Here is a 144,179-nt window from a genome sequence, read left to right on the forward strand (position 1 = left end):
AGATCTATCATCACCAACATATATATTTTTGGTGTTACAACCTTTTAAAGAAAAAAACATGGCTTGGTTTTTGGCCATGTGATAAGAGGCTCCAGAATCAATGAGCCACTCATGAGAATGAGAAGAAGAAGAAGATACATTTAAAGCATAACCAGACTGAGATGATTGACAACGACATGCAGAAAGTGCCATTCCGGAAGTTGAAGTTGAAGTAGGCTCCACATGGATGTTATGTTTCTTCATTGCGGCTTCCAAGGCTTCCATCTTCTTAAAGCATTTAGATTCTAAGTGGCCATCTCGATTACAAAAGTTACAATGTCTGTCAGTCCTCTTCCATTTGTTTTTATTGGTCTTGTCATTTTGCTGAAATGATCTTTCATCTTGAGGCTGAGTTGGTTTAGGACCATTCCTTTGAGGATAAGACTTCTTAGGATTCTTTGAATTTGGTTGCTGCTGGGCGGCTAACGCTTTCGAGGAAGAGTTTCCAAGATTAAGAAGACCAAGGTGTAAGAGTTTTTCTTGTTCTCTTATTAAGGAATCACAAAAGGAGTCAAAGGAAGGGGGTTTGTAGTCTTTGCCTTGACAAATGAAAGCTTCCCTTGTAGAATGGAAAGTGGAAACAAATACAGAGTAGGCTGGTCCCAACTTAGTAAGGATGGAATAAATAAGGTTACCATCTTCTTTCTTAACTTTAACACCTTCCAAGAGATATCTAAGGGTCTTGAATTTGGACAAGAAATCTTCAATGCAAGAAAAATTATTAGGATCCAAAGTAAGCAACTCATTCTCAAGTTGATGGGCTCTAATTTCATTTTTAATCCCAAAAACTTTAGCAAGTTTTTCTAATGCTTCATGAGGAGTTTCAATTTCTGCAATGTGGAATCTAAGATCAGGAGAAACAGACATTCCTATCAAACCACGTGCTTGATCTTGTCTATTTTCCCATTTTTCGGCCTTGTCTTCATCTTTGGGTTTCTTCTCTTGGTCTGTGGCTATTCTGAAGAGACCTTTACTTCTAAGTAAATCTCCCATGTAGGCTACCCATTGGAAGTAGTTAGTGCTGTCAAGAATGACTTGGCATGGACTTTCCATTTTTTGAAAAAAAAACCTGCAGCTGAAGATGCTGAAAGTAAGTGGTCCAATGGATATATCTCGAAAAAATAGGCGGTTTTAAAAAAAACGGCTCTGAAAAAGGCTTCCGGATGAAGAAGTTATGGCTTTTTGAAAAAAAATTGTTGACGTTGCCGGCAAAGTGCGCGAATGTGCGGGAATGAAAAAATCCGCCCCCACAAAATGGAGACTTGAACCCAAGACCTCTACTCTCTTAAAAATTCTTTGAACCAATTGATCTATACAAAATATTTGAGAGAGAGAGAGAGAGAGAGAGAGAGAGAGAGAGCGGGGGGGGGGGGGGGCTCGATTTGCGTGCTTGCCTTGGGAAGGCTCTTTTCCCCTACAAAACACAAAACACAAAACCCAACACGAATATGCAAAGAAAAACGAACCTTACGGCTCAAAGTTAGCTTTAGCCAAAAAACTAGAATTTTAAAAAAAAATCTCAAAGTTAGCTTTTAACCGAAAAACTAAATATTTTTCTCAATGTTTCTGATTTTCCAAGATCACACTAAGGTGCAGGGAAAAGAGCATACGCATGAGAAAAATCCTTTCTTTCTGTTTCTGATTTTCCCAGATCGCACAGAGTCGCAGGGCAAAGAGCATACGCAGAAATGAAAGGTATAGATCCGGGAAAAAAAAAAGGCTAAATAAACCGAAACCGAAATAAGCAGAGAGAAAATGACAGTAAACTGCAAAAAAACACTGTATACCTCCCGATCTGAAAAATGACGCAGCTAGGGCTACCGGAAACCTTTTCGCGTGAAACGAAAGGGGTTCCTCACTGAAACAGATGCTCCGAACGCAACAGAGCAGTCCTCTCGGCCCGAAAGCAGTCAGAAACAACAGATCTAGGAAACGACAGCCGCATGCAGTTCTACCGGCTTCAGATTTGGATCACCAACGGACGCGGCCCTCAAATAGCTCTGATACCATGTAGGAATTTACAGGGTAAGTTCCTCAGAAAGAATACCAAAAGGACACCGCTCACAACCAGATCTCAAATCAATACACCAGTATTTTTGACGTGGTTAAAACCCTCAGAGTGCAAGGAGGGAAACAGTCCACGGCCTGTCCCAACGTGGGTACAGACAATTTATTAATCAAAGAATGAAAATTTACATAAGCTTCTCTCATGCACAGATTACACGAACAATGACCCTCCATGCGCTTTAAATAGAACTCATGGACCAATCAGGTGTCAAGCCACGGATCAAGTGTCGATAATACCGAGGTGAGAGTGAACCGTCGGATCACTACATATCGTGACCGTCGGATTGTAAGTTACAATATGTACAACGGTAAAGAAAGACACTTTACCTAACTCTATACCTAACTCTAAACTAGACCAAGTTGATCTTAACTATATCCTATGTGTCGGAATATCCTAACATGACCAACCCTGAAAGCCATTGAGCACTGTATAGTCATTTTCAACTTGATAACTACACAAAATTTCACATCAACTCACTTCATATCATTATCACTATTCAACTGCACATCTACTAGCTACCTCTACTTGCCACTGTACTGAGATGCTCATGAATGAATATGAATTAATTCTCATGCATTGCTGCCACACTGTATCAAGTTATACATGATGTTGCAACCATATAGAACTTCTATCAAATGATGACACAACCCAAGATGCCTCAGGTCATCTTGATGTCTTGTAATCAATGCACTCAGGATCTATCCTTAGAGAGCTACTAACATATATGTAAGCACATTGTCTGGTTGGTCAAGCCCTTCTATCCATCTTTATTCAATATGTTGTACAACTAGATGGTATTTCCTTCAACACTTTTTTCCCTGCAAGATTACAATTATGCTATCATCCACATATCCCTAGGTTATGCAAGAGAAACCCTAGGTCAATACCAACCCTAGGTCAGTATAGTCATATGCGCATGAGTCAAGTCAATTTGGTCACGTGAAAGGTATCGACTAAATCATTGTCATCCAATACTTAGGTGTCAAATCAAAAGTTAATGTCATCAATAGGACTACAACATTGTGATACCAAGGTTAACCCAATGTTGAATCTAGATAACATTGTGATGTAATAATAAAGTCAAGGTCAAGGTATTAATATACTTAATCTAATATGTCAAGTCCATTCTGAAAGTCAAGATGCCAACATACTTATGTCACCTTATAGTCAAGTCAGGTCAACATGATAATGTCAACACAAGCTAAGGTCTACTTACTATTTCATATCATATACTCATATTTTTGTCAACACTTCTACTTGTCATGGATAGGCATCAATTCATAGTTAACGTCACAATCAGGTTAAAATTAAACAATGTCAAATGTTGTAGCAGTCAATATGTTATGTCAAATGTAGTATTATTATAAGGTCTCTCTCTCACTATTGGTGTTACTTATAACTTTTGGTCACTTCCTTGCCTTAACATTATTCCTTACACATCTTTCAAGTGGAGAATGAGAACATATTTTAAGCAACCAATAAGGTGCATGAATTCAGGAGCTAATTCATATGTTAGATAACTATAGTCAAGCTCTGCTAGACATGATGCTATAGATGTCACTGTAAAATACTAGGTCTATGAGTCAAATTGTCACATCATTGTTTCCTAACGAGTTTAACTAACTGTAACACACATAAGTCACTGCTATCTTAAGTGTCATGTCATATCTAAATAGATAGTGTCACAATCAAATAAAGTCAAGGTCAACCATCATCACCAGTAAATCAATATTTCATTTTATAATCAAGGTATTTGTTGTTATGCCACAGTTAAATTAGGTCAAGGTCAAGTCATGGTATTATACTTGTTGTAGATTACTTTCTCACTATATTACAGCCTCATTACAGTCATACAAACATGTTCAAGGATTACTATTTGTTCATGTCATATAGTCACAACATTATGTCATTTTGTCACAACTGTCAAGATATCAATTCATGCAATCATTGTTCGAGGTCATTGCTCAATAAACAAATGTATTACTGCCCACTATGTTAATCAAATTATTGTCATAAAAGGTTACTTTTGTTGCTGGTAGGAATAGAGGGTACAAGGCAGATTATATAATGTCAAAATTCATTTGATTCACTCCAGGAGAGAGACTAAAACTTCTTGGAACACCTGAACCTTAGTGATTAGGTAATAACAACAATTTTCTTTGTAAATTACTCAACAATACTTGTGACCGAGTGATAATAGGAAACCCTCGGTGGATATGTTTTTTACAGGCATGCAGCCTAGCCCTGGTAGAGGATCGAGGGTCTAACTTACCCTTTTTTCTTCCCCAAACAAAATAAAAGAAGAAACACATTATAATTAGATGCCATACCTAAATGTTGAGAGAAAGAAAATGATTATATCCAAGTTTGGCTATCCCTAGCTCTTTTACAATGTAGTTACAGGTAGCCAAAAATTTCTTCCTCTTAAGTGGAAGAAAATTTCAAAGATAAGAATATTGAGATTTTATGTGATCTATGATGATTAAGGTCTATCCTTTTTCTAGTGTTTTAGTGGGGCTTTAAGGTCTCTTTTCATAGAGTTTTGGAAGGCCAATTAGGGGCTATATTAGGTAGGTTTTTAGGATATTTTAAACACTTTTTATTATTAATAAATTTAATTTATTAATCATCATTTATTTGTTTGTTTAAATACTAAGGATTTTGTACACTAATCCTTTCTTGGTGTGTTTTGTAGGTGACACATGGGTGCATGAAGTCAATGATTTATTTATTATCTTTGGTTCTTGAATTGATGTAACTTATACGTGGTGAGATTACGGTGATAAAATTTGAAAAAGGAAACTCCGTGGGCAAGGGGAGCTGGTTCGAAGCTTAGGGTTTCAGTTTTCAGAGCTTACTGAACCAGGGGCGGAACTGGAGGCGCACAGGATCAGAATAGCGGAACTTCATAGGAGGGGACAGGGATTGACCCGACAGATGGTAAACGAGGGGTCCATAGGGACCCCAACTTTCAGACAAATAGTCATGCAGAAACAAGCAGCGCAGGAAGGTGTGAAGATAATAGGGTATGGAAAGCAACAGAAAGAAGATGGCACAAGCAAGGAGAGGAAACAAAAGGAGAACAAGGAGGAAACCAACAACTCAAAAATGAAAGGAAAAGAGAGCACCGAAAAGGCGAACAACAGGAAGGAAGGAAAAGCAGGGCAGGAACATACTGTCCATGATACTAAACAAATAGAGAAGGAAAAGAAGGGAGAGGAGGAAAACCGGACAAAAGAAGGAGAGGAGGAAAGGAATGAACCAAACACCAGCAATGATAAAACAGTGCGGGGAACATGCAAGCCCAAAAAAGCAGAGGCCCTGAGGGTGGTGATTACAGATCCGGAAATTCAAGCCTACAGAGAACATATGGCTGAACACGCAGTGATTTGCAAGTTCATGGGACTCTGGCCAACAGAAAGAGCACTATGTCAATGGATCAAACAGCAATGGAAACCCAAAGGTGATGTTAGATTACACCTAGGAGCTAAAGGTTTTTTTACTGTTGTTTTTTCGAATCTAGAAGATAAGGATAGAATATTTGATGGGGGACCTTTCTTCTTTGCTTCGGCAGGTCTCTATATGAGACCTTGGAAACCCAACTTTGTGCCAGAGAGAGAAACCTTTACACAGGTCCCAGTCTGGATACGCCTTTTCTCCCTTCCAATAGACTATTGGGGCTATGCAGCTCTAAAGCAGATAGGAGATCATCTAGGAACTTTCATAAAAGCTTCGGAAGCCACGCTGCAGAGAAGGTACACTTCCTGTGCTAGAATATGTGTGGAGATGGATGTTTCAGGAGCTTTACATGAGGGACTATGGTTGGAATACAGGGATGAGGACTATTTCCAAGCTATTGACTATGAGCAGATCCCTTTTCGCTGTAGAAAATGTCATGAACATGGACATTTAATAAGAGAATGTCCATTAAACAAGAAAGAGGAAGAACCTAGAGGAGAGCAGGTAGGAAAGAACAGGGATACCTTCATAAGACCCAAAGCAAGACAAAGAGCAAACAGAAAAAGACCAAACAGAACAGGAACAACACCAATAATGCCTTTGAAATATTAGATACGGAAACAGAATCAGAAGAGCAAAATAAGGAACCAAATACTGATGAAGGAAATAAAGAAACAACAGATCATACAACCAAAAGAGTGGAGGATCATCTTAACAGCGCAGAAGTTCATATGCAGGGAATAACAGAAGGGCCAGATGAAGATGCAGAAATGATGATTAGTGATGTTGGAAGTGAGGAAATGGAACTGAATGAGGTTTTGGAACAGGAAGGTGTTAACCTACCAGTAATGGTAGAAAACTGGAAAACGCAAGGAATGGAAAACGTCCCGGAAGAGGAGATTAGAAAAATCAATAAAATATTTATTGCAAGGCAGAAGGCAGAGCTGGATAGGCAGAATAAGAAATTGGGTATAGCGAAAGGATTGGGAATCCACACAAAAAGCCCACTTTATTCATCAACCAGCTCGAAACAAAGGAAAAGGAGAGGTCGCAGAACAAACAGTGAGACACTGCAGGACCTGGGAATATTAATGATAAACTCTGGTAAGATGAAAGCTCTAGAAGCTTTCCCTCCTTACCAATAATATTTTTAGTTTTAAATGAAGGTCATCTCGTGGAACGCTAGAGGGCTCAATAGCCAAGCGAAACAAAGGCTCCTGAAAAGGAAGATCCAAAAAGAGAAACCGGATATCATGTTTGTACAAGAAACCAAATGTGCAAGCAACACCATGGAGACTATCAGCAAAAGGCTTGGTAAACATATAAAATATATGGAAACTGCCAGTCATGGCTGGGAGGGAGGTCTAGTTACCCTATGGGACACCCGGGTGATCAACATTCTCTCAGCAGAAGCGACCAGATCCTTTATAGCTATAGAAACTCAATTGATTGGCAATTCTGAGACATTTCTATGCACCAACGTTTATGGACCTCAAAAACTAGAAGAAAAATTCATATTCCTACGTTCTCTTACAAATTTAAAGCTCAGATATCCCAGTACGAAGACAATCATGGGTGGAGATTTCAATATGATAACTTCGCTTTTGGAAAAGAAAGGAGGGATTAGGAAACTCAACAAGGACTCGGAAGTTTTCACTGATTTCATTGGTTCAGCCAAACTAGTGGACATCCTACCAAAAAGTGGAGCCTTCACCTGGAATAATAGGAGAGGAGGTGAGAAACAGATAGCCTCTCGGCTTGACAGGTTTCTTGTTTCTGAAAGCATACTGTTGGAGGGAGTAATAGTGGAATCAGATATTCTTCCAACTGGGGGGTCAGATCATTGGCCCATCTCTCTTGTGGCTGCTATCCAGGGGACTCCTAGAAACAAGCCATTTAGATTCGAGAAATTTTGGCTTAATCACCCGAATTTTATTCAACTTGTGGAGAAGTGGTGGCAGGAACCGACGGACTTAAGAGGAACCAAAATGTACAAACTACAAAGCAGATTAAGATACATCAAAAACAGAATCAAAGAGTGGAATGTTACAGTTTTTGGGAACATATTCAAGGAGAAAGCCATAATTGAGGAGAAATTAGAACAAATTCACAAAGGTTGGACAAATGGGGACAGTGACCAAGACTCAGCAGACCAAGAAAAAATCCTAATGCAACAATGGCAGCTCCGCTGTCAACAGGAAGAAACACTATGGAAACAAAAGTCCCGGATACAATGGCTCAAGGAAGGGGAACAGAACACCAAGTTCTTTCATAGGTCTGCTCTGGATTATAGAGGGGCCAACAAAATCCTCAGTCTCAACAACGAAAGAGGAGATACTCTTCAGAATCATCAAGAAGTGGCTACCCTGCTCACAAATCATTTCAATAATATAGCTCAGGAGCCTGAAGTAGACAGAACAAAAGCAATTGATGAGCTTACCAAGTCCATTCCTAAAACAATCACCAATGAGCAAAACCTGGCTCTAACTAGGGAAATCTCGTTGGAGGAAGTGGAAGAAGCTGTTAAGAGCATGCCGAATGACAAGGCACCTGGGCCTGATGGCTTCACCATCAACTTTTATAAAGCATGCTGGGAAGTTGTTAAAACTGATGTCTGGGAAGTGGTGGAAGACTCTCGGCGTTCTAGCTCGATTCTCAAATCGCTAAATTCTACCTTCCTCGCCCTGATTCCCAAAGAAGCAGAAGCCAACACCCCAGCGAAATTTAGGCCTATCGCTCTATGTAATGTAATTTATAAAATCATTTCTAAAGTTATTGCCAACAGATTGAAACCCATTCTTCCTGGCCTAATCTCTGAAGAGCAATCTGGGTATGTTGAGGGAAGACAGATTATGGACAATATATTACTGGCCCAGGAGATGATTCATACTCTTCACACCAGGAAAACAACAGGGATGATGATGCAATTGGACTTATCTAAGGCTTATGATAAGGTCAACTGGAACTACCTTGAAGCCATCTTGAAAGCTTTTGGTTTTGACAATCAATGGATTAAATGGATCTTGGCACTGATTAAATCCACTAAGTTTTCTATCCTTGTCAACGGCTCCCCTGCCAATCCCTTCTCCCCCTCCCGAGGTATCAGACAAGGAGATCCACTGTCTCCTTTCCTCTTTGTCATCCTGATGGAAGGTCTGAGCAGACTCATTTGCAGAGCTAAAGAAGAAGGAAAGATCAAAGGATTACAGCCTTTACCGTCAATTCCAGCGACAACTCACCAGCAGTTTGTTGATGATACAATGCTGCACGGGTCGCCTACTGTTAAAGAAGCCCTGGGTTTTAAGAAGATTCTCAATCTGTTCAGTGAAGCCTCAGGTATGGAAATTAATCTTTCTAAATCTACCATATTTTTCTTCAATACGCATTTAGCTGTTCAAAAAAATCTGTCTAGAATTTTAGGCTTCCGCAGGGGAAATCTCCCCTCAAAGTACCTAGGTGCTCCACTTACAGATAAACCCTGGCAAAAAAAGCATTGGGAGAAGATTCTCGCTAATATGGAGAAGAGATGTCAACACTGGACCCACAGAGCTCTCAATTTTGCAGGGAGGCTTGTCCTAACAAAAGCAGTTTTGCAAGCCATTCCTCATTACCTGCTCTCCATTATCCCTGCTCCAAAAGGAGTATTACAGCAGATGAGAGTAATTCAAAGATCCTTCGTATGGACTGGCAATGCAGAGAAGAAAAAATGGGCACTAGTGGCTTGGAATAAGTTGTGCAAATCTAAGAACTTGGGAGGTTTAAATTTGTTGGACCCGTCTACGATCAGCAGAGCTTGTGGTGCCAAGCTTTGGTGGAGATGGCTGAAGGAACCCAATCTTCCGTGGGAAAAACACTGGAAGGAAAAGTATGCTCCAGGGTACAGCAATCAAGACTTAATCAGAATGCAGGAAAGTCCAGATGGTTCTCCAATTTGGAACCTTGCCAGAAGAAATCGAGGAATTGTTCAGGAACATAGCTTCTGGGAAATTCGCAATGGGGAGACAGCTTTATTCTGGGAGGATGCCTGGCAACAATTCCCGAAGCTGGGAGGACCCGAGTTTGCAGACCTACAAAGACAATGTCAGGGGATGGGGAAAACCACAGTAAATCAGTACTGGAACCACAGTAGCAGGGACCAGGAATGGAGAGAATGGATGATTAACGAAACAGAAAACACAACTGAGGCGAACAACAATGTCAGGGACCTGCTTAACCTTCTAAACAAAAGGAAAATAAGGAAAGCTGAGGACAAAGACCAACTAAGATGGGGCAAGAAAGGAAGTGGCAACTTCACGCTCAAAGAAGCCAGAGATAATCTCGAAAACTCAGAGCAAATTGAGGAGGTTCAATGGAGCAGCAAGGTCTGGGATTCTTTGTTTTGGCCTAAGATTAAAACTTTCCTCTGGCTCCTGATGCGTAGGAAAACACTCACCTGGGAGAATCTCCGTAAGAAAGGGTTTCACGGCCCATCTAGGTGCCCCATGTGCAACAAGGAAGAAGAATCGATGAATCATCTCTTCAACACATGCGCTTGGGCTTGTCACCTATGGAACTGGGCGGAAAACATAATGCAACAGACAGACAGAACCAGAGACTCTATCCAGGATTCCATTATGAATTGGCGAAGCATTTATTCCAGCAATTCGAGAATCAACAGTATATGGAGAACACTGCCAGGATTTATTACCTGGACAATTTGGAAGGAACAGAATAGAAGAATTTTTCTAAGCGAACACAGAGACATAAATCATTCGCTAGAAACAATAACCCAAAATGTGAGACAATTAATTCTGGTCAGATGCAAAGCAGAAAAAGATAACCAAGTTTCGGTTAGAGACTTACGTATTTTAAAAGCTTTCAAACTGGATGATGGAAGAAGCATGGTCACAACGAACTGTCAACAGGAGCCGAACACCACGTCAACTTTCTGGAAACGACCTCCTGCAGGCTTTCTCAAGCTAAATTTCGATGGAGCGTCAAGAGGCAATCCAGGTCTGGCAGGTATCGGGGGCATCATTAGGAACAGTGCAGGCGAGATTCAACATATCTACAGCAGAGCCTTAGGAGAAGGAACAAACAACGAGATGGAGTTCGCTGCCATGGAGCAAGGTCTCAGAATTCTCAGAAAGATTCAGGTTGGCGCAGCGGTGGTTGAGGGAGATTCTCAGCTGGCGATAACAGCGGCAAGAAAGTTATATGCGGGAACAAAAGCAAGCAAGGTAACAAAACACTGGAGACTTGCCAAGGTGACTGAAAACATAGCAGAACATCTGGGGGAGCTGAAAGGCTTGATTTTTCAGGTTGTGCGACGTAAAGCCAATATGGTTGCGGACCATCTGGCGAATTATGGAATTGAGCACCCAACTAGCATGTGGGACAGCTGTTGGCAGGACGTCGCATGCCCCGAATTAAAAGAGAAGTGTACCTTGCTCTCAAGGCAGGATTTGGCCAACGAAATATGAGGCTGTTGGGTCGGTAATCTAAAACCTTGTCATTCCATGAAGAGATTTGTGCGTACCGCAGGCACTATTAAGGAAGGACAAGCAGATCAGGAGCATTCAATGCTCAAGCAGGAGGAAGGGAGTCTCATCCCAGATATGATTACTAAGGATTTGCGCCACCGACGCCCCGTCAAGCAATGGGACACTTGGCATGATCCGGAGGAGGAGAGAAGAGGTGACAGCAAGGGAAAGAATTCGAGACATAACCAAAACAAACTGTCACCGCACAGAAGTAATGATGACAAGACATGCAAGCTAAAGGGGAAGGAACGGTCTTCTGCCGGTAACTCCTCCTTCGACATCTATATAGTTACAGCAACAGGCAGGGGCAAAAGCATTGTTTTATCGTGTTGTAAGCTTGAACCCGTCTCTTTCGCCGGCAGAACTCAGAGCTATCTTGTGTGTGTTAGTGAGATCATGGCAGGGGAAGGAAGCCGGAATGCCTCTGCCAATAGGGACCTAAAGAAAGCCAGGGAGGCATATGAGACCCGCACTTCGCGGAAGGACAAGCGGAAGATTGAAGACCTGGAGGCTAAGGTCACTGAAGAGGAAAGGAAACTGAAAGAGCAAGAACTGGAGAAGGAGGTGGACTGGATCCAGGATCCAGGCTCTGTAACCACACGCGCCACCCAATTTGTAAGAACGCAAGCTGAAAGTTGGAGGATGAAAACTCTGTTAGCCAAAGCCCTAAATATGCAGGGAAGCTATGCGGACCAACTGCGTCAAATCCAGCATAATATTGAGGCGATGTCTAAGGAACACATGGCTATCCTAGAGAGCTTGGATTTCAAGATAAGTGCCCTGGAACAAGAGGTTGAAACCATCACGAAGAAGCTCACGGTTCTAATTAAGCTCCTAAGGCAAACCATTGAGCAGGATGCTAGGCTGGCTGAGAACAGAAGGGACGATCACGCGGGCAACTTTCAGAGCAATCATCCCACGCCTGTGCAGGCAGGCAATTCGATGACTGAATCAGCTCCGGAAGCTTCCAAGAAACATATTGTGCTCAAGAAGTAAATGGCTTGGCTTCTGCCTTGGCTGGTTTTTTGTAATTTGGGTGGTCATTGGTGCTCTCTACCTGGTTTAGTTGGTATGTCGATAGTGATCTCTGTCTGCTGCTTCAGTTAGGTGTTTGTTTAGTTAAATGGTCTGAGTCAAACCCCTTTTTGCTCTGCCACCCTGCGTGGTGTGCTCGGGGTCGTATGGTGGTCTCTTATGGTAATATTGTGGGGTCTTGCAATGCAGTTTGGCAGCCCGGTGTCTGCACGAGCAGACTTTTTGTAATCTATGTACTTTTCTAATATAACAAGCTGATTTACAAAAAAAAAAAGAGATTATGGTGATAAACAATGTCATATATTGGCAACCGTATGATGAAGTGTCATGTCACTATCCCTTGGTGTTTTAGCCCAGAAGCTATGGTCACCAACTTCAATTGTGAATATCTCTCAATCCGAGAGGCCTCTCGGGGCATACCACATAATAACATAAACATATTTTCGAGAAGAATCTAATGAAATATATCTCTGACTCAAAATCAATGATTTGACCTACCAAAAACCCTCCACAAAGTTGGTGTATATCCTTAGTATTGGGAACCCAAACCCTAGGACTTGGGTTTTCAACCATCCAATAGTATAACTTCCTTCTTGATGTAATCTGAAAATTACTATAGGAAAAGTTTAGTAACCATTTGATATCAATGACTAGTGTTTTTAGTCAAAATAAAACCTTGTCAACTCTATGGGTTAGCATCAAGAAAAACACGATCCAACCTGGAAAACATCATAATTGTGATCATTGTCACCCTCCATTGCCCTGTTGCACAATTATTTCTTTGCATGGCCACTTTTAGATTATTTAGCTGTCAAGAAGTACTTTGTTTTCTACATTTAATATTCTAGTCTTAACATTCACAATGTCTTTCAATATGAGGCAAACATATGAGGAATTAGAGAAATTTCATATCAAGACAAATTGGAAGGGTTTTAACCATTAGTATTTCATAGGAAATCCCAAGGGTTTTAACCATTTTCATTTGAATTAATAGAGATATTCTAGGTTAAGAATGTTTGATTTCTAATTTTTTTTTTCTAGTTGCTTGTTTATTGGTTTTTGGCTTGGTTAACACTAGTACAAAATGGCTAATTAGTTACTAAAAAAGGGACTAAAATTTGCATATAAACGACCATTTTTTAGTCGGCGACCAATATTAGCTACTTTACAGTATCTTATTGTGCAACCAGTTTTTAGTTGTTTTTAGCTTAGTCATTAATTGGTTGTCTCAATTTAATTTTTTAGTAGTATATTTAGTCATAAATTGGGTCATTAATTTAGACATTGATTTAGTCATTAATAGCCACAACTAATGATCAAATACACAACAAAATATATTACTATATGATCACCTGAGAAAACCAATTAATGACTAAAGAAATATAACCAAAATGTTGGTCGCGTTATTAGGTAGTGTAAATTAGCTACTAATAGTCATATATATGCAAATTTTAGTCATCATTTGAAAACAATTAATGACCAAAGAAATATGACTAAATTTTGGTCATGTTATAACATAATGTAAATTAGCTACTAATAGTAATATATATGCAAAATTTAGTCTTCATTTGTAATCACAAATTTATCATTTACATTAGTCATTTATCTTTTTTTGTTAGTTTATAATCGACTGATTTAGTAGTTTATGTTCATTTCATTTACTTTCATTAATAATCATTATAAACGAATAATTTGGTCATATATTCATTTTATTTGTGTTCATCACTACTCAATATAAACTACTAATTTAGTAGTTTTAAATTTATTTTATGTGTTCATTACTAATCCACATAAATTAATTAGTATGATTTTGCGACTAAACAAAAAAAATGACATATAATGTACATGCTCATCTAATATGAAAATGCAAAGTTACAAAAGTATCTCTCTATTTTAACTAGCTCAAAGAAGAAAATTAATATAACAAAGATTAGAACGAATTCTCATGAGCTCCATAGTGAAACTGGTCGTTGGGTAGTTCCTAAAATGCCATGGATGGAAAGGATCTGCCATATATGTGAGAATAGGAACATCGAGGATGAAAACCACTTCCTCATAGAGTGCCCCGCGTACAACCACATTAGATCTCAGTTTCACAATCTTTGTTACAATACTGACCTTCCTAGCCTTTTACAGTGTCAAAATTATAGTGAGCTCGGAAGGCTTCTCTCCAAGATTTTTGAGCATAGGAATAAAATCTTAAATCAAATTAAATAATTTGTTTATAGGTCCGATAGACCAATGTTTGGTCTCAAGGGACGTTAACCATCATCATCATCATCATCATGTTAATTACAATGCTCAATAATATCAAGTACAACTATAAATAATTTCAACCACATAAATTATATTATATGAAATGTCAAGTATTATAATATGAGTTTCTAACTTAATATTGGTTGGACAACAATCTACACATGAAAAAAAATTCATCACTTCAAAACATTATCATTGTGTTTCCAAGACATTGCAGGTGAATTCACCAACTTTGAAGAATTGACCATTAGTTTCTATGTGTGTGCCTCATGCAAGATATTGTATTTAAGGGTATCACTAGACTAATTCTCTCTCTCTCTCTCTCTCTCTCTCTCTCTCTCTTTTTCATTTGTCACTCCAGTGTTATTTTTCTCCTCTTTCTTCAATTCTTACTTCTTACCATCATACTGAGTTCCTCTTCAGAAAAAAGAAGAAGATACAATGTAGAGTATAAGACATGAAAGATGATGACCACTGGAATATAAATTAAACTATACGATAACGGATTTATATGACATATACTTCAACATCAACAATTTCAATACCTTTTTTCCCTAGAAAAGAAAGAAACTTGAACAATTTTTCTTCTGTTGGGTGATAGTGGTCACTACATGGCCAAATGACCTATATAAACAAATAAAATAAAACATCACCATATAAAATAACACTTCAGTAACTTACTATTCAACATTAAAGAAAATATAAGGCACAATCATGCCAACTAAGTTACATGCTAAAAAGATTAGTCTATAAATAACTTGTAAAAACAAATAATCTGAGGTTTGATGTCTAATCCTTGTGATTTTATTTTCAAAAACATTTCATTCTCCAACGCATGAAGTTGGTCAAGTATATAGACAACCTGTGCTCAAATAACAACACGAAGGTAAACTTTTCTAATAGTGTTATAGAAATTTTTGTGCCTTACAGCTATAAGCATGAAATGTCCATAATCCAAGGGATCCAAAGTCCCTAAACATGTTGTTCCTACCCCTAGAGGAACAAGGCTAACAAACCACAGCAATTCACAGAAGTTCTCCACCAAAAACCACTCAGAAACAGTCAATTCAGGATCAATTCAGAGGCTCCACTAGCTGTCTGCGCTGAAATGCAGAGATTACACTGGCTAGGTGCACTGCAACGCAGGTAGAAGCACTACCAGGGTGCGCTGAGCGGGAAATGACAAATGGCAAGTTCATTCAACGAGGTGGAAAGACCCTGGAAGCTTCCAGAATCTTCTCCAATGACACTTGCCTCAATGAATTTGACTAGTGATGAGTAAGAGGCTCTTAGTCTCCAAGTGGAAGCAAGAACTGACAGAGGGAGAGGACACTAGTCAGATCTCAAGCTGACTCATCCTCTCTCCAAACATCTATATATGGATCTCTCCTCCATGAGATCCAGAGGCTGGAATTTTGTTATTGCAAAGAATTGCTGTTGGTTTGAGATTGGAATCATTGGGTGCTTAATGCTTTGAAGGGAGGTGAAGAAAGGATTTCATTCTCTGGGAGGTAGATGCTGGATTGGAACTCTCTTGGTTGTATCTCCTCCTGAACCTTGTTATTCATCAATAAAGCTATCTTGGTTTCTCCTATATACTGATGTATCTTTGATGTATGATTGCATTAGTATGTTTAGTTTATTTCTAATCCTGAACTAGTTATGAATATGAATCTATGTCTTTGTGTAGTGTTCCCTTCTTGTGATCTTGCAGGAACCTATTGAAGCTGGGCGAGAAAGAAGGAAAGTAGCTGGGAACTCTCAAAGAGAAGAGAAACCGGATCGAGGGACAAACGGAAGACACCAGTTAGTCCATCCATCTCTCTTCATTCTTAATTCATAAAGGAAGAATACTAGAATAGATGTGTCTGTTTGTTGCTAAGGCACTGTCACACCTTAGGTGGATAAGATCGTCCCGCATAGGCATTTTTCCCCACAACAAATTGGCGACTCCGCTGGGGAGATCTGTTTAATCATTTTATTTGTGTCTCTATCATTGTTTGTTTCATAGACTCAAGAGCAGCAATCGAACTGCATCTGCTATTCTCAGATGCAAAGTAGACAACTGCTGCTTTGATCCAATCACTGGATTTATCTATGATCTGAACAATGGACTCACAAATGATTTGATGATCCTTTGTGATAGATCTTAGCCCTCCTTCAAATCATCCCTTTGATTGTACCTAATTGATAGCTTTGATCCGGCCAAAAACTGTTGATTTAACTGCAAACCGTAACCCAGAACCCAGAAACAACTCTCGTTTCTGCTTCAGCGTAGACTCTGTGAAGAGGTTCTGCATTTCAACGCAGGTCCCGTGAAGGCTACCTGTGCTGAATGTCAAAACCTCTGTGTTGGGAGTGCGCTGATCAGTCTTTGCCTTGTGCAGCTGTGGTTCTCTGTTTCTTTTAGCTCAGTTTTATCTCTGTTTTTTGCAGCCTGTTATCAGTCAGTGTACCTATCTGAAACTCCTTTTCTCTGCTTAATTCCGCCTCCTTTTGTACAAAAATATTGTGAGTGTTTTTATGTGTTTGTGGCGTCATTTACAGTTTTCCTTTGCAAGAGTGAAATAGTCGACCTGTAGCCCTTGATTCAGATCTGTTGATTTTGATCTTAGGAGAGAGTTCATTGGCTGATTGATAGTTGATTATACGTTTACTTTTGCTTTTGGTTTGAGTTTGTCTCTTTTAAGTGTCGAAACAAGTGTTCATTTCGAAAGTCGTAAAGTGTTGTATTCTCTTCTACCCTTTCTGATTTTGAAAAAGTAAACTTGTTTGTATTTGTCATTTAAAAGCAAATTCAAAGCTGTACAAAAAGCTTTCTTTTTAGGCATCAATATTAAGAGAGCAGAAAACAAACACCTGCATTATGCATTTGCATCTTGATTTAGGAAAAGTGCATTTAGAGTGCGCTGATTGCTCTTTGAGAAAAGATGGTGTCTTTCTTTTCCCTTTGTAGCTAGGATTTTCATTGTTGAAAAGATATAAAAATCTTGCTTATCATCTTTAGACTGCATTTAGGAATTGTATCATACATCTCGTGGTGATCCAAAAAGGCAAACTTCTAAGAAAGATCAACCTAAAATAAATTGAATGAACTTAACAACGCTTTGTAACTTAACACACAACATAGAGGTCTAGGCTAGAGACGTGTTCCGGCGTCGTAAAGCCTGGTGACTGTCGATCTCGCTGATGGTGGGTGATTCCTCCTGAGGGACGATAGCGCCAGTATGGATTGTGCTCCCACGTACCGTAGAGTATATATTGGGAGACCCCTATAGGCATAAAACCTTTATCCTTAGGAAGCCGTGTCGGCCGCCCTACTGATCGCAATGCACTGAACACAGCATTCAGGAAGATTAACCGCCCGTACCTTAAAAAGTATTCTGCGGTTTTGCGAAAAGTTTGGCACACCCTCTACCTAGAACTCCAGAGCAGTTCCTTTTGGCCTTTTTCAGACTCTATAACGGAAAAATTCCATCCGAGCATTTGTCACTTCGGGCTCGTTAAAACATCGAAGGAGACTAGAGTAATCTTTAGCTTTTTCTCGACTCTTTAAAATTGAAAAAGCAAGTTGTGTCTAAAGCGTCGTTAAAATTTATTTTAAACGGAACAATCACCCCTTTTTCCTGCGTTGATCTTTAGGTTGAGAAAATGGAGCACACCAACCAAGGAATTCCCCTTGGTGGAAATCCTAGTCCCTTCTCCTCTTGGGGAGATGTTGGTGCGCCCCATATGGCCACATTGTCGCTTCTAGGACTGACAATTGGCTTGCCGGTTTGGCTCTTCTCAACCAATGTCGTTCAGAACACCACTATTCCTGAACAGTCGAATCAGCAGTTAGACCAGACCAGAGTTACCCACCAGCCTTCTACTTCATCTAATTCTTCCTCTCCTCCTTCCTCTTCGCTTGACGGAACTGGTAAAACGAAAAACCAAGTTCCTAAGGAGAAGAAGGAAAAGAAGAAGAAAGAGAAGAAGAAGAAGGAGCCAAAAGCGACTGGGGGCAAACAAGTGTCGTCTGACAAAAATCCACACACAACACTGACTAGGCCTAAATCGCCATGTGTCATATGCAAGGGAGACCACTTTCACCAAGATTGTCCTTGCATCCCTCGGATACTAAGGGACTGGTCTCCCCGATTGCACAATCCGGTAGCATCAACCTCTGATAGCCATGTTGAATGCATACCATCAACTAGCGAAAGTGAAGTCCTTGGACAAAAAGGGAGAGCTAGATTTCCCTGTAGACTGTGTGAAGGCGATCACGCCATCCACCGTTTTCCCTTCTTAGATGAAGCGAAAAGAGTTTTGGATGATCATCCGGTTTCACCGTTACGACTTCCTCCTGGATATAAAAAACTCTTGCCGAGTCCTTCGTTAGTTGAAAATCCGGCTGGCCCGCTCAGGTGGTTAGCCGAAGCACCTATCATTGAGGATGAACCGTTCGAATCCATACCTGACGAAAGTCAAAAGGTCGAGGTGGAAGTTGACCCGGTCTTGCCTTCAGAGGTTCTATCTTCGAATGATACCATCACAGAAGAGAATAAAGGCGACACCGTCCAAATTCTCTTCATCAACACAGACTCCGACGAACACGGGGGCAATTTGCCCATTCCTTTATCGCAGGAAGGAACTTCGTCAGAGTCATACCCGGCCATATATTCGGTCCCACCACCAAGCAACCTAGTTGTATCCTTCGATTGGAACCAACTAGGCAGACCCCGGTTGCCAGCAAGCATACCATTCAGAATTATCATTCAAATATACAGAATGGTAATGGCTGGCACCATCATTGATGAGGGGGCATCTGTGAGTATCCTTTTCTCTATTGCTTGGAAAGCGCTTGGTTCGCCAGCGCTTTTGCTTGAAATGAGAAATCTAACAGGCTTTGATAAAGGAACCAGTCGACCTTTAGGGATCCTCCCCAATGTGCCCATAACATTGAGAGGGAAGACTGTTCAAATGAACGTGATGGTCGTCCAAGGACCCTTGGATTATAACCTACTCCTTGGACGAGACTATATATATTGCATGGGAGCCATCGTCTCCTAACTCTTTAGAGTAATGTGTTTTCCGCACGAAGGAAGAGTGGTCAAGCTCGTGGACCAGCTTTCATTTCCCGGATCAGGCATCGCAAATAGTCATATACCATCCCTAAATGGTCTCTTCACGCAAGAAATGTCTCAAACCACGGTCCGTCCTCCCGATGAGCGCGAGTAATTCAGAGGGATATGACTGGAACCCAGGGGGCATGCGTCCTGTTCTGCTTCGGCAGGAAAACTTTGGGTATAAGGTAGGTTTCCACGGGAGAATATGACTAGTGCGTACCCCGTCCGTGGTTGGAAGTGGGGTTGTTCTGGAATAAGATTCTTTTGTCAAAGTTATGTGTTTGGCGCTTGTTGTCACTCACCTTTGTCTATCTCGGTAGACATCGCCGAAGAAGTGTTTTGTTTGAAAGATTAACAGGACAATCTTTGGGTAACCTGAAAGAGGTAGGCCTCTCTTGGTAAAACAATTGTTTTGGCGGAAGTGAAGTAGAGGTAACCTTGAAACTCTGTTTTATGCCTGGGGGCGTGCAAACCTTTTAGAGTGCAAGCAAAGAGCGGTTATTTATCTTTTTTTGGGTTATTCGTTTCCTAACTTGCATAAAGAAAGGATGAGGAGCATAGCTTTGTGAGGTGCAAGCTCCATAAAAAATGGAATCTTACATGAGACATTCTTATCATATGACTGGAAAATCGAGCAGTTTTATCACACAGTTCATGCTCGTTAAAATAAATGCGAGATCCGAGCAGTTTTAGCGCATAGTTCATGCTCGTTAAAAAATAAACATAAGATCGAGCAAATGTTTCCGCCCGCGTTTAAGCTCGTTAAAAAATGAACTATTCTGGTAAATGACCACAGTGAATGTAATATCATCAGCCATTAAAGCCTTGGTCATGTTTGCACCATCACCTCCACTTTTCCATTGGCTGATCATTCACCTCCATATGATTGTTTACCCATTTTGAGGAACAGCTACGAAGAGTGATTTCACTAGCCATCCTTGTGACACTGCCGTGATTTGGAAATTCCAATCCTTCCCTGGAATCAGCTGCTAACCTTTTTTATCACTCGTTCCTCAAAAGACGAGTCTTCTTTAAGCTCTTTTCATCTGACTCATAAAATATGAAAAGATTGCCGAGTTTTGGCCTTCCAGCTCGTTAAAGTGACCGGAAGAGCTATCCCTCCTCTAGATTTTAATCTTTTTGGACCTGAGGGATTATTGCACAAAAAGATCGAGCGCTTGTTTTGTTCGGCTCGTTAAAGATATCGAAAATTCATCCCTTCTGTATTGTTTTATACTTTTTCGGACTTGAGGGATTAGATGACGAAAAAGGACTTTCGGAGTTGACTTTACGTACCTTTTCAGACTCTCTAAAAATGAAAAGGACCGAGTTATCCTTTTCGTTAGACTCGTTAAATGCATGAAATAGCGACAAACTTGTCTTTAGACGAGAACGAGTTTCACTATCGCTAGGCTCATTAAAACATAGCGATGGGCTTACCCGAAGGGAAAGTTATAGAACAAGCATATGTTATCCTCCTCAAGATTGACAAAAATAAAGAGGTACTGGTCAACAATGACTGGAGAAAAATTGGGAGAAACTCAAGAAAACTTTGATGGTAGCAAGTCGCTCTTGAACATGACACTTTTCCTCCGTAGCACAATCGGGTTGGGTTGTTTCATTCACCGGTCACATCGCCATGGTCTCTCCATACCATCCATATTTGGGGTAATGCTACTGATCCATCGCATAAGTGTCGCCATATGTTCAAGAGAAGTCACCTGTGTCCCATCCACTACCATACATTATACTCTTTCATGACCGCCACCCTGAATCATATGTCATCAGATCGTTTTCACCTCTATCAAAATCATTAGCTCCGTTCCGTGTCATTGATGTGGGATTCATTAAGGCCCTCCTTTGATGGATCACTTCTTGTCGACATCAGCTCATTATCCAAGAAGTTGATCTAGGAACACCCCCTTCAGTACTTTGAAGCTTGCATTCCTCAATGGCAAGTTTCTCACTTCCGGCGACAGGTACACATCAATGACCTTCGACCGAAAGATTTTGTGTGGTGTTCGACGCCAAGTCCTCTATTCACACCACGTGAATTGTACTGCGGTACCTTGAGGGTCATCTTCATTATCGGTGATTCCTCTCGTGCTTGTTAACATTTACATCATTGACTGGTAATCAAGCGATGTCTTTCCATGTTCGACTTCAGAGAAATTCTCACATGGATCGACTTGTACTTAGAGTGAAGATCGGATGAGATTGAAGACCCCGGATCTAGTTTCATCCATCCGGGCTGCGATATATATTCAGAAAATAAAGACATAGAAATGTACAGCTTTACAGCATAGATAATCATCCTTCCAAAAGGATGATGGCTCTATCAGAATCATCAGTCTATCATCAGACGATTGTCTGTTATATGTACATGAAAATGAATTTATAAAGCTGAGCATGGGAATGCCCGCCTCAGCTAGATCGTGAAAAAAGTATGAAAGTAATGTATTGTATTGTATTGTATTACAGGTCTCCTCCCAGCATTGAAAGAACTTCAGATCCTCCTAATAAAGCATTTCACCCGATAAACGACCTCATACTTTAGGGGGCAACTGTTATAGACATTTTTGTGCCTTACAACTATAAGCATGAAATGTCCATAATCCAAGGGATCCAAAGTCCCTAAACATGTTGTTCCTACCCCTAGAGGAACAAGGCTAACAAACCACAGCAATTCACAGAAGTTCTCCACCAAAAACCACTCAGAAACAGTCAATTCAGGATCAATTCAGAGGCTCCACTAGCTGTCTGCGCTGAAATGCAGAGATTACACTGGCTAGGTGCACTGCAACGCAGGTAGAAGCACTACCTGTTATAGACATTTTTTTGCCTTACAGCATTGAGCATGAAATGTCCATAATCTAAGGGATCCAAAGTCCCTAAACATGTTGTTCCTACCCCTAGAGGAACAAGGCTAACAAACCACAGCAATTCACAGAAGTTCTCCACCAGAAACTGCTCAAAAACAAATCAATTCAGGATCATTTCAGTGGCTACACTAGCTGTTTGCGCTGAATGTCAAAGCCAACACTGGCTACCTGCGTTGAATGTCAACTGGAACACTGGCTACCTGTGCTGAACGAGAATGGACAAGTGGCAGGCTCATCTCTCAAGGTGTCAAAACCTATGAAGCTTCCAAAATGAAACTTGCCTCAGGGAATTCGACTGGTGATGAGTAAGAGGTTCCAAATCTCCAAGTGGAAGCAAGAACCTCCAAGTGGACTCAAGAACTGACAGAGGGAGAGGACACTAGTCAGATCTCAAGCTAACTCATCGTCTCTCCAAACATCTATATATGGATCTCTCCTCCATGAGATCTAGAGGCTGGAATTTTGTTATTGCAAAGAATTGCTGTTGGTTTGAGACTGGAATCATTGGGTGCTTAATGCTTTGAAGGGGCTGAAGATAGGAATTCCATTTGCTGGGAAGGAGATGCTGGATTGGAGCCCTCTGGGTTGTATCTCTTCCTGAACCTTGTTATTCATCAATAAAGCTATCTTGGTTTCTCCTATATGCTGATGTATTTTGATGTATGAATGTATTAGCATGTTTGGTTTATTTCTAATCCTAAACTAGTTATGAATGTGAACATCTGTCTTTGTGTAGTGTTCTTCTCTTGTCTCAAGTAGCTGTTCTCTTGTCGCAAGTAGCTGTTCTCTTGTGATCTTGCAGGAACCTGTTGAAGCTGGACAAGCAAGAAGGCAAGTAGCTGTGAACACCCAAAGGGAAGAGAGACCGGATCGAGGGACAAACGGAAGACACCGGTAAGTCTATTGATCTCTCTTCTTTCACATTTCATAAAGGAAGAAACCAGAATAGCTGTACTCGTTTGTTGCTAAGGCACTGTCACACCTTAGGTGGATAGGATCATCCTGGATAGGCATTTTTCCCCACAACAAATTGGCGACTCCGCTGGGGAAATCTGCTTAGTCATTTTATTTGTGTTTCTATCATTGTTTGTTTCATAGACTTGACAGCAACAATCGAACTGCATCTTTCCCGGATGCAAAGTAGACAGTTGCTGCTTTGATCCAATTGCTGGACTTGTCTATGATCTGAACAATGGATTCAAAAATGATTTGATGATCCTTGTGATAGATCTTAGTAGCCCTTCAAAGCATCCCTTTGATTACACCTTGCTTTTTGCTTTTATTTGGCCTAAAACAGTGAATTAAAGAGCAATCTGTGACCCAGAACCTGAGGGAAACGAGAGTTTCTCCTTCAGCGCAGACCCAGTGAAGGGATTCTGCATTTCAACGCAGGTCTCGTGAAGGTTACCTGCGCTGAATGTCAAAACCCCTGTGTTGAGGTTGCGCTGAACCAGTTTTTCCTTGTGCAGCTGGGGTTCTCTGCTCTGTTTTGCCTTGTTTTGATCTCTGTTTTTTGCAGCCTGTAACTAGCATAGGTACCAGTCTAATAACTCCTTTTCTCTGCTTAGATTCCCCCTCCTTTTGTACAAAAAGACTGTGAGTGTTTTTATGTGTTTGTGGCGTCATTTACAGTTTTCCTTTGCATGAGTGAAATAGTCATCCTGTAGCCCTTGATTCAGATCTGTTGATTGTGATCTTAGAAGAGAGTTCATTGGTTGTTTGCAGATTGATTATACATTTACTTTTGCTTATTGGTTTGAATTTGTCTCTTTTAAGTGTCGAAACAAGTATTTATTTCGAAAATCGTTAAGTGTTGTAATCTCTTCTATCTTCTCTGATTTCGAAAAAGTAAACTTGTTTGTGTTGATCATTTAAAAGCAAATTCAAAGTTGTACAAAAAGCTTTCTTTGTAGGCATCAATACTAAGAAAGCGGAAAACAAACACCTGCATTGTGCATTTGCATTTGATATTTTGCATGTTGGATTTAGGAAAAGTGCATTAGAGTGTGCTGATTGCTCTTTGAGAAAAGATGGTGTCTTTCTTTTCCCTTAATAGCTAGGATTTTCAAAGTTGAAAAGATATAAAGCTTGCTTATCATCTTTAGACTGCATTTAGGAATTTGTATCATACATCTCGTGGTGAACCTTGAAAGGCAAACTTTAAAAAGATCAACCTAAAATAAATTGAATGAACTTAACAATGCTTTGCAACATAACGCATAACATAGAGGTCTAGGCTAGAGACGTGTTCCGGCGTCGTTAAGCCTGGTGACTGTCGATCTCGTGGAAGGTGGGTGATTCCTCCTGAGGGATGATAGCGCCAGTACGGATTGTGCTCCCACGTACCGTCGCGTATATATTGGGAGACCCCTATAGGCATAAAACCTTTATCCTTAGGAAGCCGTGTCGGCCGCCCTACTGATCGCAATGCACTGAACACAGCATTCAGGAAGATTGACCGCCCGTACCCTAAAAAGTATTCTGCAGTTTTGCGAAAAGTTTGGCACACCCTCTGCCTAGAACTCCAGAGTAGTTCCTTTTGGCCTTTTTCAGACTCTATAACGGAAAAAGTCCATCCGAGCATTTGTCACTTCGGGCTCGTTAAAACATCGAAGGAGACTAGAGTCATCTTTAGCTTTTTCTCGACTCTTTAAAAGTGAAAAAGCAAGTTATGTCTAAAAGCGTCTAAAAAATTCATTTAATTTGGAAACACTCTTTCCCCTTTTGTATTTTGGTTGATCGAGTAATCCGCAATCGTGGAAGAAAGTCAATTGAAACCCCGTCGTTCGCGGAGGCTTACGAGTCAACCGTCTTTGTCTCCGGAATCAAAAAAAGTACGGACAAAGCGAACTCGTTTAACCGGTTCAAAATCTCCTATCAAAGTTAGAACAAGTGTTCCAACCACATCTGAGATTCTGGTTACTCCAAGCATTTCTGGAAACCCTGCCTCTATAGAAGAAGTTCAACAGCCACAAAGGGACAGTAATACTGATCCTAGTCTGGGAGCAAATACTTGCATTACTGAACCAGTTCCATCTGTAACCGGTTTAGAGAGTCTTGCTCCTCAAACAACTGTCGCTGTCGATTCAACCCCTTCTTCGGCACTAGAAATATTTTACGGACCTGACGGTCTTCCTCTTCCACCGGGTTTGATTGCAATAGAGGAAATTGTAGAGGATCCGCAAGCAAGTACTCCAACCCATTTTGGAGTCGGGGTCACTCTATTTCCTTCATCAGAAGTTAGTCCACCACAAGTGGAAGTTCCTGTAGAATTGCTAGGCGATCTATTGGATAGACTCAAAATGTCTGAACAACTGTCAACATCTAGGACTGTGTCGAACGACACAACGACAGCAGAAGCCCCTGCCGTCACTCCGACAATGTTTGCCGGCATACCATCTGTCCCGACTAGCTCACAACCGCTAAAAGGAGTCCACCAAGGGACTATTTTGACAGTGTGGTCTGTTCCAGTTTGTTCATCCGGAATAATATCCGGCAACTCTTATGTTGAGAATCGCCAGATTAATCCATTTGGAGGTCAATTTGGGCAATCCAGTCCCCAAGGACAAACAATCCCCTTGAGTTCCGGATTGCTACCGTATGGGGGGCAGTATGCCCTTTCATTACCCCCTCCGGGAGGGTATCCATACGGGAGTTCACAAAAGTATTCAGGTTATACTAGAATTACATCAAGTGGTTGGGTACCTATGCTACCTCAACAACCAAGAGTTGTATATTCTATGCAACAGTGTGTACCCATGTCGAACATCCCGACCACACCGGCTATTGTGACAGTGTCGCAAGTTCAAACGTTGCCTGTTGTATGTCAACCTCAGATTTCTCAGGTTGTAATACAACAGCCCTTTGACCCTGTGACACAACCACAATCGCCAACTGGTGGGGCGACACAGGTCCAAACGGGTACAATTACCCCACACCTTGGTCCAACGGTTAGCATAGCGCAATAGAACATGGCTTCACAACCGTGGCTGGTGCAATACCAACAACCACAATTCCAGCAAGTGTACCAAGGTTCTGAGCAGCAGATCTTTGCGAACAGTGGACAACCGTATATTCAAAACGGTCAAAACCAACCGCTTTACAGTGGTCAAGACCACCAACCGTATCAGTCATACCAACATCAATTACATTATGCTGGTATGCAAAGGCCCACTGCTCAAGCGATTCCATCGTATCATGCCGGCGATGGCGTGATTGGCACATCAAACGCGAAATCGACAAAGGCTTCGTCTAAGAAAGCCCGTAAGAATTCGGATCAAAATGCAAAAGATGAAATTCTTGCTTCGGAAGTAAATGCCGTATCAGCAGATAAAGGCAAAGAAACCAATCAACCAGGAAGCAAGAAGAAGCAAAACAAAGGGAAGAAGAAGAAACAGGGTGAGTCATCTCCTGGAAAAACTTCTTCAAACCCTCCTGGAAATAGGAAATATCCATGTCAGATATGTGATGAGGATCATCGGACATATGAATGTCCGTACAAAGCTGAGATAAAAAGGTTCTTCAAAAGTTCGCAAACCTCAGCTGTGTTAACTGATCCGTTCCCAAACCCAGGTCAAAATCTGGTTGATAGTGGAAATGCTTCCCTGTCGCAAGTGCTTATGTTGTCAGTTTCAAAACAGCAGAATGATGCTTTGATTTTGACAAGGAACAAAGATTACGGGAATCCGCAGCTGTCGAACGACAAAGGTAAAGATCAACCAAGTAGTTTGACAACAACTTCGACAGAAGTTGTACCGCCCATCATTCTTGAATTAACAATAAAACCGCCAAAGGGAGTAGTACACAAGTCGACATTTAATCCTCGCGCCAGAGCAGCGCAGCATTATAACATAGTGGAAGATTTGGCCCAATCGCCATCCGCTATGTCGACTCTTGAAGTACTACAAAATTGCCCATCCCAAAGGCAGGCTTTGTTATCGGCTATTGGTGGGGTTGATCCTAAGGATTCCAATCTTGTATCCTTCGATCACAAAGGATACGATCCTCAGTTACCAGCTCAACTAGCTTTCCTTATTCAAGTGAAAGCCCTCAACAAAACTGTTCACCGAACAATTATTGATGAGGGGGCATCTACATGTATTATGTCGATGAGTTGCTGGAAAACTTTAGGATCTCCAACCTTGTCACGATCTTCGACGACATTAAAAGCATTCGACGGAAGGACATATACCCCGTGCGGTATCCTTAATAACTTGAAAGTTGAACTGGGAGGAAAAACAGTAGAAATAGATGTTGAAGTCATCGATGGGAATCTGGACTGCAACATTCTACTGGGAAGACCGTGGATATATGCCATGGCAGCTGTAGTGTCGACTTATTTTAGGAAGATCGCATTCCCTTTTCAAGGAGGGATTACGATCGTCGACCAGCAAGACTTCCTCCCTAATGGTTCACAAGTTACAGGAAGCATTCCCATGATCCATGGAAGCAACCACTCGCTTCAAGACATCGGAGTAGGCCTACTAAAAGACCCCACATTAATGGGAACTTTCGCACTTCCGCCTCCATTCTATATAGGAGAAGTAGTATTCGTAAGAACCTGCAACATGATATCTTCCACGAAGATCTCAGAAGACGATGTCGAAATGGATCATGCAATGGTTTTACCCCCAAGCCCCATTGAAATATTGTAGCAATCAATGTTTCGGGCATGGGAGGCGAACCCAAGTCAACGCTCATCAAGCGTTTGGGTAGATAGGTCTAGAGAATATGGTACCCCATTAGATCCTTGGTCGAAAGTACATGGGACTGACGAAGGAATTCTACAATCAATGTTGATTGAAGGGGCACCATGGAATGATTGCCATCATCGTTCCCTTCTTCCAAAATATGAAGAAGATACTCAACATGACCTTTATCACCCTTCAGTTTTTGAATTCCTATCAAATACTGTAAATACTGTGGATTCCGAGTGAAACTTATCCAATATTGAAGAGACTATAGCCATAAATATCTCGACTAAGACAAATGTTGTAGAGAATATTTATGTCGGCAAAAGATGTTCTCCTTCAGAACTGGAAATATATAACGCTCTTTTTCGCGAATTCAGAGATGTCTTTGCTTGGTCATATGATGAAATGCCAGGCATTGACTCGAGTATCGTTGAGCATGAAATTAAAATGTATCCTGATGTCAAACCAGTAAGACAACGGCTTCGGCAGGTGCACCCCAAGAAAGCCGTTGCCATTAAGGAAGAAGTTGAAAAACTTCTCCATGCTGGATTCATCTACCCGGTTCCTCTAACCGATTTGGTATCGAATATTGTCCCTGTTATGAAGAAACAAGGGACAATTAGAGTGTGTGTCGATTATAGGGATGTAAACCAAGCTTGTCCGAAGGACAAATACCCTACACCCTTCATCGACCAGATAATTTATGAATGCGCCGGATGTGAAATCTTTTCATTTATGGATGGATTTTCTGGGTATAATCAAATAAATATCCGCCCACAGGACCAGTCAAAGACTGCATTCATCTGTCCGTGGGGCACATTCGCTTATCGAAAATTACCCTTTGGTTTAAAGAACGCAGGGGCGACGTTTCAGAGGGCAATGAATTATGCCTTCCATGACATCAAGAACATCGTTCAACCTTATCTCGACGACCTTCCGGCTCATTCGTGAAAGCGGACTGATCATCCGCAGCATTTAAGAGCGATATTTCTACGTTGCCGACACTACAAGATAAGACTCAATCCGCACAAATGTGTGTTTTGCGTCGATTCTGGTCATTTACTTGGCTTTGTAGTCTCTAAGGATGGGATTCGGCTCGACCCTTGCAAGGTTCAGGCAATCATTAATTTTCCTCCACCTTCAAATTTGCTTCAGATTCAGAAACTCCAAGGGAAAGCAAACTTTCTGAGGAGGTTCATTCCAAATTACGCAGAACTTGCTAAAGGTTATACTCGTATTTTGAAAAAGGATGTACCTTTCGTCTGGGATCAGGTGGTGCAAGCTTCCTTTGATGCTCTGAAAGATTCTCTAGTAAAAGCATCATTAATGTATGCCCCAGACTATCAAAGAGATTTTAACCTGTATCTGGCTGCAGCAGATACGACCATTGCGATGGTTTTAGTTCAAGAAGTCGATGGAATTGAACATCCTATATATTATTTAAGTAAAAACTTGAATGATACAGAAAGCAAATATTCTTATGTTGAAAAGCTAGCACTCACTGTTGTTCAAGCGATACAAAGATTTCGACATTATGTCCTCTTTCGGAAAACTACCATTATATCAGATTGCAACCCCATGACTTATATATTGTCACGACAGTTGCTGGGGGGCAAGTATTCAAAATGGATAGCCATCCTTCAAGAGTTTGATCTGGAATTTGTAAAATCCAAATCAAAGAAAGCTTTAGTTTTCGCAGAATTATTGTGCGATCTCCCATCGTCGTCCAACGATGAAACATCAGAAGAGTCAATCGTGGACGAAAGTTTGTTTCTGATATCTGCAAGCAATGAGTGGTATGGAGATATCATAATTTATCTCCAAACCCAAAAATTCAGGCCTGACACCTCTCACTCAAAACAGAGACGTATACGATACCAAGCAAAAGACTACATGATCGTCGGTGATACACTTTACCGTCGTGGTATCGATACAGTTCTGAGGAGGTGCCTCACCCATGAAGAGGCCGAAAAAGCCCTGAATGAGTGTCATTCAGGCGCGTGTGGGGGGCATCAATCTGGATATGCTACAGCACAAAAATCTTACGAGCAGGATACTTCTGGCCAACCATGTTCAAAGATTGCATAACCGCAGTCAGGAGTTGCCACGCTTGTCAAATTTTTGGTAGCAAAACCAGAAGACCACCCGCATCTTTACAGCCAATAGTTGCTGTCGGGCCTTTCGCCAAATGGGGCATCGATTTCATGCAATGTAACCCCACCTCGACCGGGGGGCATGGGTATATTATAGTCACTGTTGACTATTTTACCAAATGGGCCGAGGCGATGCCTACATTAGATAACACTGGTGAAACAGCTGCACTTTTCTTTTTCAATCATGTAGTCGCCAGGTTCGGCGTACCACAGGCTATAGTTACAGATCATGGATCGCATTTTCGCAATCACATGATGGTTGAATTAGCTGTCAAGCTAGGGCTATCTCACGAAAGCTCTACCCCGTATTATCCGCAAGCCAACAGACAAGTTGAAGCAATCAACAAGGTCTTGAAGCGTATGCTGCAAAGGATGATCGGGGTTCACAAAAGAAGGTGGCACCTAATCCTGTACTCAGCCTTGTGGGCTTACCGAACATCGGTAAAGAACGCAACCAGGTTCACACCTTTCCAACTGGTGTATGGCCTGGAAGCAGTCTTGCCAATCCAGTGTGAAATCTCGTCTCTTAAACTCGCAATTGATCTCCTCCCCGGAACTTCGGAAGAAGAGGCCCGTTTCTTGGAATTAATCCAATTGGATGAAACCCGTCGTGACACCGCTCTGGCTAACGAAGCCCATAAGAAACGAGTCAAGGCGCAGTTCGACAAAAATGTTAAACCCCGTGTCTTCTTAGAAGGTGACTTGGTCTTGCTTTATGACCAAGAATCTGATAAATTGGGAGCAGGTAAATTTAATTCTTTATGGATGGGCCCCTATATTGTTAAACGAGTGTTAGCAAAAGGAGCCTACGAGTTAATGGATTATGACGGAATTCCACTGGCACAACCCCGTAATGGGTTGTACCTCAAGCATTACTATGCTTAAATAGTAACCTGTATGCTTTTGTTGTATTTTGTTTTCGCTAAAGTGTTTGTTTTGGTCGAATGATCCACCTTTTTACATTTATTGCAGATGTCAAACCTTCTGGAGACATGTGTTGGATATGCCGACGGAGCGAGTCGTAGTTCGCGGAACCTATCCTCCGCAGCCTGGGCCATTTTTGATCCAAGCGGCGAGTTAGTAAGTTTCAGAGGTGTATGTATTGGGCAATCAACGAATAACATCGCTGAGTATAGCGCATTGATAGAACTACTCTCTGATGCCATCACCCATGGTATACGCCGACTAATTGTCAGGCTAGACTCATAGCTCATAATACTACAACTCAATGGTATATATTCTGTTCGCAATCCAGCTATTTATCGCATGTTCCTAAGGGTTAATATTTTGGAAAGACAATTTGATTCAATTCAATACCAGCATATTTCCAGAAACTTAAACACATTAACCGACTCATTAGCAAACTATGTGTTAGATAGACATTTGCGACATTTATAAAAAGACACATCATCAATGTTGTACATATAGATCATATAACTCAACCAGAATAAAACTCGAAAATCAAAATATATATATAAGCTGTTTATCGTTCATACATAATGTTCTGTAACCAAGACAAAATCGGTCGCATGACCCAAAAACTCAAAATTCTAGGGGGCACCCTAGTCTAGTGATGCTCATGATAGAACGTCACGGCCTGTGCAATCATGTGCAAGAGACGAGTCCATCGTCTAGGCACACCAGTAGTATGTCGCTGCAACTGTAAAGGTAACTCATCAATCCTCACATCGGGAATGCCGAGAGTAAGGCTCTCAACCTGCTCCTGCACAGCTGTAAGGGTCTCGGCTACGTCAAGATCGCGGAGAATAACTCTCTCAGCAATCTCCCCTGCTGGGGCAGCAACTGGCGCTCTCGGGCGAACTGCTGGACGAACAGGACCAATATCTTCATGCACACATGAGTTTGATTAAAGTCTTGATAGAATAAAGCACAAGGACATTATAAATAAAAACAGTAAATAGTAATATGGTCAAAGATTTTACCAATAGCGCCCCACTGTTCGCCATCCGGCAGTACCAAGTCCGGATCACCTCGGAAATCCATACCAACATATGGATACTCGGAATAGACCATCTCCTGACGCTCGAACCACCTGAAGAAGGTATCAGTGAAAGAAATCTGAGATTGACCAGCATGCCTAGACATGTGATCAACCCATCTCTGCATGCGTGGCTCGGTAGGAGAAGGCAAGTCGAGTGCAATATACTGAGGCTGCATCAGTGGTATTTTCTCCAAGGCAAAGGCAGTCAGAATAGAACCAAATCCAAAGTTCTTCAGCTTCCCGTCCTTTACCTTGTTCAACTAACTTTTCATCTGAAAAAGTACTGCATCACACCAGTTGAATACTTTCGGTTGGAGACACTCCAAGGCGTGCTGCACATAAGATCTGTTGGCAACATGTAGAGATGCGCTACCGGCCATCCTACCAATAGTATACAGAATGGACCTGAGAGACCTGTCAGTAATCTCACGGATAACAACCTTGCCGTCTCTGCTCGGCTGGGATCCCTCCCTACAATATTGGCAGACATAATCTCTCACGGAGTCATTCCCTTGGGCCGAACCAGACAAAGAAATGGGGGCACCCCGCCTCGACAAACCAGTCAAGAAGTAAATGTCTACCACGGTCAAAGGGATGGATTTGCTCCTGATCTGAAATACTTGGTTAATAGGATCCCAAGCATCAAGCATATACTGCAGTAAAGAGATTTGTGCTCTCATACTAGAGATACGGAAGAACTTCAGCAGGCCACAGTTCCGCAACGCGTTCACCGTGACAGGGTCATGGAGGGCAATCATGTCCTCTTCTTCATGTTCTCATTCTCGCCATGTGAGGGTCATTTTGCTCAAAATTCCCTGCAAAACAAACAAGAGAAGGAGTAAGATCCTAGATTTGATGAAAAACTGGCAAAATTTCATCAAAAACTGTGCAATAGAACTGCTTTTCTATGACCAACACAACTGGCTAGTGTCCTACCTGCGTTGAAGGTCAAACTGCCTTCATGTAGCTTGACATTCAACGCAGGTTTCGAATGGACTGCCTGCGCTGATGGCAGAGCACCCTAGCAAAACCCCAGGGGCTCATGGGAACAGGAAAACAGGCACAGAATGGAAAAAGGAAACCATGAAAAGAAAGAGCTAGAGTTTAGCTCCTACCTGGTCCAGACGGCGCCGAAAATCGTCCGCAGAATCTCCCGGAATTAGCTGGTGAAAATCAAGGGGGAAGAGGCACCTCCAAAGATCCAACAAACCAAGTTCAAATGAAATGGTAAAATCAGAGGTAAAAACACCTTTTAATTGCTTTTTACGTAGTTCAAAGTGAAATATTAGGGTTCTAATCTCATTTTCATGCAAATGTTATTCATTTCTAACTAGTTTGATGTAGCAATTGAAGATACAGTACTATCTTTGAAAAAGGCAAAGCTAGTGATGGTAAAAATCGAAAAATTTGACCATATATAATCGATCAGTTTTAGCACAAAGTTCATGCTCGTTAAAAAATAAACGCAAGATCCGAGCAGTTTTAACGCGGACTTCATGCTCGTTAAAGAATAAACATAAGAAATGAGCAAGTGTTTCCACCAGCGTTTAAGCTCATTTTAAAATAAAAAATGAACCATCCCGATAAATAACCACTGTGAATGCAATATCATCAGCCATTAAAGCCTTGGTCGTGTTTTCACCGTTACCTCCACTTTTCATTTGGTCGATCGTTCACCTCCATATGATTGTTTACCCATTTTGAGGAACAACCGCGAAGAGTGATTTCACCCAGCCATCCTTGTGACACTGCCGTGATTGGAAAATTCCAACCTGTACCTGGAATCAGCTGCTAACCCTGTTTATCACTCATTCCTCAAAAGACGAATCTTCTTTAAGCTCTTTTCAACTGACTCGTAAAATATGAAAAGATTGCCGAGTTTTGGCCTTCCAGCTCGTTAAAGCGACCGGAAGAGCTATCCCTCCTCTAGATTTTAATCTTTTTGGGCCTGAGGGATTATTGCACAAAAAGATCGAGCACTTGTTTTGTTCGGCTCGTTAAAACTATCGAAAACTCATCCCTTCTGTATTGTTTTATACTTTTTCGGACTTAAGGGATTAGATGACGAAAAAGGAATTTTGGAGTTAACTTTATGTACCTTTTCAGACTCTCTAAAAATGAAAAGGACCGAGTTGTCCTTGTCATTAGACTCGTTAAAATCATTAAATAGCGACAAACTTGTCTTTAGACGAGAACGAGTTTCACTATCGCTAGGCTCGTTAAAAGTGATGGGCTTGCCCGAAGGGCAGGTTATAGAACAAGCATATGTTATCCTCCTCAAGCTTGACAAAAATAAAGAGGTACTGGTCAGCAATGACTGGGGAAAAATTGGGAGAAACTAAAGAAAACTTTGATGGTAGCAGGTCGCTCTTGAACATGACACTTTTCCTCCGTACCACAATCGGGTTGGGTTGTTTCATTCACCGGTCACATCCATGGTCTCGCCATACCATCCATATTTGGGGTAATGCTACCGATCCATCGTATCAGTGTCACCATATGTTCAAGAGAAGTCGTTCAGAAAAGTCAACCGTGTCCCATCCACTGCCATACATTATCCTTCATCCTTTCATGACCACCACCCTGAATCATATGTCACAGATCGTTTTCGCCTCCATTAAAATCATTAGCTCCGTTCCGTGTCACTGATGTGGGATTCATTAAGGCCCTCCTTTGACGGATCGCTTCTTGTCGACATCAGCTCATTATCCAAGAAGTTGATCTAGGAACAACCCCTTGAGTACTTTGAAGCTTGCATGCCACAATGGCAAGTTTCTCACTTCCGGCGACAGGTATACATCAATGACCTTCGACCGAATGATTTTGCGTGGTGTTCGACGCCAAGTCCTTTATTCACACCACGTGAATTGTACTGCAGTACCTTGAGGGTCATTATCATTATCGGTGATTCCTCTCGCACTTGTTAACGGTTTACATCATTGACCGGTAATCAAGCGATGTCTTTCCATGTTCGACTTCAGAACATTTCTCACATGGATCGACTTGTACTTAGAGTGAAGATCGAACGAGTTTGAAGACCCCGGATCTAGTTTCATCCATCCGAGCTGCCATATATATTCAGGAAAGATAAAGACATTGACATGTACATCATTGCAGCAGATAATCATCCTACTCAAAGGATGATAATTTCATCAAAATTATCAGTCTACCATTAGACGATTGTCTGTTCTATGTACAAAAAAATGAATCTATAAAGCTAAGCATGGGAATGCCCGCCTCAGCTAGATCATGAAAGTAGTATGAAAAATAATGTATTGTATTGTATCTTATTACAGGTCTCCTCCCAGCATTGGATGAACTTCGGATCCCCCTGATAAAGCATTTCGCCCGATAAACAGCCTCATACTTTAGGGGGCAACTGTTATAGACATTTTTGTGCCTTACAGCATTGAGCATGAAATGTCCATAATCTAAGGGATCCAAAGTCCCTAAACATGTTGTTCCTACCCCTAGAGGAACAAGGCTAACAAACCACAGCAATTCACAGAAGTTCTCCACCAGAAATTGCTCAAAAACAAGTCAATTCAGGATCATTTCAGTGGCTACACTAGCTGTTTGCGCTGAATGTCAAAGCCAACACTGGCTACCTGCGTTGAATGTCAACTGGAACACTGGCTACCTGCGCTGAACGAGAATGGACAAGTGGCAGGCTCATCTCTCAAGGTGTCAAAACCCAGGAAGCTTCCAAAATGACACTTGCCTCAGGGAATTCGACTGGTGATGAGTAAGAGGTTCCAAATCTCCAAGTGGAAGCAAGAACCTCCAAGTGGACTCAAGAAATGACAGAGGGAGAGGACACTAGTCAGATCTCAAGCTGACTCATCCTCTCTCCAAACATCTATATATGGATCTCTCCTCCATGAGATCTAGAGGCTGGAATTTTGTTATTGCAAAGAATTGCTGTTGGTTTGAGACTGGAACCATTGGGTGCTTAATGCTTTGAAGGGGCTGAAGATAGGAATTCCATTTGCTGGGAAGGAGATGCTGGATTGGAGCCCTCTGGGTTGTATCTCTTCCTAAACCTTGTTATTCATCAATAAAGCTATCTTGGTTTCTCCTATATGCTGATGTATTTTGATGTATGAATGTATTAGCATGTTTGGTTTATTTCTAATCCTAAACTAGTTATGAATGTGAACATCTGTCTTTGTGTAGTGTTCTTCTCTTGTCTCAAGTAGCTGTTCTCTTGTCGCAAGTAGCTGTTCTCTTGTGATCTTGCAGGAACCCGTTGAAGCTGGACAAGCAAGAAGGCAAGTAGCTGTGAACACCCAAAGGGAAGAGAGACCGGATCGAGGGACAAACGGAAGACACCGTTAAGTCTATTGATCTCTCTTCTTTCACATTTCATAAAGGAAGAAACCAGAATAGCTGTACTCGTTTCTTGCTAAGGCACTGTCACACCTTAGATGGATAGGATCGTCCTGCATAGGCATTTTTCCCCACAACACTACCAGGGTGCGCTGAGCGGGAAATGACAAATGGAAAGTTCATTCAACGAGGTGGAAAGACCCTGGAAGCTTCCAGAATCTTCTCCAATGACACTTGCCTCAATGAATTCGACTAGTTATGAGTAAGAGGCTCTTAGTCTCCAAGTGGAAGCAAGAACTGACAGAGGGAGAGGACACTAGTCAGATCTCAAGCTGACTCATCCTCTCTCCAAACATCTATATATGGATCTCTCCTCCATGAGATCCAGAGGCTGGAATTTTGTTATTGCAAAGAATTGTTGTTGGTTTGAGATTGGAATCATTGGGTGCTTAATGCTTTGAAGGGAGGTGAAGAAAGGATTTTATTCGCTGGAAGGTAGATGCTGGATTGGAACTCTCTTGGTTGTATCTCCTCCTGAACCTTGTTATTCATCAATAAAGCTATCTTGTTTTCTCCTATATACTGATGTATCTTTGATGTATGATTGCATTAGTATGTTTAGTTTATTTCTAATCCTGAACTAGTTATGAATATGAATCTATGTCTTTGTGTAGTGTTCCCTTCTTGTGATCTTGCAGGAACTTGTTGAAGCTGGGCGAGAAAGAAGGCAAGTAACTGGGAACTCTCAAAGAGAAGAGAAACCGGATCGAGGGACAAACGGAAGACACCGGTTAGTCCATCCATCTCTCTTCATTCTTAATTCATAAAGGAAGAATACTAGAATAGCTGTGTCTGTTTGTTGCTAAGGCACTGTCACACCTTAGGTGGATAGGATCGTCCTGCATAGGCATTTTTCCCCACAACAAATAGTCATGAAAATATTTTAACACAAACTAGCTAAAAGGATTTCAATCAATATCATGTAATATTAATTTCAACTTCATGCTTTGGATGAAGTTTAAATGGACATGACAAAAAGTATTTTCAATTTCATAGTTAAAAGACAAAAAAAAATCAAAGGAAACATTCAAATTACAATCAAATAATAAAGACGGGATCTCATGGAATGGACATTGCAATTATAAAAAATCTCTTTACCTGCCCATCAATTTTTGGCATTCCTAAAACATTTTCTTGACCAAAATAACCATGAGGTGAAATAATCACAACATTAAAAACCATAAGAATCCCTACCTGAAACATTTCTAAAGTCGATAGATCAGGTGGCTAAAGGATCTAAAACAACAAATGAATCATATCCAAGACATGCTCTGCATTGTCTCCCCATCCTTTTTCCAATCCCATTTCCTATAACTTTCCCACACTAGAGTCAAGTAACAATCAAAGGAAGGAATTGACATTTGTTTTTATATTTGATATCTATAAACTTTGAATCTAATTTGATTCAGGAACATATTAATTTATATTTAAAGCCTTCTTGTCATGAGAAGGTATCAATCAAGTAGTACATCAAAAAAATAGACCTCAATGAGGTCCTCAAACAATTTCTACAATATCAACATTTTTCTTGCTATGATATCTTGGGTATAAAAAATGACATATCTGTGAAAGAAAAAGCCATATATTAATTGTGTTGAAACTTTGTATATGGCATATTCTTAGGCAAAATTCTAAGAGGTTCCTTTGCCTTTACCAAAGGGGACTATAGATTGGTAAACTCTCTATCCTTTCATTCAACTTAAATTTCTACAAGATAATTGTCACACATTATTATTTCCCATTTATCAACATGCTACAAATGATAAATTGAAAGTTACATAAAACTAGGAGCAAACCCTTTTCTAACCAAAACAAGCAAACAAGCAATGCCTCTAATAAAACTTCGCACCTCAGAAATTACTCTACCACATGCTTAGGTTAAAGGTGAGATTATTTGAATCATCTTTAGGTCATACTTAATGGGATATTCATTTGTTTACCGTGATGTCAATTCAGTGCTAGAAGAAATATTTAAATCCAGGTATTATGAGTGAAATTCAAGTATAATTCAGAAAAATAACATTGCAAGGTAGTGGAGAGAGAAACATCTTCATAATTAGGTTGCTTTATTTTATTTTTATTTGAGATAAGTTTGTATTTAAATACATAGTTTTCTCTAAAGAAGTGAAATAGAAAGATGAGAATTGAAATAACCCTGTGAATTTTTAATCAATTCATATTATATATTGGTTTAGAGCAATACTCAGTACAAATTTTCATCTTGTCACCTTGTGTGGCCTTTATATGATTTTAATTTTTCCATGTGATGCATTTCCCAAGGAAACCCACTAAGAACTTCCCCTCATTCCAAGGATGGTCCCCAGAATAAGCTGGATTTTGTAGAAGCTCAAAGTCATGTCATGTCACTTACAGGAACACAACCTAGGTGGAGACTCAAGAGGAACCAATTGAAAAACCTGTCATTTATATGTAATAATATTGATATCTTGAGAATAAAATCCCCTTTTTCCAAAAAATGTTATGCTACTGGACATTAAAATAATGTATTCCAAGACTTTCATATTAGACAAAAGGTAAAATGCATACCTTGTCAGTCCTAGGGGCAAGGGTTACAACATGATTCACTTTACCATCAATCCGTGTTGTGCATATTGTACCAAATTGTTCATCCATATGCCAGAAAGGGTGAAGATCTAGCTACACTTCTCCAACTGGAAAAACCCTATTGAAAACCACTTTACAATTTTTGAAAACTTTTTATTGTTCAACTGCAAGAAATTCCCAGACATCCACTTCATGCAACTATTTGTTTGAGAAAAAATTATGGTCAATTTTATCAATCACCTATGTTTGAATTGAAGGGTATATGTGTTAGAAAAGAAACCATACAATGACAACTCAGGAAATATATCTAAATTTTGAGGTGTCACAAACACACTGTGTGTTATAGATTATTTTTTAGCATCTCACTGCTAAATAAGATGCCAGTGTTCCATCCTCTAGCTTCTCATCAACGTCTACTTCTAACAGTGATAACCCTAGAAATCCAAATTGGCACCTACTATAGGGAAAATACATGTATTTATATATGGAAGTCTCAGTTTTAAGAATAGTAACATATATTTTTAACCACCACTTTTGAAAGAGAAAAATTAACAATTGTAAGGTCTTGATTGGACACTAAAAAAGAATTGAAATGAACTTACCTTTCGACCAAAATTAAATTATATCTATGATCAGGTCAAACCCTTGTAGAATCATTGATAATTACTACTACAGATTCCATTCCAAAAACACCATCTAGATCTTTACTTTTAGGTAGCCTATCATCTCCATCTAGATCAGCCTCATCACCCTTCAAAATAACACGTCCTGATAAAGTTCTTGTGGGATCAAGTACTTTGGCCTCTCTATGGCATAAACTTTGTTTCCTATTGTATAAACATGTAGTTCATACAACTTGCTTTCCTACAACATAAAATATCAAAGAATGAATTAGATGAAAGAAATAATATATTCATCTATTGGCATACACATAAGTTGTCAATTCCACATTGTAAATCAAATGTTGCCTATAAGAACTACAGTTTGCAAAGATATTAATAGTTCAACCCAAATTATACTAACCTTGTCCAAAAAATTTCAGATGCTAGGCCACAATTTAGTCCACATTCCCATATAAGGAAAGCAAAAAATCTGATGTTGAGGTTTCTCTTGGCCTTGCTCCTCCTTCCTTAGCATTTCCTCATGCACATGATCTATTTCAATAAATTGTTGGACAAAAATAATCATGAATTAGAAACATTTATATACTCACATTATCATGAATCAATTCATTTACTTCACATCCCTCTTTTCCTAGGAATCACCAAAAGTATAACAATATGGTTTATATTTTTATGACACCTTAGCTGAATTTAGAAGTGTGTGATCATGGTCCAAAACAAGGCAAAGTTTCTTGGTGCTAAACATCTTATTTTTTCATCAATTCTTTGTGCTCGTTCCTATTGGTTTGCAACTCATTTCTCTTCACTTGACCCTTTCAAGGAATGATCCTCATCAACCCAAGGATTCAAATGATTTTGTGTGATTGTGTTGTCGATGTAAATGGAAATCAGGATTTTCTGCCCTAATTATTGCTTGTAGATTGTGTCAATTCACTCCTTACAGGGTTACCTACAAAATTCTAGCATTATACAATATGGTGGTAGGTTAAAATTGGTGTCCTCCTCCCCCCTTCACAAAACACATGAAAAATCAATAATACACTTCCTTTCATCATTTGATGAGTACTTTCTATAATAATTGGGGTTGGGGGCACAATGGGTTGGGAATTAAAGGAATTTTCATAACTATAAAAGACCACATGCATGTTCAAACTCCATGCTACTTTTTATAGAATTTACTCAAATAGGAAGAGTACACGTGCCTTATGATGTGAATAACTAATTGAAATCTTTTGTTGTATACAATACAACAACTAACAAGCTATATGTTCCAATTGTCATTTCATGGTAAGTACCACACACTGCCACCAACTTTGTTAGAGCCTATGAAACAAATATAAGAGAGTGACTTAATCCCAAGGCCATATGGTTGCAAAATGATTTTGATGAAGCATTAAGTAGTAGTTTTTGAGCTTAATTTATTACCTCGGTCCCAAAGTTAACAACATCATCAAGTTTCCCCTTGTCCAAAGTAGTTTTTGATGATTCTAACAAGGTTCATCCATTTGCAAATGAACGTGCAACTTCCTGTAAAAGAAATGAAGAAGAGTCATATTGCTAAGATTTGTAAGTAATAAATTAATAATACGCATTAAATTCTAGACATGACTATAGATAACTAAAAATAAAATAGTAAATGTCTTCCCTTACCTTATACACTGGAACCATGTTGATAATGTCTACTTTGTTTAATGGGTTTGGGCTATCCATGTCATAATCTCTAGGAGCCAACTCAAGTCCCACCCAAATAAAGAAAGATTAGATATGCTTAATCTATTGGAAGACCATAATCCATGTTATGATAAAGGAGCCCTTAATCACTGAATTTTCTAATAAGATTCTAGAATTTTTCTTAGCAACCTTATGGCAAAGCCCCCGTAAAATTGCAAACTTTCTCAAATCTTGGCGATTGAAATTATTGATTTTCCATCCAAATATTTTTGACAGAAACACCTCTACCCATTTCCATTTAAGGGAATCTGAGATGAAATTATGGTCACCATTTTTGTTTGATGGTGTTCCAAGCATAATATTCAAAGCTGCAGCAATTGATGAAACCAAGTCTAATGTACTTTCAATGGAAGCAATAACTGCTTGTAATATGTGCTTGAAGGCCCAAACCACCATTTCATGAATGCAAAGTGATTTCATATGAGGAAGTTTGTTTGCAAGTTAAACCTATTCAAATGTCACAAACAAACACAATTTAAATTCATAGAAAGTTTGAAGATTTTCAAATACCTGGATCAAGAGGAACTCAATCCAGAGAGCTATCCAAATAATAGAAAAAGTAAAGATACAATAAGCACATGATTCTTGCAAAATGATATAACTGGATTCTCAAATATGTATCTGTTGTAATGATCACATTCGATATATGCTTATTTCTCACCACACGACCTAAGGAACACATTTGTAAGCCTCATGTATGCATAAATTTAGTTAGTGTTCTCCCATCCACATGTGATAATTCTAATGAACCAAAGTCTGATACCTGAAGAAATGAAGAAATATCAAATTATGCTCCAATTTTTTTAATTTTACATAAAAGATTTGTCCAAAACATTTTTTATTTAAAAATGAAATCAACAAGTGTATTTGTCTCACCAATTTTGGCAGTGCTACATCATCATAGTATTTCTTAGCCATCTCAATTAGTTCATTCATAGACTTCACAAAAAAATAAAGGTTTATAGATGTTGTTAATAATTATAGGAAACTTGCATGAAGATGGAAAACTATAATTACTTGGTCCACTCATTCTAATTTCTCCAAAAAATGGTGTTTGTAGTATATTTTGGAACATTTTCAACTCCATGATCCCGAGAGGAATGGAGAAAATAAAAAAAAGACATTGCATGATATTAACTCTCCATGAGAATACAATGGGAGGGATTATGAAATATTTAAAATTATGAAGGTCCATTTTACTCAAGCTACCATGAATATAAGATGTAAATGAATAAGAAATGCTTACAGGGGATCTCAATGATGCTAAGAAATATGGAAGTGGAATCCACAAAGGATATAAAAGATTAGTCATCAAAAACTAAATACAGATTGAGTCCTTGATTTTTTTTAGTGGAGTTGTTGTACAAACCTTGTGGTGAAGTCCAGTTTCTGATTCTTTTAACCAAATAAATGAAGCTTCAGGAAGGAGTTTCCTCAATGCTAGTTCACTTTCATATTCTTCTTTCTCAACTTCATGTTGTTACTTTCAATTTCACTACTAGCTAAAGCATCCAAACAATTTGTTTTTTTCATATGTTCTTAGTTTAATCTCTTTTAGCAACCCAAACTATTTCCCAAGTCCTTTTATGGTGGGTTCATTCTTACTTTCTTCACTAGGATTTGTCTCAATATTTTCAACAGTTGATTGGTTTTGTAAATTCTGTACCCAACATGCTCCAAGTTCCCATCTTATTAATGTTCTCTAACCAGTTTGTTCTTCTTGCAGTTTGAGCAAGCTATCTTCTAGCACTTTTTGTACTAATGTCCTTGCTGATTGAAAATATTTAGACTCAATAACATGGGAGTGGTGAATTCCTGAATTTGATTGTATATGGGATCCCTTGTGTAACAAGGTTCTTAAACTGCAAAAATATGTAGAAACCCTTGTTAGCATAAGCATCATATGAAATGGTAGCAAATAGAACTAGACTGCCTAAGTGCATCATATGAGGTGAGAAAATGTAAATAAAGGTGTATCAAATGAAAAGGAAGGGTTCTATATAGGTTTGGACAATACCTAGTGACATTCAGAGCATTGGCACCACCTTCAGGCTGATCCTCAATGTCAATGTCCAAGGGTGAAGATTCCAGTTCAGTTTTTGTATGACTAGAAACTTTCACCATTGTTGTGTAGCCACAATGTTTAATAATAAAAACTCCTAATGTTGAAGTATCCTACAAATGGAAACCTAGCTCCATGTTTCAAATTTTAGTTTACAGTATTGATATTGAAAGATATATGCATAAATAATCCAAGCAATACCTAATCCCAAAGAGGTCCACCTTTAAACTGGAACAGGAGATAAAACCTTAAAGGTGAATTTACATGTACAATTTTTCTCTAATCTACAATTATTCCTCTCAACAATTTTCGCTCTACAAGTTCCTTAGATGACACTCCCAAGGCTTGGCTACCATTAATCTTTCTATGTAGTTTTTGGCTTGCATCTAGAACATCTCTTCTGATTGATATCTTTAAGTCCCCGATAGTCTCTTCATGCAATATTATATTGGGATCATGAGATTTTGCTTCATCTAAACTTATTTTGTGATCTATAACATGTTGAATGGTAGCGACAACTTTAAAGACATCAAATTCAACAAATAAAATATGAAGTAGGAAATATTTCCAATCCCTTATTTGCCTCTGCTCTACAGTTTTATAGGGCATAACAGCTAGAATGGATAATTTTGTCACCCAGGGTCTTAGAACACTTTTGTTGTCTCTTTCTTGACCCCCGCCATTTCCATCCTAGGTTTCATCCTCTATTGGTAGAGGTGGGAAGACAGATGATGAATTGGTAGCTACTAGCGGGAAAACCCATGTATTTTCAGGAAAACCATATGGAAGGTTTCGAAACTACAAAAAAAAGTAGAAACCTTGGTTGCCATGGATTGATTATTCTTGAATATGCTTATCAAAAGGTAAAAATGCTTTTGTAGTTACTATACAATAAAATGAAAACAATACACATACCTTATTATGCTCTGAAAACAATTTCATGAGACAATCATAGGCCTAGAGAAAAACATACAACATTAGTTTTCTAATTTATAGTAGACAAACAGAGAAATAAGACAAAATTTATGTTAATGTCCATGGATAACTAATGTAGTTAACCGACCTACTAAAAATCAGCATCGCAATGATTGAAGAATCCTTAATGCTATAGTTTAATGTATACTAATTCATACAAAAATATAAACTAAAGCAAATTAAACTAAAAGGAGAGAAAAGAGAGAAATGGCTATATAGGATTCTGAAAATGGGGGTTCAAACCTATGGAGCACCATCTAATTTTTGGATGCTAGTGGTAGATTTTGAGAGGCTAAAGCCTAGTTTAGCATCATTCTATTTTTCTCCCATCAAACTAGGATTTTTAATGCTTTCCACCTCACTTTCTCTACCTGGCTTCATGTCTTGGCATTTTAGTGTCTGTAGATATTCGATAACATTGATGGAGTCAACTAAGGTTTTACAGGAACCTATGAAACAACAAGGCATGTGATAGTTTTGAAGTTCATTCATCAATATAAACTTACATATAACATAATAAATAAAAATGTATACCAAGAATCGACAAGTCTGTGAATGAAGGAAACTCATTTGTTTGAGGTCTCTTGTTCCTATGAACTAGCTGAGAGTTTAGAGTAAGAGGTTCCAAAAATAGCTCTATTTCCCAAGGAAAAATTCTCTTTGGACATGAATTACACATGTTTCATCCCATTGCACTGTGATTAACAATAGGATGAGTGATATCAATATTTGACCTTAAAATATTGATAAAAACTATCAAAAAGGATACATAAACAACTGTTACTGGAAGTAAACAATTTATTAATGGGAAAAATGAGATGAATGAACCACCTAAAAAAGCACTAGAGTAGCTACAATAACTAATTATGGTAAGCATACATACTTATTAATTTGGACCAAAAGATATCCCTTTGATGATATTTTAATGGTGTTGTAAATACCACTTACAAGCCCTACTTCTCTATCCTCCACTTTGGCAACCTACTATTTTCCTACAATCTAAAAATGGAAATCTAGTGAAGTTTCCACCTCAAGCTCAAATTTTCCAAGATAATTTGATAAGGAGATTTGTAACAATATGAATTAAAGGTAAGAAAGACAATGGACTACAAGGCCAACTAACTAGACTTTATAAGGTGAGATTTGATTTCTAAGGACTAAGAGAGAACTAGGTGGCATAAGTAAGCCTTGTGAAGGAGATACGGGGTTTCTGTCCACTCAAAATGTTAGAAGTTTAAAAACTATAAACATAATTTATATTTAGAAAATAATTATAATAAATGGAGATATATTTGCTAATATGTTTGCATAATGCACATCATAATTATAAAGGATTGATCACTCCTGATAATCAATGGTACTAGTCATTAATTAAGACACCCACCCCTTCCCTTATCTGTTTAAAAAAAAATTACAATAAGGAAATAAGAGACTACAAAAGGCAGGGTAGGGTATCTCCTAGAAGTCCAAAAGTCCACTGTGGGAAATTATTTCCACATCAATATATTTCCATTGCTAAATATTCCTTTTGTCCTGATATATAAATTATCACCAACCTCATCAGATCGGTAACTTGGATAATTCTACCACAAAATTGTTGTGCCAGAGGCACAAATATAGGAAGGGACTTCAATCTAATAGCCTTATTCTCATTTTGTTTCTCAAAATCTCTCTGAGTCTCAAAAGAGTCATAAAAGTCATCTTATAACAATTCAAGAAAGGAGAAGATTTCACTTGTGTCTCCTGTACTTTTAGATCCCAGAATCAAAGGTTTTGATAAACCCTATAGATCTGGATTATAGAAGAATCTGAAGAGAATAGAAGCCTCCAAGATATTAGCAAATGGAAATTGAAACAACTTAACCATTCTCAAATCTTTGAAAACGTATTTTAAAATGTTTTGTGTACTGCATATAGTTAAAAAGTATCACATTCATGGGGCATGGTGTGAATTTTATCCTTTTCAAAAAGGTGAAAAAATATATTTTTGCAAGTTACAAGTAAGTAAATAAGGCAAACCACCAAGAAACATTTAAGTTGATTTCATAGACTTTAACTTGGGGAAAAACTAGTTTCCATATGGTACATCTTCCATACTTGACAGTTGAAAGAAACATATGTAGCTATCATGTGAAAGGCAATATATTTCATGTAATTTTCTCTGTAAAGGAATACAAATTCCAAAGTTGAAATATATTACTCGGGGTGAAGCGTTTTAGCCTAATTATAACAAAAAAATAGGATTGCAAACCCACCCTTCTCATCATACTTGAAAGTGAAAACAATGTTTCAAAATAATAACCTTAAAGATTTTGAAATTAAGAGAACTATACATCATGGAAAAAAATGCCTTAAATTGTGTACATTAATTTGCAAAACAATATTTAAACTAATGAATATCTAAAATATCCCACAACCATATTCACGCTTGCTAAAATATTTAAACAAATGAATATCCAAAATATCCTACAACCATATTCATGCTTTCCAACTCCTGGTCAAAGGCGAACACGAAAGAAATAAAGGAGAAAAACACCCCCAACCATATTTATTAAGCCATAGTCCTACTCTATTACGTTTTGGTCTCTTTTTGGGCATATTTTCTAGTCAATTTTGTCGGAAATCTAGTAAGGATTTGTTGGAATCAAAATTTTGAGTTGTAAAATCAACATAATCTGAGTGTTCCATGGGTTTTTAAGGGTGTTGAATTCATTTTTGCATTCAAAAACACATTTTATGCAACAGAAAACCACAATATCAAAAAAAATGTATCGTCAAATTCCAACGAAAAAACAAAAACATAGAATAGTTAGACTACACCTATTCATTAACATGCATACACAATAATTTATAACACCTCATATATAATTCTAGAACTCTACACTGAGGGAAATTACTACCAAACCAATATATTTCCATTTCCATTTATTATTAACTTCTACATATATGAATTCTCACCAACCTCATGATAAGGATAACTTGAATAATTACGCTACACAATTACTATGCCAGAGGCACGATATTGAAAGGGTATTAAACCTAGAGGCCTTATTCTCATTTTTCTTCTCAAAATATCTTGGTATCAAGCCATTAAAGTCATCCTTGACACAACATTTATAAAAATTCAAGAAAGGAGAAGATTTATCTCATGTCCCCTGTATTTTAGATGCAGGAACCAAAGGGTTTTCATTTTCACTTTAACTTTAGCTATGTTTAGTAGACTTGATTGTTTATAATTTTTTGAATCAATGTGCAAGCTACATTTGCCCATGTTATTCGGGGAAGGATACTGTGACTGAGATTTCCACTATTTTCAAGACATACCATATTATTTCTTAGGAAGATTAAGCTTGAATTTGGTTTACAAGATCCATTTGGAATTCACTGTTGGAAGGTGCTGAAAATAGTATTTGCACTTGTGAACCCCCATGAAATGTTACATGTCAACAATAACACTTCCAATTGTGATGTTTAATTTAATTGGGTGCAAGTATGAGCATGCTTTGGGATTATAATCATACATCTAGGTGCAAGACAATCAGAGTTTAAAAACTAAACTGGCACAAGAAATTTGTTGCCCATGATGTCATTGCATTTGCATCACTACCCTGCCTTTGTCTTTAGGAGATAAAATAAAATCGGTTGTACTTTATTCCTTGTGTTCCTTCCATTTCTAAATTACCATAATCAACATGGTGGAGTTTTTTACTGTTCTTTATTGAATGAATTTTAAGGAACCACTACATAAAAATCCCCTAATGCAAGGATTTTGGGAAGGCGTAACTTCTATAAGCAATGAAAAAGGAGGGGCATTCAATCATAGACTAAAATATGAATTTTTGTATCAATATGACATATTGATTGGATGGTAGAACAAAACAAGAAAAAGTAAGAAATTCAAATGTCGCCTTCACCTCTATCAAACCAATGAAGAACAAGTAACAAAAAAAACAATGGGGGATGTGCAGTATGGAGACCCGTGGTACATGAAGAAAAAATTTAAGTGAAGAACTATCATAAGCTTGTTGCAAGTGTTGAAAAAACATATGTGCATATTAGTGCCATTTCCATAGTTTTACCCATGCCAAAATGGATCATCACCTGAGAAGTGAGAGGATTTATACTTTCATCTAAGCTTAAAATCCAAATCTTAATGGACTTACTTGCAGATGTCAATGAAAATATCCATATTCTTGATGTTTGATTGTAGGAAGATAATGGCATCATGTGTGCTTTGGATCCATAATGGTAGGAGTTGCAAAATGCTCCATTATTATTCAAGCATTTCAAATTCTTATTCAAGCATTAAAGATGAAGTACATGTTTCTCATAGACATTTCAATCCTTGCTCCATTTTGTTGATGATGATGTAACATTGACTGGCTTGTACCATCAGATGATAGTGTTATTCAAATAAATGTTTTGCCTATACGTATCATATGGTGAAGCAAAGAGTTGATCCAAGGAAATATGCTTAGATGTTTAAAGATAATACATTATAAGGTGAATAGGAACATATTTTTGTTCAGATCCTTACCAAGGGGTAAGAAGAGCAAGAGGACACATAAAATTTGTGTAAAAATACAATGATGAATTCCAATAACCTAGAAAAATGCATTTTAGGAGCCATTTTAGAGTGATAATAAAATGAGGGTGATGATGCCATAAATTATGAAAAAAAAGAAAAAAATTCAAAACTTGCATCAATTGTAAGAAAATAAATTGTCCCATGCTAACCCAAATTTAATAAACGATAGGAAAGAATTACCTAGATCAATGCCATCTGTGTTAGGTGAATTAAGTGGAGAGATGATTGTAAGATTTGTATGTGGAGGTTACTGTACATTCACCATAGAATATATCAACTAACAAAATTCATAGATCATTACCTAATCTTGATATAGGTGATTTGATAAAGAAATAAATGAAAAATATATGAACATTCATATTAGTGTACATTCAACTAGACCAACATCTAAAACGTTCATGATTCCTGCTACATACCTGTAGTACACTCGGTGGATGGTTCAAAAAGGAAATTTCAATAAAGTCAAATTTTCAATAATACTGTCTTGTGAGTCCTCCAGTTCCACAAGATTTAGACAAGTTAAATATAGTGTATTATTACAGAACCAATCCCACCAAATAGCTCTTTGACCATCAATTATTCCATCATTGCCTAAAAAAGTGACAAATAGGTTAACATTCTTAAGCTAGATGTTGCATGAGTTGTTGAAGTTCTATTAGTATCTATTCTATGTGTTAGCTTCTAGGTTGTAATTGAGCATTGTAATATATTTCATATCATATGAATTAGGCTATTGAGATTAGCCTATGATGAACAACTAATTTTGGAGTCGTGTACCTATTTTGGATGAAATTAAATGGAATGGAGGGCTACTTTTAAATCTTGTTTATGTGTTATCTTTATATGGATGAATGATGTTCACATTTTTTTAGGGTTCACTTATGCTACAATTAATGGGATTACATGGGTCTAATATGTTGCACCATAAAGAGATATAGTATATGGATGTAATGTTAATGGAATCATTGTTAGAGTAGCACATTCAACTAGACCAACATCCAAAACATTCATGATTCGAGATACATACATGCAGTACGTCAGGTGGATGGTTCAAAAAGGAACTTAAAAGAGTTACTTAAAAGAGGAAATATTAGTGCCCCACATCTTGTTTGAGGTAGTGAAGAACACATAAGAGTTACCTGGAGAAATACACAAGGAGACACACGAATAAAAAAAATAACCATGTAGATGTTGATTGAAAACATTAAAATAGACATAAAGAATTTAATACACTGGGAATTGCAAATTCAGTCGATGGAGTTTATTTGCGGTTGATCTAAAACAAATGCACCATAACTCATCAAAGTGTGACCTTAACTAGACTTACAAATATCTTCATGTGCTGCTACTGAAGGTTGACCCAATTACGACGGGATTTGGATCTTCAAGCCTTAAAAATCCTTGCAAGTTAGAACATATCAACATCATAAACAAAATTTCTCCAATAGTGAAGAACATTGTGCTTTGAATTGTTACCAAGAGATGGCTAGGTGTAGTTGGATCTCCAAATAGGGAAAAATAATGGATTCCTAGTTGAAACTAGGCATTAAGAATGAATTTCAAGCAAAAACTAATTGAAAAAACACAACTCATAGTTGAGACGAAGTGAGGACAATAAATTCTGAAGCAGGAACCGAGTGAAAATAAACAATTGTGAGTAGGACCCAAGTAAGGATGCAGAACATAAGGGAGGGAAAGGAAATTTAGAAATAAATATGAGAAACCAAAAGAGAAAGGAGTGATTTTAAGTGAATGAATGGAAATATGATAGGGAAAAAGAACAAATAAATCAAAGGGTATACTTATGTGTGTCCAATTGTACAGTCAAGGTGTGTGTGCTTGCACGATAACTCTTGGAAAAACTGCAAAATAATAAACAGAAAGGAACAATATGTGATATACTGAAGGTTTAGAGTAATTATACAAATCAAAAATTGGGGTGTGGAATGGGTCATCTAACAATCCGCCTACTAATTTAAATAATAAAAATCGAAGAATACCTTGAAAAATTTATAGAGTACTAAATTGGTGCAACTACCAAATTTTGAAGTGTTGTTAGGTTAGAAGGTAATGGAGGCACATAAAATCCACGACATTCAAATCATGAACGCTTGTCCCTATTATCGGGTCATGGAAAGACTCCTATTATAGGTTTCCATACTCCTTCTTGCTTTTAATGATTGTGACACCCACAGAACTATCCCCACCACCATCATCAAATTACTATTAAACAATAATTAGAATCAATTTAGTTTGAGAAATCCCACATGTCAAGCTTAATGATAGCACCCAATGTTGGGTGTATGGGATACAGAGAATACTCATATTGTTAATGGTGAACCACCAAAGATATCATGGTCCATTTTCTCCCCAGAGCCTGGAATGATGTATAATAAGATTGGGAAGTTACTTGAAATATGATACAAGAAAGAAAAACAAAACCCTAAGAAAATTTTTAAACACCATACTCTATTATTTAATGGTTGTTTGGTGAGATTCATAGTCTGCATTACTCTTTGTGGGGTTATGAATAATCTAAAACTTTCACCATAAAACTGAAATTCATATTTGAGGGCGTACCTATAACTAACATCAGTATGAGATAATGCAACAATCATGAGCCCGTGAAATTGATAACTGCTATCTTCTATAATGACATTCGCCACAACAAAGTCTATTTCTGCCCAATCGCGCTATTAAGTCAATATTCTAAGCCAAGTTTCTCCATTTTTTTTTTTCAAGCTTGTTTGCAAAGTTCTTCTAATTTTTTTTGTTTTGTTTTTCAAGTTTGTCTACCATTTTTTTCTAATTGACCGTGTGTTTTTTATATGGTTACTTTTTATTTGTTAATGTGTAAATTTTATTTTAATTTTTATGTTTTTAAGTAGCATGATATTACTGTGGTGTAGTATATAGAGGTAGAAGTAAGGTAAACAAAAGGGGACAAAGTAGACTTAAGTACATTACCTATTACTTAGGTCTCTAATTAGAAAATAGATATGGATATACAATGCATAAGATTAAAGTATTGGAACTCTAATTGTGTATATGAAACTAGGAGAGTTCATTCTAAAGGTGTTAAGTGTCAACATAATACTCATAAATTTAAAGGAGGAATATGTTTAGTATTCCAATAACATCATGAAGAGATATGTCAAGATGAAGAGGAATTGTTGTTAAACTGTATTTATGCCAATGGGGGAATTTTTTTTAGTATACAAATGACTCCAACTGTAAGCCCACTCCCATTTTGGACAATCTTCCAACCTTTGAATTTAATTCCCTATGAATGTGATCAAAGGATATAAGTCTAAAGATTCTAATAAGCTCCATCTAATCATCCATTGATCCAATAAAGAATTATTCAAATAAGTATAACCTTTCAGACAATCTATAACAACCTTTGAATCGCCTACCACTTGTAAGTTTAGATTGTTAAAGTTACAATTAAAATGACTAACATAAATGACTAATTCATATTATCGTAGTACTTGTTAGATAGACATATTTATGTTCCTAGACTAAATTAGTCATTCACGTTAGTCATTTTTAGTTGGATCACTTATTAGATAGTTGTATATTTTAAACTGGGACTAAATTAATTTTTTATGTTAGTTGCTTTTAGTTGGGTCACTTAAGAATGCTCATTCTTGGTAGTATTTCACTTGGAAAAGTTGCAGTGACTACGTTTTTAGTCACATAGTCACTAATTTCTCATTTTCGACTAGTGTAATAAGTTCAAAGAAGTTTACTTTGTAACAGGTGCATGTAAAGGAGAGGATTTGCCATTGGGAAACACAGAGAATGCCTACAGGTCTGAGGGGTCAACCTCATTATTTTAGGTAAAACCCCATAATTTAATGTGGTGAATATTTAGAAATTTAAAATCATGGAGTGGTTAATATTGAGAAGTAGGCACACATTGTGTCATTAATAAAGAAAATAATTTGTCTAGGTAACCCCGTAATGTTATGTCATAAATATTTAGGAATCTGAAATCATCTAGTGATTAATATTAAGATCTAGATGATTACCTTTCCCAACCATATAGTATGACTTTTAATTTTAACTTCTTTTTTTTTAATAAAAAATGTCATGCATACAACCAATTACTATGGTAGCTTGTAATTAGTTGTTTTTAGTTCCGTTTTTTGTTTCACATCATGTTTGAACCATTAGTTTTCATAGCTTCAATGGTTGATTTTAATTAGTAGAGAATTTTTAGTTAGGTAGTAGATTGAATTCAAAGGCCTCAATGTTTTACATTATAGCTATGTGTCTATGATTTTGTTGTTTTTTTTTATATATTAGTGTGTGTAAGGATTCATCCATTTCAACTTACAATTAGAACAACATTGCATCCAATTTTTTCTTTGTTTTATATTATTGTTTGGAAAGGCTTTAGAAATTTTCAACAGAACAACATTGTGAATGTAGAATGCACTTATGTTAGAGGTACATTTTTAGTTTAGTAGAGCAACATATATAAGAAAATTTTCACAATTAATATATCACTCTATGGAGGACCGTAAGGTCATTCAACCCTAAGTAGTTTTCTTTATTTCTATAGTTTATGAAAGGTTTATTTTCTTAACTTGTTAAATTATCTTAGGTATTCATAATTTGGGTGATATGTTTAAATTTGGGTCATTAACATGGTCACATCATGTTTTGACCATTTTTTTTAGGCGTCAATGATTGATTTGATTATTAGAATAAATTTAGTTAGCTAGTAGGTTGGATTCAAGGATCTTGATGATTTTTCATAGGTTCTATATGGAGATCATTATTTCATTCATTACTATGTCTTTAATAGAATAAAATTCAATATTGAAAACACAAGTTGTTAAAAAAGAATTTGCAACACTTGATTTTACATTTTCCCTCTTCCAACAAGTTGACTAAACTACCCGACATGGTCTACTATGGAATATTCTATTAAGAACATAAAATAATAAAAAAATTGTAAACATATTGTTTCTAAATGATCTGTTTGCTAATAGGATGGTCAACTATCAACCCATACAACCCATTTGCCTTGTGATGTATTTGATTGAATTTTAGGCCTTAGTCTACTAGATTAATCTTGTCCCCTAAATATGCAAAGTTGATGCTCCACCATTGCAAGAAGAGATGAAATTTCGGCCAATAAATAATACCCTTATGTAGTTAAAGCCTTAAATAAGTAGTTTTTGTATCATTAATTAGCCATTACTAATGTAGAACTAAAACATTCTATGAAAACATTGTTTTTATTCACTCATTATTCATACAATTTACTCCCTCTCATTCTTGTGTGTGTGTGTGTAACTTTTTTATTTACATGTAATGATGCACATCACCCTCCAACTTATAGGAAATATTGAGATATTCCTGATGGCTGATGAAGAGCTTCAACCAAAATTGGTTCATGAAGATTGAACATGCCACCAACAAAGTTTGAACTTCTGTGGGAAGGATAAAAATTCTTCCTCTCAACCACTAAAGTTATCCCAATTCACAAAATGTTTTCAATCTTAACAATTGAATATTGATATTTAAGATGAAAATTGTGTATTAAATTCAAAAGGGGAAAAAGCAACCATTTATAAATAGATCTAGTGAAATTTAAAATATTAGGAGTAAGGGACATTAAAATGATATTGAGACATTTATATCTAATAAGCAGAGGAGAAACACTAAAATATATAAGAGACACTTGGTTTCCCCCTTCCTTTACGTTGTCAGTTCCATCTTTGTTCATATCTATGTTATTTTTTTCATAATTGGTTAATATGTGAATTGCACGTTCTCATTTTTTATTCTTCCAATCAATTATCCTCATTAAAGAACTACCTTGAAGACGAATACATTTGATCATGTAATTTTATTTAAGATGATAAAAAATGGAAAATGGAATTGTGTGCAAGTCTAATGTTGTGTACAACTAAAGTAAATTTAAGTTTTTTGTGCTTTCCTATTATATGTATTTCTTGAAAGTGACAATGTTCTAATAATATCTATTATATCACCTTTTAGAAGCATGTGTAGTTCTCACATTAACCATTGTTTATGCTATCATCCCTATTGCTAGGATATGTTGGTAGAACTAGGACCAATTGGGAGAACTTACTTTGATTACTTGATTTAAATATGCAAAACATACCTATTTAACTAAATTAATGATCTCCATAAGTAGACACCATCATGGAAATACTTATGTGAGTTACAAACGTTAATACTACCATATACTCAACCTCTATGAAACTGAGTGTGACATAAGTTTTCTTCCTACTAATCCATGAAACCAATGTTGATATGTTGGAAAAATATGATGGATAGGTAGAGACCTTGGGTTTAGGCATAGGGGCCAACAAAAGGGTCCGTTGTAGTCTAGTGTAACACCATAATTTTCACCTTATTCGAAAAGAATAACGTGTCTCACCTAAGGTGTGTCGTGACCTTACTTAGTTAAGGGATTTTAACTAGGCTTCGAGAGGAATTGCGTAAAGGCTACGAGTACTCTTAAATGTATAAAAATTGCATCAGACATATAACCATTGTGGAAGACAACAACTAAAGAATTCAATGGAACATAGAATACACACATGCATTCATAATAATTTTTTTAAAGAAATCTCATAAAACAACCACAAGTAAATCAACAAACATCCCCACAACTCTCGTTTTCATTACTTTCATACATTAATACATGATTACATTTAGGCTCTAACACATTCTCAACATAACATGAGCTAGGAACATAATATATTATATGACCTAGTGATCATAGAAGTATACAATCTCAATAGGGTCAACATCAACATTTCAGTACACACACTTTCTCTCTTTTATTTTTGGCTTTCCCTTCAAATTTTATGCACTTTGCTCACTTGTACTGCTAGTTTCTTCCTTGGATGCCCCACCCTTTCCTTCTCAATTGATTTTGTTGCTCGGTTTATGTTTTGTGCAACCCAACTTGGTCCAAATTTTGGGTCAAAGACTCCACATTTTGAGGAGTGGAGCGCGTGGAGCCGACAGAGTTATATTCATCGAGCAGTTTTTTAGGGGCTCTAGGGCAGGTCAAAGCCCCTTATTTTGTAACAGGTTTAGGGTATTAGTCATGGCTTTGTTGAACCCATGTTATATGGACCATGGTTTTTGTAATGATGTAATGTATATAAGGAGATGTAATATTTTGTAATAGAGTCATGTGATATCATGATAGAAGAATAGATTATTCATATTCTCTGCCTTGAGTCTGTATTTTTGGGGAAGGCTCCACAAATGAGTGCGCGGAGGCCTAGAAGAGTCTAGAGATGAGTGCGCAGACCACTTGCAGCTGGGTGCGTAGGTCGAATAAGTATATGTATTGAATATATGTAATAACAAAGAAGAATTTTTGGCGAAGTATTGTGTATCATTTTGTGTTCATTAACTGATGTTATTATCATTATACCTACTTTTTACTGAATTGCGTCAAGGAATACATGTTATACTTCTTTCTGTTATTTGATGTGATAAGGGAAATTTTGTCAAGATAGTCATCAACGCGAAGTTATTTATGTACGGGAAGTTGTAGGAAGGCAGAAAGGGCTTCCTTGTAGGTTGTTAATGAAAGGGCCAGTGGTTGAGGGTTTTGTTGGTGTACATCACACTCTGAACTTGGGTCAAGCCCCCTGAAACCAACAAATGTTTCCATTGCTGGGACTGGGATCTACTTAAGGGATATGTTTTGGCACCTGTCAAAGAAAGAAATCCAGGAGTGGGTTCAACAAAAAGAAAGAGAATTTTCGGAAAAAGAGAACATAAACCTTTGATTATCAACTAAAGATTGGTTGTAGAAGTATATCTTCAAAGAGAAATATGAAATCTTCTTTGGTTCGTTCCACATTGAATTGTATGAGTGTGTATCTAAGTTGACCGAGCATAATACTTATTTTAATAAAGAAAAACCTAAGGAGTGGAATCCTTAATTGATACGGTGACTCAAGAACGTCAGTAACAGTATTTCTAGGGTTGTTGATTTTTGGATCGATAGCATTTTGGGAGGATTTATCACTGAGTTCGTGATAGATGCGATCATGTCCTATAGTGAAGCTGAATGAATATTTTTCAAAGGACCATGAGGTAAGTTCTTAAGATATTTTAATCTCTAGATTAAGATGTTATTGTGTGAAAAAGGGATTTTGTGAATGCAGTCAGATTGATGTTTCGGAGAAGAGGAAATAAGCCTGAAACGATACAGAAAATATCCGAAGAATTTTATTGAAATGGACTATAGCTCCTTATTAGGAGGATCTGAGAGTGAAGAAGAAAGAAGTAACCCTACAACCCTATGATATTCCCCCACCCATCTTGAAGGCGTGTCGAAGTCAAGATCTAAGAATAATGGGGCCTCTTTGGGATTCCCCATCCATACACCCCCCTTACACCTCATGCCCCTCGACATAATTCCGCTACACCTCCACCTCTACCCCCTCCACCTAGCCCCCCAAGAAGAAACATGACCGACCACATTAAGCTTCCTATTATCAGAGGACTGGGATCAGAGGATCCTAATCAATTCTAGTTTATAGCTGATGCAGTATGGATAGGAAGACAAATCAATAATGATGGTGGAAATAAGGCACAACTCGTCACATCAATGCGAGAAAGAGCGCTGACCTGCTATATGAAATACTCTGTGACTAACCTGAATGCTTTGTTGGATGAAATTAAGAAAGCATTGGTGTCAGAATTCAAGAAGCCAAAATCAGAATCACAGTGCATCACAAAGCTAAAAGAAATCAAACAAGGAGCGACTGAATTTGTGTGGGAGTAGGATCAGTGATTCAAGGTGTTGATGGGTCAAGTGAGCTTTGATATACCCCCACAACAACACAAAGAATGGTTCATAGCTACACTACTGCCACATATTAGGTTACCATTGACACAACAGAAGATCATGACTCAAGTTGAAGTATTGGATATTGCGATGAAGTTGGAATCTTTGCCAATTGGGGATACTCATGAAGGAGTACAACAGATATAGAATCAACTAGGCAATCTAACCTTGGAATTGCAAGACCTTAAGAAAGGTAAGGAGACCAGAGTAGAGGTATGGTGTACAAAATGCAAAGCAGAAGGTCATTATAAGGATCAATTTCCCATGTCCAGAGATTATATTTCAAATAGAGTGCCTAATCCAGTAAACAAGAGGCCAGCATCACTCTAAATACTGCTACCTATTACAGAAGTATGTATAAACTTTGAAGCAATTTTTTTGTAATTTTTGTAGATTAGTAGGTCATGATGAGAAAAATTGCTGAAGTTATGACTTAATGATGGAGCACACTCCTGATAGTTATAGACTGCAAGATGAAGGACATACACACAAGGAGCAAGGCTAGAATGTTGGTCGAGTAGGATTTCAAGGACGAGGACGAGGAAGAGGAGGAGGATCTGGTCAAGGACGTGGCTAGATTATTCATTACAACTGTGGATAGGCCGGACACTTAGCAAGAGACTTTCAAAACTCTATGAAAACTTGTAGTTGCTGTAAGTATTTTGATAATGTGATAGAAGAATGCCCCATCCTTATTGTGAATATGTAGGAGAAAAGAAACCAGTAGCTTACAACAAATATCCAAATTATGACAATTTATCCAAGGGTAGATCAACCGTGCATTGACATTATAACAAGAAGTGAAGTTGTGACTGGAAATGATAAAGGCAATGGGAAAAAGGAAGATGAACTGACATGGGTAAGAAAAACTACTGAAAAAGCTCCAACATTTGATATTATTAAGGAAAATAAAGTATTCATGGAGGCGAGGTGAAGGTTTATGGATGATGGAGCCTCGACCTCTACCACGCAACTAAATCAAAATGTTAACTGCGAGATAATACCGGTTGCGACACAAGATATGGATTTGAATATTTTGAATTCTTTTCTACAGAATTACATGAAGTTATTAAGAAATCAAAAGGCCATAGAGTGATTTCAGGAATTGATAGATTCTTGTGTTCCTAAAGAAATACTGTAGAGTGAGATGCACATAGTGAATAATCTGCATAGACACAAGAAGTAGACTGGAAAGGAAATGAGGCTTACAATGCAGATTGGGGAATACGACATGGATCAGTTTATCTTGGATCTAGGATTTGATGCCAATGTCTTGCCGAAGAAAACTTGGGAATTGATGGGTAGAACGAAGCGACAATGGTAAACTATCCAGCTGAAGATGGCGAATCAAAAGAAGATCGTCCCTCTAGGAAGATTGGTAAGAATCATAATAGAAATTAATGGAGTGCGCACTACCACTAACTTCGAAGTGATTGAGATTATGGATAACGATAATCCCTACCCCATGTTGCTTGGATTGGATTGAGAATTTGATAACGTGGCTATAATTAACTTGAAGAAAAGGGAAATTCTATTTGAGACCAATAATATGGGAGTTATTGTGCCGTTAGATCCATCAGAGGGAGCGAGATATATTGAACCTATTAGAGAAGAATACAATGCGGATGACATCGAAAACATTTATTAGATAACAAAAAGAGAAGAAGAATGGATCAACCCTATAGTAGATGGAAAAATGGCTTGCGAGCAAGATAGTTCCTACACTTCAGATTCAGAAGAGGAATTGGAAAACTGATAGAACAGGTTGCATGAAGCGTTTACAAGGTGATGTGAAAGGATCATTAAAGTAGTGCACTGTATTATAGTTGAGGTATGTGACTTACCTTTATATGATGGTTTGGGCAATGTAAATACTTTCTTTAGAGATTATGAAAGACGGGTACCAGAATGTCAAAGACTGTTAGCTTTGGATCAAGCAATGAAAGCTACTCCTTCTTGATGGTGGGGTACTCATAAGAAGAATAAAGGAGATTGGAAAAAATATAGGAGGCTGATGTGGGTAAGCTTTGGAAAAGTAGAAACAGAGCTCACAAAAAAGTATGATGGCCAAAATGATCCTAGAGACCACATACAACTCTATATGGCATCTTGGGAAGAAAATTCATTAGAAGAATGGGTGCATGCCTTCATTCATACTTTAGAGTCTCATGATTGTTCTGTTTTGGACATCATTTCCATCATCACTACTATAAACTCCAATAGATAGTAAAATATGAGATTTTGACATGGTACAATACTCATATGTCTTATTTTTCATACTTGTTAATGTGCCTTATTATTTTGTGAAAGATTGTAATAGCTACAAAATTAACATGAATCTGCAGTTGTTTTATGATTCTGTATCTACCTTCATGGTTTGCCCGATTCCAGTATGCCATCGAAGCAAAGAAGAACATGGGAATATAGGAATTGATATCCTCATGGATATCCTCCTATTTTTCTGAGCCAAATCATCAAGGAAATATCCTAGTGGTGCAGTTAAGGAAGTAGGTCAATGAGTGGATGAACCGAGCAACAAGAGTTCAAATCAATCACATTCTCTGATTTGCTTTCCAAATAGAAAATTTTCGAGAAGCACTATAATTTCCATTATCAGATTGGCATTTAGATTAGGATTGTCTTTAAATTTTTAAGGCATATATAGAGAACAGAGACATGCAGACATATATGTAATTTGTAATTGACAGTTTGAAGTTCCATGACTCTATTTCTTTTTAATTGAATAAGTATTCTCATAAATATCACGTGCAATTAGCTGCCAAGATAGAGTTATAAACCTACTTTTTTATTTAATGCCCCTGTAGACAGTCAAGGTTCATTCATTTGCTTAGTATTCAATTCAGTTCATTTCGTTATTTTTCGAGAATTGCATTATCGTAGTTTCATTTCTTTGTAATTATTTGCTTAGAGTTTTCCATTTGTTTTCTGTTGATTTCAAATCATGTACATGTTTTCTAAAATAGGAATGCATATATAAATATTCTTCCTTTCATAAATAGTTATGTTTGTTTAGATCACATTCTTACAACTTTTGTTTTATTATTTCAATTAAGATTGTTAATTGCAGTGTGTAGATCTTAATCTAGATTTCTTTATAAATTTTATCTTTGAATGGAAGTAATACTTTTTAGAGTAGAAGTAATTATCTTTATAGAACATTAGTTTAGATAGCTCTGTTTTTATCATTTTACATAGTAACTAAGAATATTCAGTTAAAGAAGATCATGATAGCTTTCCATACTTTCCTTTTCAAGAATTGATTGTATTGTAAATAGTTAGTTTTCATTAGGAACATAGGAAAAAAAACATCCTTAAAAAATAACCATCCACAATCATTATCTTAATAAACTCAAAAGGCTTCTAGCATATATAGTGCACTTGCACTTTAGAAGTTTACCAACACCAGTCGATAATTTATGTAAGCAATTCAAGAAAATTGAATTGATTAAACACATACCTTGGAGACAATCCCTCAAAAATGGTATCTGGAAACTGAGCTTCGACATGGTACTGCTAGCTGGGCAGAGATGGTTGATGGATTTATAATAAAATTTATATTTGAGGATGATTGTCCACATATAGATGCAACCCTTGATATAGTTAAGAAGATTTTTGAAAACGAAGTTCCATTTATCTGGAAACTTGATTAGGATGCACAAATACGCAATGTAATGGAATGCTATAATCTCATTGCCAAAGAGGATGAAGATCCTCGAAACATTGACATTAAAGAGTCAGAAGGTCATCACAAAGTAAATGGACCTGAGATAGAGATTCTTGATATAATGAAGCCATTGAAAATGAGGAAGGCGAATATAGGGTTAGAGGATGAACTAAAGTACACAACAATATAGGGTATTTGTTATGAAACCATCTCACAAAAAATAGAAAAGAGAGATCAATGCCTTAGAATTCAGCCTCTTCGAGGGGGCAACCTCCTTTACATTACACGAATGAACAATTCTTGGATGATTCAAATGACAAAACCTCCTTTCTATATATAGGTGTCTAAGGAGTCACAATATAACCCAGCTGACCTAACAATAATAATATAAAGCCACAAAAATAACAATAGAGGGATTCTATGGGGCACAATAATAAAAATATGGGGACAATAGGGGTACAACAATATTAATAAGGGATACAACTACAATAGTAATGGGGTAATCACTAGTATTATAGGGACCTAACATGCCCCTCTCCTTCGAAAAAAGTGTTGTCCTCAATGCTTGAGTAGTTCTGGATGCTTCTATATAAAATTCTCATCCTCCCATGTGGAATCTTTCGCAAATAAGTTCTTCCACTTGATGAGATACTCCGAAATTGATCGATTTTGTAGCTGTCGAGTTCTTTTTTCTGTGACTGCTTCCGGTTCCAATATAATTTTTCCTTCCTCATCAAGTTCTGGCAATATTGTTTGAACTAGGAGCTTGTCACCTATAACCTTCTTTAAACATGAAACATGGAAAACTGGGTGCACTCGAGACGCTGCAGGAAGCTCCAATTTGTATGCCATAATACCCATCTTTTGCAACTCCTGGTACAACCATAATACTTTGGTGATAATTTATTATCCTTCTTAGCTTGCTTGAGGGACATTTGTTTATATGGTTGTAGCTGTAGCAATACCCACTCACCTACATCAAAACTTCTTTCACTACGATGTTGATCTACCTATTGTTTCATTCTATTCTGCGCCAACATGAGGTTATCCTTTAAGAGTTGGAGGACTTGTTGTTGATGTTCGATGTGATGTTCCACTGCTTGAACCTTAGAATTTTCTCTTAAATATGATGTGACAGATGGTGGCTGATATCCATAAAGTGCAATCAATTGGGTCATTTTTGTTGTTGTATGGAAGGAAGTGTTATACCACCATTCAGCCAGGCAACCATTTGACCCATTGTGTTTGTTTATCATATACAAAGCAACGAAGATATCCTTCCAAACATTTGTTTTACTATCTCAGTTTTCCCATCAGATTGAGGATGATAAGATGAGCTATGAGCTAACTGAGTACCAAGACAAGAAAATAATTCTGTCCAAAAATTTCTAGTGAAAATGGGATCTCTGTCACTTACAATAATATTTGGGTTTCCATGTAGCTTTTGAATTGTTTCCATAAATGCAGTAGAAACTATACTGGCTTTAAATGGATGAGATAATGCACAAAAGTGTGCATACCTGGTAACTCTGTCAACTACCACCATGATGACACTCTTTCCCTCAGACTTGGGTAAACCTATGATAAAATCCATTGAAACCTCGTCCCAAAGTTGGCTTGGAATGGATAGAGGTTGTAATAGACTCGGGGTCTTAATTATTTCAACTTTATTTTGTTGGAAAACCAAACATTCCGCCACAAAATTTTCAATATCTGATTTAAGGCCATCCCAAAAAAATTCCTTCTTAACCCTGTGGTAAGTTTTTAAAAATCCTGAGTGCCCTTCTAAGGGAGAAGTGTGCAATTCTACAAGAATCTTTTTTTTTGAGTTGTGAATTTTACAGAGGTATAAGCGATCTTTGTACCATAACGAATCATTTTGCTAGCTAAATGTATCAGATGTACTGGAATCTTGTTGTAACTTTCGAATAAGTGCCCACACTTCTTCATCATTCTTCCATTCCTCCCTTGCTTCATTTATCCAATCTGGTTGAATAATAGAAATGGCGCACAACAATGTTTCCACATCCTCATCCTTTCTTGAGAGTGCATCTGCCACCACATTTTGCTTCCCTTTTTTGTAGATGATTTCAAAGTCATAACCCAACATCTTTGCAACCCACTTTTGTTGCTCTTCAGAGGATAATATTTGTTCTAAAAAGTATTTAAGGCTATCATGATCCGCTTTTACCTTGAAGTGTCTTCCCATTAGGTAGGGTCGCCATTTCTTAAGTGCATGTAGTATTGCCAACATTTCCTTCTCATAAATAGCTTTGTGTAAAAACTTTCCCCTGATTGGACGAATTTCAAAAGCAATGAGTCTTTCATCTTGCATTAAAAAAACACCAATTCCATTTCCTAAAGCATCACATTCCACAATAAAGGTTTTTGTGAAGTCTGGTGTAGCTAAGACTGGTGCTTGGCACATTGCATCTTTAAGATGTTTGAATGCATTTGTTGCTTCTGGAGTCCATGAAAATGCATCTTTCTTCAATAATGTTGTTAGAGGTGCTGCTATTCTCCCATAATTCTTAACAAACTTGCGATAATACCCTATCAACCCGAGAAATCCTCACAGATGCTTTATGGATGTGGGGATTTCCCATTCCTTAATGGCTTTAATTTTTCTAGGGTCTACCTTAACTCCTTCATGAGATACAATATGACCCAGATAGTCCACCTCTTGTACTCCAAAGAAACATTTAGATATTTTTGCATATAATTGTTTCTCCTCCAATAGTTGTAGCACCCTGTCAACATGTTCAACATGATCCTTCCAAGACTTGTTGTAGATTAGTATATCATCAAAAAATACTAACACAAATTTTCTAAGGAAGGGTTTGAAAATGGAATTCATCAAACCTTGAAATGTAGAAGGTGCATTGGTAAGGCCAAAAGGCATGACCAAAAATTCATAATGACCCTCATGAGTTCTAAATGTTGTTTTCAGAATGTCTTTAGTCTTCATTCTAATTTGATGATATCCTGAACGAATATCCAATTTGGTGAAGTAAATTGATCCATGCAATTCATCCAATAATTCATCAATGACAGGAATGGGAAACTTATCTTTAATAGTGAGCTTGTTGAGCTCCCTATAATCCAGACACATGGGCCATGATCCATCCTTCTTGTGCACCAATACTACTGGAGCAGAGAAAGAACTTTGACTAGGTTGAATTATACCAGCCTCTAGCATTTCTGCAACCATACGTTCAATTTCACTCTTTTGGGCATAGGGATATCTGTACGACATAATGTTTGGAGGAACACTTCCTGGAATCAGATGAATAGCATGATCATGATCACGAATAGGTGGGAGACCTTTGGGAGTCTCAAATACCTTGGAATGATTGTCCAAGACTTTTTGGAGATCTGGAGAAATAGATGATTCTGATGTGGAAACATCTAGCGAACATAATTGTGCAATTACACCTCTTTGTTCCTTTTTTAGAAGCTTTTTCATACCATTAGAGCTGATTATCTTTCCCGGTTTCCCTACAATACCCCTTAATTCAACTTCCTTTCCTTCCGCAGAAAATTTCATGAAAAGTTCTTGAAAATTAAAAGCTATTGTACCCAAGGATTGTAGCCATTGGACTCCTAGTACAACATCAGCACCTCCCATTGGAATGGAAAGCATTGGGCTAGTCAATACATATTCTCCCATGGATAGCTTGATATTATGGCACTTTCCAGAGCAATTTATCGTTCCTCCATTTGCAACCATCACTTGACATTCTAGTGCTGGATATAGGAAGCAATTCAATTCTTTTGCTACCTTACAATGAATAAAATTGTGGGTACTTCCTGAATCAATCAACACTATTACCTTTTTCTTCTTGATTTGTCCTTCTATCTTGATGGTTTGAGGAGTGGTAATTCCAGCCAATGCATTACAAGATATGGTCAGACTCATTTCTTCTTTATCTAGACTTTGTTTCTGGAGTATATCCTCTTCCTTTGACCCTTCTTGCTCCTTTTCTTCTTCCTCTTCACAATCTATGTAGAATAATTTCTTCTCAGCACACTTATGACCTTTAGTGTATTTGTTATCACAAATGTAACAAAGCCCTTTTGCTCTTTTCTCTTCCAATTGTTGTGTTGTCAACCTTATAGGTTGTCGAATGCTAGGGGTAAAAATACTTCCATCTTTATAGTTGTGACTGGTATGCTTCTTGGTTGCCATAATTTTGCTTTCCATTTTTCTTGCTAACCTAAATGCCTTCTCTAACGAATCAGGTTCCCAAAGGCAAACATCATGTTGGATATTATCCTTTAAAGTCCCTATGAACACATCAATCCTATGCTCCTCTGGAATATTTTTTACCCTTATGTTCAATTTTTGGAACTCCTCAATGTGCTCCATTATTGAACCCTTTTGTTTGAGACTTATCAATTGGCTAAAAAAAAGTGTTGCTTTTTGTATCCTCATAATGTGTTGTCAATTCTTCCGTAAAAATTGCCCAAGTGATAATTTTTTTACGAGAGAAAAGCCATTAATACCATACAAACTAATTTGGTTCCAAATATAAAGTTGCAATACGTACCTTTTGTGTGTTTTGCACATTATTGATATCGAAAAATTTCTCCATCTGTAATATCAATGTTGCGGGATCCTTGCCATCAAACTTCCTCATATTGATTTTTGGAATATGGTGGGTCTTCGATCCAACATTAGAGTCTATGAAATCATGATTAACATTCCTTTTGTTCTCATCATGAGTTTCCTTTACTACCCTTTCACCATTAGTAACCATTTCTTGTAGCGACTTATTCATATTTATCTTCAATTCTTCCATCTTATCATGCATGCCATCCATTTTAGTGTCCATGACATTCATCTTAGCTTCCATGCCATTCATCTTAGCTTCTACGCCTTTCTTTAAACAATCCATCTTAGCTTCTACACCTTTCTTTAAACCATCCATCTTAGCTTTTACATCTTTCTTTAAACCATCCATCTGAGATTTTGTTGCTTTTTGTGCAAGTGACACTTGTTGCACTTGGTCTCGTAATTTTGATATATCATGTTGCATTTCTTCCTCTTCTTCATGAGTCATGCTAGAGATTTCAGGTTGCTTACTTGGTGTTTGCATTTTCTTTCCTTGGGACATCAATTACCGATAATAATGCTTTGTTATGCCCATTGAATTCCTTCCAACTAATTTTTCAAACCAAGCTTATGCAAAAATTTAAAAAAAAACTACACACCTTTTTTCACTTTGTAGGAGCTTGATATTGAATTTGATGTATCTCTGTAATTTCGGATCATCCAGTTATGAAATTGTGACCTATAGTAGCCCTCTGTGTCCTCTTTCCAATGCCACCAATCTGATCCAAATTGGATTCTCCAAGAAAGAGTTATGCACAATCTCCCAAGATGACCTGATTATAGACCTTTCCAGAAGAGCGAACTTGTATGAAATGCCACGTGTCACTGTTTCAACCTTTGCCTCTGAAAAATATATACAAGAAACTACAGTCCGTCCTCTTTCTGTACCTTTTTACAAAATTTCAATCTGATGCTCAGAGATAAAGTTATGACAATTTTCCCCAGGTCACCTGCTTGGAATGTAATTCAGGAGTCTGCAAAAATACCAACTTCTTCAGATCATATCTCCGCAAATATAGTGCGAAAAGCTCTGAAATTTGGACCTGAGGTTCAGTGCGATTTCGTCTCAAATGGTTTTTTTTTCTTCACTTCCGAAACATCGCATAAAAAAAGTTATAGCGAAAATGCCAAGATGACCTATTTGGAGTAGCAAAACCCTAGAATCCAAAGCTCTGATACCAAATGTTATGAAACCAGCTCACAAAAAGATAGAAAAGAGAGATCGATGCCTTAGAATTCAGCCTCTTCGAGGGGGAAACCTCCTTTACATTACACAAATGAACAATTATTGAATGATTCAAATGACAAAACCTCCTTTCTATATATAGGAGTCTAAGGAGTCACAATATAACCCAGCCAACCTAACAATAATAATATAAAGCCACAAAAATAACAACAGAGGGATTCTATGGGGCACAGTAATAAAAATATGGGGACAATAGGGGTACAAAAATATTAATAAGGGATACAACTACAATAGTAATGGGGTAATCACTAGCATTATAGGGACCTAATAGTATTCCTAGGATGATGACGCAGTTGACAAGAGAACATATCTCTTGCATGAATATCAGGAGTTGTTCCCTATGAATTTTTCAGATATGAAGGGCATATTAGGAGATTTGGGAGTCATGAGGATTCCTTTGAAGTCGAATGTGAAGCTTGTCAAGCAGAGACCTTATAGACTGAATCCGAAAGACAAGGAGAAGGTGAAATAAGAATTAGAAAAAATGTTAAAAGCTGGGATAATTGAACCTGTCGAAGAGTTTGAATGGGTAAGTCCCATGCTGGTTCAGGAAAAGAAGGAAAAAGGGGAAATCATAATTTGTGTCAGCTTAAGGGAATTGAATGATGCATGCTTACATGACCCCTTCCCTACACCATTTACAGATGAAGTATTGCACAATGTAGGAGGAAAGGAGGTTTATTATTTCATAGCTGGCTTTTCAGGATACCATCAAATTAGAATTACGCCAGACGATAGACATAAAATGAATTAGCGATAGAATGGGGCTTGTATTAGTACAAGGTGATTCCTTTTGGATTAAACAATGCACCTTCTATATTTTCTAGAGTTGTAATTATGTCCATAAAAGAATATATACATAATTTTATGAAGTATACTTTGACGATTGGATAGTCTTTGGTCTCTTAAAGAAGCATGTGGCGAGCTTAAGGTTGATGTTGGATATGTGAGCTTAAGGTTGATACTTTTGGGACCTGCAGTTTGTAAACAAGGATTACTGGTGGATCCCTCAAAGATCGCAGTTGTTGTGAACCTTCCAGCACCAAAGATAGTAAGACAACTACGAACGACATTGGGACACATTGGCTACTACATGAAGTTTATAAAAGGGTACGTGCATATAACTACACCGATGGAGAAATTGTTGAAGAAAGATGCGACTTTTCAATCGAGCGAAGAGTTCCAGAAGAGCTTGGATGTACTGAAAGAGAAGATTGTAATTGTGCCTTTTATAGTTTTCCCAGAGTGGAAGAAGGAGTTCCATGTACATGTTGATGCATCTTGCATTGCATTAGAAACCAGGAGCAGGAGAAATTGATCATCCAATAGCATTTTCAAGTAGGAATCTGTCCAATGTGGAAAAGAACTATAGCATGACAAAAAGAGAGGGATTAGCTATGGTGTATGCATTACAAAATTTTAGGCACTACTTATTGGGGCACATTTGAAAGTGTTCATTAACCACTCCGCATTGAAATATTTGTTGAATAATCATGTTTTAGGAGAAAATATATGTCAATGGTTGTTATTATTCCAGGAGTATGACTTTGAAGTTATAGTAAAGCCAGGGAAATTGAATGTTGGGCCCCGTCATCTATCAAGAATAGAGACGCGAGAAGAACCCACAAATATCAAAGATATCTTGCCAGATGCATAACTATTCACAGTTAGAGTCGCATATTATCACTTTGCAGATATTATTCAGTTTCTGACCACAACAATGGTGCCTGCGGAGTACACTATGAAGCATAAGAATGATTTGGTCATTCAAGTAGCCAATTTCTCATTGATTGCTAAACACTTGTACAAAAAGGGCTCGGATGAAGTACTACACATATACGTCCCTAAATGTAAACGACTGAGTATTCTGATAGAAGCTCATGGAGGAGTCGTAGGAGGGCACTATGTAGGAAAAGGCACTGCGCATAAAATCTTGAGAGCTAGGCTATGGTGGACGACAATACATAAGGATGCAAAAGAATTATGTCAAGAATGCGATGTATGTGAAAGAATAGGAAAGCCATCTAGAAGAGATGATATTCCACTAGTGCCACAAGTAAATTTGTAGGCTTTTGACAAATGGGCGATTAAATTTGTTCGACCTATCAGTCCACCAGGGAAGAATACTACTGTGAGGTTTATAATCACTACAACCGATTATCTAACATGATGGGATGACGCACAACCAGTGAAGGATTGCGGTGCAAAAAATGTTGTGAATTTCATCTTTGAATATATATTGTCCATGTTTGGCTATCCGAAGATCTTAATGAGTGACCAAGGCACACATTTCTTGAACAAGACTATTGAAGCACTAACTGAGGAATTCTAGGTTTATCACCAGAAGATCACTCCTTATCATCCTCAGGAAAATGGAACAATGGAAGCTTTCAATAAGATTCTAGAGAATGCATTGACCAAGGTATGAAATGTGAACAAATATGACTAGGATTTGAGAATTCCAGTAGTGTTGTGGGCATATAGAACAACATGTAAGAAATTGACAAGGCAAACACCATTTAGGTTAGTATATGGACAAGCAGGAGTTATGCCTATGGAATACATTGTTCCAAGCTTGAGAATTGCATCTGTCACATATATGGAAGACCCTAACATTATGAAGGAAAAAATGCCACATATACTAGCTATAGAAGAAGATAGGTTCGTAGCAGGGTTCCATCAGCAAGTACATAACGCAAGGGAGAAAGCCTGACATGAAAGGAATATCAAGAAGAAGACATTAAAATGAGATATGGTATTATTATATGACAAAAATTTCATGAAGTTCCCAGGAAAATTTAAAACACATTGGTTAGGACCATATGTCATCAAGAACATCTCTAATGGTGGTGTAGTTCAACTCGTGAAGTTGAATGGCCAGCTGATTCTAGGAAAAGTGAATGGTAGTAAATTAAAGATATACAGGGACGATGTTGCCCTTGGAGCTTCACACTGAAATTTAAAAAGGAAGGAATTCTTAGTGCCACCTATAGTTGGAAGTGGGCACGTGACTATAGACTACCCTACAAAAAGGGACTTCGCCAAAGGAATGTTACTGCTCGATATTTAGGAATATGACGAAGTACGGAGGAACTACTACAAAGAAAAGGAAACTGCACCACAAGGAAGGGTTCGTCGAAGTTGACAAGAAACATTACCGTTGGAAGGAAAAAGCTACCATTAAATGGAAATTTCCATGAAGCAAAAGTTCCTGTATCTAGCCCCATACCTGTATGGAATGAGAAAATATTGAAGCAATCATGAGGTTGGAATTCAAATTTGTTATAAAAACCACATCCCGCACCACATTTGACACTTTGCTGTCTGGACAACTTGCATAAAAGAGAGGTACTGTATATCTGAGAGGAGTGTTGAAGAACTTCTTGGAATATTTTCAAAGAAAGGATTGCCAAGTATTATGGAGGCACAAGGAGTGAAGGTATCCATGTCCCTAAGATGCCATAGGTCGTTGAAAAAGAAGGTACCCATAGAACCACATCGACAGAAGAAGTAAGAGAAGAGAGTAGTTGAGGTCTCTGGGGCGAAACTCAGAACATCCCCGAGGAAGAAAACATAGATGGAAGTCTTCACAAAGAAAAAAGAAAGTAAGGGGAAGAAGCTAATGCAGAAAGGAAAGAAGCCAATACAGTAGAAAGTGCCTCACTAGATCAATGATAGTGAAGAGGAGGCTGAGTTTCAACACATGCAGACAGAGCATGAAGAGATTCCTGTTGTGCTTCCACCATACATTCCACCAAGAAAACCGAATGGCAAGCCAGTTAACGAGCTCAAGGATGGAAAGTTGGATGTGTTCACTTCGTTCCTACCGGAGGAAGTGTCGTTTGAGGGTGAAGTGTTGGGGAGGATCCCACAACTAAAAATGGAAGACTAGGAATTCAACAATCAAAGCAAGTACCCTAAATTTGAACTAAGTAGATATATGAAGCAGGTTCAGTACCCAGATAGTGGATTCACAAGGTTGGAATCGTTCTAGTGGGCTGCAGGATTACAAAGAGCGAGATTCCTAAACATGATGAATGTGCCACACTTCGGTCGAAGCACAACCAGTAGAATCTATGAGTGGTAACTCCTCGCACTGGTACACGATGAATGCATTTGGCTAGGGACAAGGATCCCCATTGAGGAGATGCTAATCAGAAAAATCACAACATTTCCTCAATAGAGAAGGGTACCCCGCAGGATGCATGGGTGGAAATAGAGGAAATTGAGTAGGGGCATGAGGACCTCCTCAGTGATGTAGGAGTATCAGAGGAGTCACCTTTCATTGTTAGAAGGAGATACACAACTACGATAGGAAAAAGGAAAAAGAAGAAAGTGGTTAAGCCCAAGGGCATAGAAATGCTTGTCCTCACTAATGGGGACATCAACAGGATCAAAGAGCAGGTCCAGGAGATCACAACGGAGACCTAGGATAGGATTGATGTTCAATATGGAACGATATTGAATGAAGTACAGAAAGGAATTGTCGAGCTGAAGGCATTGTCGTAAGTAGAAAAATAACCAGAAAAAAGAACTGAGTCACTTCAGGGAGAGGAAAGAATAGAAACACAATTTAGCATTAGAATCGTGTAGGTGCCAGCTGGGGCACTTCACTGGTACTCACCGGAGGACAAAGAATGAACTTAAGTATGGAAGAATTTCAGCATAAATATTTTTGCACATCCCATTCAAATGGTGCATGGATTCTATCAAAGTTTAACAATTGAGCTGAAGGAGAGGGAACAACAAACCTCGAGGATGACAATGAAGATGGAAAAGGAGAAAGCTACACTGAAGAAGAAGCTAGAGGAGGTGGATAACCATAGAGATGAAGCAATTCAGCGATAAGAGTAACTGGAAAAATCCATCCAAGAGAGTTTTAGCATAGTCCCATATGTGAAGATTGGTGACGAGGAACCACCGATAGAAAAGGTTGCAAAGCTCACCCTCACGATCAAGGAATCCAAGAACACATTGGCAAAGCTAAAATTTGAATATGAAGTGTAGATTATAGAGCTACAAATAAGGTTGTAGCCAGCCATGCCACTAGAAGTATGGGAGTAGAGACATAAATATTTACACTCAACGTTGAAAGGAATCTCTAACACAGTGGTGGATTGCGGGAAGCTATTGGATGACACGATGCAGATTTAGACCTCATTATAGGAGGATCCAAACATTTAGAAAATTGAGGAAGAACTACGAGTGAAGCATAAGCAACATGATGAGATCCTAGAAGCTGTAGAGACCTTACCAATCTTCTAGAGACTTGGCAACATTATTTAAGGGAAGAACCTCCAAAAAAATATAGATGAGCTTTAGAGGAAGGAGAAAATATTACACGCAAAAAATCAACTATGGAAGGATGAGGTGCTCAAACTGTCTCTTGCAGTGACTGACAAGCTCAAAGAATTGAATAAAAGAGAAGAAGAGATACTGCAGAAGGTTGTTGGCCCAACCACAGAGGCATTTCTAGAAGAGATGCGCAAACATGAGAAACAAATGGTAGAGACAGTCCTACTACACAATGAAGTATACAACATAATTGCAGTGAAGATCAAGGGAACCAAAGCTAAGTGACTCAGGAGGAGTCATGGGTGAGTGTTGGGGGCCTATTGGGCCTATCGCAACTTGGTCCAAGTTTTGGGTCAAAGACTACACATTTTTAGGAGTGGAATGCGTAGATCCGATGAAGTTATATTAATCGTGTGATGTTTTAGGGACTTTAGGGTGGGTCAAAGCCCCTTAGTTTGTAACGAGTTTTGGGTATTAGTCATTTTTTTTATGGATCCATGGTATGTGGACCATGGTTTTTGAAATGATATAATGTATATAAGGAGATCTAATATTTTTTAATAGAGTCAGGTCATGATAGAAGATCATAAGTGAATTATGTTCTCTATCTAGAGTCTGTATTTTGGAAAGGATCCACAACTGAGTCTGCGGAGTCCTGGAAAAGTCTGCAGCTGAGTGTGCAAACCACCTGCAGCTGGGTGGGTAAGTCAAAAAAGAGCATGTATTGAATATCATTATCAATAAATAAGAAGTTTTGGTGAAGTATTGTGTATATTTCTGTGTTCATTCTCTGTTGTTGTTGTTATCATTATGAAAGATTTTTATTGAATTGCGTGAAAGAATACATGTATTGCTTTATGTCATTTGATGTGACAAGGGTAATTTTGTAAAGATAATCATTAGCGTGAAGTGTTTTATGTACGTGAAGTTGTAGGAATTTAGAAAACATATGTAAGTACATGGACACAAAAACGCGCATATCCCTCTGGTTGTAGAACGCTGGTTCTGCAACCTCCCATAACCACTCTGGGTGAGACTGCGATTGACTTGCGGGTCGTTGTCGAAAGGGCCAATGATTGAGGGTTTTGTTGGTGTGAAACACACTCTAAACCTGGGTCAAGCCCCTTTAAAAGCAATAGTTTTGACTGCTTCCTCTACTGTTGACAACTATTTCGGCTCGGCTGTGACTTCATGTGCCCCTATTTCCCTCATCGACCTTCCACAACTGCCAGATCTTAGCATATTCCTTATCCTTCCTCCACTTCCTTCTCCAAAACTCTCAATTGGTCACATTTGGTCAAAATATGGTCAAAACATGTCAAAATTTATCCCCAAAACAAAGGACCCAATAGGCCCCGACCACAGTCAATTGACTCATCCTAGAGTCAATCATTTTCTAGTGATTCTGGTGCTTCTTATTCCATTGCTTCTACTAGTGCTACTCCTTTTCTTGCTCCTTCAAATGAAGGATCCAACTTTGGGACAAATTGGATGACGACATTTTTAAATTGTGCATACTAGATAAGGGCTAACATCCATGAACTTGTGAGAGACCTATCTTGTTCGATTAAATGAGTAGTGAGTTCAACCGTTGGTTGAGGTTGTCTTATCGTTAGGAGAGCATTCCATTGAGTTTCTACTGCTACACTTATCTACTATATTTTCTAGAAGTGTAATTGTGTAGGTGGATTGATATTATGTAACATAGTTTTTTTGTTGCATGATTCGTCCTCAATTTGATGGATCTATTTTTCGAGGATGTCCATCTTTGCAAGAAACTCCTTTTGCTGGTTGATTTTTGATGTGGTGAGGGCTTCATTGGAGAGCTGATTATATTGTTAGTAGAGAGTATACCAACTAATTTTTCTTTGCAAGGAAGCCTAACCAATCTTGAACTTGAGCAAAGAGTTCTTTAGCTTCCCCCATATCCTGTATAATGAAGGCTTTCATACAATCTGCCTTAATCATTTTCTTCTCTATTTCATTGGCATATTGGGTTACTGGATCTGGGAGCACACTTTGGGTGGTGACAATAGTTATTTGAAGCTCTTTGTTTGTTGAGAAGAGGTTGGTGCATGCAGTTCTATTATGATCACAAAAATCTGAAAGAGTGCAGGCTTAAAAGTCTTCTGGTGCGTTTGGTACTATTTCGGTAAGTGTGGGCCAAAGTTCATGGAAATTTTCGCTGATCTCACCAATCTGTTGTTGTAGCTCTTAGTTATCCTAGAGAATTTTATCTATTTAGTTGCAGTATAAAAAAGTTTTTGTTATTGTTTCTCATGTTCGATTGTTAAATTGTTGTGCAACACCTATGCTTGGCGTGAGACCATTTGAATAAACGTAAACAATTGAGAAGATGACCAGTTGTGGAGGTCATAAGGTGTCAAGTAGCAGGTTGAGGATATTGACTTTGTTGTCATTAGCCGCTGGAAACCAATTTCTCATATTACTCTTCGGGTGAGGTATCCCACTGTAAGGTCTCAATGATGTGGGCGTTGATATGTTTTGGACTAGAATGCGTGTTGGCATTATGATATAGGTATTGTCCTTGATGACAACTCACTTAGATGAAAGATTATAGTATAGCAAGTAAACAATGAAGAATTACAAATCAGTCCGCACAGAATGAAGAAATAGAGGTATACGCAGGTTCACTATTGACCAAGCTGCGTATACACGCAGGTTCACTGTATACAAGTCACTTATACATACACACGCACGTTCACAAAAGGAAAATCACATATACCTTGGAAAACTAAGTTTTTGGTCCAAAGTATTTGGTCCATTTTATTTTGATCCATGGTATTGGTCCAAGGTATCTGGTCCGAGGTATTGACCCTAGGTATTTGGTCCAAGGTATTGGTCCTAAGTGGTTTTGGTCCATGGTATTGAGAAAGGCCTAAAACTATAAAAGGAGGAGAAGATAATTAGGCTGGGGTGTGCAAGTATCGAATATCTGATGAAGTGTGAGATCTAGTATGCAGGTTATTGGGTTATGGTGCATTGTTGGATCTGAACCAAGGATGAACCTTAGCAGATGATGAGGGATTTGATCTAATGATGGATCGTGATCTTAAGGCGTAAAATGAACTATCATTATGTATTTTTTCTCATGTATATTCTAGATCTGGATACTGACGCATATATTATTCTGTAAATGATATGATTTGAGTATAACTAAAGTTTGGAATAGCTGCAAAATTTTGAATTAATATTTGCAGATGTATACACTGGTTGGCTTTGCGAAAAGCACGTATACACGCTGGTTCGACACATGGAAGTAGCATATACCTTATAAAAATTGTTTTAGTTGCTGCTGTTTGTTGTTTCATAGTTCTGGGTTCTGGTTACTGTATTCTGGTGATAGTATTCTGAATGATCAGATTGATGGGTTGTCAAAGTGATTGATTGATTCGGTTGTGGTTGGTTCAAAAGGTGATTGGATGATACAGATATATTTGATGATTAAATTACACTTATGATGTTGTTAATGGATCCAGTCTGAAAATTTATGGAACGTGGTCCCTGGAGGAAGAGAGAAGGTTGTAGCCTTCTGTAGGTCAGTGCCTACATACTAGCAAACATATTGACTAGTACAAGAGCTAAGGGGGTTGTAACTACCTTCCAGTAGTAGTTGGAAAATGAGAGAAGGTTGCAGCCTTCTACAAGTAGAAGCCTGCGTGCTGGTATAAGTTTGCACCAGTACAAAATTGTAAACATAATTTTCTTATTATTAAAAGAAGACAGAGATGACAACAGCATGTGGTTTTTACCCACATTGGGTTTCCACCTTATATCTTGGTGTTCATGTGTGATGCTTATGATTTATTCTTCTTTTACTACATTGTCTAATTAATATCTGACATACTGGTTAAAGTTCAATACATGATAAATTGGGTAAATCAAAAGTTCTCTGCATATACGCTGGTTGCTTTAATAACAATCGCGTGTACACGCTGGTTCACTTAGCTAAAGTAGCATATACAAATCTTCCTATGGAAATGAAAAATTATTGAGTTACTAATACTGATTCACCCCCCCTCTCAGTATTATTTCCAACAATTGGTATCAGAGCAGGTCCTTCTGAAGAAGCTTGATCGCTTGAAGGAAGATCCATCATCATGAGTAATCAAGAAAGCAGGGGATCCATCAGACCACCAATCTTTTATGGGAGAAAATTTGTTTATTGGAAGATAAGAACCACAACCTACCTTCAATCACTTGGAACAGATGTATGGGAAATCATGGAAGGAGGATATACATTTCTATCAACAATTCCTACAGATACGGCAGGTAAAAAGCAATATGAAACCAATGCCAAGGCTATCAATACATTATTGGGAATTATGTCACAATCAGAGTTTGTCAAAGTTATGTAGGTTCAATCAGCCAAGAAAATATGGGACAAAATCTTTCTAAGCTACGAATGAGACTCTCAGGTAAAACGTGCTAAACTGCAAACTCTCAGAATTCAATATGAAACTCTTAAGACGCATAATGATGAAAGTATAACTAGTTACTTCTTACATATAGATGACATTGTTAATTGCATGAAGAATCTGGGTGAAGAGATAAAGGAGGTTACCTTAGTTGAGAAAGTTTAAAGATCCTTGTCTGCTAAATTTGAATCAAAAGTATCTGCCATAGAATAAAAAAAGGATCTACAGACTATTACTATGACATAGCTTCACGGAATCTTAACTGCCTTCGAGATGAGAAAAGGAGGCCCATCAAATATGAGAGAAGTCGCATTTAAAGCTTCAACGAGGTTCTGGAAGATTTAGAGGTAAACTACCTTTCAAATGTTTTTCTTGTGGTAGAGTCGGTGATTATGCTGCCAAATGTCCTCATAAAGATAAATATGATAAAAGGAAGGAATATGAAAAATGGAACAAAAAAAAAGTGTAAGTAAAAAGAGATACTATACTCATGAAGATAGTGATGGTTTATCAAATAATGATGAAGATGAAAATAGAAATGACTATAGACTTTTGATGGCTTATGAAGATGATAATTTTTGGGATGCTTTAGATGAAGATGACCTTTATGAAGAAATATCTAAACTCAAAATCTGTTTAGAAGAAAAGAATATGATTATAGATACCTTGACATACCAACTTGCTGAAAGAGAAAAACACAATGAAAAACTAGAATGTGAAATTGTGGGTCTAAGAAAGGATCTTGAGAAAACAAAAGCTCTCAATCTTAGATTTGCCAAAGGATCAGAAACCTTAAATGAAATTATCAAAATGCAGATTTCTCCTCTGATAAAGACAGGTCTTGGATATATTGAAGAAGCATCTCAATCACAGAAGCTGTCAACCTCCACTAAAAGCTATCTTGATGTAGAAAAGAACAATGAACAGTATGACAATAGTTAGCAAAGGCATAAAGCAGATCACCAGGTCAATTAGGCTCAATTTACTTCAAGGATGAATAGAAGCCACAACCAACCTCAAGTAAATCATACTCAGTTTTCTTCAAAGATGAATATCAATAGAAACTATAATCACCAGGTCAATAGATTTGATAATCGCAGGAACTTCTTTAATGGTCAATGTTTTTCATGTCATAACTTTGGACACAAAGCTGCTCAATGTGTTGCTTACAAGACCATCATGACTAGAGAAGCACGAAATCAAAGGAATGTGACAAGGATCAAGAAAAGTTCCTACAATAACTTTTCTCTTCTTGAAAATGAAATAGAATGCTCAATCTGTAACAACTTCGGCCATGAAGAATATGAATGCAGGAGTAAATTTCGGAAAATATCTCAAAAGGAGCAAACTCCATTAAATCCCAAAATATGGAGAAAGAAATAACCGCAAACAGAAAGATGTGGTATATCCTTGTATGCATAAGGACAAGAAAATCAGTGGTACATCGACAGTGGATGCTCAAAACACATGACAGGTGACAAAGAAAAACTTAACTCATATAATGCCTTAGAAAAAGAAAAGAATGTCTCATTTGGAGACGACACTCCTGTTGTCATAAAACGTAAAGGCTCTATTTTCTTGAAATAAAAGGTTAAAGCTGGGAATTTTATGTATGTTGATGGTATAAAGCATAACCTATTGAGTGTCAGTCAAATATGTGATTAAGGAAATGAAGTGGTATTCCGATCAAATGGATGTGTTGTTCGTGAGCTTGATACAGGAGAAACTATGATCAAAGGTACAAGAACTCCAAACAACTTATACATACTCAAGGGAGGACAACAACAATGTTATCTAAGCAAAAATGATGAACACTAGTTATGGCACAGAAGATTGGGGCATCTAAGCTTTTCTCAAAGAAGAAAAGCATGTAGATTCCAGGTTGTTCGTGACCTTCCTGATATTAGCATTCCTGAAAATACAATATGAAAATCATGTCAATTCGGTAAGTAAACTAGATCTCACTTCATCGAAAAGGAAGGGTCAGCTAGTAAACCTCTTGAACTTGTTCATACTAATTTATGTGGACCATCAAGGAAAAAGTCACCTCGTGGAGAAGAATACTTTATATTGTTCATTGATGATTTTTCTAGAATGTGTTGGATAGGTCTTCTAAAGCATAAAGATGAAGCATTTGAAAAGTTCAAAGCCTTCAAAGCTTTGGTTGAAAATGAATCAGATCACAAAATCAAATGCCTCAGACTTGATCGATGAGGGGAATTTACGTTGGATGAATTCTTTGACTTTTGTGAACAACATGGAATAAAAAGGCAGTTCTCCACCGCAAGGACTCCTCAACAAAATGGAGTGGTAGAATGGATGAATAGAACTGTTCAACAGATGGATCAAGCTATGCTAGATGCATTTGGAACTCCTGCAACCTTCTGGGGTGAAGCTGCATTCGCCACCGTCACTATTCTCAACCAAGCAAATGTTCGAGTAAACAACACTCAAACTCCACATGAACTTTGGTATGGTAAGACTCCTACTGCAAAATACTTCAAGGTTTTTGGAAGCAAATGTTACATCAAAAGGATTGATGAAAAACTTGGTAAGTTTGAACCCAGATTAGATGAAGGTATTCTTCTTGGCTACTCTTCCCGAAGTGAAGGATATAAATGTTATAATAAAATACTTGGAAAAATTATTAAAAGTATTAATGTTGTGGTTGATGAAGCATGCAAAAATCCAAAACAGATAAAAACTGAAGATTATGACAATGAAGAAGATGAGGATCATTTTCCCACATCAAATCACACTGATTTTGAAGAAGAAACCAATGAAACACTAGATAATGGTAGAATAAAAGACTTTGGCTAGGTATGTTCAAAAAAATCATCCAGAAACTCAAATATTAGGGGAAAAAGGGGCAAGTGTGTAGACAAGAAGAACTATTGCAGAAGCCTCAAGCTATCTAGCGTTACTATCTTCCACCAAACCTCAAAATGTAAATGAAGCATGCAAAGATGAATGCTGGGTCAAGGCCATGAATGAAGAACTTGAGAAAATTGAAAAGAGTAATACTTTGGAATTAGTTCCAAGACCTCATGATAAGAATATCGTAGAAACTAAATGGATATTCAAAAACAAGTTGAACAAAAATGGAGAAGTTATTAGAAATAAGGCCAGAATTGTTTGTAAAGGATATGCTCAACAAGAAGGTATAGATTTTGAAGAATCTTTTGTACCTGTTGCTAGACTTGAAGCCATCAGGATGTTTCTTTCTCTTTCTAGTTTTTAGAAATTCAAAGTATACCAAATGGATTTAAAATCTGCCTTTCTTAATGGAGACTTAGAAGAAGAAGTCTATATTGAACAACCATAAGGATTCATTCTTAGAAATGATGGAAAACTTGTATGCAGACTCAGAAAGGCTCTCTATGGTCTAAAACAGGCTCCAAGGGCCTGGTATTACTGTCTTGACAAATATCTCCACCAACAGGGTTTTTCAAAGGGGCTAGCAGATAGAAATCTATATACAAAAATTGACACTGATAAATTGCTAATAATTGTTGTTTACGTTGATGATATCATTTTTGGTAGTAATGAAGAATCCATGAGTCAGAATTTTGCTTCAGTAATGCAGCAAGAATTTGAAATGTCCTTGCTTGGTGAGCTTACCTATTTTCTTGGTCTACAAGTTCAACAAAACAAAGATAGTATTTTTCTCTCACAAACCAAATATATCAAACATATCTTGAAAAAGTACGGCATAGAAGATTCCAAACCAGTATGTACCCCAATGGTAATAGGATGCAGTCTCAGCATTACATACAGGATTTCCATCATATGAAGAGAAATATGCTTATTCACCTTATCCTCCATATCCTAGAGGAACATCATATGGTAGTATCCCATTGTATTCAGGTTAGTCTGGAATGCAAGTTTGTCAATTACAACCAACAATGCCAGTTCAACCAAGGCTTGTGTATCCAACACAACCAATGCAAACTGTGTTAGCTATTCCTACTACACCTGTTGTTACCACTGTATCGCAGTCACAAGTTCAAATAGTTGTATCTCAACCTATACAAGTTGGTCCTTCTACCTCACAACCACAAGTTTCGGGTCAAGAGGCCCAAGTTTCTCAAGCTGTTATACAACAACCGCTTGTGTCTAGGGTCCAACAACCTCAGGTTAGTGTACCTTTATCCAGAGTGACTCAGGCTTACACTGGTATAGTTTATTCACAACCTAGTCAACCTTACATTGCTGGGCAACAACAACTGTTAAATCAACAACAGTTGTACCAACAACAACAACAGTTGATTCAACAACCGTGGTAGCCCCAATATCAACAACCTCAATTCTAGCAATTCCAACCCCAATTTGGACCTGCCCAACAAGCTCAACCTGGGTTTGGACAATATCAAGCTTACCAAGGTCTTGGTCAACAAGCCTTTGCTGGTTATGGAAAACTGCGAATTCAACCTGGTTGTCAACAGCCACCTTATATCGGATTTGTTCAACAACCACCTTATCAAGGTTACCAGATACATATGCCCTATGCTGGTATAAAAAAACCTATTTCTTAGGCAATTCCATCATATCCTAGGTATGCTCAACCTGACTTGAATTGACAGTTGTCGTTTGTAGCAACTCTTGAATTACCAGATTTAAACTAGATCACTAATGATCCAATCTTATATGCGCCTTGGTGGCCGGTGATTCCGCATAAGTTACCTCCTGACATTCCAAAATTCAATGGAAATCCCAGAGAAGTCGCATCAAATCATGTCATGACTTTTCATTTGAGGTGTTCATCAAATTCCTTAAATGATGACTTAGTTAGACTCTGTCTTTTCCAAAGAGCACTTACTGTTCTGACTGTGAAGTGGTACATTGAGTTACCACGAGCTTCTTTTGATAACTTTATGACTTTAACCACCACATTTTTGACCCACTTCCAGTTACCTATCAGATACGAGACTGGAATGGAACTACTAACCAACTTTAAATAGACTACTGCTACTCATATATCATATCATATTCATGAGGGGCGGCGTCGTTGTCGAATGGTTAAGACTTATGTTCCTAATCAACTTTTGACTGAGTGGTTTATAAAATCCTTGCTGCCATCAATCACCGAGGATGTGGTGAAAGGTGGAGTTGCCACAAAAGAGCAAGTAATTGCTCGTGCCCAATATTTTTATTTGATTTATACACAATCTGAGATGCTCTACGACAAGATTCCGAATGCACCACGACCAACTTTCACCATTCCTCATCCTCCACAATTGGGTAAGGACTCTCAAAGTAAAATAGATAGATGTTTTAAAAGCTTTTACAAAATTTGTGTCCAAGACAAGTTTAGTCATCTAACCAAAAAGCTCAAATGCATGAAAATATCCTAAGTAGGCCTAGTGATGCTCATGATAATAGGTCACGGCCTGTGCTATCATGCGCAAAAGCCTCATCCAACGGCTAGGAACACCAACAGTGTGGCACTACATCCTCATAGGTAACTCCTCAATCTAGACATCCAGAATACCAAGGGTTAATCCCTCTATGTGATCCTGTAACTTTACCAAGGTCTCAGCCAAATCCAAGTCTTGGAGAACTGCTTTCCCAATGTTTCTCCGTGCTGGCCCACCTACACCTAGTTGGTGTCCCACAGGCTGAACAATACCCACATCTGCATGCATGAGAATGATTTCAGTTTAGTCTTGGAAACAAAAAACACAAAAACATGTAGAAACTTGAAAAATCCAAAAACACTTTGGTCAAACAATTTACCTGTAGCACCCCATTGTGCTCCAACTAGTAGAATCAAGTCGAGATCTCCACGGAAATCCATCCTTGAGTATGGATGCTCCTCGATGACAAGGTGTTATCGATCGATCCAACTAAAGAATGCAGTGGAAAAAATGATTGTTGACTGACCCACATTTCGAGCCATCAATTTGACCCAACTCTACATATGTGGATCTCTAGGACCAGCTACACCCACTACAACAAAACATGCAATTTGCACTAAATTTAGCACCAGATTTTAGTGCATTTTTTTCTCAATTGGGATGAGCAGCCTGACACTAAATTTGGCTCTATTGTACAATTTTTAAAGCATCATTTTTTGCACCAAATTTTGCATCATATTTTGCACCAAGATTTGCATTTGGTTTTACAACAGGTTTTGCTTCTAGTTTGGTGCCATTCTTTGCATCTATTTTTGCACCATTTATTGCTTCATGTTTTGTACCATTCTTTGCTTCTAGTTTTGTGTCGTAATTTGTAAGGCGTTTTACACCATCTTTTGCATCTAATTTATTGCCTTATGCTAGTTTTGGCATCTAGTCTTATGTTGTTTTTTGCTTCTAATTTTGTACTTATTTTTACATCTATTTTTGCGCCAATTTTTATGCCTTTTTTTACACCATTTCTTCATTCACTTTTGTACCATATGTTGAATCTGATTTAGTGCCAAATTTTTCAACCATTTTTACACCCTTTTTTGCATCCACTTTTGCATTTTATTTGTCTCCCTTTCTTCCATCCTATTTTGCACCATATTTTGCATCATATGTTGCATCCAATTTAGCATCATTTTTAACACCATTTCTTGCATCTAATTTTGCATCCTTTTGAGCATCTAAATTTGTATCCTATGTTGAACCATGTGTTGCATCCACATTTTCATCCCATTTTGTGTCTAATGTTACGTTCAAATTTGAGCCATTTTTTCATCTACTTTTGCATTTGTTTTTGCACCAAGTTTTGAATCATTTGTTTCACCTCAATTTGCATCCAATGTTCCATCTCAATTTGCATCCAAATTTGAGCCATTTTTAGGCCCATTTTTGCACCATTTTTTCTACTTTTGTGTCCAATTTTGCACCATTTTTTGTGTCCAATTTCGCATCCTTTTTGGTGTCTAATTTTGCATCCATTTTGGCATCCAAATTTCCATCATATTTTCTGCCACATTTGCATCTCATTTTGCACCTAGATTTTACTTTGAATTTTCATCTAGTTATGCATCATTTTTGGCATCCTTAGTTTCACCATTTTTTAGTCCCACTTTGCATAAACTTGTTTTGTGTCTTTTCTTACACCCTTTTTGCACCCAATTTTTCATCTTAATTTTACACCATTCTTTACATCCTCATTTTGGTGTCCATTTTTGCATCCTTGTTTGTGCCCAATTTGGTATCCTTTTGTATGTTCTATTTTGTTTCCTTCTTTGTGTCTAATGTTGCACCATTTTTTAATTCTACTTTAAAACCCTTTTTGTGTCATTGTTTGCATCTTGTTTTGATGGCTAGTTTAACATCCAATTCTACTCCCAATTTTGCATCCATGGTTACATCCACTTTTGGCTTCTTGTTTAGAGTTTTACTTTTATTTCCATTTATGACCCCCTTTATGGGTTCATTTTACTAATTTCAATTACATAGTGAAATATATTACAGTTTCTAAATATCATTTTTCTGTAGGATTTAATGCACGGTTAGATGAACATAAAACCCTCTCAGTTTATCCTAGAAACCTAGGACAAACCGATTAAGAGAAAGGTTGTTCTAAGGCTCAGGATTCTTAGTAGATCAAGATGTAGAGTATAGATTAAGAAAAAGAGAAGGAATTCCTGTGAGTCCTCGCATGCAGGTCTTGTTGGAGTTTTTAGTGTAGCTGGGAAGCACTCCTAGCTAGCTCCAAATCTTGGTCCTACACATAAGAGAGAGAACAAAGCAACCTTCACAACATAATATATTGATAATCGAAACTATCAGAAACATATAAATATTACTGAATAAATAAATATAAACCAAAATCCCATACATTCATTAGTTAAATAGAATAAGTAAATAATGAATAGAAATGTATGGAAGGAAGAACAATTGATCTATATTAATAAATGAGTTGGAAGAAAGTTACAACCAGATGCAGTTACAACAGCACCTCCCCCAACGCTTAGCTCCAAAACTCTCCCTCTCAAGATAGATCTCAGCAGTGTGCCAATACAAGAATTCCCATCCTTTTCTCAATGGCCAAGCCTCCAATCTATAAGAAAGTGAAGGCTATGAATATTTCCCAAATTCCTCATTAGTTCAATTTGGGCAAAATATTTTGGGTGAATAATGTTTCCTCATAAAAAAATGGCTTTTTCCACTTTTTAAATGCTTTTGTGCTTAGGAAAAATCTTCCCCATTCTTTATGAATCTTTCCTGCTTTTGTATGCTTTTGTTTTTTAGGAAAAAGCTAAAGATGAGGATAAAGAGATCACATTCCACCATATGAGTTTCCAAAAGTAAACAAGAGTGTCAAATTCTAGTTAACTCAAGATTTTTTCCTCGTGACGAAGTGAGAATTTTTGTAAAAAAAGTTAGATGAAGGGGACAACTTGTTATATACTAGGATAACGTGGTCCTGATGTTATATAACTTGTATTATAGTCTTATATAGTCTAGAATAAAGGGGTATTTCTCGACAACATAGTATTCTCCTCCAAGATCATGAGGAGGTATTTTCATGTATAACACATTTAAGAATATATTACAATTCAAATTGATAACTTAATATTTGTAAACAAATTTAAGGGTAATTGACAACATTCATAAAAAAGATAGCAGTGTCCTCATATATAACAATTCTCCATCAAAGAATCATTGACAATTTTCAATATACATATATGACTACTAAATCAACACTTATCACATATATCATCATTCCAAGGTAAATTCACAATATTACATCCAAAATTAGTAATATCATCATACATAACGAATCTCCATCAAAAGGCATTGACAATTTTCAACACATATATAAAGTAACAAGATAATATTAACAATATCCTCATCATCTTTAATCAAATCAGCTAAGATTCAAATGTGTGATTATGACATTAATTTTTTTCATGAACACCATTATTCGAAGGTAAATTCACAACATCCATCAAACGATAATAATATCATCATACATAATAATTCTCCATCAAAATAATGTTGATAATTTTCAATATATACATAAAATAACAAGATAAAAATGGTAATATCATCATCATATTTAATCAAATCAACAAAAAGTCAATGTATGATTACCAAATAAAAATGTTTAATAGATATCATTATTCTAAGGTAAATTCACAACAAACATAAAAAATAGGAATCTCATCATACACAATAATTCTTTATAAAAAAAATATAAACAATTTTCAACATATTCATAAGGTAACAATATAGCACCAATAGTATCATCATCATTCGAATCAACTAAAATTCAAATGTATGATTACCATATTAAGACATCCCAACTAAATATAAAAAATAATGCATGGCTAGCTAGCACCACAAAAATCATTGTCAAGATCATCCTCATGATCATTTCCATGATCATCATCCTGACCATCCTGATAATATAATCCACATAATCATCACCAATGCCATTTCCATCCTCATTGTCATCGTCTCTAATATATGATGTAATCTAAACATAGTTTGTATCATCATCTTCGTGGTCATTACTTGTAGTGTTCTCAAAAAAAAAATACATATTACATGTTAGTACTAATTTTATAACACAATGCATATTTTTATTACAACGCTAACCATAAAATGAGGTAGGACATAATAACATTTAATAATACTAAAAAATAAAATGAAAATATGGTTTAAGATATATTGGAGATCCAACTAAGATTAAACTTGTAATTCACATTAAGTAGTAGAAGCATTTTTTAATGCATATGTAGGTACCCATTTTGTCTTCATATTATATTGTGAATGTTTCTTATGATGTCCATGCACGATTGGTAAATTAAGAGTTATTGGAAGCTTTATTTCAAATTAAAATTGTAATTCAGATTAGAAATAGAAGAAATTTTAACAAAAAAATAATGTCACATGAAAAAGTAATTTTTTTTTCATGAAAAATAAGTCTCATACAACATGACTGTCACATGAAATATTGAGTTGTTTTTAATGCATTTACTTTTCTCTATGATAAAATGGATCCTAATGTTTGTTCAAGAACAAATGCTCACAAATAATTACTTTATTTTATCCATTATCACACTTAATCCATTATACCTAGTGACGACAATGATTCCATTCAAATTGCTTTGAACTCCCTAAATATAATGTAAAAGAGAAAACTTCGCGACCACGACCATGGCCGCAACCCCCTCCCTTGCCTTGTCCACCATCACAGACAATGAACTTGAAGTTATGACCACGATAACAACCCCTCCCTTGCCTCATGTCCACCATCAGAGGCATTGAAATTGGAATTAAGAGTATTCATGTTTTCTTTGCTCTAATTAAACTCCAAGGAATCAAAACTTGATCAATATATCAATGACTCCATCAAGGAATAGATATATCATAGGTGAAGCTCAATAGGCTTTGCCAAAAGAGTGTGAAATAACACTTATCTATGTTTTATGAAATAACTCGAGTGAGTGGAGTGAATTGTGGGAAACACTTACCAAGGAAAGGAAGATTTTTGTTCCGTCCTTATTTCTATTATTATTTTTTCTTCTTATAGTGGGGGGAAGTGTTTAAAAAAACTCTTAAAATTATTTTAAATTATATATATATATATATATATATATATATATATATATATATATGTTGTTTTAGTTTTTTTTTTTAATATATATTTAGTTTTAGTATTTTTTTATTTTTTTAAAAAATATATTTAGTTTTTGGTATTTTTTTTTAACAAAAATTATATTTTTTTTTTTTTAATAATGGATTTTAAACATTCCATTCATGCTAAATTTGTAATTTTATGATAGAAGTTTAAATTATATATAAAAAAGTAACTTAATGCCATGTGTTGTGTCACTGAGATGGGTATTATACATCTCTTCCTTGCTAAGTTATAAAATGTGCTTGGGTTTTCTTAATGCAATAAAATTAATCTTCCTCTTCATTATATCTTGAGACGTTCAACTTGCACCTAATAAAACAATAAAGTTAAAATAGGTTTGCCTTTGTCCTTTGTAGATATTGGTCCCCATTAATCTTAGTCTTAATAGATTAATTGTCTTATGGTGGCCTTAAGTGGTCAATCCCATTAGTTGCATGTTTTTTAGTTTTCTATTAGTGGCATTTCTTAGGCTTGATAACATGTTATTTAATTTATGAAAATGTGTTATTTTCAATATTATTGTTAAATATTAATATTAAATTTGTTGGTTTTGGGTATGGTTTAGCAAAAAGTCCCCAAAAGGTTTATAGATTGTATTTTATAATGTAATGATTCATTGCTTGATGAAATTGTTTTGGATATTTGTTTTGATGATTCATTGATTGATGAAATTGTTATAGAAGTTTTTTTTAGTATATTAACCTATATATGATAAAGTCAAAAGTCACTTCTTTTTTAGATTTTAATTGGTCAATTTCCCTTAAGGCCATCAATTTCACCATTCAGTCCCAAGTTAAGGAAATATAAGAGTCATGAAGTGGCATTGTCCAAGCACTTAAATCTTGAAACAAGTTTTTTTAGTCACATTATACTTCCTTTCTATGTAAATTCTCCATGAAAATAGTTTCATGGAACATGAGGGGCCTCAATAGTAAAGGAAAACAAAGACTCCTAAAAGAAAAATGGTACGCAAATCACCCATCATTAACGTTGATATAAGAAACAAAAATATTAAATGAGGTTCTACCTCATATAATTAACAAATGGGGGGGGAATTTCCAAGTAGTAGTGATTGATACTTAGAGATACATAAGTGGAATGACTATTATTTGGAATGATCAGGACATCAAGGTTACCAATATGTTTACCTTTTTTCGCATTATGACAATACAATTTTAGTTAATTGATATTGAGGACTACTACCATGTATCCAATGTCTATGACTCCAATATCACAAATGGAAAACCTCTATTTCTCAATTCTAATTCCAGCACAAGTAATTTATACTCCCCATCTCAATAGATTATTGGGAGTGACTTCAATATTATCAAGTGTCTCGAGGAAAAGAAAGGATCAATCACAATGTTTACCAAGAAATTTTGTAAGCTATACCATCAAAGCCGTAAATTAGTCTTAATTAAAGTTCTCAAGTAATGAGTCTCCAACCCACACGTGGATCAACGAGATGTAATACATGTGTGTGTGGTGAATAACTTAATACATTGTTCTAATAACTCCAAAAACTTAAGTATTTCACTCTGTCACATAAATTAACCGTAGTGTGACATAAGTAAACCAAGAGTAGACATGAAACCCTTACGCAACAAAAATTTCGTAGATCCTCAATTAGGTGCTTAAATGATGAAGTGAAAATGCAAGGGGAAAAGAGGAATTCATGATTTAACCATCAAAAACATGCGATCAAGTGTGACTAGGAGTGTATATATTCATTTGTTTTCCAAAGAGGGAGTGAATACATGAGTTACCATTCATTGGACATTATTTTTATTTCTTTTTATTTTTATTATATATAGGGCTTAGGGAATAAGGTTTTCATAAGTCTGGCACAACTCATAGATATAACATTTACATGAATTTTCACTTCAAACTTAGAGTTTAGACTTAGATAAATCATTATAGTGTATCTTTAATGATTTTGGCTTTCACTTTTTGATTTTCTTTCATCGCAAATGGCAAAAGGGGAAATGTTTTGCCACAATTCTATGAATGGTTAATCATAAAGGTGTCAGGCGATGAAAACAAATTAATGATGTTATTCTCTATGAAAATTATGGGTATTCTTGAGAAAAGCTTATGCTTGTGGATGTATCCTCCCTAGTTGAGAGGGAGTGAGGGTGGACATCATATTATCCATGTGTCATGTACTATGGCCAGGACTACATCCTAGTGGGTTAAGTGCCTAGAGAGGCAGTGCTGTCAAAATTCATGCCTCCCAACATTGTGCTCTGATCTAATGGAGAGATATAACTTATTATTCAAGGCCTTGCTATTTTGACAACGTTGGTTATGATGATGTAAATCATCATTTATGCTTATCAATCCAGATCCCTTCTTATATAAATATTTCAACTTGAGAGTAATTTTTTGTCTCATTATGAGTACCTCCCTAGTTTAGAGGGAGTGTTATCATATTCATTATCTTCATCATCACCACTATCATCATCATCATTATTGTCATCGTTGCATTATCTTCATAATCACCATTCATGTCATCATCATCAACACCATCGTCATCATCATGATTATGGACATTGTCATCAATTGTTCATAATTCTAGGTGTCATAAGAAATATCATCAACCCAAAAAATGTTATGAGTGCTCGAAAAGGGTTGTTAGGACACATGATATATGCAAGAGAGAAACAAACTTTATTTTTTAGAGATGATTGATGATCATCATCATCACTACCATTATCATCATCATTATAATTTTCACCATCCACATCATCATAATTAATGTAATTTCTATCATCATTGTTGGCATCTTCGTCGTGAACATCATAATCATCATTCATGCCATTATTGTTGTTGATGATGACCAAGATGAAAGTAATGATAATGATGATGAGATGATGATGACATGGAAGATGATGCTAAAGATAATGATTATGATTATGACCATGACAACATTTAAAAATTGGGAACATTGGCCAAGGTCAATAGCATCGTCATCATCATTTTCATCATCATCATTGTCATTGTAACCCCTATCATCTTTATCATCATTGTCATTATCATAATAATCACAATTCATGTCATCATTGTCATAATTATTGACATTGTCATCAGTTGTTCACAATTTTCAATGTCATAGGAAATATCATCAAGGCAAAAAATATGATGAGTGTTGGAAAATGGATGAAAAAGTGAACAAAAAAAATGGTGGCAACAATAGACGTAAAATTGGATGAAGAGTGGACACAACATAAGTAGATGAAAAACAAGACAGAAAAATTGACCCAAAAGTGGATGAAAAAGTAGATACAAACTTGGACACAAAACAGGATGAAAACATGAATGAAAAAGTGGAAGAAAACATGGGTGCAATAGTAGGCATAAAACTTAACATGAATTGTGGTGAAACAAACGTGGATACAACAATGAATGCAAAAAAAGGACACAAAGTTGGATGAAAAAAGAAGGCAAACTTGGATGAAAAAATGGATGTAAACATGGACCAAACATGGGTGCAATAGTGGACACAAAATTAGATCCAAAATTGGATGCATCAGAAGTGGATGTAAAATTATATGCAAAATGGGATGCAAAAAACATAAACAATATTTGATGCAAACTTCGACACAAAAGAGGATGCAAATTTGGATGCAAAATTCTAAGAAAATGTGGGTTGCAACGATAGGCACAAGATATGGCACAAATTGTGGCACAACAAAAGTGGATGTAACAATAAACACAAAAAAGATGAAAACTTAGATGCAAGACAAGATGCAATAAGGGATGTAAAAGTGGATGCAAACATGGGTGCAACAGGAGAAACAAAATTGGATGCAAAATATGGATGCAATGGAAGTAGATGAAAAATAAGATACAAAATGAGACACAAAACCCAACACAAAAGTGGATGCAAAAATAGATGCAATATTTGATGCAAAAGAGGATGCGAATATGGATGCAAAATTGGAAGCAAACGTGGGTACAACAGTAAGTACAAAACATGGCACAAATTGTGTCACAACAAAATTGGATGTAATGATAGATGCAAAAAAAGAAGCAAATGAAGATGTAAAAAGGGATGCAAAAGTGGACGTAAACATGGGTGCAACAATGGATGCAAAATAGGATGCAAAAGTTGATGCAACAAAATTCGATGCAAAAGTAGATGCAATATGAGACACAAAACCTTATGCAAATCTTGACTAAAAAGTGGATACAAAAAGGGATGAAAAATAGATGTAAAAGTCGATGAAAACTTAGATGCATATAAGGATGCAATCGTGGATGCAAATTTAAAAGCAAAAATGGGTGCAAAGGGAGGTGCCAAACTAGGTGCAAATTATGGCACAAGAAAATTGGATGCAATAGTGGACACAATAACATATGAAAAATAGGATGTAAATATGGATGCAAAACAAGATGTAAAAGTGGATGCAACAAAAGTAGATGCAAAACTAGAAAAAAAACCTTGATGCAAAACTTGGCGCAAAGGGGATGCAAAAAATGATGCAAAAGAGGATGTAAGAGGTGATCCAAAATTTGATGCGAGTGTAGGCGCAAAAAATGGATGCAATGGAGGATGAAAAAGTTGGTGAAACAAAATTAGGTTCCAAACTTGATGCAAAACATGGTGCAAAGGATGGCACAAAACTTGGCATAAAACCTAGCGTAAAACCTGGTGTAAAATATGGTGCAAACTCTATTACAATACCTAGTGCTAAACTTGGTGTAAGACTCGGCGCAAAACTTGGTACAAACTTTGCATCAAGTTTTGCACCATATTTGATAAATGGGCACAAATAGCACCAAAAATGGGCTCTAGATGCAAAAAAGGAAGCAAACCAGGACGCTAATCACAAGGTTTTGTTGTAGTGACCTAGTGATACATGCTGCGGTTGCATCAATGGGATTCTCTATAATGTAAAAGTGATTAAGATCGAACCATAGCAAAAAAAATTTTACCTTGGTTAGTTGTTCTTTTAGTGAGGAAAGCACGGCCTCACACTAGTTGAATACTTTTGGCTCTAGACATTCAAGTGCATACAACATATATGATATGTTCGCCAGATGAATTTTCACACTTCAAGCCAACATTTCAATTGTGAAGAAGATCATTCTCAAATGCAGATCACCTACATATCTAATGTTTATTTTCCCATCCTTGCTAATTTGTGTACCTGGCCGACAAAACTGTCGAAAGTAATCCCTCACTGATTCACCTCCACGAGCAAATCAAGAAAGTGAGATGGGGGCACCTCGCCTCAACAGTTCGGTAAGAAAGTAAATATAATCAATGGTAATAGGGAAAATTATGATCTATCGGATCCCATGCATGAACAAGGAACTGCAGTAGTTATATTTGTTGCCTCATTTCGGACAACTTGAAGTATTTGAGTAACCCACAATTTTTGAGGGCTGCAACTGTACCTGGATTGTTTAGGGCAAACATGTCTTGTTATTCATGCTCTCTTTCTCACCATGTAATCGAAATTCTAATCTGATGAAAGCGTAAAATCCAATCATAAGCTTAGTTAGGATCCTTTCCATGCAAAATCAAGACAAATTTGGGAAACTTGCCCAATGTAGCCTAGGCATAGAGACAATGCACTGTAGAGCAGGTGGCCATCTATCAGGGTGCTCTTTAGCACAGTTTTCGATGTGAAAGCCTGCGCTGATCCTAGGGAGAAAAAATCAAACGCTAGAGGCCCAAAAAAAAACCCTAAAACTTGCAAGAAATAGCAAAAGAATGACCTGAAAAGAAAGAGGAGGGGTAGATCTCCTACTTCGTTTGGATGGCACGGGAAATGGTCCATAGAATCTCTCGCAATCAACTGATGAAGTTTGAGGTAAAAAACTATCCAGAGCACAAAACTAAATGGTAAGTATCAAATGGTAAAAATGTCATGGTAAAAACTTGTTTTATGTTTATTTCATGTTCATTAAATGAGTAAACATTAGTATTTGCATATTTTTACCTATGAAACAGATATTTTTAATCCATTTGGTGATGTTTTGAGAAGGTTTTGCAGCTAACTTACAGAATTTGACGTGCTCGATTGTAAATTGTACCTTTGACCACACAGCATACTTTTATCTCTTTTTCGAGCTCTGTTAAATAACGAAAAAAGAACCCCCTTGGAGTCCTCTTTAAGCTCTTTTCAGACTCTCTAAACACAAAAATATTACCGAGCGCTTGTCCTTTTCAGCTCGTTAACGGATTGTAAATGACATCTACTTAGTACAAGTTTAACCCTTTTTCGGGCTGAGATAGATTAACTACGAAAAATGAATACGTTGACCAAACAAGGTCAATAGGTTCTCTCTCGTATTGTTTTATGATTTTTCAGGCTTGAGAGACAAAGTTACGAAAAATGACTTGTGAGTTTTCTTTTTGTCCCTTTTCAAACTCTCTAAACATGAAAAGGACCGAGTTATCTTTGTCGTTAAACTCATTAAAAGATCAAATAGTGACAAACTTGTCCATCTAGACAAGACTGAGTTTCACCTTTTCTAGACTCGTTAAAATATCACATAGCGATGGATTCACCCGAAGGGTGGAATTATAAAACAAGCATATGTTATCATCCTCAAGCCTGATAAAAAATAAAGAGGAACTGGTTAGCAGTGACTGGGGAAAATGGGAAAAAGGGGAAACCACTTTATGGTAGCAGGTCGCTCTTGAGCATGACACTTTCACTTCATCACCGTGACTACTTGGGTTGGGTTATTGTCTTGATGGTTATCATACCGTTGGTCTATCATACCATCCATCACTTTGTTTTTGGTTAATGCTAACAATTCATTTCAGTGTCACCGACATGTTCAAGAGAAGTCATTCAGTCAAAATTCATCCTTTGCAATACCATAAACTTTCATTTTCATGACCGCCATTCCTGAACCTTGTGTCGTCAATAAAATTCCATCAACAAAATCATTACACTCATTTCGTGTCATTGATGTGGGATACATCAAGGCCCTCCTGCGACAAGTCGCTTTTTGTCGACATAAACACATCATCCAAGAAGTTGACTTAGAAACACCCTTCCAGTACCTTGAGGCTTGCATACATCAATGGCAAGTTTCTTGCTTGCGGCGATATGTTGACATAACTAGCCTTCAACCGAAAGACTTTGTATGGTGTTCGACATCAGATCATCCATTCACACCATGCAAAATGTACTGTAGTACCTTGAGGATCATTATCATTATCGGTGGTTTCTCTCGCGTCCATTAACGACTTACATCATTGGTTGGTAATTAGACGGTGTCTTCACATGTTTGACTTCAGATCACATATTCACATGGTTAGACTCGTACTTGAGCGAATGATTGAACGAGATAGAAGACCTCAGATCTAATTTTGTCCATCCAAGCTGCAATTTCAGGAGTACTAAATCATATGTACAATGGCTTTACATTGATGGTCATTTCGATCATGGGTCTATATCTGTGGACGACTGTCTATGTACATGTAACGAAAGTTTATATGCTGAGCATGGCTATGCCTTCCCTCAGCAATTCATGAAAAAATCAAAAAATCATGATATATGTATTGTAATTGATGCAGGTCACCTTCCACTTCGAAACCTCCTCATCACATCATAAAGCATTTCATTCGATATTAACATTTTTCAACTTCATTCTTTAGGGGGCAGTTGTTATAGATCCATTTGGGCACATCACTCCCATCATCCAGATCAGTGCTTTAGGGCTCATCAAACCCTAATTTCAGTTGCTACATGCCTCCTTCCCAGACAGTTTCATGACTTGAAGACATCCTTAAATGACCACTAAAGGGACCAGCGCAGGTAGCCCATGTAAGGGTGCGTTGTAGAGTAGTTGAGACCATGCCAAAGTGCTCTGCAAAGCACTTAGGCCCTATTTCACCTGCGTTGGGCGAGATTGAGCAAAATTCACATTTGGTTTGGGGAATATTCTCATCGCTTGGAGTCATCTAGAATTTTCCCTCACTTATCAACTCCTATGAGCTCGAAAATGGATGAGGAATGAGTTAAGATGCATCCTAGCCTCTCATCCCTTCCTCCATGGAACTAATTCTAAGTATGGAAGGCCATTCAATACCCCATTTATGACATAACCTCCTTCATCCTATTATAAATTGAACACTCATCTAAGTGATCAGAGGCTGGACTATGTTGAATTGTAAGGAGATAATGTTGCTATGAGAATTGACTTTGAGGAAAGTATTGTTATGCTACAAGTTTTTCATGCTTTTGATGTGATGTGGATGGGATCCAAGCTGGAGGAGTGACTTCGAATCAGTCTTGATGGTTTTAATTCCTTCTTCTATTCAATAAAGTATTTGAACCTTTTTCCCATATGCTTATCTTGTTATATGATGCTTATATGTGTGAATGTATCTTTGATTGGTTCTTTTTCTTCTATTGATGTTTACAGGTACTTATCAAGTGTGTTAAGTATGGGAAGGAGCGATAGGATCAATACAAAGGAGACAAGAGGAAAGCGGAACTACAAGTAGGTCTTCTCATCTTCTTTGTCTTATCTATTGCTTATAGGAAAAGGCTAAATTTCTTTAAATTGTTGTTCGAGATATGGCTACTTATCTAGGGAATTAGTGTTTATCCGTAGATACCAAATTCTTCAAAACAAAGTCCTTCTCTGATCCATCTAGCTTTACAGTCTTGTGGATGTTATTGAGGGTCAGTATTCCCTTGATACTTAGTGAAATTGGATGGGTAGTCTTCTGAATACCCAAATCTGGTTATCAGTGTAGACTTAACCATCTTCCATTCTCTGAGATAGTTGTGGTTATAGCCCCACCACCTTATCGATTTCGCTTGGAGGGAGACATACAACAAGGGTACTTTGTGTATTTCCAAGATGGTTGGATCAACTGCATTGATGAAATTAGTAACAAAACCCATACCATCAAAAATAGGAAATTCTTGTACCTCGGTGCCAACCTAGTGGATATGGTGGATCGTGGCACATTTCCTGGTGTTCTCATGTCTGCCCTAGTGCTATTCATCCCACACAACCTCAAATCCAACTTCAAAGCTTTGATCAATTCTCCAACTGATCAACCCGCTTTCCATAGGATTCATGTAGTCTTCCCTTTTATTCACTATCAACTAGTATAACTGGTCCAATAACTCAGGTTCTTCTCCATTGTCCATTGGCTCAGTGAACCTTAACCCTTGATAAGGGTCTAGGGACTGGATCACCCTGAATTCCTCCACTTCAAAGGTCATGTTTCTCTCTTCAAATCAATTATCGCATAGTTTTCAAAGTCCCAGTCTATTACCAACAATGTGAGATAAGGGTTTTTGTCTCCCATAATATCTATTATCTTGAAGTCCGCATAAGTCTTTACCCCTACTATGTCGACTTCTACATCTTCCATAAATCCAACTGGTAGGATAAAATATTGATTCACCATGCGTAACTCAATCAGAGATAACGCAAGATTAGGCCTTCCCAAGGCTTCCCATGTTTTTCTTGGTAGGATATTCACATCTGAACCCAAGTCTAGCATTGTATCCTTGATCTGGAATCCTACAATTTGGGCATCAATCTGAAATTCCCTCCCTATCATTTTCTTGTTTATATGCACCCATCTAGAGTGTCTTTCAGGAAAACTGGTGGAAATAAGTCATTCCACGAGCTCCCCATCATTAACAATAGCTTTACCATTTTCCTGGAACTTCCCGAGTATTTGCTAGTCATTCACAATTTGCAGAAACAACCTGAACCATTCTGATATAGGTTGGGAATTAGGTTGTGATAGTTACAGGATTCTATCCTTTGAAGGTTCTAGTTGTTCTTCTTGGGGCTCAACAATTGGAGTTAATTTGTTAAAAATATCCGCAGCCTCTTTGCATTATTTCTTTTGCTGGTTAGAATTGTACTATCACTTTGGTGAGGCAGGATTTATGATACTTGGTTGTTCAACAGCTCTAAATTCAGCTCCAGTCTTCTTTCCTCCCCGGGTGACTATATTAATGTTTGAAAGGGGAGTTTCCTTGGGTTCCCTTGGTTTTTCATTAATTAAATTTTATCCCCATTGGCGGTTGTGCTCTTCCCATCTGGAAATTAGATTTGGGCAATCTTCTATTTCATGCATGTTGACCACACATTGAGAGCACTAAGATATTCTAAGTAGCAGATAGTCTCTTGCATCATGCTCCTCTTAATCACAAATGTAGCAATGGATCAAACCTCTTACTCCTATTCTTCCCCCCCTTATTCCTCCTCAACTTCGAGGAGATTCATTGATCCTGTAGGTAGAACAATCCAATCGCTCAACTAGGGCATGCAATGCTCTACACTGATCAATGTGGTGAGTAGGTGAAGCAAAAAACTCACAATTTTTTTTTTTTTAACATTTGAATACTTCTATAAAATTGGACAATGGTGAGGGAGATGCCCATAAGTCCTATATATTTCACAATATTCGTTCGGAGATGCACCCTACTAATTGGGAAAATCATTAAACTATGTGCACCCTATATATAAACCTTACATACTAACTTGTACAACTCCAATGGAAAGTAAATATGAGGAGGGTCCCACTAGTACGAAGAGAGTGCTCAAGACTCTTAGTCTTGGGAACTCCATGGCATGATTCCCCTCGATATGGTAGTTCATACACCATATGCTCAATTTCGAAGGTCACACTAACTACATGTCCCTCAGATTCTTTGTCAGATCAGCGATTTGATGTTGCAGTCCTATGATAGTGGGGTCATGCGAAACCATTCCTCCTCAATGCTCACGTGGTTATCCTTCGATGGCCTCAATTCAAGTTTCCTGTTCTAGGGTATATTTTAGATTATCAATCTTCTATTGAGTCAGCGACGTGTAGGAAAGTGGCAATAACACTTTTATGAACAAATTCCACTGATGATTAGGGTCAATAGGGTAGATCAACTTGCCAATAACATCCTTAAGCCTTTGCATCATCTCCCAAGCGGTTTCTCCTTCCCACTGCTTGATTTCGCATGGTTCAGATAACTTTTGCTAATTAGTCTGAGGGAGTTTAAGCTCTTGAGAAAACTCCCATGGACTTCATCTATCATTGGATTTTGCTGTCATGTAGACCACTTGATGAACCATCTCAGTGCTCTGTCTCAAAGAGTGGTATGGAACTCAATAAGCTTCGTGGAATCTGTATTTTGGTGAGCCCTCTAGATGGCCTCACATATGTACCAATTTTGTTTGACATCCTCATTCCCTTTCCTAGAGAATTCAAGATATCGAGTAAAGGATCCCTCCATGTTACTATCCATACACAGTTGAACTAGAGGAACAAGTATGAATCCTTGGAAACCCATTTTTGATGATCCTTGGGGACCCGAACTACAATTACCATCTCTACAACTAGTGGTACTAGTCTTGTAGGTATTATGTATTCTGTGGACATTTATAAAATTAAATATCTTAGATAAAAATTTACCAGGGTTGTGATAAAGTAACATGGGAAGGGTCGGGGAGGTACTACCTGAACTGTTGGGAAATGAACCATTACTCGAGGGAGACACATCATTGTTAGAGAATAATATTCTCACAGTGAAGTGCATGTCACCATTTGGGCCCTCCTTAATGTTGGGTTGTGTTATATTCTTTCCACGACTAGCCCACGTAGTTAACCGAGGGTTAGAGGGGGAGGGTCACATGGGGTTTGAGGTGTACTCGTAACCCCTGGGAAAATTTTGGTTTTGGACCCTATGTTAGGTCAAGTGGACCCACCTATGGTTTTTTGCATGATTTTTGCACATGTTTTTTGGGTGCGATGGTTTTCGGTCCATGGTTTTAGATGCGATGGTTTTCGGTCTATGGTATTGGATTCTTCGGCATGTATAAATATGTATTGTAACATTGAAAGGAACATAATGAAAAATCAAGTTCGTAGTCCTGATTTTGGGATCCAGGGGAAAATCTCTGTGTATATGTGTTTTATGTGTTATTCTCTCACATTGTTTATTTTTGTGTTTTAGAATTCGTATGCAGGTAATTTCTGTACGGGGTTAAAACCTACATTTGGTATCGGAGCAGATTTGGCTTCAAGGGGACGCCTTTGTTGCTGAGGGGTTTCACTCAGGCCTGTGGTAGACCTTGTTCACTGGGAGATCTGCGAGATCGATTCTGGTGGCGAAAGAAAATGGCGAGCAGTTGAAAGATAGAGATCGAGAAATTTAATGGTCAGAGTTTTGAGTTGTGGAAACTCAAGATGGAGGATCTGTTGGTGGATAAAGATCAGTGGATCGCGGTAGATCCGAGTACTAAACCAATGGGAGTGTCTGATGAAGAATGGAAGAAGTTGGATCAGAAGGCAAAGAGCACAATACGATTGTGTGTCTCAAATTCAGTATTGTTGAATGTATCAGGGGAAGCTACAACGAAGGCTTTGTGGGACAAGTTAGGGACTTTGTACCAATCTAAGTCTCTGGTGAATAAACTATTCTTACGGAAAAAGCTGTATAACCTGAGGATGAAAGATGGGGACTCGGCGACAAAGCATCTGAATGCATTTAATATTGTGGTAAGTCAGTTAGCATCTGTTGATATTAAAATTTCAGATGAAGATAAGTGCATCAGTTTGTTGTGTTCTCTACCAGATTCGTGGGATAGTCTGGTTATTGCAATAGGTAGCAATGCAACTGCCTTGCATTGTGATGAAATAGTCTCATCCTTGCTGAGTGGTTCTGCGAGTATGAGAAATACGATGGTGGTGATTTCTTCTTAGGGGATGATAGGAAGGCTAGAATCGTTGGTCGTGGAAAAGTAAAGTTGAAGTTACAAGGTGGAAGGGTTAGAACAATTTTGGGTGTTCTAAATATTCTTGCATTAGCCAGAAATATGATTTCTGTAAGCAAGTTGGATGATGCAGCTATAAAAACAGTGTTCGAGAAGGATACCTACAAGATGGTTCGAGGAGCACTGGTATTGATGTGGGGAGTTCGGACTGGAACTCTATACAAGCTACAAGGTAGCACTGTTGTTGATGGGTGCAATAGTTCTATGGTTCCTGAAAGTGGAGCAAAAAATCTAGTGGTCTCTAGAGAGAAGACCATGTTGTGGCATCAAAGGCTTGGACATATTGGAGAGAAGGGCCTTTGAATACTTCATGCTAAAGGTATGGTAGAAGGTATGAGTAATAGCCCTCTGGATTTTGATTTCTGTGAAAATTGTGTATATGGGAAGCAAAATCGGGTGAGTTTCCCCTCTGGTGGTAAGAGGGTGAAACAGATATTAGAGCTTGTGCACAGTGATGTGTTTGGACCTATGAAGGTTCCATCATTGGGTAAGTCTATGTACTATGTATCATTTATAGATGACTTCTCAAGGAATACATGGATATATTTCCTTAAGAAGAAACCTGAAGTCTTTGATAGGTTTAAAGAATTTAGGGCTCTGGTGGAAAACCAGACAGAGAAGAAGATAAAGGTGCTGATGACAGATAACGGTGGAGAGTTTTGCAGTAAGGAATTTGAAGAATTCTGCAAGAAGTGTGGTATAGCATGGCAGAAGACTACTCCATATACACCTCAGCAAAATGGAGTTGCAGAAAGAATGAACAAGACGTTGATGGAAACGGCAAGAAGCATGCTCAGTGGTGCCGGGTTAGGACAGGAATTTTGGGCAGAGGCAGTGGATACTACATGTTACCTGGTCAATAGGTCACCTTCATCAGCGTTGGAGGATAAGACTCCTCAAGAGGTATGGACTGGTAAGAAACCCTCTCTTTCACATCTGAGGGTATTTGGATGTGATGCATATGTACATGTTCCAAAGGAGAAATGAACCAAGTTGGATAGCAAATCTGAAAAATGCATCTTTATTGGGTATAAGGATGGTTTAAAGGGTTATAAGCTTTGGAACCTAGTAACAAGGAAGGTTGTGTACAGCCGAGATGTAGTGTTCAGAGAGGTGAAAGATGTTATTAAACATGAAGTCCAACTAAAAGAACCAATGTGAACGATCTATAATCATTTGCAAATCCAGACCCATTAGTTGTTTCCCGATAGCATCTCCCCCAGTAGCTATTTCTCTCTCTTTAAATGTTCCAGAACCCCGAGGAAAGAGGTAATAAGGACGAGCAGAGAGGTAATGAGGAATAATCTCTCTCCAGGATTGAATCTCATAATCGAATGTACCCCGTGATCTCAATAAAGTTGGTTTGTTAGCTATGGGCCTAGCAAGAAAAAGATTTGGATAGGTTATTCTAAGATTTCCCCCCCTTCAGGATCGGACGTGAAAGTTTCCTCTCATCCGGCTCAAGTAACTAAAAAAAAAAGATGCAAAAACTCTTTTTCGCTCTGAAGAGAGATCGCTACTCTCTGCTCAAGTTCCAAGTGAAATTGAGTATTCCTTTATGTTATGATTCTACAACATAGATATGGAATTATTGAGCAGTCTCCTCCCTTTCGAACAATCCTTTTCTTCTTGAAAGACCTTCAATTAGGGATTTACTTGTCTTTATCTCGTTCCATTTGATCCTTTAGGTTCCTGCTTGCTTTGCTTTACTTCGATGGTTACAATACTATTGATCGAAGCATATGTGCGATGAATAGACTCCTATAGCCATATCTTCGGTCCGGAATACCTCTATTCAGGGCTAACCCAAATAAAAGAGAATGAAATTCAAATTCCATTATCTGAAAGAAGTGTTTTCACGAAGTTCAATTAGCAATTTGATAAATAATATCTAAACCCTGGACTAATTCCTCTTTCTCAGCATCTTGAAAAGATGCTTATAATTCTGAGCTTCATGCTACTCCTCTGGAGGGTCATGTCAGAGCTAAAGGCATCCCAATGAGATTTAATAGGATGACAGTTCCTGATTACGGATCTGTATGATCGGAACTTGTGATCAAGTCACACATCGCAGTATACTGGACCTTCTAATTCTTTCCGAGTTTTAGCTAATAGATTCGCAATATAACTGGGAAGGCGTTTCAAATACCATACGTGAACCACCGGACATGCCAGTTTAATGTATCCCATTTGATATCTTCGAATTCGAGAATCAACGAATTCAACTCCACATTGTGTGCAAAATTTTGCATCTATCTTCTCATTTCCAATCCCTGGAGAATTTCCACAAGAACAAACTCTACTTTTGATAGGTCCAAAGATTCTTTCACAAAACGATCCATCTCTTTCTGGTTTATTAGTTTCATAATGTAGAGTATGAGGTTTAGTCACCTGTCCAACTATCTCACCATTAGGTAAAATTTTTTCGGACCAAGCACAAATCTGTTCGGGAGAAGCTAATCCAATTCGAAGTTGTTGATGTTTATTCTGGTCAATCATAAAAGATCTCAATTTATTGTGATCAAACTTCCTCTCTATCTATCTGAAAGTTTTTCTCAGATATAATAGCATGATTCAATTCTAGAGCTAAAGATCGTAATTCTCGAATGAGCAATCGGAAAGATTCTGGAGCAGTGTCAGGTTTAGGTATTGGCCCTCCAGTGATAATGGCACCAAGTACTTCATTACGAGTTCTAATATGGTCAGATTTGAGAGTAAGCATCTCTTGTAAAATATAAGCAACACCAAAACCTTCTAGAGCCCAAACTTCCATTTCTCCTATTCGTTGCCCCCCTCGTTTGGATTTTCCTCTAAGAGGTTGTTGTGTAACCCGTGCATAAGGTCCACTCGAACGTGCATGTATTTTCTCATCAACTTGATGACTCAATTTCGACATATAAGCTTTTCCTATTGTAACAGGTTGTTCAAAAACATCTCCTGTTCTTCCATCAATTAATCTATGTTTTCCAGGATGATCTGGTTCGAATACCCATGGATTAGCTGTTTGCTCACTAGCTTTGTAAAGTTCAGGAAACACTAGTTTTCTCGAAGCTTCTCGCTCGTATTTTTCGTCAAAAGGTGTTATTCTATAATGTTTGTTCATCGGGTTTCCTGCTAAACCGGGCAAACATTCAAAGATCTGTCCTACATTCATTCGTGAAGGTACCCCTAATGGATTCAATACCATATCAACTGGTATTCCATTTTGCAAATAGGGCATATCTTGTCTGGGCAAAACTATTGAAATAATACCTTTATTACCATGCCTTCCAGCTACTTTATCACCCACTTGTATCTTACGTTTTTGTGATATATATACGTGTACTGTTTCCGCATTATCACCGGAATCATCTACTCTATTGATCCATCTCACGTCGATAACTCGACCCCTTCCACCTATAGGTGCTCTGAGACAATTTTCTCTCGCAGTGGATACCTCAATACCAAATATGGTTTGTAATAATCTTCCTTCTGGGGTTAGAGTTTGAGCTAAAGGATGAAGAATCAGACTCTACAGCAGAGGAGGAATCAGAAGATGAAGAGCCACAAACTCCGACTGTGAGAAGGTCAGTTCGAGAAAGAAGGCAGCCAGAAAGGTATAGTCCATCTGCTTTTTGTTCAAATTTTGCTTTGTCTGTTACCGATGATGATCCCAGAACTGCGAAGGAAGCAGTGGATTCAAAGGATGGAAAACTCTGGAAAGAGGCCATGGTTGATGGAATGGCATCTTTGCACAAAAATGAGGCTTGGGATCTGGTGGAGCTGCCGGCTGGAAGGAAACCCATTGGTAGCAAATGGGTGTTCAAGAAGAAGACAAATGCAGAAGGAAAGGTGGAGAAATACAAAGCTCAGTTGGTAGCAAAAGGTTATTCCTAGGTGTCGGTAATTGATTTTGGTGGTATTTTTTCTCCTGTTGCCAAGGTAACTTCTATTAATTACTTTTATATGTTGCTGCTGCTTTTTATTTTGAGGTACAACAGATGGATGTGAAGACATCATTTCTTCACAGGGATCTGGAAGAGGAAATATACATGAAGCAACCTGAAGGTTTTACGGTGAAGGGTAAGAAAGAACTGGTATGCAAGTTAAAAAAGTCTTTGTATGGGTTAAAACAGTCACCAAGGATGTGGTATCAGAAATTTGATACATTTATACAGGGACTTGGCTTCACTAGAAGCAAAGCAGATCACTGTGTGTATTTTAAATTAATTGGTGACCGTGTTATTTATCTGATCTTATATGTGGATGATATGTTGCTGGTTGGAAATGACAAAGAAATTATCCAGGATTTGAAGACCCAATTGTCCTCCAAGTTTGACTTGAAAGATCTTGGTGCTGCAAACTATATTTTGGGCATGGAAATTAAAAGAGATCGGGCAAAGAGGAAGCTCTAGTTAAACCAGAGGAAATATGTCGAGACAATACTACAGAGGTTTAATATGCAAGATAGTAAACCAGTGAAGGTTCATATTCCTGTAGGTGTGAGGTTATCTGCTGAACAGTGTCCCAAGACACAAGAAGAGGAAGAAGACATGTACTGTGTTCCACATGCAAGTGTATTTGGTAGCTTGATGTATGTAATGGTTTGTACTAGACCAGACATTGCACATGCAGTGGGAGTATTGAGCAGGTTTATGTCAAAACCAAGTAAGGAGCACTGGATAGCAGTGAAGCGGGTTTTCAGGTATTTGCGTGGCACTAGTGATTATGGTTTGTGCTACCAAGGAAGACCAGGATTGGATAGAATGCTGGATATTTGTGGCTTTGTTGATGTAGACTGGGCAAGAGATCTAGATCAGAGAAGATCTACAAGTGGGTATGTGTTTAACCTATTTGGACGTGCAGTCAGTTGGATGAGTAAGAAACAATCTGTTGTGGCATTATCAACTACAGAGGCAGAATACATGGCAGCCACTCATGCAAGCAAGGAAGCAGTTTGGTTGCAGATATTGTGTTCAAGTATGGGGTTAGTACAGAAAGCTATAAGGATAGACTGTGATGGCCAAAGTGCAATTTTCTTGGCAAAGAACCCTGCATATCATTCAAAGACAAAGCAAGTTGATGTTCAGTATCATTTTGTGAGGGATATGATAGAAGACAAAAAGGTTTTGCTGGTAAAGGTGGACACTTTGAAGAATACTGCAGATGCATTAACAAAATCTGTGAGCTCTGAGAAGTTCTCTTGGTGTAGAGAGACAATGGGTGTTTTAGGGTTGGAAAAATGACTAAGCTCTCTTGTGGCCCCCTGTGGAAAGAAAACAACAAGTGGGAGAATTTTGGGTTGTGTTATATTCTTTCCATGACTAGCCCACGTAGTTAACCGGGGGTTAGAGTGGGAGGGTCACATGGGGTTTAAGGTGTACCAATAACCCCACTTTTCTATGTTAGGTTGGGCAGACCCACCTATGGTTTTGTGCATGATTTTCGCACATGTTTTTTGGATGCGATGGTTTTCGGTCCATGGTTTTAGATGCGATGGTTTTCGGTCCATGGTATTGGATGCTTCGGCATGTATAAATATGTATTGTAACATTGAAAGGAACATAATAAAAAATCAAGCTGGTAGTCCCAGTTTTGGGATCCAGGAGAAAATCTCTGTGTATATGTGTTTTATGTGTTATGCTCTCGCATTGTTTATTTTCTGTGCTTTAGAATTCATATGCAGGTAATTTCTGTACGGGGTTAAAACCTACACTTAAGGCCTGTAGGGTCTCATCCATCTAACATTCCCATCTATGTTGGCAGAGTGAAATATCAACTACTTCTCTCAACCTTTGTCACTGTGGTAGTCCCATCCTTTCATATTGGACCAAGTTTAGCATCATCCCCATCGCTATTCAAATTCAGATGACTTCTTTCTCCTTCTCGTATTTATGGACGTCTTCACACTACTCCTTCTTGGTGTAGCTCCCTTTCCGTCTATAGATCTCCTACAAAGATTTATCGTGCCATTATTTAGCTATCTGCACTCTCCTTTATGCTCTAAGATATCTAGCCTTTTGGAAGTCATTCGCATCCATTTCTCTCATATTTTCATAGCCCCCAACCAAGTAGAATTCCTCCCCTTAGGTCCTTCCCGTAGTACTAAGGCTTTAAGCTCCCATGGGTGGGCCCTGGAACACCTGTTAGTTCTCTTTTACCATTAAAAATTTAATCCACAAAAGGATTTCCTTCAACAGTCTTCCTTGCATCCCTGAATTGAACATGGACTCAAACTTAGAGAAGGAATGATGGCCCTCTGGGGTGAACTTTATAATATACCCCTCTAGATTCGTCTGCACCCAAAAGTAAACAACTTGAGTTAGGTTTGCATCAAGCCGATGCAATTTAACAAGATCAGTCTAGGTGCAAGTAGGAGGAGATCTGGTTGCGAGTCTTTTCTTTTATCTATCTTTCACAATGAATTGTAGAGGTCCTCTAGGAACTTGCACCAGAATATCCCGTACTAATCCCTTGTAGGCTCCATGTACAAAATTTCTTCCTTCAGCCACTTCACACTTTGGTGACGAAGTTGCACTTATTGGGAGGAAAATCTCTCTACTTTTTCATGCCACCAATCTTGCAGATCCTTCTTAAATATTCTTGACACCATATTCCAGATCCCTTTGAAAAATTTCATGTCGCAGCAACAGAACCATTTGTTGGCAAAAAATGATGGATAGGTAGAGACCTTGGGTTGAGGCATAGGGGCCAAAAAAAGGGTTTTTTTAATCTAGCGTAACAACAACATTTTCACCTTACTCAATAAGAATAAGGTGTCTCAACCAATGCATGTTGTGAACTTACTTAGTTAAGGGTTTGGAACCAAACATCGAGAGGAATCACATAAAGGCTACCAGTACTCTTAAACTTAGAAACATTGCATCATACATATAACCATTGTGGAAGACAACAACTAAAGCATTCAATGGAACATAGAATACACACATGAATTCGTAATAATTTTTTTAAAGGGGTCACATAAAACCAGCACAATTAGTTCCACAAACATTCTCGAAACTCTCCCTTTGATTAGTTTTAAACATTAATACATTATTACATTTAGGTTTTTAAACCTTCTCAAAAGAACACGAACTAGGAACATAATCTAATATATGACCAGGTGATCACAGAAGTATGCAAGCTCAACAGGCTTCGCGATAGAATTTTAGTACACACACTTTCTCACTTTTGATTTTGGATTTCCCTTCAGTTTTTATGCACTCCACTCACCTAGACTGTTGGTTTCTTCTTTGGATGCCCAACCCTTTCCTTCTCGGCTAGTTCTGATTCTCAACTACGATTAATTCCTCTGTTGTTGATGGCCATTTTAAATTGATTGTGACTGCATGTGCCTCTATTTCGACAACTGACCTTCCACAACTACGAGGCCTTAGCGAATTCCTTATCCTTGCTTAGTTTCCTTCTCTGCAACTCTTCATCAATCACATTTGGTCAAAATATGGTCAAAACATGTCAAAACTTTGTCCCCAAAACGAAGGACCTAACATGATACCAAGTTGAATAAGATGTATGAGTTACTTTTCCATCCACTGCACTCATAACCCAATATGAGAACCGTATAACCTTGCAATTACACTCCTCCACTATTAACATTTCTCATCCCATATTGTACTTTGTAAGTATCTGAGCACATTCTTGACTACAACCCAATCCACCCTCCTCAGCTACACCATAAAATGGCTTAGGGTATTCACATCAAATAATATATCTAGCTTATTAAGCTTAACTAGATTTATCAAGGAACCAATTAGCTACCTATACAAAGTGGGGTCTACCAATTTTGACTTAAGAAGCAATTAGCTTCTTCAAATTTTTGATCATGGGTGTATTCATAGGTTTTCAATCCACCATATTGAATCTCTTCAAGATATCAACTACATATTTTCATTTTCCCAAGAAAATATCACCTATATGTTTCTGCACCTCTAATCTCAAAAACTAGTGCATCATGACGATATCCTTCATTTCGAACTCTATAGGTCAATATCACTTTTTTGTAGCGGCTAAAACACCCTCCAAAATTTTTTCCTACATTCAATTTCGGAGCCTTCCTCGGGTATTTCCGTGATGTTTGCAAGCACCTAGGCTCATCCCATGAGCTCGTGTTGAGTCTTTGCACCCTCCTTGCTTGACCATTCAAAAGACATATTTTTGCATATTGGTCACAATGTCATTCTTGCAGTCATGTCCTAGCCATGCACAAGGTCCGCCTTTGTGTGTGCAAGTTTTTTCCACTACACAAACATCTGTCACACTCACACACAAAGTTGTATGCACTGTCATGCAAGCATCGTCGCAGTTTTTCAATGATCTATCACAAGTGTCGCGCTTCTCGCTTACATCGTCGGTGAGTCAGATTGAGTGTATGTTGTCTTGTTGGTTTGAGGTGTCTTGTCATCAAGTCATGTTCAATGTGTGTTCTCAAGGTTGTGCATGTACGAAGTCACTCGTTCACACACACAGTCATTTTGTTGAAGTTTTGTCGACTAGATCATCCTCCAACAACCGAACATCCGTTGAGCTGCATTGCATAGTTTAAGATCTTAGTGATTTGGTACTACTACCCAGAATTGCGCAAAGCTTGAGGTTGTCTCCCAAAAAGTCTTCACTGCACAAACCTAGAATTGACTCAATTGACTGTCACCCAGAACAATGCAGAAGTTTCCTAGAAATCCATTTCAATCTACACTGCCCGCAAGCGCATCAACCGAGCCTCCAGCTAGTCAACCAGTGAGTTTGATTAGGCAGTGACCCCAGGCTTCACTCCCCCCAAAAATTACGCAAAAGCTACAAAGCATGCCTAGTTTTCTGACTGAAGAAACTGCGTAGACATGTCCGACAGACACCCTATGTCTATCACTGTCTCCCTCAAAAAACTGTGCAATTTTTCCAGTCAGTCACCCAGACAGCCGACCTATTGCTCGCCCAAAAAACTACGTAGTTTTCATGAGAAGTCACCCAGTTTCCCAACATCCTAATCAGTGCAGAAACTGCGCAGGGATGTCCAGCAGGCCAACCTCCCAACATTGCGTAGTTTTTTCCAGCAACGCTTTCGCAGCTCGCTGCTAGATCCCCTAAAAAATTGCGTAGTTTTTGCTGCCAGTCCCATTCTGCTGCTTGCACTGGCTCCCTAGAAAAATTACACAGATCTGGCCACTAGCCGAGCTAGATCACACGAAAAGTCACTGCTGATTTGGATTTTTCATCTCAGTCTCCTAGTGACCTATGTGCAATTTTCACTGGTAGTGCTTAGAGCCCATATCTTGGCTTGAAATCTGCATTGCGTAGTTTCAGAGCCTTGTCCTCTCTCCCGATCACCTACATCCAAAAGTGAACGACAATGCATCATGGTAGACTAGGCGATTTATGGATTTGATGTCGTCTCATCATGAGTGATTGCAGATATAAGTACATGGATGAGACATGATGCGACGATGAACAACATGAACAAGGAGAGCATGCAAGGATATTTGTTCATGAATGGATGAATGAGGAATGCATGCGAGGAGATTTCTTCATGACCGGATGAATGAGGAATGCATGCGAGGATAGTTTTTTGCGAACGGAAGAACACATGAAGTATGCCAAAGTAAAAGCAAAGGAGTGACGTGAACAAGCAACATCAAACGAACACCAAGACCAATGAAGACTCAACACACCTTTCCATGAAAAGGTGAAGCTATGATACACCAAGAGGACATCCATCACTCAGCGACACTGCAACTCGACATGCACAACACCGGCAGCATGAACACATCAGATCTGTCATGTCGAGTAATGCCATGAGTCATCTCGGCCACATCACTATTGTGGGCCAGACTGTTGTAATCAATGTAGTGTAACATGGAAGTCCAAGAGACCCACATGTAATCTGAAAAGTCACGTAAAGTTGAAGATTCATGTAATTCAAACAGTCTTGAGGGAAGTCGAACAGTCACAAGAGCCAATTTTAGCCTTGGCTATAAATACTCCTCATTTTTGCATGCAAAATACTTTTGACCTTGGCTCTTCCCACATAGCCTTAAGAGTCTGTAATCTTTTCTTTGAGGAGTGAGTAGTGCCTCCAGCGCCCTGCTATCGAGGTTAATGATGTATGGTGTACCAATGTGTCTTGGGACTTTTGCTTCATTCATAAGCTTGATAATAGGTCAAGACATTTTCACACATGTATTGTAGCTATTTGTAAAACTAATCTTTGAACACTTGTAATGCATGTTTCTTTAACCTGTGTTAAAACAGTTAAACTATTTTAGATGTTCTTATACATATGTTTATGAAAATGTGTTGTATAAGTTGTTGAGATTGTCTTGCCCGTGTGGGATACCTCATCAGACATCAGACAAAACCTTTCCCATAAACTTTTTATAATGGTCGTCGCACTCGCATGGACTACTCTGTTGAGTGTTGTATGTGCTATCCCTTATTGTGTGTTTGTGACTGTCGCATCCATGTGGACTACTCCGCTGGAAGCTGTGCATGTCCTTTTGTGTTGTATGTCTCTGAAATAGTTGGGACTCTTCCCTTTCGACTAGAGACTCATTTCCACCCTCTTCCTCTGCGGTGAAATAACCTTGACACAAGTAACACTGGCACTCACTAGGCACTCACTGTTTGAAGACAAAGAAAACCACTCTCATGTGCCGATAGACAAGAGCTAAGGAAAACCTTTAAGGTAATGGAAACCAGGCCATCATACAGGATGGGACCCCTACACCAAACAGTGTGAGGTCTAGTTGGGACTTTATACTGGGGAGATCCCTTAAATGTTGGCAGGTCCAACACCATCAACATTTCTGGTGCTAGAAGGAGGGCTAGATGATAAGTTGAGCCCATTACACCTGGTTTGAATCTCTTGCCAAATAGATCATACACAATTCATCCTCCTGGGGTGTTTTTCTCATTTTTCCTTTAATCAACTATCAATCCCCGATGACATTCTTGATCACTTGTCCTTGTTAAAGTTTGAAGGTGAGGATAGAATGTTTGTAACCAAGCACATTAATTATGATTTTCTTCATTTCTACGAATCTCATGAAATTGATAGTGATGAGCTTCTTTTCATAATTTTCTTCCTCACCCTTGAAGGTCATGCTAATCGGTGGTATCATACCTTGCTAGTGGCTTCCTTCCATTCCCTTCTCACTCTCCTCAAGGAACTCCATCAACACTTCGATAAGTATAACCACCAAGATGTCTATGAAAGAATCTCTCATTTAAGAATGAAGCCTTGCAAATCATTTGAGGAATTTTCTACCCACTTCCTTCACCTCTGTCACGAAATTCTTGAATGGTTTATGGGCTTTGACTTCATGAGCTAGGAGCTGAAACACCTAGTTCATGTTTCCTGACATAATTAACCTCCTAATTTCCCTTCTTTCTTGACTCTTGTGGACCGTGAGGCCCCTCAATTTGTAGAGGAGGAGCCCAACACCTCATTTGTTCCTTGTCCTCCTCCCCTTCTAGTCTCAAAGTAGGTGCCCCCTCGTAGTGGTTTCAAAGCTAGGAAATATGCGTAGCGGGTACCCCCTCTCAGTGGTTGCAAAGCTGAGAAATCTACGCAACATGTTCCCAACCCATCTTCTCATCTGTCTCCTGCTCCAACAGAGGAAATTCCAGAATGGCTCAGAAAGCCTATGGCGAAGACTCATTCCTCCATTTCGCAAGAGGAAATCACCATCCATAACCCAAGTCTCGAGTCTAATCTGCATCTCTGCCATCCTCCATCATTTACAAGCCATGACTCCTTATACCATGACTCGCTTGAACAATCCTCTTCACAAGCTAGTTGCACACACTCTCTTGATTCTCAAGCTGTTATCTCAAATTGCAGTCATGTGCAAGGAAACCTCATTATATAGGTGGAGGAGTAGGAAGGTGAAGACACAATCAATTCCTCTTAAATCTTTCAAAATGGTTCACATCAAAACATTGATATTTTATTCTTGATCAATTCTCAATCCGCGAATCTTGGCGAAACATCATGCACAATTAATTCTTTTGATCAACCTCTAGCCTTGGGTTGTCATCACTCCCATGCTTCCGTATGTTGTGATGAACACCTAATCAAATCATGTGATATTTTTTTCTCTCATGTACACTCTAACTCAGATCTAAAATGCGCATCAGTCAAAGTAGATGTCCATATCGAAAATTCCTTTGCACCTCACTTGCTCGTGTGTCCTACCATTCACAATGCATCTACATGTGACAGAGATACTCCTTGTTCTCTTGCTTCTTATTTTAATGAGCTATCTCCTCGATCAATAGAAGGTAGTGAGGTCGTCCACGATGAAAATATTCTCAATGCACATGAATCTTCCCACTCATCATCATCTTGTGTGTTGCATGAAAACAACTCGTCAAGTCAACTTGCTAAATCTGAAAAAATTGATGAAGTCTGTAACAAAGATGGCTGCCATCCTAAGAACAGTTTTGAAATCAGCAACAACATCCATCTTCAAGCCATGCATGATCTAGTTCACATCTCAAAATCAAAATTTTCAATTCTGGAAAGTCCTAGGATGTGCTAGGGAGTCGAGGCACTTCAATGTCCATTGATGGTTATGTCAGGACTTCACGACTTTAGTATGCCCCTCGAACCGAATCAAATCTGGTTTCTCATGCACAATCCCTCTATCTGCATGGTTTCACTTGATTTGGACCCCCGTGTAAAGAATGTTTACTATTTCAGGTGTGATATTTCAAAATTTCAAATTTTCACTAATGACCGAATCCACAAGTCTATTACAACATGTCCGTCTTCATGCACCTCTCTTACATCCAATTCGGGTTGGGAGTGTCCATCTCTCATGCAATCATGGAATTGTGAAGTTGATCATCTCAAAGAATATCTTTGTCCAGAATCATACTTATCGAATGTTCTCTCTCGTAATCAGCTCCTTGGTCTTCTTACGAATTTTGCACGTCAAATATTCCGGCTCATCACGCAAGCAATCTCCCTGTGTGATGATGAGCGCACCACCTATCACATGAATCAAGTTACTCTCATTGCACGACACCCCAACTGGCTTCGCGCATTCATAGTGCTAGCCTCCTTTCTAGATCTCTATGATGACCATGATGCCTATGCAATTTTCACCAATTATAGGTGGGTGTTTTGTCATATCTAGCGTATATCAAACTAGGTTCCATCATTCAAATCATTTGCAAGATTTTTCAAAAAAATTATGTGTTCATGTCAAACTGGGAATCTGGCATCCTGAACAATTGCTTTGCTCTTTCTTCTATCTTGGGTGGCTGTCATGCAATTTATCATTTTCCCAATAGTACATCGAATGAAATTTGCTTCCCGCATTATGATCTTCACCATGTAACATCTTTCTCCTCGGACTTCTGTTAAGTAGGTGAGGCACTTCGGCCTATGCTAATGGCTATGGAAGGTCCTCACTCTTTTGACATGATCAACAAGAATAATCAGATCCATCTATCCGTACCAAATTCCCATAGTGATACCCTCTCTCGAATTAGGAACCCATCCTCTCAAAGATCACGATTCTTTCAAAATAACCATCACGAATTTTATGATCCAATAATCAAATGGTTGGAACAATCTTACTTGGTGAGTCATGTTGCAAGTAACAAGATTTAGTCCTTCCTCTCACTCACTAAGAAAATTGGTGCAGAAGAGAACATACTCGTAAGAGGCCTCCGAGGTATGTTGAAAAATGGTAGTCACCAGAGAGGTAAGCATGTGTGTCGGGTGGTTTTGACGCATCTTTCTGTCCACATGCAATACCTTCTCTCTTGTGTGAAAGTTTATCAAGTTTTTTTATTTTTTTGTTGCACACTAATTTTTATCTGTCTTATTTTCCTTTATCTTTGTGGTTGTAGGTTGGGTATGCATACGGTGGCTTCACTGGAAATTTCATTTAATGTAACCACGATTGTTTAACGTAGGAGTAGGAGTAGTGTTTTCTTTCTTGCTTTTCTTTTCTTTTTAGTTTGCACGTTTGTTTGCTTGATAACTTGATTTGGTTTATTTTCTTTCTCGCTTTTCTTTCTTGTTGTATTTTCACTTTGCTTTGCTCTTTTTTCTTCACTTTGTTATGTTTTCTTAATACCATGCTATTTTTGGTTTCATCAATAAGTGTTGGCCTCTACTGAGTTCTGGATTTTGAATGAGTATGTGGCTGAGATCCAAAGAGTCTTGTGATATTGCATCACTTGGCCTGTCTTGCATCTGTCTTCTCTATGCTTGGTTAGACCTTCCGCCGATGAAGTATTGATGGAAAATACAAGCCATCTGCAAGGGAAGCTCTGGTCCAACCATGAACCTATGTCCACATTGGGAAACCCCATGCCTGTACTCAACCTTCTGCTCTTTTTGTTCAATCTCATCCAACTAATAGAAATGGAGAAGGGAAAAATCTAAATGAGCAAACCTATGTAAGAGGTCTTAACTGCTTCTTTGAAGCAAAAACCTCTTATGATCTCAATAAGTCGAGATCCCTCTTCCACCCCAAAAATAAATAAGTTCATATGAACAGTCCTCTTTGAAAATACAAAGGTCAAAGAAGAGAAAGGCTTCTTGTGGAGAGAGGTGAAGCATGCAACTCCACCGGGGTACTGACTAGGCTCACTAGCAGTGGAGAAATGTGTGTGTTCCTGCGTGACACCACTGGGGTAATGTCCAGGCGTGCTAGAAGTGGAGCAACATGAGAGATGAAAACTTATACTCTAAATTTTTTTAACTCGCGAGCCAAATTACCCTTCTCTATCTCAAAACAATGCGATCAAGCAGAAACTTCTTGTTGTGTTTGACTGAGTTGACGACAGGTGACCCATGTCCATCCATTTGGTAAGTGGAGAAGACGAAGTAACCTACATAATGATTCAATATTCCCTAAAAGACCAAGGCCTTGTGCTGTCAATGGACCAAAACAGTGAAGTTGGAATTCAACCATTGTGTCTCTAATTGTTGTAGCGGCTACAACAACCTCCAAAATTTTGGTTTGCATCAAATTTCATTGCCTTCCTTTGGTTTTTCCTTGATGTTTGCAAGCACCCGAGCTCATCCTGTGAGCTCGTGTTGAGTCTTTGCACCCTCCTCGCTTGACCGTTCAATGTACATATTTTTTCATGTTGGTCACAATGTCATGCTTGGAGTCATGTTCTAGCCATGCACAAGGTCCGCCTTCATGTGTTCAAGTTTTTTCCGCTATGTAAACATCTGTTGCAATTACACACAAAGTTGTATGCACTACCGTGCAAGCCTCATCGCGGTTGTTCAATGATCTATCACAAGTGCTGCACTTGTTGCTCACACAGTCGGTCAGTCACACTGAGTGTATGTTGTCTTGCTAGTTCGAGATGTCTTGTCATCAAGTTATGTTGAGTGTTTGTTCACAAGGTCATGCATGTACGAAGTCACTTGTTCACACACTTGGTCATTTTGTTGAAGATTTTTTGACTAGATCATCCTCCAACATCCAGACATCCACTGAGCTGCATTGTGTAGTTTCAACTCTCAATGATTATGTACTGATGCCCAGAAATGCGAAGAGCTTAAGTCTGTCTCCCAAGCAGTCTGCACTGAGCAACCCTAAAATCGACTCGATTGATTGTCACCCGAACAATACAGAATTTTCCCAGCAAGCCATTTCAATCTAAACTGCCCGCAAGCACATCAACCGAGCCTCTAGCTGGTCAACTAGAGAGTTTGACCTGACAGTGACCCCAAGCCTCACTCTCCCAAAAAATTTCACAAAAGCTACAAATCATGCCTGCTCCACTAACTAAAGAAACTACGCAGACATGCCGAACAGACACCCTGTGTCTGTCACTATGTCCCTCAAAACATTGCGCAATTTTTCTAGCCAGTCACCTAGATAGGTGCCTTGTTGCTTGCTTGGAAAACTACATAGTTTTCATGAGCAGTCACCCAGCTGCCCAACATCCCTCTCAGCACAGAAATTGCACAGGGATGTCAAACACACCAAACTCCCAACATTGCATAGCTTTTATTAGAATAACTCCCATAGCCCACTTCCAGCTCCGCAAAAAAATTACACAACATTTTCTGCTAGTCCCCCTTTGCTGCCTGCATTGCCTTCCTGGAAAAAATTGTGTTGATTTTCCCTCCAGCTGAGCCAGATCCCGCGGACAGTCACTGCTAATCCGGATTGTCCATCTCAGTCTTCGAGTGACCTCTCCACAATTTTCACTGACAATTCTCGAAGGCCGCATCCCGACTTCAAATCTGCATTGCACAGTTTCATAGCCTTGTCCTCTCTCCCGATCACCTGCATCCAAAAGCGAACGTCAATGCATCATGGTAGAATAGGGAATTTATGGATTTGATGTTGTCTCATCATGAGTGATTTTAGATACATGTAAATGAACGAGACATGATGCGATGACGAATGGGATGAACAAGGAGAGCATGCAAGGAGATTTGTTTTTGAATGGACGAATGGGGAATGCATGTGAGGAGATTTGTTCATGAATGGATGAACACATGAAGCATGCCAAAGTACAAGCAAAGGAGTGACGTGCACATGCAACATCAAGCGAACACGAAGATCATCGATGATTCCACACACCTTGACATGCGAAGGTGAAGTTATGATACACCAAGAGCAAATCCATCACTCAGAAGCATTGCAGCTCGAGATGCACACCACCAGCAACTTGAACACACTAGCTCTGTCATGTCAAGTAATGTCATGAGTCATCTCGGCCACATCACTACTATGGACCTGAATGTTGTAATCAATGTAGTGTAACATGGAAGTCCAAGAGACCCACATCTAATCTGAAGAGTCATGTAAAGTTGAAGAGTCATGTAAGTCAAACTGTCTTAAGGGAAGTTGGAGAGTCACAAGGGCCAATTTTACGCTTGGATATAAATATCTTTCATTTATACATGAAAAAGACTTTTCACCTTGGCTCCTCCCACATAGCCTTGAGAGTTTGTAGTCTTTTCTTTGAGGAGCGAGAAGTGGCTCCAACGCCCTGCTATCAGGGTTAGTGATGTACGATGTATCGATGTGTCTTGGAACTTTTGCTTAATTCAGAAGCCTGATAACATGCCAGCATGTTTTCACACATGTATTGTAGCTATTTGTAAGACTAATCTTTGAACACTTGTAATGCATTTTTCTTTAACCCGTGTTAAAACAATTGAACTATTTCAGTTCTTATAATACATATGTTTATGAAAATATGTTGTATAAGTTGTTGACATTGTCTTTCCTATGTGGGCTGGCTCACCGGATATCAGACACAATCTTTATCATAAACTTGTTATAACGACTGTCGCACTCGCATGAACTACTCTATTGAGTGTTGTACATGCTATCCATTCTTGTGTGTTTGTGAGCGCCGCATCCGTGTGGACTACTCCACTCGAATCTACGCATGTCCTTTTGTGTTGTATGTCTTTGACAGAGTTGGGACTCTTCTGTTTCAACTAGAGACTCACTTCCACCCTCTCCATTTGCAGTGAAAGAACCTTGACACAAGTAAAATTAGCACTCACTAGGCATGCGAACCTTGCTATTAGAAGACAAAGCAGACCAATCTCATGTGCTGACAAGCAATAAGTAAGGCAAACCTTTAAGATAATGGCAATTGGGCCATCATACCAGATGGGAGTCCTACACTCAATGGTGTGAGGTCTAGTTGGGACTTCATACCGGGGAGATCCCCTAAATGTTGGCGGGTTCAGCATCGGAAACACACTTGCACATCTCTAGGATATTCGTTGACTTTGTGAGGAATAGGTCATCTACATGAAGTACTAAGAGATTATATGATCATCCCCATTTAGCATGTAATATAGGTTGGGATTTACCTCACCTTTAGTGAATCCCATCCTCAAAATATACCCATGAGTCCTCGATTATGATATTTTTGGTTCATCCTTGAGTCTATATAGTGCTTTATTCAACTTGCATACCTGATGATCTCTCCCGTACACCTCAAAGCCCTGAGGCTACATTATTTACATATGAGTCATTCCAATGAAGAAGATTGCATTCACATCCATCTGATATATATTCCACCCCATCTTTGAAGAAATAAATGTAATAAACTTGATAAGTTATACCTAATGAATGGAGAAAATGTCCCCTCATATTCCATTCCCTCCTTTTGGGAGAACCCTTTCACTATAAACCTCTATTTGAACTTTTTAGTGCTCCATTTGTAGCATGTTTGATCTTAAAGATCCATTTAGATGCCACTATTGATTTCCCTTCTAGACTCAGCACAATTTCCCACACATCCTTCTTCATGATGGAAGCATAATACACCATGGTGTCCATCTAAACCTATTTTTCTACTTCCTCCTCATAACTATTAAGCTTAGAATCAACGATGTCACTCATGAGTGCTATGTAACTAGGAAACTATCTTGATGGCCTAACCTTCTTGAATGTAGTCCTAGGAGCCTACACAAGCTCTTGAGAATTTGGTAGTGTATTGTCTAGCCATCTCTACCACCTCGTGAGAGAACTCAAAGGAGATTCCAACTCCCCTTGATTTGAAGATTGAGTTCCCAGTGGTGATGATGTTGGTCACTTCTCAATATTTAGAGCCACTTATTCCTTATCCTTCGCCACTTCTTGAAAGGGTTCATATGACTTCCTAAAGGCTTCAATATCCTCAATTTTAACATCCATTCTCACCACAATGTTTCCTTGTAATGGAATGTACACCCTATATGCCTTTGAAGTCTTGTTATACCCTACAAATATTCACTTATGTGTTGAGGGCCTCATCTTCATCCTTTTCTTTGAAGGTACATGAATATATATCAAACATCTGCAGATAAAAAAATTTCCAACCATTGGTTTGATCATGGGTTCATCTTCTTCCTCTTTTGCTAATTAGAGGAAAGTAATAGATATTCAAATCTTGTGATATTGTCCATAAATTTATAGGTTGTGTCAGGTAGAGTGGTGTGTCTCCAATTGATAAAGGAATCTATGTCCCATCTCATCAACAATGAATTTGATAAATTATTTGATTAATTTATGTGCCTAAAGACCATTGGTGAAGGGATTCATGATATACATTCAAAAAAAATTGACATGCAAACCTACCAGGTAATTTGTAAGGCGACCCATTAAGGCTAAGGGGATATTATTTGTCATCCAAAGATGTAGATAGTTCATCTACTTTTTCCTCTACTCTTTGGTATTATTTCATGGAAGTTAGGCCAATCTGGGTCGCCTGTTTTCCTTATATAGATTGGATTTGGGTTTGAAATATTATTATGAAATAGCTTAGAAGCTCTCTTTCACTTTCTTCTTGGTTTGAAGGTTTGAGGAGGGATTTTAGGGTCAAAACATACATACTATCATTCTTGGCATCTTAGGCCTTGAAGAGAGCTTTTGTAGATTAGTTTCCATTATTTAGGTGATGCAAATATGTTACCCATGATAATTCCTATATTTGAGTACGTATTGTGATGTATTTCAAACGGTAGTCATCCCATGTTATCACTTTCATTAAAAACCTAATATCACCATGAGTATCTTCATTTCAACCACGGATCACCATGGATCTCTTTCTTTGGATAAGTATAGCATTTTCATATAAGGATCTTTTCAATATCTAAAATATATCCATTTTTCATTGCAAATTATAACAATGCAAAATTGTAGTTTTGATGTTATATTTAAAAATGTAAAACATGTTAACCCAAATTTTTTTTCCCGTGAATTATGTTTCTTAATGAATTGTGTCATCTATATGATGTGGAGTGTTAATTTGTTACCTGGGAAACGGAAAATTACATTTCATGTGACTAATTTGGTCAATGCCCTCGACACATGCTTTTTGAGATTTTGAGTAAAGCATTAAAGATTACAAAATGGAGTGCTAGGAAAGGAAAACATATATTTCCTATAATGGATTCTAGTTAATCACCACAACAAATATACTTTGAGATTTGGGTAAATGATAAAATATTACAAAATGGAGTAGTGGAAAAGGAATATTTACATTTCCTATCATCAATTTGGATCAATGACTTTACTTCTAATTTTAACATTAAAGATGCCTTGTCGTGGTTCGTGTTTTATTAAAATTGAATTATTACAATCCATATGAAATTGAGTTGTTGAATATGACATTTCTTTGATCAAGTTTTGTCTTATGACTTTATAATCAGTCTTTGAGATTTACTAAAAAACATTCTTTAAAATAGTTTTAATATTTTTAATATTAATTTGATTTCCATAAAATATGAATGCTATGCCAATGATTTTTTAAAATGAAATATTTCAATACATCTCGTTTATTTTAATATTATTAGAGTAAGTATTTATTGAAATTAAATTATTATAATTGATTTTAAAATTATTTTGTAAAATATAATATATGTTATATTAAAAAAAAAATGTGTTTTATTTTAATATGATAGTGTTTACTCGGATCCAGGTTCTCTCTTGACAATTACACCCCATAACTCCATTTAATGTTGACATGCCTACCACCAAAAACTAGCATCCATGTTACATTGCATCACCTGATTTCAATCATGCAAGGAACCCCTATGTTTAGAAGATCAATCTTACCAACCTCATCCACACCCTCTCACTATTAATTCTACTGTCCAACCTCACTTGAGACTTAATGCACGCAACCATGTTAAAACCATCCCTCAACCACCACTTCCCTTATTCCTCCTTGTATCAATTTGAAGCCTAGAGAAGTCAGTATTATCGAGCTTCGAGTGCTATTGTCACCCAAGACTACATCCTAACAATTTTGTATTCCAGCACGCCATCATGGCGAGGGAACATGTCCGTGTATTATCCAATGTCCATGGCATGATGATGACATTGCACAATTTAGCCATCCTGGAAGCAACCGATAGGTGAAGACTTGGTGACGATCTCTGGGCCATTCACAATTTATTCGCAAGGCATCTTTGGGACCTGGAACTTGCTCGCACTTGCACTAAAATTCTGTTGAAAATAGCAACAAGAAATGATAAAAATAGAATCCAAAATATTCCAATTTTAATTTGTCCTTAAATTAAAATTGTGAATTAAAATTTGAATTTAGTCTCACCAGCTACTTGAAAAATAATTAATTAATTCATCTTGAGTTAATTAGTTGGAGAAATTAAGTTATAAGTCTTTGTGAAGTCATGTAACAATTATCCCTTAAATTAAGGAGATAATATTGAGTTATATTTGAGTTGTAATTAGTTAGCTCAGTTTATTGAGTTAAGTCCGGTTAAATTAGTTCCAAACTGTTTGAGGAACTAATTGTGAGTTATCAGTGAGTTGATGCATGCATGCACTCAACTAGTGTACTCCAGATAACTGAATATTCTCTCATCATTAACTCATGCATGTCTATTTTGGGAAGGAACTAGTTGAAATGTCAAGGATAGTGTAATATCAGTTGCATGTTTTCTCCTATAAAGGAAACTCATCCATGCAGTCAAGGTAACGTTCCTTGGGGATTGTGTAGTTCTGATAGTGTGTTAAAGTAGTGTGTGAGAGCAGTGTTCCACTGGGTGAAGGGGAACATCCCAGAGGAACTGCGTAAGGAAATAGGAGGCTTGGAGGGCAGAGGAGAAGGTTTTTGAGAAGCCTTGCTTTCCTGTGAGCATCCAGGAGGATTGTACTGAGAGCTGGCTAGCTGTGAGAGTTAAGGCTTTGTGTAATTCTGATATATTTCCACCTTCTATGATAATACAGATAGTGGGGTTTTTAGCTGAGGCTTTCCCCTGAGTATTCTTATGTGTTTCATGTGCATTGATTCTTCTTCTGGTTATATGTGTTCAACTTGATCTTGCTAAAATATTTTAAGCTTCCGCAAAATTGATTGTAGAAGTAGATTAAAGTAGTTTGCACTAGTTATATTGCATTATCAAGTTAATCTACAGTCATAATTTCTACATGGTATCAAAGGCAAGTTTATCGGAGCTGTGAATGGTATACTGAGAAGAGAATTCGAAGTTTGAAGTTCAGGGTTACAGGTGTGAATCGAATTCATATCATACTTTAGGTTAGTCAATGGCGTTCTATGGCTTGAGACTCGAGTATGCCTTAGATGGTAGCTCGAATTACATAGCATGGAAATATCACATGGAGGCTGTATTAGAAGACAATGGCTTGAAGGATTTCATTGATCAAAAAATCCCACAGCCAGGTTCAACTAATGCACAAGAGTTGGCTGAGTGGAAGAAGTGTGTGGCAAGGGCAAGACGGATCATCCTTGAGGGAGTTCGAGACCATATTGTCTCGAGTCTCCATGGGAAGGATACTCCATATTCAGTGTGGAAGACATTGAAGGACCTTTACCAGAACAGTAGTGATCGAAGGAAATTGGCACTCAAGGATAAGCTTTGAATAATCAAGATGGAAAATGGCAATACTATTTCCACATATCTAAACAAGCTCACAACCTACCGAGATGAGCTTGGCAGTATGGGAATAACTACTGCCGATGATGATATGGTGAGCCTCACCTTGCTCGGCCTTCCAAAGAGCTGGAATAGCTACCAGGACTCTATGAATGGAAGGGAGAAACTGTCGGATTGGGAATGACTATGGTTGGATCTGATGCAGGAGGAGATCAAGAGGAGCACTCGAGATGGTTCTTCATCTAAGGATGATGATAAAGAAAATCTTGCCTTAGCGAGTAAGGCAAGGAAAGGGAAGGGGAAGGATTCCCATTCCAAATCAAATTCTTCTCATGGAGGGAAGAAGGTTGACAAGTCTAAAGTGAGATGCTTTAATTGTCACGAAATGGGTCATTATGCGACTGATTTCCCATCGAATAAGTCCAAGAAGGGATCCTCGAAAGGATCTGAAGGTGAGGCATTAGCCTCTCAGTTCGAGATGGACTTCACCCTCATTACATGCATGGTGTCATCGATGATGGGTTGTGGTTGGTATCTTGACAATGGAGCCTCATTCCACATGACTGGCGATCAAAGTTTATTCAGTACCTTGGAGGAAAAAGACCTCAAGATGCGCATAGAGATGGGTGACGATGAAAGGTATAATGTTTCAAGAGTGGGCACAGTTGCTTTTCAGAGGGAGCATGGAGCTCTTATCACCTTGACAGATGTGAAGTATGTGCCTGGACTGAAGAAGAATTTGGTATCTTTCGTGATGTTGGAGGACAAAGGCTACGGTGTTGTCTTCAGTAAGGGAAAGGTTTTCCTTAAACACATCACCACAGGATAGGTGAAAGTGATCTGTTCATGAGTTAAGAACCTGTATGCTCTTGAGATTTAAGATGCATGAAAAGCCTTAAGGAGCAAGGAAATTGTTAGAGACTTGGTGGTTGAGAAGGAGAGTAAATTACCTCTGAACCTGCAGTCCCAGAAGAAGTCTTAGACAATTGTGGAGGAGCCACAATTGGAGATGCTGAGAGGAGACCGAGTGGAGGCATCCACTCATGCAGAGACCTCCAGTAGGGGGAAATTTCAAGCCAAGTGGGTAGAGGGATCACATGCAGCCATACCTCCAGGTGTGAGGTGGGGCGATGTGAAGTGATAGTCCCAAGAAGGTTGAAATTGGGCAGGGTCCATTGAGAGGTTTTATCTCATGGACTGTACCTTGCTACATGAGCCCAAAGTACATAGTAATAGGAGGAATCAGTGGGATTGATGCAGTCAGAGATCAAAGTGACAGAGGCTAGAGCAGTCAGATACTAAAGAGCACAGAGAAGGATTGACAACAATGCAGAAAGGAAGAGTTAGCAGAAGCACAAAGTTTTCAGTTGACAGAGGCAATAACAGTCAGAGACTTTGATGACAGATGCATCATACTGATTCAGGTTGGATGTTTTTTTGTTTCTGGAGTTGCTGAAGCAACAAAACTAGAGAGAAGTATTGCATGCAGAACATTCCAAAGGTTTAGGATCGAGATTGAGTTGAATTCCTTTGTTGTTGAGAGGGAGTGTTGAAAATAGCAACAAGAAATGATAAAAATAGAATCCAGAATATTCCAATTTTAATTTGTCCTTCAATTAAAATTTGAATTTAGTCTCACCAGGTGCTTGAAAAATAATTAATTAATTCATCTTGAATTAATTAGTTAGAGAAATTCAAGTTAGAAGTCTTTGTGAAGTCATGCAACAGTTATCCCTTAAATTAAGAAGATTATCCCTTAATTAAGGAGATAATATTGAGTTATATTTGAGTTGTAATTAGTTAGCTCAGTCTACTGAGTTAAGTCTAGTTAAATTAGTTCTAAATTGTTCGAGGAACTAATTGTGAGTTATCAGTGAGTTGACGCATGCATGCACTCAACTAGTGTACTCTAGATAACTGAAGATTCTCTCATCATTAACTCATGCATGTCTATTCTGAGAAAGACCTAGTTGAGCTAAATGCCAAGGATAGTGTACTATCAGTTGCATGTTTTATCCTATAAAGGAAACTCATCCATGCAGTCAAGGTAATGTTCCTTGAGGATTGCGTATTTCTAACAGTGTGTTAGAGCAATGTGTGAGAGCATTGTTTCACTGGGTGAAGGAGATCATCCTAGAGGAACTGCGCAGGGAAATAGGAGGGTTGGAGGTCAGAGGAAAAGGTTTGTGAGAAGCCTTGTTTACCTGTGAGCATCCAGGAGGATTGTATTGAGAGCTGGCTAGCTGTGAGAGCTAAGGCTTTATGTAATTCTGATATATTTCCACCTTGTATGATAACACAGATAGTGGGATTTTTAGCTGAGGATTTCCCCTGAGTATTCTTCTGTGTTTCATGTGCATTGATTCTTCTTCTAGTTATATGTGTTCAGTTTGATCTTGCTCAAATCTTTTAATCTTCTGCAAAATTGTTTGTAGAAGTAGATTAAAGTAGTTTTCTTTAGTTATACTACATTATCATGTTAATCTACAGTCAAAATTTCTACAAATTCAAGTGACCAAATCTAATGCCTATGTTAGGATAATAAAAATTGCGCTTCGCTGCCTCTCATGAAACATGGACATCAATTTTTCTCCTGAGATGTTGTCCTCCACCGCCTCTCATGAAACATCGACATCAATTTTTCTCCTGTGATGTTTCCCCAACTTCTTTCAGAGCTCTAGACAGGTCTATCAAATTCAATCTCCTTCTCCCTCCATCATCTTGGTAGAAGATGAGAGAGATAGAAGCAAGCAATTTGTTGCAGGGGAAGGAAGTTCTATGAGGCCTCCAATCATTGACTCTCAATCTATTGAGAGGAAACCCTCCCTCCACACCCAAAACACCTATGGATGTTTCATCATGGATGAAATGTGAGACATGGATCATACAGGCAACAGGGGAAGTGACAAATCCAAGCTCACTCACACTCAACCAAATTCTTATGATCCCAAAGGCAAGTGACCAACATAAACAGGTCATCCTTCTTACTCCACTTTCTCTTGTCTCCCTTTGCTCTAAAAAATACAAACACTCTCTGATCCATAAATGTAGACATTTTGGCACAAAACTTGCTACAAACAATTTGATTTTTTTGTTTTTGCATCTACCGTGACTCAACATCAGACTTTATTTTACTTAATAACTTATTTTGTTTCCCCTCCAGGGGCGAATGGCAGGGTTCAGTGGTCTAGACCTTAAATGATTCTATGGATTTACCCTATGTAAAAAAATATTGCTAATATAATGTTCTTTGCTTGCCTACAAAAAATATAATAATTCTTTTTGTAAATTATATGATATCATATTTTATCGTATGTTTTTGAAATCAAGTTTTGTCTAATAACAATAACAAAATATATATATATATATATATATATATATATTGAAATTGATTGATTTAAATTAATTTTAATATTATTTTATAAACATATATTATTATGTTGAGTTATTAGAAATTAAATTAATGTAATCCATTCTAATATATAACATATATCTCCTTATGGGGGTGCAACTCAAGGAAAGTGGGAGTTTAGGCCTTCGTTCCCACCATTTTGCATCTAATGAAAACGACAGTCATTAAATTTAGGGGTGGCAAGGCCACCCACCATGCATTTCTCTACACGAGATACCTTAATTTACATCGTATGAATAAGGAGAATGTTTTATGGGTATATTAATGTGGGGGAGCTAGTATTCCTCAATATTAGTGACAAGTAAGGGCCAAATGGGACTATTAAATACTCTTGGATCAAGTACTTCCACACCAGTTGGTTCATTCTTCTCATGAGTGGCAGCTTCTAGAGGAGGGAAATGTATGGGCTAAGAACACATGCAGTAGCACTAGAGCTAGGTTTCCTTTCCAGGTCCGTTTAATAATTGTATGTATATGATCTTTTCGTAAGGTTAGAGTAAAAGAAAAAAAATGAACATAAATCATCCAGGTTTCTTAGTAACTTAGATATAATCCAAAACTATTCTTCAAATTAAACTTGCATATAATCTAGGATCAATTAAATATAATGGAGAATCATTTCTTGATATAAACTTGGAATAACAAGTAGAAATATAACAAATGTAATATATCAAAATGCAAATTATATTTAAAAAGATATATATTAAAATATTACAATATTTCTAATTAAATATAATAAAAAAATTTACATTTAATTTTATTCCAAGTTTTTTGTAAGCTTGGCAAAACTATATCTTCAACATGTCTAATATAGTATTCCTCAATATTAGTGACTTCACATCAAAAAAATTCCTAAAAAAATTCCTTAAAAAACACAATGAAATTTAATTTTATAATTTTATTCTGTTAAATAATATTTTAATTTTTTTGAGAATTTTTAAAACCAATAAAAAAATTAATTTAATATTATATCTATAAAAATATAACACAAAAAATTATCAATAAAAAATAGATAATAATATTTATCTAATAAGGACCTACCTGAGGTATCTAGCCGCCAACGACTACGCATAGCCTCCTATTACAAAGTACCAATAGCACAGAGCATACTAACAGTAAATAGAGAGCGGGCTAAACAAATACGTAAGTAGAGAAATAGACTCAACGAAAGTCAAATCACATTGTAAGTGAGTGAAAAATTAAATTAAATAAATCTAGGAGAGGAGACTTAATATAGAGATATTATACCACTAAAATTATATAAAATTAAATAAATCTAGGAGAGGAGACTTAACATAGAGATAATATACCACTAAAATTATATAATATATATTTAAGTAATGCATATTATGATGGCCGTTGTAATAATTAGACCGATGCGTTTGGAATTTTTACCAAGTACCCATAGACTAATCGTGAATAGAGACAGGTAATAAGAACAAGAGGGAGTATTAAACAGGTAACGAGTAAGAACCATAGGGAGCTAAACAGGTAACTAGAGACACAGACTTGAGTTGAGTGACGCGGGATTAGAAAATCACTGGAGGCCAAGGCATCACACTAAAAGTAAAGTAAGTGAAAAAAAAATTTCAATTAATCCGGGAGAGTAGCGCTAATATAAAAACAATATATCCATAAAAATAATATTTAATGATATGATCCTGAGAATTAAACTAACGAAATTCAAATTTCTTATGTGTTAAAGACATCACAATATTTTATATGTCTAATAAACTATCCCCAGATATCCATCCCCAGATAAGCTATCAGTTGGGATATCTCTGATCAAGATAATTCAGCCAGCGCTGGGAGAGTAGGGAGAGGGTTGGGCACAATTTGCTGAATTGAAATAGTCAATTCAGCCCGCGCAATAAAACTTAACTAGTATTGTTGAGTTATTCCGACTTCTCAACAACAGGCTTCTCTAATTAGGGCCACCGTAGGGCACACTACAATCTATACTTATGCAGGTTTTGATAAGGAAATTACTGTTATCCAAAGAAACGGAGATACCCTAATTTTGTATGCAACATAGATTTTACTATAATTTCAACCCTGATGTTATGTAACCCACAATCTATAATTAAACCAAAAAAAACTCTTCTTACCATGAGCATGATAGACAGATACGTTTAATTTTATTGTATGGTTTTAGCCTAAATTTTCACCATTCTTGGAATAGCAATTAAGATTGTAATTCTAGCCCAAAATTTTCTAATGTTGGGAAGGCCGATTAAAGTGGTTTTAATTTAATGAAGTGAGCTAAGGAGACAGATAATAGATGAGAATTAAATAATGCAGTGAGAAAAAAGGTGGCTAATCTACTCATTGAATTCACAACCAGGTCTACAAGGGAGAGTAAACAAGATGTGAATTCAACAATGCAGTGAAAAAAACCCTGGCTAATCTACTTATTGAATCCCCAGTCAGCTATACAAAGTAGAGTAAGGAACCAACGATCCAAGGCAGAGCAAACCTAGGTTAATGGCAGAGTAAACCAGCGTTACAGTGATTAAAGGAAAAACACAACAAATACATATTGAATCCACCAGCTATCCCATGACAAATACATATTGAATCCACCAGCTATCCCATGAAGGGCTAAAAACTAACTTGATGTGAGAGACCTAGAGCCACCCATACAAAGCCCAGTAAACCTGGGTTAGTGTGAGAGAACCAGGGCCAACCATACCAGGCAGAATAAACCATCACAGCAGATGCATGTTCAATCCACTAACTATACCATGCAGGACTAAACTAAATTAATGTGAGAGACGCAAAGACAACGATACAAGGCCGAGAAAACGAGGGTAAGAGTGGTAAAAGGAAAAACAGAGCACATACATATTGAATCCAGGAGCTAAACCATGCAGGCCTAAACTAAACTAATGTGAGACACCCAGAGCTAGCGGTAAAGGCAAAGTAAACCCTGCACAGCTAAACTAAACTAATGTGAGAGACCCAGGGCCAGCGGTAAAGGCCGACTAAACCTGGGTTATAGTGATTAAATGAAGGTACACCCCAGCCATCCATACACACACATGGGATTTAGGTTTAAATCTATTAATGAAAATTTAAATTTAATAATCTCAGAAGACAAATCCCCAATCCATACCTGGATTTCAAGGATTGAGGGTTTGAACTATAGCAACAACAGAGTCCTTCCCTTCTTCACTGAAAAGCAATAGAATCCACACAACTTCTTCCCTTCTTTAATACAATTTTGCTGAAGGGTTTAGGATGCTGAAAGAAAAGAGGACAATGAATCATATAACTTCACACAGAGGACGAGAGATCAGATGAAATGCAACAATTAAAACGAGCTATACAATTTATATTAATACTGAGATATGATTCATCTCAGTGAGCGAAAAACGGAGAGAACTCGCTCACCCATGAAACAACCGTTGAACCACTCAACCATTGAATGATCCAGGCGCCTCCCCTGCAAAAATGATCGAGCTGCCTGTAATCTACTCCAACCTCCTCCTCCTCCATCGCACATTGACAAGACTGACTCAGACTCAACCAGACCAGACTCTGAGACAGACATCCCGACTCAGACTCACCCGGACCATACAAACATTACAGACACAAAGAAGCAATCACATATAAGTGCAGATGATGGACAGAGGAGGAAGATAAATGTTGCGACGGGGTTGGATTAGAATTATATACCGCTTCTTTCACCCACCTCCTCCAACGGTCCTCTCCCTCCCTTTCCAGAATCATCCATTCGTTCCAAAGGAATCCCCGGCTCACCCTTCTATAAAAAGTTATTAAAGCTTTTCAAAATTTAAATCATTTTTTCAAATATACGCCCTCTCCTTGTTTGCTTTTTCAAATATATTCCAATTGAACACGGAGTCTAACACTCATTTTTTTTTCCATGTCGTGCACAGTAAGTCTAACGCTTTTTTATTTAGCGTTTTATAAAAATATTTTATCAATAGTACAGTAGCTTTAAATTTTTTTCCGTTTATTTAGTATTATTATGTAAGTTAGAATTAATAGAGTGGATGATATCCATTTCTTTTAGAGTATATTTTTTCCGTTTATTTAATATTATGTAAGTTAAAATTAGTCAGCGATAATGATATCCGCTTTTTCAAGAGCATTTGTTATAATTTTAAATGCTCGAAGTTTTTTTAGAATATATTCTTACTTACTAACTATAAAATATATTTTAAAAGTATCAGATATGTTAGGAAGAGGTTTATTCTAGGTTGAATAAACTGTGAATGGTGGTTACCACACTTGTTTTTTTTTTTAATGAAAACCAAATGTAGCTACATCATTATATTGATTATCAAGAGTAAGATCATATATATAGTGATTTACCATAAATTCATCTTAACTTCCAATTTATTAACCACTCACAACAATAACAATTAACCTTGGTTAAGACATCATCTCCTTTTAAGTGTATTTTTATATAAATTCTCAAGAGCATGACCAATCTGCTAGTGATCTACCTTAAATCCATTATTAACCACTCAGAACTGTAACAACTAACCTTTGTTAAAGCATCATCTCCTTTAGGTGTATCCTTTTCTTGTTTGTAGGGGACTTGAAATAACTTATGAAACGAAAGAACCCAATCTCACAAGTTGTTTATTGACTTCCTAAGCATTACCTTACTAATAGCTTTGGTGAGTTCAAGTTCTTGTTTTGTAGTTATGTTGTCATATTCATGACCTTTCACAATGGTGAGATTACAAAAGTTTCACCATATTGCATTTGCATATTATGGAAATCGGTTTCATTCCAAATGCCCATAATATGATTGCAAACTCCAAATGATCCTTGTTTCTCTATTGAATAACCAGATTTAATATAAACCTATAAGTTTGGTTATATCCAATTGATCTTAATATATTAAATATGCTTCATCCACGGAGGATAATAAGAAGATATTTGTCTTCTTTTGAGATGTAAAACCTAATGCAAGACTATCAACTCCAAAGAAATTGATTTTGGTTTTCCAATTTATACTTTGAAGTGTAGGGGAAACACGATCAAAGTGGATATTAAGAGAATAGTATCTAGATTTCAAAAGAACATTGCAAGAAAATATTCTACAACTCATGGGTCTCAGGTGTATACTAGAATTCGCACAAGTGAGAATGCACCTTGGCAAGGAGAAGGCAAATAATTATGGATTTTTCACATTGGTACACCAGTGTGGAATACTTATTATTATAATATATCTCACCGATCACATTAGAACTTTCTACTTTATTCTTAGCATCAATATATGATCGATTATCACGTTTATTATCATTTTTCTCTCACACCCCACTATTTGAAGCATAAGAAGATGCTATGTTGTGCACTACCATGATTGCATACGATGTCAAATCAAATCAAATAGAAAATTAATGTTTAAAAATATATTTTTCTCCCGAATAAAAATCATATATAACTACATCTATACCCTTTGTTGGAAATAATACTGAGAGGGGGGGTGAATCAGTATTAGAAATTTAACAATTTTTCATTTCCATAAACAGATTGATATACGCTACTTCTATTAATTCAACCTGCATATATACGCAACTGTGTTTATAGAAAACCCGTATATCTTACAGACTTATAATTTAGTTAGCTGATCTTAATCTTTGTATCAGAACCATAAAACAGTAATCAAGTGCAGTAAATGGTACAAGCAATCACACACATGAACACAAGTTATAAGATGGAAACCCAATGTGCGTGAAAACCACCTGCTGCAATTCATCTCTATATTCTTTTAATAAGAAAACTTCTTTTTACTATATTTTTGTACTAGTGCAGTCTTATACCAGTACGTAGGCTAATGATGTCCTCCTCCTTTTATAGTCTTAGGCCTTACTCAATACCATGGTCCAAGACCACTTAGAACCAAAACCTGGGTCCAAATACTTGGGTTCAACACTTCGGACGAGATACCATGGTCCAAAACCATAGCTCCAAATAACAAGGAACAAAAACCAAGTTTTCCAAACTGTATGTGCTTTTTTGTCCATGAAAGTGCGTGTATACGCATACGTGCCTTTTGGTCTATGAATCCGCGTGTATACACGGCTTGGTCAATGAGAACCTACGTATACCTCCTTTTCCTATGAGCCTGAACTATCATCTGAGTAATTTGCCAAGTGAGTTGCCATCAAGGACAATACCTGTGCCATAGTGCCAAGCCTGTGTCATAATGCCAACAATCTCCCCCTTTGGACTTGATGGCAACCCTAAATCACTCCCCCCCCTTTGTCATCAAGAGAAAAGGGTTATGCTCCCCTTGAGTACATGCTGAAATCTCTGCTCTGTTGTGTTGTTCGTGCTCCCCCTAGTTGTAGGCAAGGTCTACAAAAAGATGTTCTACAAGAAAGAAAATGACTCTATACATTATAGATGACCTTCCTATCACCAAAGACTCATACATACATCCATCTCCCAACCAAGTGGGGATATACCAAAGTTAACTCATCCACCCAACCAAGTGGGGATATACCAAAAGTTTATACATGATAAAACAATTACATCATCCATCCCAGGCATAGTGGGGAAACAAAATAGGTCGTTACATTACCTTGATACTAAAAGAAATACATGACATAGAGACCAAATATCTAAGACAGTATCAGCAACTATCATCCACAGCATTTGTCAATCACCATCCAGACCATCAACGATGATCTACCTTTGTACCTGTTCCACCTGAATCAAAAACAACTGTGAAGTTGTATCAAGATCTTCTAAGGTAATGCCAACAATGCAGTATTAGAAGTATATGCTCCCCATGACCTTGTGGCAGGTGATAAAACCCACATCAAACTCTTTTCATCCTGAGTTTGTCCAATTGATACTCTTCAAACCAACATATACGAGACTGTATCCACAAGAACCGGTGTATGTACGCAGATACGCTTCATGAAACTCGCGCACACCCACTTTTCTCTAAAACAGATAAGTGTCAACAGCAAGATGATGCATCATTTACTCCCAGCTTCTGAAGAAGCACATAAACAAAAGATATGTGCATATACAAAAGTTGCACAACTTCTATATATGCATAGCTTCCGTATATGCATAGCTTTCATATATGCATATATCTTTCGTATATGCACAACTTTCATATATGTGCATATATGGAAGTTGCACATCTATAGAAGATATGTGCATATTTGAAAGTTGTTCATATACAAAGGTTGAAGTAGTGCACAAAATTTTGTACATGTGTATCTTTTGTATATGCACATATATAAAAACTATGCATATATGGAAGATGTGCATATACATAATTTATGTGCAACTTCAACCACTTTTTATATGTCCAATATTTGTATATGCAAAACTTCCTTATATGTGAATATATGTTTGTGCATGTACAAAATATTTGCATATGTACGAATTTGGATTGTGAGTGCGACTGATGAAAGAAATCCCACCTTGGATTAAGATACTCTCATTTGAAGAAAGACTGTTGGAGTTTCAACAAACTGAAATGGCAACTTAAGTTACTCGTATTTGGGGAATGGATTATGGGAAAGGAAGGTCGTGTTGTTGCGGGAGGATGAAGGTATTCCTATAATGAATTAAGAAGAGTTGCAAAAGGAAAGGGACCTTAGGGCGTTGTGAAGGACGAGAATCGTTGAAGAGTGGTGCAGGAATAAGTTGCAGGAACTTAGAGCTAGGTAGAGAGAACTAAAGTGCATAGGTGACATTGTGAGGACTTCACTAGAGCGCAAAAGGGAAATGGAGACTCAAGATTTAAGGAAAGGAAGCGAGGGAGAGATGTATTTTTCTAGCATGATGGGAGTAACCAATGAGAACATAAGCGGAAGTGGAGTGAAGGGATTAGGAGTGGTTACTCTGATGCATGAGGATGAAGAAGGATTTGAGACACCTGAGCCAGATACCCGACTGACCAGGACACCTGAAGATGATACATCAGTCGATGATGATTTACATTTCATAATGAGGCGGCTTTTCTTTAAAGATGAGTGAACACTAGAACACAGAATCCCATAGCATAACTACACGACTATTCACCCTCCCCCTAACATTCCCCTAGTACTATATCAATGCTTGGTTTTCCTCTTTTCAAAGGTACACAAGTTTTTTAAAGTTCAATCATTACTTTAAGATAAAAGTAGCTCTAGAGGTGTTAGTGAGGGAAGTTCATTTACTTATTCTCAACCACATTCACGAGGGTTCATACTTGTTCCTACAATGCAACCAACCATGGCTAGAGTTGCATTTGGATCATTTAAAAGATACCCTGAGTTTGCAAGAAATGGGTGGGGGGGAGATGTTGAGAAACATTGGTATTTATGTGCAGTTGTTTGGAGGGCTCGTCAGACCCTTAATGCTACAAAGGTCATCGAGTTTCAGACTACATTGCGAGATACATCTTTGAGGTGGTTCATAAAGTGGATTGATACTAACACTAATTATGGTATCGACCAGGTTAAGAAGGATTGATTCATGAGTTTAAGTTATCACAATCAAATCAACATGGATTGGAAAAACTGCTGGAAATTCGACAAAGGGAGGGGGAATCACCTTGGAAATGGATACAGTAATTCAAGGATGCTATTAGTAAATTATCTTATCCTATTGAACCCCATCACTAGAGAGTCTATTTTATCAAAGCCCTATTACCAATGACCCAGATTTTGATATCTCAGCAGAAGGTCAGCATGCTGCAAGATGCCCCAGAGAAAGAAATTTAAATAGACGCTATGGTGGGTTATCCACAAGATCACAAAGTTGGGGAACCTTCGACAAATCCTACTATTATGGGCCTCCAAAATCAAATTTCCACATTGACAGAAAGGCTAAAATATTTAGTGCCTGCACGTGTAGGGGTACCTCAATTTTGGTGTACCTCCTATCAGGTTGAATGGTACCATGCTATCGAGTGTCGATGACTCAGAGGACGAGGACCATGTAGTGCGACCATGGGACTGTAATCACCGCCGATTCGAGGAGTTTCACAAATCTCATCCGTGTTTCCCTATAAAGGTCATACTCAAGTCCAGTCATTTCTCAGTCCATCAGGTATGTTTGCAAATGATTACTATGAAATATGTTGAAGCTTTAGGCATCAACCTCGCTGGTGTCATATTTTACAGAAGTATTCAAATGTTCTAAACAACCTGTTTTATGAATTTTATGGATCTCCTAATAATCATAAATATCAATGTCAGCCCTTGGATTCTTTAGCAAACCATATTGATTGTTCTGCTTTTTGTGTTAATGAGACTCCTTGAGGGCAAGGAGGAGGAGTTCCTTGGGGGGGGGGGGGGAGGACAAGTGGAAGAGGCCTGATTATATTCTATAATTGTGACCAAGAAGGCCATGTGGTGAGAGAATGTCCTTTTTCATGAAGACCATGGTGTTCATATTTTCGAGTAAATATTCATGGAGCATAATATTTCCTGAACTTATTGCTCGATGGGAAGAGCGAAATTGGGAAAAGGTATCTAATTTATTCTGCGTAGAACCTCGGGATCTTAGTCCTTCAATGCAACCTAATATCAACGTTGTTACATGATGGGGAAAGAGGATGCGAACTAATATTGGAGTCCCTCACCATCCAACTATTATAAATCCTGCATCTCCAAAGAAATCATATGACCCAAACTAGCAAAAGGAGTATTACAGGGATGCGACTAAGCTTTTCCTTTAGTTAATGTCCTCACTTGGACCTTCCACTGAGTTACAGGAGTAGGTGAAGGGGCATCATGAGAAACATTTTACAGAATCTTCCCAACCTATAATTAATTGGTTTATGTTATTTTTACATATTATGAATGATGAGTAGCTCACTGGTTAGTTGCGGAAGAGATTGAAGACTATAGTTAAGGATGATGTGTTCTCTGAGGAACCAATTTCTGAAAATCTACCTGAGAGCCATTCTAGATAGGTGTGGAGGGATAGGAAGAGGACTAGAAGGGAGTTTCGGGTAGATTCCTAGTTTCTAGGGTTCCAGATTAAGGAATCCATGTTGGATTTGAGATGATATGTTAATATTTTTCTGAGAAATACTTTGGAAGCTCTTGGAAAACCGAAGTTGGTTTATTCCAATCTTCAGTTACAGATGGAAAACCAATACTGCATTCTTCCTATTGATATGAAAGATGTTGAGGTTGATATAGATGGTGTTAAGACTTATGCCAATTTATGGGTTACCAATATTATTAGGGACAAAGACCCGTATTCGGCTCTATTGGGAATTGATTGGGCTTTCGAGAATTATGAAATCATCAATTTAAAATGGGATACCATGAATTTTGAATTGCATGATATGCATGTTATACAACCTCTTGATCCATATCAAGGTCCAAGCATTACTAAACCTTTGGATGATGTGGAATAATCTAGTTTAGTGGACCAGTTGTATCAATTGACTACTGGAAAGTGAGAAGATTACATTAACCCCAAGGAAGCTAGCTCTATTAGTTGGAGGAGTATACATAGCATTGAAGTTGGTTCTCAATATGCAATTGAAGATTCATAATAGGGTGCCGATGAAATCCACTCCCGACATTGTGTCATTGTTCGTTTTATTCGTTGGATTGGTACTGAGGTATGTGAGTATCCTACTTTTAATGGTACTAATTATGTTGAAATTTTTATTAAGGAGATTGATTCTTGCATAGAAGAACGTCGAAATATCCCTATAATGGGTGTTTCTTTGCAAGCTACTCCTGCAAGGTGGTGGGAAATACAATGAAATCAACTACAAGAATTGAGCACTATTAAGGTTTTTTTGTTGTATCAGTTCTCTTTGCCAAATGAGCTGTTGATCAATATTCCTATTGATAATGACCGCACTTCACCACAAGACCATGTTGTATATTATTCTTTTGTATGGAGGGCTGATGGCTTAGCAGCTGATATGTGGCCTCATCTATTTATTCATTTTTTGGGAAATATTTCGCAGACCTAGTATTTACAGGAGGAGCTAAAACACCAGACTACAATTTGGGATGTGTTAACAACTTAGTTTTGTAAAGATTTCTTTTTTCCTGTTTCCGATGAGAAGATAGTGCAAGTTCTTAAAGCTATTAGAGGCATATTTTTTTGTGAGAGGATGCACTAGCAAAATGCGGCAGGTATGGAGACTTTGCGCACCAGTATGATTCATGATTTCATGAGGATATTGTTTGTGGTAAAGTCAACAAAGATGAAGATGATGATATAGAGGAATTAAGGCACCTAACTTTCAGAGAGTCTGAAGGGGAGAGGAAAATTAAGGAGGATCCTCAATGTGATTCCCTACACTTTCAAACACTTAAGTTGAAGAAGATGAATATTGAGACGAAAGAGAAATCAAAGCTTGCTTCTATTGGGAACTACTAAGAGGAACAAACCACAAGGGAAATATTCGACCTACTCAATGAATATGAAGATTCCTTCCCCTGTTTCGTCTTAGAGTTGAAGGGAATTAAAGACAATCTGGGAGAAATGAAAATGGCACTAAAGCCATATGCGAAGCCTGTTAAGCATTGACCCTACAAATTGAATCCACGAGTAAAGGAGAAGGTCAATTAGGAGATTGATAAGATGTTAGTTGTTGGTCTCATATTCCCGGTGGATGAAGTTGAATGGATAAGACCCATTGTCATTTAGGATAAGAAGGATTTGAATGAAATCCGGGTATGTGTTGACTATCAAAGTCTCAACAATGCGTGTGTGCATGATCCATTTCCCACCTCGTTCAGTGATGAAGTCTTGGACAATGTTGGGGGAATGAAGCATATTCCTTTATTGATGGATTCTTGGGTTATCATCAAGTTCATATTGCTAAGCAGGACAAGAAGAAAGCCACATTCACCACTGAATGGGGGTCGTATGCGTATAATGTTATGCTTTTGGGTTGAAGAATGCTCCATTTATTTTCTCTCATTGCCATTATTGCTTTTTGTGAGTATATACACAAGTTCCTGGAATTTTACATGGATGATTGGACGATTTACAATTTACTAAAGAATCACCCGAGTCTGTTAATGATTATGTTTGATAGGTGTAGGCAACTTCAGATATCCTTGAACCTATAAAAATGCATCTTTGTTGTACCTTTTGGAACTCTTTTGGGGCATATTATTTGGAAGGAGGGAGTTTGTGTGGATCTTGCTAAAGTTGTGGTGATATTGAATATGTTTTCACCCACTTATATTCTTTAGTTGTGTTCCGCTCTGGGACACACTGGTTACGATCGAAGATTTATTCAGAATCGTGCTTCTATTACAGCCCCGTTGGAGAAGCTTCTTAAGGAATTTGAGCATTTTGTGTGGTATACAAAATGTAACATTGTATTTGATATACTGAAAGAGAGGCCTGTGATTACACTAATTTTGGTCTATCCTTACTAGAACAAGCAGTTACATGACCATTTTGACGCTTCTGGGATTGCTTTGGGCACTATTCTAATGCAACTGGGTGAAGGAAACTTAGATCACCCTATTTATTTTGCAAGTTAAAAACTTTCTAATGCAGAGAGGAATTGTACCACCAGAGAATGAGAAGCCTTAGCGATGGTATACTCTCTTCATAAGTTCTACCATTAATTGATAGGAGGCCCATTTAAGCTTTTCACAGACCATTCACCATTGAAGTAATTAGTTAACAAGCATGTGCTTGAAGGAAGAATTTTTCGATGGTTGTTGTTGTTTCAAGGGTTCATATTCAAGGTCATTATCAAGCCTGGAAGGTCAAATGTGAGGCCGAATTATCTATCCAAATTGGAGTCAGGAGAGTTGGGAGGGTTGATTGATGATGAATTGCCAGATGCTCATATGTTCCATATTGAATTTGTCCTTGACTATTTAGAAGAGATTTCTAGCTTTCTTGCTACAGGTCAGTGCCCATCTGGTTACACTACAGTGCAGAAGAAGAATTTAGTTGTTAGATAAGCATACTATCAATTTGATTTTTTGAAAGTTATATAAGATGGGCCTTGATCAAATTATACGCGCTATGTCCTTGATCATGACGGGAAGGAATATTGTGGGAGTGCCATGTTGGAGTCACTGGAGGACACATTGTGTGTAAGGCTACTACTCGAAAGGTCTTACAACATGGCCTTTGGTGGCCAACTATTTTTAAGGATGTGAAGGAGTATTCCAAACTTCTGATGTTTTTGAATGGGTTGTTCGACCATCGTGATGTAATGAAATTCCCCTAAATCTGGTACAGGAACCTACTGTGATTGCAAAGTGGGCTATTGATCTTATTGGACCTATCCATCATCTTGTTCATCATTCTCATGTCCAATATATTATTATGGCAACATACTATCTCACCCGTTTGGTAGAAGATGCTCCAGTTAGAGACTGTACTCTCGACACAAATGCTAGATTTATCTTTCAAAACATTATTACTAGGGTTCGTTTCCCTTGCAGCCTAATGAGTGATTGGGTTCTCACTTCATTAATGAAACAATTCAAACTTTGTTACCTAACTTTAGGGTACAACATCACAAGAGAACCCCATATCATCTGCAAGCCAATGGAACTATTGAAGCATTTAACAAAATTATGGAGAAAGGGCTCACTAATGTATGTTATGAAAATCACAATGATTGGGATGAACGGGTTCCCACTACCTTATGGGCCTATAGAACTGTTGTCAAGATACTGAATAGGTATACCCCATTCGAACTAGTTTATGGAACATAATTTGTTGTTCTTGCAAAATTTATTGTTATGAATCTCTTCATTTCTTACACAACTAGAAAGTTGGAGGACGAATATGTTCGTGATCGAATAAATGAGTTGCTACAATTGGATGAATCCCAATTCCTTGCATATTTTCATCAGAAAGTTGAAAAGGAGCGTCAAAATCTTGGCATGATCGTCACATCAAGAATAAATCCTTCTCTATACATGACCAAGTCTTACTCTACGCTAATAAGTACCACAAACACCCTGGTAAGCTCCAAATGCATTGGCTCTGTCCTTTCTATGTTTTTGATATTAAATATTCTAGTTGTGTCCAGCTTGCTCATCTCGATGGTACTTTGTTTTCTCGATGGGTGAATGGAGCTCGTATCAAACCCTACTTTTCTATAAACTTCCAATTAAAGTGATATCTCCCTGTGATATTTGTAGGTAGGATTTAGGATAATCATGCCAATAATATTCTTTTGTCTGTATGGTAGTTTGTATATTTTGTATTTTCCGCAAGAGTCTTCCATTTTTTATTTGCGACCTGATGCAACCAATTTTGGTCAGGGATATTTTGTTGTATCTTGTCTTGTGAGAGTCATTTTTTACTTGTATTTTCTATTAGTGCTTCTAATCATGTCAGAGTTAGTTATCGAATCTATATTTCAATTCCTAATAAGATTTTATTATGTCATTAGATTTTTTTGTTACATCACCACATCCCTCGGTATGTGTCCGGATCGCTTGTTAGTAATTCGAAAGTTAAGTCACATTTCCCATGCCTAATGGCTAAGTATCTGTCAATTGTCTTATATCTTCCCACTTCTTGTCTTCATCCTCATCTTTTCTCATCATGCATTCTCAGTTTCTGCTCTGGCTCCCTATCACCCTCCCCTTAGCCTTCTTTGTCTACTTGTCCTCTTGTCCGATTTGTGTACAGTCGTCACCCTATGAATATGATTCGTTCTCTTAAACCTTCTCTCAGCCTATATCTTATTAATTCTCACATCGATTTTCAATATGATTTATTCGGAAAGTACGATAGAGATCACCTGGTTGATATTGACCTGACTGATTCCACCCTGTTCCTTGCACTTTGGACTAATATTTTCATGGATCCAAATACCCATCCCGATGCCATTCCACCATGAAGGTCAGAAATGTTTCTGCCAATTGAAGAAGTCCAACCTTCTCCTTCTGCGGGACTTACCTGTGTTTGGCACCAGTGGTGAAATCATGCGATGAACAATGTTTTCGGGCAGCCAGCTTCGGGGGGTTCCCTTTGGTTGGACTAGGAATACCCCATACATGCAATTGATATTCATAATATCACTAGGCTCTTTGCTTATGGTGTGGATGTTAAGTCGACATTTCATAAAATCCCAAGCACAGAAAGAAAATGTATGAGAACAATTTGTACGAAAAGTATGATATTGCTCGGAAAGGCCGAGGAGAAGTTCTAGATATGATCAACAACATGTCACTCCGCGTTGCTGCTACTTATGCACCACAAAACTAGAGGGGAGTTTACGTTGAATTCTATTTCTGTTGTTGAATCTTGTGTTCGTGAAGATCAACAAAATTGGTCCAGTTATCTTCTTCAAGAATTATTTGAGGCTGCTAATGATATCTATGCTCGGTCTACTTATCTTTTTTTGAATACCTGCTCATTTTGCTTGCTATGTCCAAATGGTGTCCTCCCGAGGTTCATGACCTTGCTGCAATTACTAAAGACGAGCCTCATTCTTATATATATGCATACTAGTGAAGCACTAAAGACACTATGAACAAAGATTTTAACAACCTCACTTTTGGTCACTGGTACAATAAGATGGTTGTTATGACGAATCCTATTTCACGATTGCAAATTCCCTTATTGGACCAGTATTCACGATTGCAAATTCCCTTATTGGACCAATATTTCCCTTTAATTTGGTTTTCTATCTCTTATAGTCACTGTTACCCCTGTCAATGCATGTCTCTTTAGGTACTTTCTCTATGTGCATGTTGTCATTTTATATCAATGAAAATTATTTCCACACTGAAGTTGGCAGTTGGCTAGGGGTTATTACAATGGAAAATTTTACGGGTTATTACCAGTTTTATTTGACAATTATTTTTGTACGATTCCGCCGGTTCTAAATCTTTATGACTCGATTGCTAATGATTCAGCCAAAATACCCCATATCCAGAAATCAAATTCAAATAGAAGATATCTCAAAGCCAATATTCCCAACGCCAGAGAGCCATTAATACACTGAAGGACTCCGACATCTGCTTTTGGCTGTCAACACGCGCACGAGATTACGGAGAAGACCTACGATAGTTGGGCGACTATGCTTACTGTCGGTAAGTATTAACATACATTGATTGGTGATCATAGTGGTGGTTGGTTTTAAACTCAAATACATATTTGTACGAAATACATAGCATGGCATTGCTTCTTTCGTTTTGATGAACATCAGGAGTTGCGCTGATCACATTAATGGCATACGATTTTCGAAGGCCAAGCCCACAAGGGCTGCAAGAAAAGCCTCTTAGAGGAGCGAATAGAAGAGATAAAGGTGATCATCACGGGTTTGATCTCGACTACGGAAGCTTGAGATTATATGTGCACTAGTAATACGTCAAAATGTCTTTTCTCCACGTTGAATAAAGGTCGATGCTTCACTGCTAGTTTGATTGGGCTTTGAAATATGACTTTGATGGTCACGCAGTCGATCTCCATCCCAAACATCTATAAAACACCCAGCCTCTCATGGTCGGTTTCGTCCTTTCTGTAGTCATCACTGCCTCTCGACCGTGTTAAATGTGCCAGAGTTAGTGCCTCTTATTGGTGAAGGGGTTTTAAATCTCAGGTGCATGGATGCCCTGAGGTATTTTTATGGACTCTCAAATATTTGTTCCATTAATGGTTCGCTTTCATTTCTTTTGACTGTGATCTACATGCGAGAAATCCCAGCCAACTTTGATAAAATGAATGTAAATAGTTGTCTGCAACAATCTCAATGGGTGTAGAATCTGTAGTAGAATATATTTTTATGAGAAGAAAATTTAGATGTTTGTGTTATAGGAGATGTTGAGATTTAACGTGTTGCTTGCATCGAACTCAAACCTCGTTGGAAAAACATATGTCGTTAAATAAGATATTAGGGTAATAACTATGGGAAATAGAGATCTGCGTGGAGGCACCACAGAGACCAAGCAATCTCGATGTGATGCCAAGGGATCTCGGCCCGAAGCAATGTCGACCTAAAAAAAATTACAGGAAGACCAGAACATTGCGCCAATAATCTTAGCGGAAATCTCGAGCTTCAATGCACCTCAGATTCGCATGGAGCAATATCAGTCTCAAATGGAACAATATTGACCTCAAAAGAAAATGCAAAGCCACCACAACTTTCTTTTGGCCTCGTGCCATGAAAAACCTCAAGAAAATGCGCCAGCGCGGAATTTGGAAATCGGTTCCGCGCTTACGACCCACGCTGATCCTGATTGCTCTAAGTAAAGGGCATCGGCGTGAGAATTGACCCAAAATGCCACGATGATCCCCGTGTTGACCAGTGTGTGAGCGAAGGGCATCAGCGCGAGAATTAACCCAAAATGTTGCGATGATCCCCATGTTGACCGGCGAGTGAATGGAAAAATGCTGGGTTGGTCCCGCTTTGCTCAGCGAAAAAACGAGTTTTGCAGCAACGCCTTTGTCACTGAGACTGTCGCACAACGCCTCTCTCCAGCCAGCAAGGCTCTTTAATTTTCCACCCACCAAGGCTCTTTAACTTTCCACCCACCAAGGCTCAGGAATTGACCAGCCACCAAGGCTCAACACAGATTCACCATTTTAAGCCACAAAGTCTCTCAGCCACTAATGCTCACCAGCTCTGGTACTATGTTAAAAATGGAAGTCAAAACTGAAACATTGAAATTAAGAGCTCAACGGTGAGCAAGCTACACTTTGAGACTGCCTCAGCAGTACCGCACATCTTCATTAATCATATTGAAATTAAGATCTCAACGGTGAGCAAGCTACACTTTGAGACTGCCTCAGCAGTACAACACATCTCCATTAATCATAGAATCAAAATGGTTTACATGAATTTA

General features: G+C 37.8%; 1 pseudogene; it reads right to left on the bottom strand.

Annotated features, from left to right (window-relative positions):
• Positions 1–41,012: 41,012 nt before the first annotated feature.
• Positions 41,013–102,847, bottom strand: LOC149241104 (protein REDUCED CHLOROPLAST COVERAGE 2-like; annotated as a pseudogene).
• Between the last annotated feature and the right edge of the window lie 41,332 nt (positions 102,848–144,179).

Source organism: Pinus tabuliformis, chromosome 8, assembly GCF_031772625.1.
Source record: "Pinus tabuliformis cultivar Carrire ecotype Pingquan chromosome 8, CPIR1, whole genome shotgun sequence".
Classification (NCBI taxonomy): Eukaryota; Viridiplantae; Streptophyta; class Pinopsida; order Pinales; family Pinaceae; genus Pinus; species Pinus tabuliformis.